Genomic DNA, 144,179 nt, shown 5'->3' with positions numbered 1-144,179 from the left:
GAAAAAAAATTCCTACGCACACGAAGACCTATCATGGTGATGTTCATCTACGAGAGCGAGATCGGATCCACATACCCTTGTAGATCGATAAGCGGGAAGCGTTAAGAAACGCGGTTGATGTAGTGGAACATCTTTGTGATTCAAATCACCATCGTCCCACGATCCATTCCGATCTAGTGCCGAACGGACTGCACCTCCGCGTTCAGCACACATACAGCTCGATAACGATCTCTGCCTTCTTGATCCAGCAAGAGAGACGGGGAAGTAGATGAGTTCCCCGGCAGTGTGACGGCGCGCCAGTGATGGTGATGATCTATTTCTGCAGGGCTCCGACCGAGCTCCGCCGAAAACTGATCTAGAGGAAGAACTACGAAGTAGAGGTTTAGGGTTGCACGTGGCAAAGTTGTGTCTCAAAAAACCTAAAACCTTTAGTATATATAGGAGGAGGGTAGAGGCTAGCCTTGGGGCTCAAGGGATCCCCTAGGGCGTCGGCCAAAGTGGGAGAGGAGGGACTCCAACTCCAATTTGGTTTGGGGAAGGAGTAGTCCCTTCCTTCCCTCCCACCTCCCTCTTCTTCTTTTTTTCTCCTTGATTTTTTTCCCTTAGCCGAAATAGTCCACTTGGGCTGGTCTCACCAGCCCACCAAGGGTTGGTGAGCCACCCATGGGCTATTAGGTTCTCTCCCGGGTGGGTGACCCCTCCCGGTAAAAACCCGGAACCCATTCATGACTCCCGGTACACTGCCGGCAATGCCCAAAATCTTTCCGGAGGCCAAATGAAACAATCCTATATATCAATCTCTTTTCCAGACCATTTCGGAAACCCTCGTGACGTTTGTGATCTCATCTGGGACTCTGAACAAACCTTTGGTCACCAACACCTATAACTCAACTATACCAAAACGTCACCGAACCTTAAGTGTGCAGACCCTGCGGGTTCGAGAACTATGGAGACGTGACCCGAGACACTCCCCGGTCAATATCCAACAGCGGGACCTGGATGTCCATATTGGATTGTACATATTCTATGAAGATCTTATGTGTTGAACCTCTGTGCCAAGGATTCATATAATCCCGTATATCATTCCCTTTGCCCTTCGGTATGTTACTTGCCCGAGATTTGATCATCGATATCCCAATACCTATTTCAATCTCGTTATCGGCAAGTCTCTTTACTCGTTCTGTAATACAAGATCCTGTGACTAACACTTTAGTCACATTGCTTGCAAGGCATATATGTGATGTTGTATTATCGAGTGGGCCCCGAGATACCTCTCCGTCACACGGAGTGACAAATCCCAGTCTTGATCCATGCTAACTCAACGGACACCTTCGGAGATACCTGTAGAGCACTTTTATAGTCACCCAGTAACATTGCGACGTTTGATACACACAAGGTATTCCTCCGGTGTCAGTGAGTTACATGATCTCATGGTCATAAGAATGAATACTTGACACGCAGAAAACAATAGCAACAAAATGACACGATCACATGCTACGCTTATAGTTTGGGTCTTGTCCATCACATCATTCTCCCAATGATGTGATCGAGTCATCAAATGACAACACTTGCATATGGTCAGAAAACCTTAACCATCCTTGATCAACTGGCTAGTCAACTAGAGGCTTACTAGAGACATAGTTTTGTCTATGTATCCACACATGCATTTATGTTTTCATTCAATACAATTATAGCATGGATAATAAATGATTATCTTGAAACAAGAAATATAATAATAAATATTTTATCCTTGCCTTTAGGGCATATTTCAATAGACTCCCACTTGCACTAGAATCAATAATCTAGTCTCAATCCGCTATGCGATTTACATTGGAATGAATCTAACACCCCATACAGTTCTGGGGTTGATCATGCTTCGCTCGTGGAAGAGGTTTAGTTAGCGGATCTGCAACATTCAAATATGTGTGCACTTTGCAAATATTTATGTCCTCTCCTTCAACATAGTCGCGGATCAGGTTGAAGCGTCGTTTGATGTGTCTGGTCTTCTTGTGAAACCTTGGTTCCAAGGCTAGAGCAATGGCACCAGTGTTGTCACAGAACCGAGTTATTGGATTTAGTGCGCTCGGCATAACTCCAAGATCCGTCATGAATTGCTTCATCCAAACACCCTCCTTAGTCGCCTCCGAGGCAGCCATGTACTCCGCTTCACATGTAGAATCTGCTACTACGCTTTGCTTGGAACTGCACCAGCTTACCGTACCCTCATTGAGAATAAATATGTATCCGGTTTGAGACTTAGAGTCATCCAGAGTGTCAAAGCTTGCATCGACGTAACCCTTTACGACGAGCTCTTCGTCACCTCCATAAACGAGAAACATTTTCTTAGTCCTTTTCAGGTACTTCAGAATATTCTTAACTGCCTCCCAGTGCTCCACTCCTGGATCACTTTGAAACCTGCCTACCATACTTATGGCCACGCTAATGTCCGGTCTTGTGCACAGCATTGCATACATGATAGACCCTACGGCTGAAGCATATGGGACGGTACTCATCTTTTCTCTATCTTGTGTAGTTATTGGACATTGAGTCTTACTCAACTTTATACCTTGTAACACACGCAAGAACCCTTTCTTGGATTGTTCCGTTTTGAACTTCTTCAAAACTTTCTCAAGGTATGTGCTTTGTGAAAGTCCTATCACGCGTCTCGATCTATCTCTATAGATCTTAATACCTAATATGTAAGCAGCTTCTTCTAGGTCTTCATTGAAAAACTTTTGTTCAAGTAATCCTTTACGCTCTCCAAAAACTCCACATTGTTTCCAGTCAGCAATATGTCATCCACATACAATATTAGAAACGCTACAGAGCTCCCACTCACTTTCTTGTATATACAAGATTCTCCAACAACTTTTATAAACTCAAACGCCTTGATCACCTCATCAAAGCGCTTATTCCAACTCTGAGATGCTTGCACTAGTCCATAAATGGATTGCTGGAGCTTGCATACTTTGTTAGCATTCTTTGGATCGACAAAACCTTCGGGTTGCATCATATACAACTCTTCCTTAATAAAACCATTAACGAACGCCGTTTTGACATCCATCTGCCAGATTTCATAATCGAAAAATGGAGCTATTGCTAACATGATTCGGACGGACTTAAGAATCACTACCGGTGAGAATGTCTCATCGTAGTCAACTCCTTGAACTTGTGAAAAACCCTTTGCCACAAGTCCAGCTTTATAAACGATCACATTACCGTCCACGTCTGTCTTCTTCTTAAAGATCCATTTGTTCTGAATATCCTTGCAACCTTCAGGTAATATTTCCAAAGTCCACACTTTGTTTTCATGCATAGATCCTATCTCGGATTTCATGGCCTATAACCATTTGTTGGAATTCGGACCCACCATTGCTTCTTCATAATTCGCAGGCTCATTGTTGTCTAACAACATGATAGATAAGACAGGATTCCCGTACCACTCAGGAGCAGTACGTGATCTTGTCAACCTGTGAGGTCCAATTGCAACTTGATCCGAAGCATCATGATCATCATCATTAGCTTCCTCCTCAACTGGTGTTGCCTTGACAGAGATTTCCCTCTGACCTGCGCCACCATCCTGTTGGAGCAGAGGTTCCACAACCTCATCAAGCTCTATCTTCCTCCCACTCAATTCTTTTGAGAGAAACTCTTTCTCAACAACAGCTCCGTTCTTAGCAACAAACATGTTGCCCTCGGATCTGAGATAGAAGGTGTACCCAACTGTCGCTTTTGGGTAACCTATGAAGACGTACTTTTTCGCTTTGGGTTCTAGCTTTTCAGGCTGAAGCTTTTTGACATAAGCATCGCATCCACAAACTTTAAGAAATGATAACTTTGGCTTCTTGCCATGCCATAGCTCATATGGTGTCGCCTCAACGGATTTTGATGGTGCCCTATTTAAAGTGAATGCAGTTGTCTCTAATGCATAGCCCCAAAACGATAATGGCAAATCGGTAAGAGACATCATAGATCGCACCATATCTAACAAAGTACGATTACGACGTTCGGACACACCATTACGCTATGGTGTTCTAGGCGGTGTCAACTGTGGAACGATTCCACATTGTCTTAAGTGAGCACCAAACTCGAAACTCACATATTCGCCCCCTCGATCATATCGTAGGAACTTGATCTTCTTGCTATGATGATTTTCAGCTTCACTCTGAAATTGTTTGCACTTTTCAAATGTTTCAGACTTGCGCTTCATCAAGTACATATATCCATACCTACTCAAATCATTAGTGAAGGTGAGAAAATAACAATATCCGCCGCACGCCTCCACACTCATTGGTTCACACACATCAGTATGTATGATTTCCAACAAGTCACTTGCACGCTCCATTGTTCCAGAGAACGGAGTCTTAGTCATCTTCCCATGAGGCATGGTTCACACGTGTCAAGTGATTCAAAATCAAGTGACTCCAAAAGCCCATCAGTATGGAGTTTCTTCATGCGCTTTACACCAATATGACGTAAGCGGCAGTGCCACAAAAAGGTGGCGCTATCATTACTAACTCTACATCTTTTGGTCTCAATGTTATGGATATGTGTGTCATCACAATCAAGATTCAATATGAACAAACCCCTCACATTGGGTGCATGATCATAAAAGATATTACTCATAAAAATAGAACAACCATTATTCTCTGACTTAAATGAGTAACCGTCTCGCAATAAACAAGATCCAGATACAATGTTCATGCTTAACGCTGGCACTGAATAACAATTATTCAAGTTCATAACTAATCCTGATGGTAACTGAAGTGAGACCGTGCCGTCGGCGATTGCATCAACCTTGGAACCGTTTCCCACGCGCATCGTCACTTCATCCTTTGCCAGCCTTCGTTTATTCCGCAGTTCCTGCTTCGAGTTGCGAATGCGAGCAACAGAACCAGTATCAAATACCCATGCACTACTACGAGAGTTGGTTAGGTACACATCAATAACATGTATATCACATATACCTGGTTTGGCGTTGGCCGCCTTCTTATCAGCCAAATACTTCAGGCAGTTGCGCTTCCAGTGACTCATCCCCTTGCAATAATAGCACTCTGTTTCCGGCTTAGGTCCAGCCTTGGGTTTCTTCGTCGGAGGGGCAACAGTTTTGCCGCTCTTCTTGGAGCTACCCTTCTTGCCTTTGCCGCTTCTCTTGAAACCAGTGGTCTTATTGACCATCAACACTTGATGTTCTTTCCGGATTTCTGACTCCGCGACTTTCAGCATCGCAAATAACTCGCCGAGTGGCTATTCATCACTTGCATGTTATAGTTCAACACAAAGCTCTTGTAGCTAGGTGGCAGTGATTGAAGAATTCTGTCAATGTTAGCCTCTTGCTGGAGTTCAATCCCTAGCTCAGCTAGATGGTTTGAGTACCTAGACATTTTGAGCACATGTTCACTGACAGACGAATTCTCCTCCATTTTGCAAGCATAGAATTTATCGGAGATCTCATACCTCTCCATCTAGGCATTCTTCTCAACGATAAACTTCAACTCCTGGAACATCTCATATGATCCATGACGTTCAAAGCGTCGTTGGAGTCCCGGTTCTAAGCTATACAAGACTGCACATTGAACTACTGAGTAGTCCTCCTTACGTGCTTGCCAAGCGTTCAAAACATCTTGATCAGACGTAGCGGGTGGTTCATCTCCTAGCGCTGCATCAAGGACATAATTCTTTTTCCCAGCTTGTAGCATGAGCCTTAGATTACGAGCCCGGTCTACAAAGTTTCTACCATCATCTTTCAGCTTAGCTTTCTCTAGGAACGTATTGAAATTCAGGGTTGCTACCGCGTGAGCCATTGATCTACAACATAAAATATTGCAAAGTGGATTTAGACTATGTTCAAGACAATTAAAGTTTAGCTAATCAAATTACTAATAAACTCCCACTCAAATAGACATCCCTCTAGTTACTTGAGTGTGGCATGATCCAAATTCACTAACTCAAGTCCGATCATCACGTGAGTTGAGTGTAGTTTCAGTGGTAAACATCTTTATGTTAATCATATCAACTATACAATTCATGCTCGAACTTTCGGTGTCTTGTGTTCCGAGGCCATGTCTGCACATGCTAGGCTTGTCAATTTTTTTGCAACTGTTTTGCACCCGTTGTATGTGAACGCTGAGTCTATCACACCCGATCATCACGTGGTGTCTCGAAACAATGAACTGTCGCAACGGTGCACAGTCGGGGAGAACACAATTTTATCTTGAAATTTTAGTGAGGGATCACCTTATAATGCTACCGTCGTTCTAAGCAAGATAAGGTGCATAAAAGGATTAACATCACATGCAATTCATAAGTGACGTGATATGGCCATGATCTTGTGCTTCTTGATCTCCATCACCAAAGCACCGGCATGATCTTCATCGTCACCGGCGCCACACCATGATCTCCATCATTGTGCCGCCATCGAGGTTGTCGTTCTATCTATGCTATTACTACTAAATCTACAACCTAGCAATATAGTAAACGCATCTGCAAACACAAACGTTAGTTTAAAGACAACCCTATGGCTCCTGTCGGCTGTCGTAGCATCGACGTGCAAGTCGATATTTAACTATTAGAACATGATCATCTCATACATCCAATATATCACATCATGTCTTTGGTCATATCACATCACATCCATAACTTGCAAAAACAAATTAGACATCCTCTAATTTGTTGTTGCATGTTTTACGTGGCTGCTATGGGTATCTAGTATGATCGCATCTTACTTTCGCAAAACCACAACGGAGATGTGCAAATTGCTATTTAACCTCTCTCCAAGGACCGCCTCGGTCAAATCCAATTCAACTAAAGTTGAAGAAACACGCACCTGCCAGTCATCTTTATGCAACAAGTTGCATGTTAGTCGATGAAACCGGTCTCTCGTAAGCATACGAGTAATGTTGGTTCGGCCGCTTCAATCCAACAATACTGCCGAATCGAGAAAAGACTAAGGAGGGCAGCAAGTCGAACATCAATGCCCATGAAAACTTTTGTGTTCTACTCGAGATTACATCTACGCATGAACCTAGCTCATGATGCCACTATTGGGGAACGTTGCATGGGAAACAAAAAAAAATCCTACGCACACGAAGACCTATCATGGTGATGTTCATCTACGAGAGGGAGATCAGATCCACATACCCTTGTAGATCGCTAAGCGGGAAGCGTTAAGAAACGCGGTTGATGTAGTGGAACAGCTTCGTGATTCAAATCACCGTCGTCCCACGATCCATTCCGATCTAGTGTCGAACGGACGGCACCTCCGCGTTCAGCACACGTACAGCTCGATGACGATCTCCGCCTTCTTGATCCAGCAAGAGAGACGGGGAAGTAAATGAGTTCTCTGGCAGCGTGACGACGCACCGGTGATGGTGATGATCTATTCCTGCAGGGCTCCGCCCGAGTTCCACAGAAAACCGATCTAGAGGAAGAACTACGAAGTAGAGGTTTAGGGTTGCACGTGGCAGAGTTGTGTCTCAAAAACCCTAAAACCTCTAATATATATAGGAGGAGGGGAGGGGATAGACTTGGGGCTCAAGGGATCCCCTAGGGCATAAGCCGAAGTGGGAGAGGAGGGACTCCAACTCCAATTCGGTTTGAGGAAGGAGGAGTCCCTTCCTTCCTTCCCACCTCCCTCTTTTTTTCTCCTTGATTTTTTCCCTTAGCCGAAATAGTCCACTTGGGCTGGTCTCACTAGCCCACCAAGGGCTGGTGCACCACCCATGGGCTATTAGGTTCTCTCCCGGGTGGGAGGCCCCCTCCCGGTAAAAACCCGGAACCCATTCGTCACTCCCGGTACACTACCGGCAATGCCCGAAATCTTTTAGGAGGCCAAATGAAACAATCATATATATCAATATTCATTTTCGGACCATTCCGGAAACCCTCATGGCGTCCGTGATCTCATCCGGGACTCCGAACAAACCTTCGGTCACCAACACCTATAACTCAACTATACTGAAACGTCACCGAACCTTAAGTGTGCAGACCCTGCGGGTACGAGAACTATGCAGACATGACCTGAGACACTCCCCAATCAATATCCAACAGCGGGGCCTGGATGTCCATATTGGATCCTACATATTCTACTAAGATCTTATCGGTTGAATCTCTGTGCCAAGGATTCATATAATCATGTATATCATTCCCTTTGTCCTTCGGTGTGTTACTTGCCCGAGATTTGATCATCGGTATCCCTATACCTATTTCAATATCGTTACCGGGAACTCTCTTTACTCGTTCCGTACTACAAGATCCCATGACTAACACTTTAGTCACATTGCTTGCAAGGCTTATATGTGATGTTGCATTACCGAGTGGGCCCCGAGATACCTCTCCATCACACGGAGTGACAAATCCCAGTCTTGATCCATGCTAACTCAACGGACACCTTCGGAGATACCTGTAGAGCACCTTTATAGTCACCCCGTAACGTTGCGATGTTTGATACACACAAGGTATTCCTCCGGTGTTAGTGAGTTACATGATTTCATGGTCATAGGTATGAATACTTGACAAGCAGAAAACAATAGCAATAAAATGACACGATCACATGTTACGTTTATAGTTTGGGTCTTGTCCATCACATCATTCTCCCAATGATGTGATCCAGTCATCAAGTGACAACACTTGCATATGGTCAGAAAACATTAACCATCCTTGATCAACTAGCTAGTCAAGCAGAGGCTTACTAGGGACATAGTTTTGTCTATATATCCACACATGCATTTATGTTTTAATTCAATACATATATAGCATGGATAATAAGCGATTATCTTGAAACAAGAAATATAATAATAACTATTTTATCATTGCCTCTATAGCATATTTCCAACAGAATGGGTAGGCAGTCTTCACCAGGCTGCTCAGCGCTACTGAGTCCGGCCAGACGGCGGTCGCTCCCCCTCGTTCATATCATTGGCCACCAGCGGGAGCACCGGGCCCAAGTCCTCCACCTTGGAGATGCGGGAGGGCATGAGAGCAGGCCCGATAGCGGTAGTGCTTGCGGTGGAAGTCGCGACCTTCCCTTCCTTACCGGTGGGCGCCATCCGTGGACCGGAGCTGCAAGAGGGGTGAGAAGGTGACTTGCTCGGAGATTGGATCTGGCGCGTCCTTGTGCGGATGAAGGACATGCAGAAAGGTGGGAATGGCATGGAGGTGAGTAATGATGGTTCCACCCCGTGTGCTTGCTTTACGTCATCTGGGGCAGATGCCAAAGCAGTGCGAAAAGGTAGGGTGTCCCACTCCCATCGTGCGCCACGCGTTCGGCTTGTCCTGCAGGCGGTGAGAGCGTGCACCTTCTTGCCCCCGACTCCCAAGTCGTAAACACCGTGGGGCTCGGGGACTACTATTGGGGCTCTAGTACCGGGAGTACCCTGGCTTGCCTGCCTGCGGCCCAGGGCCCAGTATGCCCTGTGGGCCCAAGGATGCTCCCCGTTAAGGCCCAGGGGTTCGACCCTCATGAGGGCCCCTCCTCATGAGGGGTTGATCATTCAGTTCCCCTATACCGTATCCTGCAAGGCTCGCATCAAGGAGGCACCTCCCGAGTTTCTCCCCCGAGGGGCGGACCTACCAAGGGCGGCGTGCCGAGGTTGCATGGTCCAGCATCCTCATGTGGGTGATGTGAGCCATGCTGCGCGGCACCAGGGTCGATGCCAGCACACGCGTATAGAGAAACTTTCCCGTTTGGTGCTAAGGTAGTCGAGCGAGCCACGGGTTCCCAAAGCAACCCCCAAAAGTTATCTCGATCAGTGCTAGAGGTCCAAAGATGGGGGCTCGGTAGGACGGACGTCACCCCGAGCCCACCAGGGCTTTTGCAGGTGAAGACCATCTTTGTTAGGGCGGGCTGTAGTCATGTCCCCTTTCAAAATGGCCATTGTGGCAACCCTCTCCGCCAAGTGTGTTTTCGAGGAAGAGGGCCAAGGCCATTATAAAGAGAGAGGCCCGACCTCTGTAGCAGGGGCCGATTCCCCATAGTCTTCGCTAGGGCAAGAACCCGCCTTTGTACTCGTATTCCACCTCAAGCAATCTATACAAGGAGGAGTAGGGTTTTACACCACAAGGTGGCCCGAACTTGGGTAAACTGCTCGCGTGTTCTAGTTTGCTTCCCTTAGCTCGGGCCAGCAGAGAGTTATGGTGAAGTTGAGAGGTAGAATAGGGTTGGAGAGCGAACACACCCCAGAGTTCGAATATTTCTCGGTTTGCGGAGTCTCGATTCCGACATCATCATTTTGCTCAATCAAAGTATATAAAGTCCTATCATTGGGACCAATATGAGCACGTTTACTAGCAACCATTTTCATAAGAGCATCCATTTTCTCACTTAAAGTAGTAATTTCTTCAACAGAATTTATCTTCTTACTATTTGGAGATCTTTCGGTATGTGTCATGGTTTTGTCATGGCAGATGTCCTCGTGAAAGAACTAAGGTGTGAGGCCATCACAACTAGTTGGCGGCTTGAACCAGGTTGGTCGGAATCGAGAGGCGCAAGTTTACCCAGGTTCAACACCTCTAATGGAGGTAAAAGCCTACATCCCGCTTGATTGATATTGATGATGATGATGATCTCGATTACAAGGGTGCTATTTTGCAACTTCTAGTCTCGAGGATTTCTAATGTGTTTATCTCTAATCACCTCTCCCTCTTGGGTTGCCTTGCCCCTCCTTATATAAGTTGAAGGGGTATGCTTACATGTAGAGTCCTACTAGGACTAGGACTGGTCTCTCTTGAATCCTAATACGGGTCTTGCTTCTCTTGTGAAAGAATTCTTCCTCTTCCTGGGTCGTCTCTATGAGTCGGCCCTCCAGGCCTCTCCATGATCCGCCATCCGTCAGGGTGCACACTCGGCCTTAGGACTTGTCGTCCAAGCCGACCTGGTAAACAAGGGGACCTTACGAGTCGCCAAATAATGGGTCGGGTCATTCCTCATGGCCGAGTCAAACCATGGGGGAATATCCCAAACATTATCCCCCAGGTTAGCTTGAATTTATTCATGGTAAGATCTTGAAATAAGAATAATAAATATGTTAAGAGACCGGCTTGCTCCACTAGCCGGCTCATTTCAATGAAGTGGCTCCTCAAAAATCTGGGTTTCTTCTTCATATCAACGAGTCATCTTCACAATCATCTTGTAATCTGTTAAACTGTTGAATACTATAGCCCCCAACTGTCGAGTCGCGTGCCTACAACAACTTGGGACTTTAGAAAATTTTATCTGAGTAGTGTAACCCCCAAGTGCCGGGTCATTTGCATACAGTGACTCAAGACTTATATGCACTCCTTTGGAAATAAAAACATCATATGATGTAGCCCCTAAGTGCCGAGTAGTATGCGTGCAACGACTTGGGACTATGCGAGAATAATATAACCCATCATATGCTCTTCAGAAGTTCTCTTGGACTGATATTGATCAATTTTAATGAATCCTTGCTCGTGGTTATAATGCAACCCGGTAATTTATCGTTTGTACGAATATCCTGGAATAATGCCTTTTTGCTTGAAATGAAATCCCTGCACGTGGTTGCGGTGCAACCCGGCAAATAAATGTTTGAGAAATCCATAAGTGGTGTAGTTTACTAGAGAGCACAAATTAAAAAAAATCCAAGAGTTGTTCAATTAAATGACCCAACATTATATGTGATAGGCCGACTCTTCAAGAATAATCATTTCTTCTGAGCTGGCTTGGAAAACCTCAATCATTTAATACTGGTTATGATAAACCATGATGAAAATATGGCCATTTTGGCTATCAAAGATTTATTAACTCATGCAGAAGTTACGCTGTAACCCGGTTTGAAGACCGGCTTTCCGCAACATAAACATATATAGATATGTATGTATGATGCATTATGTAATGATTCAATGTAGGATGATGCATGTATATGATAACAGAATATAAAATGCTAGTTTTTGAAGCTCAAGTCTTGCTTTCATGAAACCGGCGTGATAGCCCATGGTTTATCCTCGCTTTCTGTAAGCCGGCTCTAACATGACCCAATCAATGTTTTAGCCTGGATAAGTTCAGGGTCCATATGGATTGACTTATTGACAGTACACGAGGTCGGAGTAGCATCTTGCAAACAGGCAGGTTTAACCAAGTTTTAATGAAGCCGACTTAATAGCCCATGTAGTATCCTTGCTTTCTGTAAGTCGGCTCTCATGTGACACAAGTCGGTGTTCTAACGTGGATAAGTTCAGGGTCCATAATGGTTGACTTATTGAGAGTACACGGGGTCACTTTGTTCGGAGAAGCATCATGCATACAGACATGTTTAACCATAATTTTTTGTTGTGTTTGGCTTTTAGCCGAGCCAAGAGGGAAATTATGACTGGCTAACTCGTTGAGTCGGGAGCCCCCAAGTGGCTTATGATCATGGAAAAGCTTAGCATAGGATATACACGAGACAATGCTACTACTGCAAAACATCTCGGGTCCAGATAAGACGGCTTTATTCCAGTGATCATAATGTGATGAGTCAATAAGGCAGGATACCTATGTTTGAACAACGCATCATGGTAGCTAGTCCTCTTTCGCAACCTTTAATTTTTCGCCAATAAGGCAGGACACCTGGTGGGGTTATAGTCCTAGGGTAGGGTCATAGGCCTGCCCAATGGGTCCTACCCAAGGACTACCCTTCATAAGGGATAAGGCCCTTAGTCAGTTCCGACTGAATTAAGGACTTCCCATCATCCAGTCGGTGATGATTCCTACATCATCCAGACGGCGATGAGCATTCGGAGCGTATCAAACTTACCGACTGGATTCCACTCTGTACATCGTAACTCCCCTGGAGGGCAACGGTCATACGTTTCCATGTACCTTTATTAGCATTTAAGACATACGTTACCTGTAACGTATGCAGTTATTCGCCACTACTCCACCCCTGTGCACCGAACCGTTATGAAGGGTAGCGCACTCTATATAAGCCGCCCTTCCCCACTGGTGGAGGGGTTGGCAATTCACTGTAACCCCTATTCCACTCGACAACAAGCTCCCAAGAGCACTAAGACGTAGGGCTTTTACCTCCACCGTAGAGGGTCCTGAACTCATACAACCTCGCCGTAGCTAAGGCTCTGCCCATCCTTTCGTACCCTACACATCTACTGTCAGACTTATACCCACAACAGTTGGCGCCCACCGTGGGGCAGGCGTCTAAGCGACTTCCGGCGAGTTTGCGACTACATCTTTTCATCGTGTCATCCGGTGGAGATTTGAGCATGGGTCAGGAGATCCTCTTCGGCGCTCTCTCCTTCATCATCGACGATTCGGCATGGCTTCGGGATGCCCCTCTTGACATAGAGGCGCTCCCCAGTCGCAGCCGCGGCTCCAGCGTTGGGTGCAACACGCCCAGGCGCGCCAGAGCGCGTCTTCACAAGTGGCGGTCCTCGAGTCGGTTGTAGTTGCGCCACCGTCCTAGTGCTCGGACTCAGTTCCGACTGAGTTTCCTTCCGAGTACGTGGGTCGCGGGCCTGCAGCCGAAGTGCACATGGCCAACTCCCATGAAATCCCCCGCCAAACCGGCCGGAACAAGCACGAGGTCGGCGAAACATCCGGCGCTCGCCGTCAGCCCCGCCGTTCTACCAGTCGGCGCACTCATCAGAGCAACGTGGAGGTGTTCCGCACACCCCTCCTCAACCTGGCTGCCGCCGCCAAGATAGCCGATTCCCTCCAGCCGACTGATTCATAGGCTGGCAGAGGGATCGAGTAAATCCGTGCCCTGCTGCACACGGCGCAGCAGCAAAATTCGGCGGTCTCCTAGTCGCACAACAGGATCCACAATAGTTCTGTTCACACGAACATGCATCGGTCAGTTCACAGCCCCGGTTCTCATCAGTGACACAGGGGAGGCAGCCGTTCCATGAATCTCGAAGATCGTCGCCGTTCACGCACCGCTCCGCGGGGTGGGCCCTACGGGCCCCGACGTCATGATGATCGGCGTTCAGTCGGTGACACTTATGATCCAAGGCCCGACGCGAGGGGGCATATCGCCCAAAGGAGGGTCGACAGGGGCCGGGCCCACCGCGATGGCCACGATGTGGACCATCCGAGTGGAAGCAGGACCATCGTCTCTGGTCCCGAGTGTTTCAGTCGAGCCATCCGTTTGGCTGACATCCCTCCCAACTTCCGATTGGCGACGTGGATCAGCAAGTTTATAGGGGAATCCAAGCCAGAAACGTGGCTGGACGACTACCGAGTGGCAGTCTAGATCGGAGGAGGGGACGACTACGTCGCCATGAAACACCTCCCTCTGATGCTCGACGGCTCGGCACGAGAGTGGCTGAACCAGTTGGCTCCCTCAAGCATCTACAGCTGGGCAGATCTGGCCCGAGTCTTCATCAGGACCTTCGAAGGGACGTGCAAATGCCCTGCTGGTCTTGTGGAGCTCCATCACTGTGTCCAGAAGCAGAATGAGCCCCTGCGCGATTTCATTCAACGTTGGACAACCCTCTACCACACGGTGGAGGACGTCACAGAGCACCAAGCAGTCTGCGCCTTCAAGGCAGGCGTGCGGTACAGAGATCTGTACCTGAAGTTCGGTCAAACAGGCGACATCTCCATGAGTAAGATGATGGAGATAGCGGCACGCTATGCAAATGGCGAAGAAGAGGACTGCATTCGTACTGGCAAGCACAAAGCAGTCGCCGATGGAGATGGGAACAACACTCGGAAGGAGAAGCAGAAAGCTCCGTCCACTCCGCAGGCAGAGGCCGCAGCCGTTACCAATGCCAAGTTCAAGGGCAAGGGGAAGGCTCAGTCCACCCCCAAGAAGAAACAGTTCGGAAACCACATCCTGGACCAGCCATGTCCAATTCACACGGAGATGGATGAAGAGGGCAACGCCATATTTCCGAAGCATACCACTCGGCAATGTCGCCTCCTGATCCAGGGGTTCGGCGAAGGGCAGCCGAGTGAAAAGGACAATGAACAAGATGAGGAGGACAAGGAGGATCCGTTCCCCCAAGTCCATGCAACACTGATGATTTTTGCTGACGTTGAGAGAAAGAGTCGACTGAAGCTGGTGAACAGGGAGGTGAACATGGCCACGCCGACCAACCCCACGTTCCTCAAATGGTCTCAGACTGCGATCACCTTTGACCAGTCGGATCATCCAGCGCATGTACCTACCCCAGGGAGACAGGCTCTGGTCGTCGACCCGGTGGTGGAAGGAGACCGACTGCGCAAAGTCCTCATGGACGGCGGAAGTGGCTTGAACATCATGTACGCTGACACTCCCAAGGGGATGGGCATTCCGATGTCCAAACTTAGCGAGAGCAGCATGCAGTTCCATGGAGTCGTCCCTGGACGAAAGGCCAAGTCACTCGGCCAGATTGCGTTGGACGTCGTCTTCGGCTCCGACGAGAACTTCCACAAGGAAAAGCTGACGTTCGAGGTGGTGGACTTCCAGAGTGCGTACCACGCAATTCTGGGCCGCCCGGCGTATGCGCGTTTCATGGCCCGTCCATGTTACGTGTACCTGAAGCTGAAGATGCCAGGCCCAAAAGGTGTGATCACTATCACCGGCAATCGGCAGCGGGTCGAGGAGTGTCTGCAGCAGGGATCGAGGATCGTCGATCAGCAGATGGCTGTCCTCGAGCTTGACGAGTACAAGAAAACAGTCGACCCCGCCGACTTGATGCGTTCGAAGAAGCCAGCTTTGTAGTCTGCATTCCAGTCGGCGGGAGAGACGAAGAAGGTCAGCATCCACCCGACGGACGACACCACTGCCCCGACGAACATCTCCACCACCCTCGACCCTAAATAGGAAGCCGAGCTCATCCAATTCCTCCGTGAGAACTGGGACATCTTCGCATGGAAGCCCGCTGACATGCCAGGTGTACCCAGGGAGTTGGCTGAGCACCGACTGCATGTGGATCCCGCCGCTCGGCCTGTCCGAGAACGCCTGCGTCGGTCCGCCGCGCACAAGAGGAAGGCAATCGGAGAAGAGGTGGCTAAGCTTTTGGCAGCCAACTTCATTCGCGAGGTACACCACTCCGAGTGGCTCGCCAATGTTGTCATGGTGCCCAAGAAAGACAAGTCGCTCCGAATGTGCATCGACTTCAAGCATCTCAATAAGGTCTGCCCGAAAGACCATTTTCCGCTCCCCCGCATCGATCAAATTTTGATTCGACTGCAGGTTGCGAGCGTTTGTCATTCCTGGATGCCTACTCGGGCTATCATCAGATCCTTCTGTATGGCCCCGATGAATTAAAAACAGCCTTCATCACCCCATTCGGGTGCTTCTGCTACATCACTATGCCATTTGGTTTGAAGAATGCAGGAGCAACCTTTATGCGCATGATCCAAAAATGCCTCCTCGACCAGATCGGTCGGAATGTGGAGGCGTATATGGATGATATCGTAGTCAAGTCACGCAAAGGTTCTGACCTGCTGACTGACTTGGCAGAAACATTCGCCAACCTTCGTAGGTACGATATCAAGCTCAACCCAGCCAAGTGTTCATTCGGTGTTCCCAGCGGAAAGTTACTCGTTTTCTTCGTTTCCGAACGAGGGATCGATGTCAACCTCGAAAAGATCGGGACCATCGTCCGAATGGAGCGGCCGGTCGGAATACACGATGTTCAAAGACTCACAGGTTGCCTAGCGGCTTTGAGCAGGTTTATCAGTCGACTCAGCGAGAAGGCACTTCCTCTATACCGACTCATGAAGAAATCAGATACTTTCGAGTGGACAGACGAAGCCCAAATCGCATTCAACGACCTCAAAGTCCTACTTTCCACCCAGCGGTTCTTACTGCTCCGCTCAGTAAAGAACCCCTTCTTCTTTACATCGCGGATACAAATCAAGTCGTCAGCACTGTTCTCACAGTCGAACGGGAAGAAGAAGGCAAAGCATACAAGGTTCAGCGACCAGTGTATTATGTCTCCGAAGTCCTGACTCCTTCCAAGCAGAGGTATCCGCATTATCAAAAACTTATCTACGGGATTTACATGACTGCGAAGAAGGTGGCTCATTATTTTCAAGACCACTCGGTGTCCGTCGTTTCTGATGCTCCGTTGTCGGAAATCCTACACAATCGGGACGCATCGGGCCGAGTGGCGAAGTGGGCAATGGAGATGTTATACTGCGACATCAAGTTCGAGGCCAAGAAAGCTATAAAGTCTCAAGCTCTGGCTGACTTCATAGCAGAATGGGTAGAACAACAGCAACCGACCCACATCTACTCGGCTCATTGGACAATGTTCTTCGATGGGTCCAAGATGTTGAATGGCTCCGGCGCTGGCGTTGTGATCATATCGCCAAAGGGTGACAAACTCAAGTATGTTTTGCAGATACACTTTGATTCCTCCAACAACGAGGCAGAGTATGAAGCTCTCCTTTATGGACTGCGCATGGCCATCGCACTCGGCGTCCGTCGTGTGATGGTCTATGGCGATTCGGATTTGGTGGTTAATCAAGTGATGAAGGAGTGGGATGTCAGGAACCCCACCATGACCACATACTGCAATGCAGTGAGGAAGCTCGAGAAAAAGTTTGAAGGTCTGGAACTCCACCATGTTCCGCGACTGAAAAACCAAGCAGCTGATGAGTTGGCAAAACCCGGATCCACTCGGAGACCAGTCCCGAGTGACGTCTGCCTCAAGCACCTCCACCTTCCTTCAGTTAAAGAAGATCCTTTCACAGAGGAACCAGTACAACCAAAGAGCTCGACAGATCCGACTGAAGTCGAAGTCCCTGCTGTGGTTGATTTGATCATGGATATTCTTGCTATCATCCCCGATTGGACTGTGCGTTTATTGCATACATCCTGAGGCAAGAATTACCAGAAGACGAAGTCCAAGCCAGACAGATCGTCCACAGGTCAAAGTCGTTCACTGTCATTGATGGCCAGTTGTACAAAGAAAGCGTTTCAGGCGTCCTTCAATGATGCATCTCCCCTGAGGAGGGACAGTTAATCCTGGAAGAAATTCACTCGGGAACCTGCGGTCATCACGCCTCCTCAAGGGCAATCGTCGCCAAAGCATTCAGAGCTGGCTTCTTCTGGCTGCAGGCGAATGAGATGGCGAAAGATATGGTCGACCGATGTGAAGGCTGTCAGTTCTACTCTAACAAGTCCCACAAACCAACATCTGCGTTGAAGACAATCCCTCTTGTTTGGCCGTTTGCAGTATGGGGATTAGATACAGTCGGTCCATTCAGGACAGACCAAGGGGGATTCACACATCTGTTGGTGGCAGTCGACAAGTTCACAAAGTGGATTGAAGCCAAGCCCATCAAGAAGCTCGACGCCCTTACGGCCATCAAGTTTGTCAGGGACATCATCTCCAGATTCGGGGTACCTCACAGCATAATCACTGACAATGGAACAAACTTTGACTCGGACAGATTCAAAGGTTTCTGTACAGGCCAAGGTATCCGAGTGGATTTTGCATCTGTGGCGCATCCCCAAACAAACGGGCAAGCAGAGAGGGCGAATGGACTTATTCTGCAAGGTTTGAAGCCTCGACTCCTGCGAGAAGTGGGACATGCCGCCGGCGCATGGGTCACCGAGCTGCCTTCGGTACTTTGGGGTCTCCGCACAACCCCAAATAGATCTACATGGCAATCCCCATTCTTCCTCGTTTACGGAGCAGAGGCAGTCCTTCCGAGTGACTTGCTTCACAATGCTCCACGAGTTGAACTCTTCTCCGAAGCTGAAGCAGAGCAAGCAAGGCAAGACGGAGTGGATCTTCTAGAGGAGGAGCGTGAGATGGCACTGACTCGCTCAACCATTTATCAACAAGATCTGCGGTGCTTTCACGCGCGACACATCAGGAGTCGTACATTCCAAGCAGGCGACCTGGTGCTCCGAGTGGATCAGCAGAGACCTCACAAGTTGTCTCCCGCCTGGGAAGGACCCTTCATCATCTCCAAGGTGCTGAATAACGGAGCATGTCGACTCTACAACCTCGACAGGGAAACGGACGAGCCGCGAGCATGGAACAGAGATCTCCTGAAGCGCTTCTACACGTGACCGTCGACTGAAGCAATGTAAAGAACAAGTATCATTGAAGTAATACAAAGCAGATTGAGTTTTTTGCAGATTCAAAATCCTTCCGCGTTCGCAGACTCCGATCTTAAAAAAAAGAAAAAAAACTTAGCTGCAAACCAGAATCGCCTAAGTATAAACTTTCTCTGAGTGTGCACTAAGCGTCGCACTCGGGGACTTAGCTGCGATCCATAATCGCCTAAGTACTAACTTTCTCCGAGTGTGCACTAAATGTCGCACTCGGGGACTTAGCTGCAATCCAGAATCGCCTAAGTACTAACTTCCTCCGAGTGTGCACTAAACGTCGCACTCGGGGGCTTAGCTGCGAACAAGAATCGCCTAAGTATAAACTTTCTCCGAGTGTGCACTAAACGTCGCACTCGGGGACTTAGCTGCGATCCAGAATCGCCTAAGTACTAACTTTCTCCGAGTGTGCCCTAAACGTCGCACTCGGGGACTTAGCTGCGATCCAGAATCGCCTAAGTACTAACTTTCTCCGAGTGTGCACTAAACGTCGCACTCGGAGACTTAGCTGCAATCCAAAATCGCCTAAGTAATAACTTTCTCCTAGTGTGCACTAAACGTCCCACTCGGGGACTTAGCTGCGATCAAGAATCGCCTAAGTACAAACTTTCTCCGAGTGTGCGCTAAACGTCGCACTCGGGGACTTGGCTGCGATTCAGAATCGCCTAAGTAATAACTTTCTCCGAGTGTGCCCTAAACGTCGCACTCGGGGACTTAGCTGCGATCCAGAATCGCCTAAGTACAAACTTTCTCCGAGTGTGCACTAAACGTCGCATTAGGGGACTTAGCTGCGATCCAGAATCGCCTAAGTAATAACTTTCTCCGAGTGTGCACTAAACGTCGCACTCGGGGACTTAGCTGCGATCAAGAATCGCCTAAGTACAAACTTTCTCCGAGTGTGCACTAAACGTCACACTCGGGAACTTAGCCGCGATCCAGAATCGCCTAAGTATTAACTTTCTCCGAGTGTTCACTAAACGTCGAACTCGGGGACTTGTCTACGACCAAGAATCGCCTAAGTAGAAAGCTTCCTTTGAGTGTATCTTACAGATCCACTCAGAGGCTTAGCTGGCCCTCATTGAGGCTCATGCAGATGTCAAGACAACTGACAATTACATGAGTAGCACGAACCTCATTGAGGCTCATGTAGATGTCAAGACAACTGACAATTACATGAGTACCAGAACCTCATTGAGGCTCATGTAGATGTCAAGACAACTGACAATTACATGAGTAACAACTCGCTCTGAGTACGACCTTACAGTCGCACTCGACGACTTAGCCGCGATCACGAATCGCCTAAGTACACAATTGCCTTCGAGTGTATCCTACAGATCCACTCGGAGACTCAGCAGACCCTCAGTGAGGCTCATGCAGATGTCAAGACAACTAACAATTACATGCTCCGCATGTTTGCCATTGGCTTCACCAAGAAACGCCAAACAAAAACCACGAGCCAAAATCGTGTCAACAACTCTTTGGCAAAGGAATAGCAAAAGATTCGATTCAAATTCAAAGTTGGTTTAAAGATAGTCGGTTCGATGTAGATCAAACTTATCCACACCGAACCACGAATGTGACGGCCAACAGCAGTGGCCAAAGTTTGATACAAGTAACACTCGGCATACCGAGGTAAAAGTCTTCTCAAGCGTCGTCAGGACTGGCACTGGGACTGGCAGGCTCCACGAAAGTGTTGAGGTCGATCCGGTCTGCGATACGAGTGGCGCTCTCAAGGAAGGTCTCCATGAAATCTTCGAATCGAAGCTTATTGGTGTTTGCGACCTGCAGCGCCTTCAGCTTCTCTTCGCGAGCCTCTTTGCAGTGCACTCGGACCAGCGACAGCACCACGTCCGCACCACAGCGAGCAGCAGACTTCTTCCACGCCTGCACTCGGTTTGGGACGTCCTCCAGCTGAGTCATCAACCCTTCCATTTCCTGCCGGGACTCGTCTTCGGGCCACAACTCCTTGTCGATTTGGCCGACGACTTCTCTCAGTCGACCGATGAAAGGTCCCACTTTGCCCAGGCGAATGTGCGCCCGGGGCATGTCTCGATTGGCGTCCTCGCCGAGTGGAACGTTCGGAATAACCGACCGCTCAACGTCAGCTGCTTCAGCCTCAGCGTCCATACAAAAATCTGCAAAGACAAGACGAGCAGAAAGTAAGCGCAGAATGAAATTCACAGTCAAGAAGCACTCGGAAAAACAAAACTTACCACCGAGAAGCGCAATCATCTTCCTCGCCCAGTCACTGACGTACTTCTCCTGTGATATGCACCGCGTGTTCATCACCTTCATCTGCCCCATCAGCTCGGTTCTTTGTTTCCCTATTTTCTCCATTTCGGCCACCAATGCCTTGTTTGCCTCACGAGATTCCTCCAAGGACTTCTCTCGTTCAGCCAAAACACCCTTCAGACCAGCCAAGGCAAGCATTGTTGCATCCAGTTCCGCAGAAAATTGAATCTTTTCAACCTTCACAGTGTTGTACGCCGATCCCATCTCGCAAGTCTTCTGCAAGTCAGCGCGAAGAGACGATCAGACAAATTCAGCAAGGAAAACAATAAAAACTCGAAGTTCTTCAGACCCCTACGGACGCAAGCAGTCGACAGCGGTCTCGGGGACTACACCCAGTGGGTTCACTAAGAGTGACCCCACTGGCGTGAAGCTCAAACAGGTCCGCCCTATTGAGATACATAACAAAAACAAGCCTATGAGGCTACTACTACCCGACCTGAGTAAAATTACTCTCGGGGACTAATCCAGTAGGTGCACTCGGAGTGCCCCCACCGGTAACATTCGAACAGATTAGTTTTGATCTGATCAACTTAAAGAAAATGTATATAAAGACAACTGTCGGTGCAAGCACTCGACACAAGTCTCGGGGACTACACCCACTGGGTTCACTAAGAGTGAACCCACTGCAAAATAATCATCCTGCATCTGAGTATATTGCTTAAACACCTAGTGGGTTACAAGGGGAAAGCAAATACTTACTAGCCCACTTACTCGGATATTGTCCCGGAGTTCCAAGCTTCGCTTGTACACAGACGCGATGGAGCCGTACGCTCTTTTGGCATCGCCCGCCATCAACTCCGCCTGCACCATGGCTCCCTTGGCAGCTCCCACCTGATCTTCCGGGAGGCGTTGGGCGTCGTACTGGACGGTCGACGGACCTGACACCACAAGAGGCTCCTTGGGCATCCCAAGACCAGCTCCATTCGGTTCAGCAGCAATGAGCGCCGTTTCAGTCGACGGCACCGTCTCAGCTGGCGGCGCGTCCGTGGCGGGAGTAGTAGCAGATGGAACGGCCTCAAGGACAGGCACCGCAGCTGGCTCAGACCTCTTATGGTCGTCCTCCTCCACATGAATCACCTCTGAAGGAAGCCCGACTGAATGACGTGAGACCACAGGAAAAAAGGCAAGACCAAAGACAGAATTCGTGAAACAATAATGTAAGCTCTCCGAGTCGCCACGACATACCTTGCTGGGATGTGACAACGTTGTCCGTATCCATGGGTTCGTCTTCCTGGCGTGGCAGAGAACTGGCGGAGGTGGCAGCTCTGTCGAGTAAAGTTCACTCGACCAATAAGCTTGAGTTCAATCAAATACTGGAGGAAGATATAAGAACAATACACTTACGCTGAGGCGACGGGAACGGCGATCCTCATCCGCGGCAAAGCCTTCCGAGGCTTGGATCCACTCGGTTTGGCCACCTTAGAGGGCTGGCCCGCGGGCTCAGCAGCAGAGTCCCTGGTCCTCTTTGTGCTCCGAGCACCCGGAACCACGGGAGAAGCTGGCAAGGCACTCAGAACCACACGAGGAGCTGGCGGGGCACTCGAGGCCGCTCGAGGAGCCCACGGAGCCGCGGGTTCATGGCGGCGTTTAGTTCGAGGCTCTCGTGGTGGGGGTGGCGAGTTCTGTTCCTCATCTTCCCCCTCTTCTTCTTCGGACTCCTCCTCCGTCTCCCCACTGTCGGAGACGTACTCGACGCTCTCCATGCTGCCCTCCTGGCTGCCTTCCTCTTCCTCAGCCGGATTCCCATTCGAGACGGGAGAAAACCAGTTGGTCCACACCTGCACGAGATACAGTCGACAACATCAGACGTCAGACAGTGATACAAGAAAAAGCGATAAATCTAAGACAATTGTGTGCACTCGACAAGTTATACTCACCTCATTCGGAGGAGGGTTGTCTGCGCGGAAGGGCTTCACTCGCCGGACTCCTCTGGGGTTATCGCAAGCGCCTGTGATGTTGCGAACCCACGACGTCACAAGCTCCCCGGTCACGCACTCGGGGTTAGTCCGAGTGGAGTCCGCAGGCCCCGTGTAGTGCCACATGGCGTGGTGTCGAGCTTGCAAAGGCTCGATACGCCGACCCATAAAAATCTCCAGCAAATCTATGCCAGTGACTCCCTTTCGGACGACCTCTACCAGTGCATTGACCAAAGGTTGAATCTGGATCTTCTCCATCTTCGTGAGCGCAAGCTGCCTAGGCGGAGCCGGACGGTCTAGGCTAAAAGGTGGCAGTCCAGTTGTGGCATTCGGACACGCAACGTCCTGGCAGTAGAACCAAGTCGACTGCCAGTTCCTAACGGATTCAGACAACTGAAGAGCGGGATAGCTACTTTTACTTTTCTTTTGGAAGCCTAAGCCTCCGCGGAGCTGGAGGAGGTGAGTTTTGTCGTCCGACTGGCTAAGTCTTTTGATGGTTTGAGATCTAGCAGAGAAGATGTGCTTGAAGAGCCCCCAATGGGGAGGACAGCCGATAAAACACTCGGACAGCACGATGAAGGCAGGGAGATGAGCTATTGCGTTGGGAGGAAAATGGTGGAGCTGCGCCCCGAAGTGGTTCATTATACCTCTGAAGAAGGGATGAGGAGGCAGAGAGAAGCCTCAGTACACGTGACTGAGCAGCAGGACGCGCTCCCCTCCTGGGGCGTCGGCTCCGTCTCGCCCTCCGCCGGCAACCTCCATGTCTTGTGCTCGATCATGCCTTGCTCCACCAGCTCCAGCATGTCCGCCACCGTCACCGTGGAGGGGAGGAAATCCCCCTGGATCCAACCCGTCGGTAGTGCTCGCTGCCGCCGCTGAGCGCGAGCCGCCGCTTTCTTCTTCTTCCGCGCCTCGAGCTTCCTCGTCTGTCCCTTCGTCATGGTGGAGGCTGCAGATCCGCGGGGGAGGAGGGTAAGGAAGGAGCTTGGCATGCGTAGGAGGTCACGAGAGAAGCGGGGCAAGTGCGAGTTATCAGGCGAGTGCAACGAAAAACCCTCGCTGAAGAGGTTTAAATAAGGTTCCAACTGGGTCACTAGCAGGTGGCCCCGAAATCTTATCCCCCAACCGGTCGCTGCGATATTAGTGGAGGAGATGAAGGCACGGAAATCGAGGCGGCAGATACTACTCGATTACGATGTCGTCATCCCCGCCGAGCGCGCGGCAACCAAAATTTGAGGATCCCAGAAAATCCGCCGGTGTCAGTTGATTGGTCACGTCAAAAGATTCCACGGAAACACTCGGTCCCTGACGGTTCGTTTCACAAATACATCCACTCGGATCACTGGTCAAGAGGATAAAATGGATCGAGGCAAAAAACGCCAAAGTCGCATCCATACCAGTCGGATCCGTACTCCAAGCATCGCTTCATTGTTCCAACCCCAATCCATTCGGGGACTAATGATGGGGTTATAGTCCTAGGGTAGGGTCATAGGCCTGCCCAATGGGTCCTACCCAAGGACTACCCTTCATAAGGGATAAGGCCCTTAGTCAGTTCCGATTGAATTAAGGACTTCCCATCATCCAGTCGGTGACGATTCCTACATCATCCAGTCGGAGATGAGCATTCGGAGCGTACCAAACTTACCGGGAGCGTACCAAACTTACCGACTGGATTCTACTCTGTACATCGTAACCCCCCTGGAGGGCAACGGTCATACGTTTCCATGTACCTTATTAGCATTTAAGACATACATTACCTGTAACGTATGCAGTTATTCGCCACCACTCCACCCCTGTGCACCGAACCGTTATGAAGGGTAGCGCACTCTATATAAGCCGCCCTTCCCCACTGGTGCAGGGGTTGGCAATTCACTGTAACCCCTATTCCACTCGACAACAAGCTCCCAAGAGCACTGAGACGTAGGGCTTTTACCTCCACCGTAGAGGGGCCTGAACTCATACAACCTCGTCGTAGCTAAGGCTCTGCCCATCCTTTCGTACCCTACACATCTACTGTCAGACTTATACCCACGACAACACCCATGTTTGAACTGCGCATCGTGGCAGCTAGTCCTCTCTGGTGACCTTTATTTTTCTGCCAATAAGGTATCAACCCTAGGACCGGGTTATCTTCTTTGCAATGACCCGGGGTTCTTGTATTTGTTGACGACGACTAAATTTGTCGAGCCATGTCTGTGTAGCCCCCGAGTCTTAAGTCGACTCGAGGAGGCGGCTTGAGAGTCTTCATACTTGGCTATAGCATAAGCCGGTGTAAAGTTAACAACTCAATGATGGTATTTATTGAAACTCGAGACGATATGTCGAGTTGATGACCTTCGTGATGCTCATCGTATATCTTTGGCAAATGTCATGGACAAACTGAGTTCATATGCCTCTTGACCCATTCTTTGCTATTCTCACTTGGTATGGCTTTTCTGGCTCCTCGAGGGTCATCATTTTTTCTTTGTTGTTGGCTTTTGAATTGCTGGCTCAATGGTGGCCGGCTCAAATTGTTGCTTCTCCAGGGATGTCTCCTCCGTGTCTGACTCTTATTTCTTCGATGTGCTGAAGCAGACCGAACCGAGGGGATAACATGCCAATGCGCCTATTTTGGGCAACCCTGTGCGGGTGGAGGTTGATAATAGATATATATTTCTTTCTTGCTCCAGCGTTGTTGGAGTACACCGGAGCGCAGGAGCGCGGGGACGGCGTCTTGCGCGTGTCCGTTGGGCAGCTCGTATGGGCGATCACGGCTCGGTGTGTTGATGTAGATCGAATCGCATGTACAGTGGCTTGTGCATGTCCGTTGGGCGGCTCGTACGGGAGATTGCGGCACCGACGTGTTGACGTAGACACGAGAGCTGACCAGTGACTTGGCATGGACACATGACTCAACCATGGCGTTGTAAGCCGGCATGGACGCGTGAGTTAGCCATGGCGTTGTAAACCGGCACAGATGGCGAGTCGACTGTGGCGTGTTGATGTGGCCTGGATCAATGGGGCGGTGGCTTGTATGCGCGCACTGGGCGGTGTGGCGTGGACGGATGCTAATGCATGATGATATGCGCAATATATCACCGATTCTGTAATGAATAATGGATGCTACTACACAACGGCGCCGCACCAGCACCTTCCCATGCGGCGGTTATCTCACATGCATGCAAACCAATTAAAAAACGTGACATCACCAAAGATTCCTCTAACTTTGAATTTTCAAAAAGTTTTATCTCCTCAACCGTAAATCCAATTGACGATCCGCTTTCACCGTTAGCTTCCTCGCGACGAGATCTTCAAAACTAGATCCCATGTCGACATGTTTCGACAACTTTTTATTTTTCATCAATAGTTGCCAGATTACTATCACTTAGTTGTCAGATTATGAGTCACTTAATGGCCTGATTAAATTAACTTAGTTGCCAGCTTTTTACATTCTAGTTGTTAGTTTTTATTTGTGGCAAGAGTTATCATTTTATTTTCATATGGCTTCCAAACAATAGTTATTATTTATTTTTTTCAGGTAAAAAAATACAGATTAGTTGTCATTTTAATTATGTCGAGTTGGCATTTTTATTTCATATAGCCTGCCGAAAAAATACACACTAATTGTCATCTTAATTCTGCTGAGTTGCCAGTTTTATTTCATACAGCGTGCCAAGAAAAGTTGCACACTAGTTGTCGATTTTAATTATGCCGAGTTGTCATTTTTTTCATATAGCTTGCCAAAATTAACATCCAATTGCGAGAATATGTTGTGCTTGCCTATCCGGTTAATAGTGTTAAATTGTCATGAAGCTTGCCGTGTTGTTTATAGCCATCTGATTTTTTAATACGTAACATGCAGTCAAACATTGTTCAATAGATAATAAACTTGTGCTAGTTGAAAAACACGGCAAGCTTCTACGCAAAAATGCAAATCACTGCCACTGGACACTGTAGTGAAGCATGCAAATGCATGTTGTACTTTGTACTTTGGACTGTAGCTCACCAGCAGCATGCACACATGTGTTGTAGCGCTCAGCATGCACCACCGGCGAAATACTGCAGCGACGCTGGTGGAATCCGCATGCATGAGCCCGCCGCACGAAAACGCCATTATGCGCACGCTTTAACTTAGATTTACCCATGAATAATTGCCTGCATAAAAGTTATTGAGCACGAGAGTATCTATTCCTGGATGAATTAATATATATTAAAAATAGATAAGACAAATAACATATGATACTTCTGTTGGATGAACGCGGTCGTATGCCCAGATGAACACAGACCTAGAGCAGTACTACCAAATGCACTTGTTCCTTTTTTAGCTGGCTCGGCACCCGTCCTCTCCTTTCTTTCCTCCAGTCAGACCCCACTTCCTTTTTTCTTTTCCCACCAGTTCATTTTTCTTTCTCCACTTTCTCTAACCGAGCATGACAGTTGAGCGACGTGGGAGCCGGCCGGGGTGCAGTGGTGTGGAGGCCAGGGAGCCATATAGATGCAACAAGACGACGAGACACGAGCCGGCGCACTGAATAGGAGGAGGGAGTTACAGCACCTCCAACAGCCGCGCAAAAAGACGCGCGCGGTAAACATTCATTTTAGCGCACGCGGGACAGAATGGCGTGCTCCAGCGGCGGTGGAAAAACCGAGCGCGCGGGAGCCGCTTGCGCGCGCGCGAAAAGGCGGCAGCTCGCGCGCCATTTTTGCGGCGCCGCGTCGAGCGCGCCTATAAAAGCGCATCGCGCTGCCGCTCCCTCGCGACACCGCTCCGCTCTCTCTCTCTCTCTCCCTCTGCCTCTCGCGCCGCCGCTGCCCCAGCGCGCCGCCACCGCTCCAGCGCGCCGCCCCCGCCGCGCCGCCGTTCTGCGTCGGCAACCGCGACGTCCGCCAACGCCCCAACGGCGGGTTCTACGCCGAGATACGCTTCGGCGATCTCCGGCTTAGCCTCGGAACCTACGACACGGCGCACAAGGCCGCCCGCGCGTTCGACGCGGCGGCGTGGCGCCTAGGCAGGCCGCGCCGCCAAATGAACTTCCAGGACGTCCACACGCTCCAGCAGGCGTTAGACGTCGCCCCGCCACCTCGTCTAAACTCCGCACAAGACCGTGCGGAGCACAATGCGCTGCAGCGCCGCCTCCTCGTCGCACAGGAGGACGAGCGGGTCATGGCAGAGTGGCGCCGGCGCCACCCGGAGGACGTCGCCTACGAGCAGGAATATTGGGCAAGGCGCCGCGAGGAGGACACGCGCCGGCGCCGTGAGGAACGGTTGGACAGGCGTCGGCGGAAGGCATTGGCGAGTGCGCACGCCGACATCGTCAATGCAGGCGGGAGGTCCTTCTTCACTGAAGAAGATGAGCGTTGGTTGGACATCTGGCTGTCAACCTCTGACGACACCAACGACGATGATGATGGTGCAGATGATTGGAGCGACTGGGATTAGTTTTATGTTGTCCAACTATCTAGCACCGAACTATCTATCTATGTTTTCGAACTACCTATCTAGTTGCAATCTATGTAAAATAACTTTGTATCCTTTTTATTTTAATGCAATCTATTTATTAAAAAATGTTGTGCGCGCGCTGCATTTTTGGGCACTCCTGGAGCGGCGCGCGCGCGCTGCATTATAGCGCGGCTGTTGGAGCCAGCGCCTATCCCCGCGCTAAAGCAGCCGAAGCGCGCGCGGCAAACGCATTTTTTGGGCGCGGCTGTTGGAGATGCTCTTAGGGAGGGTGGATACCGCGGCGGGTGATGTGCGGGAGATGTCGCCGACGAAACCCCACGCGAGGGAGCGAGCGGGCCGGCGGCTCGCGTGCTATGAGCAAGCGAGGCAGAATCGGGGCGAGACGGGGCCATCCATGGACGCGCGTGCTCGGTGGAGGAGCCGGAGCGACGGAAGGAGGGGCAAGGCAGAGCGACTAGGGCGGCTGGGCGATGGTCGGAGTGGCTGGTAACGTGTGGTGAGGTCGGCTCGGCGAGACGACGGCGAAGGACAACGACGGGACCGAAGCGGTCGGGGCATCTCGGTGATGACGGGAGTGGCTGGCGAGGTGCAGTGAGGCCGCCGCGGAGGACAACGGCGGGAGCGGCTAGCAAAGAGGTTGCACCATCGCGACGAAAGCGCAGCGGTGCACGCGACCTCCTTGGCGTTGACCAGCATCGTGTCAAGGGAGAGGCGTTGGGTCCTGGATGGCTCCCCCGAGGTCAAGGATGAGGAGCTACAGGTCATCATCCGTGGTACTACATAGGAGGTTCGGCTAGAGCCGCGAGTTGCCGGCGCGTGCGTTGGTCGGGGTGGCACCGGCGACCCATAGCGGCATGGACGGAGCTGCAACATGGCGGAGCATGCACGTGGGAGGCGGAGATGCGTGGGGACACAATGGAGTAGGGTGAGATGAGGTGGAGCCAGTCCAACTCGGATGCGATGCAAGGAGAGTCCGGCTCGGCGGTGGTGGCGAGGCGGGATTGGATGTGAGCGCGACGTAGGGCGAGACGGGAGGTGCATGCCAAAACTATCCAACCTTGCTTCCTCGGGTGCTTGAGAACATGATGAAACAAAAAGAAGTTGAACATGTTTTTTATACTTGAAACAACAATTAGGAAAGCATGTTAATATGAGGCTATGCTTAGTAAGAAAATATATCACAAAATAATTATTCGTGAACTGTACAAGAGCGATAGATTTCTGAACACATTGTTACTATGCAATTTTTTGTTGATTTCTTGCAAATAAAAATCATGTCGAAAGAAACAAGCATCTAACATAAAAAGTGAAAGTGCGTTATATCGACTAGAGAGGGTGAATAGGAGATTTTTAGAATTTCATCACTGAGGAAAAATTCCTTTTGAGGAAATTCCTCACTGATGACTAACTTGCAGCGGAAACAACAAAGGATCATGGGTGCAAAGTATCACTACATCAGTTTACAAGATGAGGACTATGAAAAACAGTTTGCACAGTACGCAGGCTTAGAGACAACATGTGAGGATTAATTCGCGTGAAGAATTTGAGGTTTAGGAATTTCAGAGAAAGTCTTCAACAAATTCTTCAAACAGTGACAATGCAAATCTTCAACAAACAATATTGAGGAGTTGAAAGAGTTGAAGAAATAGAACTCGTATCATAGTGAAGACAACGGTTGATGACCCAGTTCCAACTGTTGTGACATTTGTACGTCTGGTTTGAAGCGGCTTGGTATTGAAACCAAAGGACACATAGTCCCGGGACACACAGTCCCTACCGTATTCTCCATGAGCTAAGAACAAACAGTCCTCGCCCAACACTCGTGGTAAGTCTTCTGGGCAGACTTCCAAACCCTCACAAACTTGGTCACCCGGCGATCCACAATTGAGTGCTGGATTGCTCTCGACCATGACGCATAACCGTCTGGAGGATGCACAGTCCTCAAAGGTAAAAGGCTTCAGTCCCACACATGAATAAATTCTTCACTGATGCTCAATCACTTGGTTTTTGGTTTGTGGTTTGGTGTTTGGGGTATTTCCTCACTGATGATTTACTCTCGAAGACTCTGAGGAATTTGGGTTGCTCTAAATGACAGGTGTCAGTTTCTCATGGAGCAGCCAACCAGCTAATGGTTGTGGGGGCGGCTATTTATAGCCTGGGAGCATCCCGACATGATTTGACATTAATGCCCTTAAATAATATGACTGTTGGTGTGGATAAGATTGGTGATGTGGCACGAATTGCGTCAACGGTCGGGATCCTCAACTGTGAGAGTTCTCATGTCTCTCATATTCCTCACTTGAGGCTTTTGGTAGGATTAGGCTTGGGTTGAGCACCATGAGGAAATTCATTCCGAAGTGTTACCTTGACCCCCTTTAACAGTACGGTGTTCCTATGACTCAAGAGTGAAGAAAATGAAACGCAAAGAATAAATCTTCACGCTTCAAAGTCCTCGAATCATTTTTCTTCAGGACACACCGAATTCCTCATCTTCAATATCTTCATGAGGAATATTATTTTCATCGCAATTTCTTCGCGATCAAAGTCTTCAGCAGAAGACCAATTTCTTCAGCCAAAGATATACATTTTTAGGGGTCAATATTCATCGAATATTTCACACTCCTCGGCGACTTATAGATCATGTGTACACTCATGAACACATTATATACTTAACATGTAAGTGTTCAAACCACCAAAATCACTAAGGGGTACTAGATGCACTTACAATTTCCCCCTTTTTCGTGGTTGATGACAATTAGGTTAAGTCTTCAACGGGGATAAAAATATGAAGTGTAAATACTCATTTGAGGAATTTGAAATCAAGATACACATAGACTCCCCCTGAAGATGTGCATATCTTGAGGTTTTTGCTTTTCACAACAAATGCACATTGATGATTTATATCATGGAGATCTCCCCCTGAGTCTTGTAAATCATGCATACATATGACATATAATGTGAAGAATTTGAGAATGCATGATGACAAATGGTATCTGACGAATTTTAGCATGTGTGCATTAATATTTTGAGGAATAAGCATGCGAAGAAAAATGTTCAAAAGCGTCAGAGTACCATCGGGCTTAAGTTACAACTCATTACATAAAACACTTCAGAAGAACCAAGAGTTTGTAACTTAATAAAGTTCATAAGCCCCAAAATATATCCCGCGTGAAGACTAACTCTCAGATTTCTCCCCCTTTGTCATCAAGTGACGAAAAGGGACAAAACTGAGGACTAACACCCCTTGAAGACTTTCACTTCTTGGCTGATGAAGAAGACGTGTGAGGATTCTTGGCGGGCTTCCTCCTTGGGCTTGTGGCAGTGTCTTCTTGATCTTCATCAGATTCTGAAGTGCGGAATGAAGAAAAGGAGCTGTCCTCAAGGTCTGGAACTAGGATTGGCTTGAATTTCCTCTTGGGAGGCTACGACCAATCGAAGTCCTCAGTGAATTCCAATTCATCAAGTTCTTCTTGAGTCTTTAAATGAGCCAAAGTGGCCCAGATGCGATCAAAAACCTCATGAAGATAGTAGTGATTTTTCTTCACTGCATTCTGGGTCTCGTTGAGGGTTTTCACAATGGCACTGAATTGACGTTTTACCCATTTGTGATTCTGATCGACCTTCTGATGAAGACTAAGGAGTAGTTCCGGTTAGTCATCACCCTTGGGGCAACTGGGCTAGGTGGCTCCTGAGTTTCAGTATCATCCCATGAAGAATATGCATCTGGTTCACGAAACTGGCCATCAAGGGGCCGACTACCTTCATCGATGACTGATTTTCCTTTTCCTTCAACAGGCTCAAAAGTCTTTTTATTGACTCTGATAGGAGGCATATATCCAATATGATTGTTGAAATCAGCATGATAGTTGATGCCTGACCTGCGTCTGATGAATCTCATGATCCATGGAGCGTAAATCTTCAGGTCGAAGGGTAACATAGCATTGTCAGCCAGAGTCCTCAGGAAGAAGTCGTGAAGGTTTATAGGGATGCCATGGATGATGTTGAAGAGGATATTCTTCATGATGCCTACAACATCTTCTTCATCATCATGGCCCTTGATTGGAGCAATGACAGTGCATAGAATCCTATAGACAATCTTGGGTTCATACTACAAGTCTTGAACCAGAAAAGTCGTTCTTGGAGGCTGATCCTTGGGCAAAGGCTTCATGAGGACTTCCATCAGCTTATTGGGAAACTCCCGTTCATCATTTATCATCACAACATGTTCTGAGGGAATTGACACCAGAAGTACTCGCAGCAGCTCAGTAGCAGGGGCCTTGTAATGTGTGTGCTATGTCATCCAGTCCAGCACCCAAGTGTTGATATCCTTCGGGTCTCCGGAGATGTGCAAAGTTGCACAGAATTGAAGAATGATATCGTTGTTCCAATCACAGATATCAGTGCAAAGTGGCAGTAGTTCGGCTTCATGAAGAACGTTGAGGACTGGGGCAAAGCAAGGAATTTCTTCCAACTCAACATGAGGAATATGCCTGTGCTAAAATATTTTGTTTCTTCTACAGAGCACAGATGCATAATAGTTGAGCTGAGTCCTTGTCCAAAACTTCCTGTGCCTGATGTGAAGCTTGTCATAAGGATTGTCACCGATGAGATACATACGTTCTTCATAGAACGCTTCCTTCTGAAACTTTGGCCTCTTTGAAAAAGGCTGATTTTGCATAGGCTGGAGATTATGTTGCTTCTCTTGAGGAGATACTATCATTGCAGTCTTAGTGTTGACCACCACAATAGCAGTTTCAGTATTGGGTACATGAGCATTTTCTTCAGCATGTACCTCAGGTTGAGGGTTTTCTTCGGCCTGAACCTCAGGTTGAGGATTTTCTTCGGCCTAAACCTCAGGTTGAGGATTTTCTTTCGGGTTTTCCTCAGCTTGAGGAATTTGCTTGGAGGAGGAGGCAAAATCTGCAGCTGGTGCAGCTGATCCTTGTGCAGTTTCATCAGGCGTCTTGTGAGGAATGAAGGACAGAGGAATGTCATCAATTTGAATTTCCTCATCCATGGTTTCGTCAGAATCAACGTCTTTCATTTCTTCGTCAACTAGAATCTCCTCATCTTCTTCACGAATGACATAGTCAATTCCGAAGGGGACCATAGTGTATGATGGAGCTATCTTCAGAGGCACAACATCCAGTGGAGCAGTTTCATCAAGAGTCTTTTGACGCTTGGCCTCTGATGATTCTGGAGTTAAAGAAGCTTTTCTTTGCTTTGCTTCTTTCTCGGCAACCTTGGTTTTCTTCACGTCTGATGCAGACGGAACCATTTTCTTCACCTTTGAGGATTGAGGTGAAGGAATTTTCTCTTCAGGAACTGGTGCAGTATTAGTCCTGGCAGTTTCCTCAGCTGAAGCATTTTCTTCAGCTTGTGCAGATTCATCAGCTGCCACAGATTCATCAGCTGGAATGTCCTTAGCTATTTCCTCAATAACCGGTGCATCAGCACGGCTTTCTTGAGGCATTTCCTCAGCAGGGGTGTCTTTTTCTTCATCTTCCTCCGTGAGATGAACAGAATAGCTGGGCTCAGGATGCGTTGGTTTTGTTGGAGGAGCAGCCTTCTTGTTGTATTCATCAACTGCATTGGTTGCAAAGTTGATGAAATTGGTCTTGAGACTTTGACGATCAGATAGTTTGGTATACTTGTCGGTCAAAGTCTTCAGTTCCGCCTGGGTTGACACAAGAGCATCAGGCGTCAGGTTTAGGAGATTCTGTCTAAGGAATTTCTCCTTCTTCAGCTTTGCAGCCTTTGTTTGCTTGGCTTGTGTCTCCTTCCATTTGGCCTCATTGATGAATGTGGCCACCATATGGATGATACCCGGGGGAAGCTTCAAGTCATCAATGGGTGTGTTAGCGTCATCATACCAGACATTGATGTAGTCCAACACGACCTTTGGATCCATGGCAAGAGGAATGGCGCTGCCTGAAGCTTGTGCGATGCGTTCCTGCTTGTTTCTGATGATGGCTTGAAGAGTTTCATCATCATATTCATCACTTCCTTCTGATGCAGAAGGGACTTTGATGACTTTGCTTGGGCTGGGTCTGATGCCTCTTCCAGCAGTCATTTTAGTCCTCAAAGGTGTTGGTGAAGACTTTGTCTCCGAGCTCGTGGCAGATGGAACAAAGGAGCTGGAGTGAGCAGGCTCTTGCTTGACAATCTGCTTGTGTTCAGGCTTTGATGCCTGTGTGGCTGTTGAGGGTTTTGTCGCAGGCGTAGCCTTCTGAAGCAATTGCTCTTTAGGCTTTGAAGCCTTTGGTTTCTGTGGCACATGCTTCACTTGAGGAATAGCTGTGCCTGAAGCTGCAGCAGCACAGAAGGTGGCTGCAGTAGCAACAACAGATTCCTCATTGAATATCCTCACTGCAACTTCTACTTTCTTTGGAAGCTTTGACAAGTGTTTGTCTTTCTCCTCAGGATAATCATCAATAGTTTTGAGGCTTGAAGGATGTGCAACCTGATGATCCTCGAGAGGAGGCCTTTTGCCAGGTGGCTTAAGGTGAATTTGTTGGCATACTTTGGAGTAACGAAGCGGTATTCCTTCCACTCCTTAGCCCACCTGCGTTCTATCTTTTGAAGCCTGATTTTCCTCTTTGGAATTGGTTCTTGCTCATCTCGCGTGCAATAGTCAAGGTATATATCCTTGGGGATATCAATTGCAGTGTTTTGTTCGAGTTTCTTGCCACCCTTTTGCTTTCTGTCATCTTCCATTTTCTTCAGCTGAGGCTTTTGCTGAGGAATTTTCACTCTTGAGGATTCTGATGACACTGGCAAATTTTCTTCGAGAAATGTTGCAAATGAGTTAAGTTGATGAGAACCTAGAGATTCATCAGCTGACATTTTGTACCTGTGAACAATGTATAGGTGCGAGGAATTTGGAGAGGTCATATGCGTTCTCAGATTTGAAGAAATTGAAAATTTTAAAAGTTTGAGGAATTTGACAAGTGGGTTGAGGAATTTGTCTAAGCACTCCGATCTTGGGTTCCAGAGTTGTACAAAATTGAAAATTTGCACAATTGAGGAATTACGTGAATAATTTTAGTGGCTTAGTGAAATTCATCAAGTGTTTGAGGAATAGAGTGTGCGAAGCTGATAGACACTGCGGAAAAACATATTTCACGAATCTAAGGTAAAATAGTAGATCGAAAGGGACAGTAAAAATAGGTTTTTATTTACCCTATATAGCAAGCACGAAGAACAGAGGTAGCAACAGTAGATGCTCTTTGGTGCGACTCCACTACGCCCTAACTTGGCGGCAAAAGACGGCTACGGCGGTGGCAGATGAAGATGTTCCGGCTCCGGCATGAGTTCGGCGACGGAGAGGTCGAGGCAGTGAAGCTGTTCCTCGCCGGCGACGAAACTTCTAGCGGTGGCGCTAGGTTTTTCATGTGGCGGAGAGAATGCCGAGAGAGAACGAAGAGTTTGGACATAAGGGGTAAGGGCATAGTTATAGCTCAGGTGAAAACTGTCTGACCGATTCTTTTGGACCGAACTGCCCTTGCCTATTTGTCTCCACAAGACACGTGTAGCCAAAGTTTAGAGCGGTGGAGATCGTGCTTATTTGATCGTGGGGAGTGGGGTTCAGTTACTGTGTAACAATATAAAAATCATTTTTGAGGATTTCAGGATTTCGTTGCAAAATCATCAGCTGACAAGGACACAGTGAGGATTTTTAACAAAGTTTCAAGTAGAACGCATATGAAGAATTGCTGGGTGAGTAAATCATAGGGGGTAGGGTCCAATCACATTCATTTAGATGAAATATCAAATTGAAGAAATAGCTATAAGTGAATGTTGTTGAGGAGAGTATGTACGCGTAGTATGTAGTATATAGTAATATTTAGGTAGTATATATACTATTTTTTTGGTAGTATGTATCATATATTGTGTATGTTCTTTTTTACGTACAAAAATATGTGTATTTCACAAATATAATAAGAACTATGGGCTAACTTGTAATTTTTTCATGTAACTCACTTTGAATTTTTTATATATAATATATAAACATAATAAAAATGATAAATTTATATATATACTACCGCATGATCGTATATGGAACATGTGGGGTAACTATCCCTAGGTGGTAGGATGTATTTTCTCTCTCTCTCTCTCTCTCTCTCTCTCTCTCTCTCTATATATATATATATATATATATATATATATATATATATATATATATATATATATATATATATATATATAGGCAAATGTAAATCATCAAGTGTTTTGAAGATTTTGACTAACTTGAGGATTTTGTGACAAAGCGTCAGGTTGATGAATTTCAGCTTTAAAGAAAAACAAGTTTGAATAAAATCAACTACTTGAGGAATTTCAAAGTTGGGTGGTGGCGAGACCCACCGTATAAGAATGATGATTTCACGCGCCGCGTACAACTGTCGTAGGGCCCTGAGAACCAAATTCTTCATTAATTTCCTCACACTAAGAGTGATATTCTTCATTTGTTGACGAAAATCGATTCTTCGTGTGTTGCACATCTAAGTCATCAATTTTGCATAAGTGTTAGGATGTGTGCATGTTTTTACAAAACATTTGAAGATTCTAAGATATTTAGCTCACACCGCAACTTGCAAAACCTTTTCTCATCCAAGGGCTTGGTGAAGATATCAGCTAGTTGATCGTTAGTATTCACATGTTCGATGATGATATTGCCCTTGAGGACATGGTCCTGAAGAAAATGATGACGAATCTGGATGTGCTTAGTCTTCGAATGATGTACTGGGTTGTATGCAATCTTGATTGCACTCTCATTGTCGCAGTAGAGAGGCACATTCTTCATGTTGATGTCGTAGTCCTTTAGGTTTTGCTTCATCCACAACAATTGAGCACAACATGATCCAGTAGCAATGTACTCAGCTTCGGCAGTGGAGAGAGAAATGCAGTTCTGCTTCTTTGAGGACTAGCAGAATAATGATCTTCCGAGGAAATGAAAAGTGCTAGAAGTTGACTTGCGATCCACACGTTCACTAGCATAGTCAGAATCAGAATATCCCACAAGATGAAGATTTGAGCCCTTAGGGTACCATAATCCTAGTGTTGGTGTGTGAGCTAAGTATCGAAGAATATGCTTCACGACCTTATGGTGTGATTCCTTCGGTTTTGCTTGAAAACGTGCACACATGCAAACACTAAGCATTATATCTGGCCTAGACGCACATACATACAGTAAAGAGCCAATCATTGAGTGATATACCCGCTGATCAAATTCTTTACCATTTTCGTCAGTGCAGAGGTGGTCGTTGGTAGGCATGGGAGTCTTGGCGCCTTTGCATTCATGCATGTCGAATTTTTTGAGAACATCCTTGAGGTATTTCTCGTGTGATATGAAGATGCCATTGCGTTGTTGACGAATTTGAAGACCTAAGAAGAATTTTAGCTCCCCCATCATAGACATCTGATATTCTTCACTCATCGTGTAAGCAAATTCATCACTGTGACGTTTGTCAGTACATCCAAATATGATGTCATCGACATATATCTGGCACACAAATAGTTCATTATCATAGGATTTTGTGAAAAGAGTTGGATCGAGTGAACCAGGTTTGAAGCCTATCTTCATGAGGAATTCCTTCAATGTATCATACCACGCCCGAGGGGCTTGTTTGGGACCATAGAGCGCCTTTTTGAGTCTGTAGACTTTGTGTGGATTCTTTGGATCCTCAAAACCTGGGGCCTGAGCAACATATACTTCTTCCTCAAGCTTACCATTGAGGAATGCAAATTTCACATCCATTTGATATAAGGAAATGTTATGATGATTAGCATAAGCAAGTAGTATTCAAATATCTTCAAGTCTAGCAACAGGTGCAAAAGTTTCATCGAAATCAATTCCTTCAACCTCTGTGTAGCCTTGGGCTACAAGTCGTGCCTTATTCCTCATCACTTGACCATCCCCATCTTGCTTGTTTCGGAAAATCCACTTGGTGCCAATGATATTGTGCTTGCGAGGATCTGGTCTTTTGACAAGCTCCCATACGTCATTCAGCTTGAATTGAAGAAGTTCGTATTGCATGGCTTGAATCCACTCACGTTGCATGAAAGCCTCAACAACTTTTGAAGGTTCTGTGATAGACACAAAAGAAGAATGCCCACAAAAGTTAACTAAGTGTGAAGTTTTTGAGCGAGTGAGAGGACCTGGCGCGTTGATGTCATCGAGGATTTTGTCAAGTTCTACTTCATTTGCAATCCTCGGATGAGCTGGTTGGGGATTTCGTCTGGGTTGAGGAATTTGTTCTGGAGCAATTTCCTCAGAAGCATCTTCTTGATTTTCATCGGTGATGGGAGTGATTTCTTTAGCAATTTCCTTAGTAAGAACAATGTCTTCAGTAGCTTTGAGCTTTATTGCTTCCTCAAGAGACAGCTTATCTGGATCAGGAGGCAATTGCTCTCTTTGCGAGCCATTAGTTTCATCGAACCGCACATCTACAATTTCGACAACCTTGTTATGATAGGTGTTGAAGACTTTGTAGGTGTGCGAGTCCTTTCCGTAACCAAGCATAAAACCCTCATGTGCCTTAGGTGCAAACTTTGAGCTATGGTGAGGATCTCTAATCCAGCATTTTGCACCGAAGACTTTGAAATAACTTACATTGGGTTTCTTGTGAGTGAGGAGTTCATATGAGGTTTTCTTGAGGAATTTGTGAAGATATACCTTGTTGATGATATGGCAAGCAGTGTTGATTGCTTCAGGCCAGAATCGACGAGGAGTCTGATATTCTTCAAGCATGGTCCGTACCATTTCAACCAGAGTCCTGTTCTTTCTTTCGACGACGCCATTCTGTTGAGGAGTATAAGGAGCAGACAATTCATGAGTAATACCAAGTTCATCAAGATAAGCATCAAGACCAGTGTTTTTGAATTCTGTCCCATTATCACTCCTGACGTGTTTGATCTTGACGCCGAAGTTCGTCGAGGCCCTCGAGGAAAATCGTTTGAAGACTTCCTGCACTTCAGTTTTATACAGAATGATGTGCACCCAAGTGTATCTGGAATAATCATCAACTATGACAAAGCCATATAAAGATGCAACATTCGTTAGAGTGGCATAATGAGTAGGTCCAAATAGATCCATGTGAAGCAATTCAAATGGATGAGTAGTGGTCATGATAGTCTTCGAGGGGTGTTTGGATTTGGTCATTTTCCACACTCACAAGCACCGCCGAGGTGGTCCTTGATGAATTTGACTAATTCGATGCCAATGACATGCTTCTTCTTAGCCAGCATGTGCAAATTCCTCATGCCTGCATGACCAAGTCTTCGATGTCATAGCCACCCTTCCGAGGTTTTTGCTAGTAAGCATGTAGCTGGTTGAGGACCTGTAGAAAAATCGACAATGTACAAATCCCCTCTTCTAACACCTTCGAAGACTTTGAATCTGTCATATTCCATGATGACAACACATCTATATTTTCCAAAGATAACAACCATATCAAGATCACAAAGCATTGAGACTGACATGAGGTTAAACCCAAGGGATTCAACAAGCATCACTTTGTCCACGTGCCTATCCTTGGAAATAGCCACTTTGCCAAGTCCCAATACCTTGCTTTTACCTTTGTCAGCATAAGTGATTTGCTTCAGGGGTGATGGAGTTAGTAGCATATCCATCAGCACGCTTTTATCACCAGTCATGTGGTGTGTGCAACCACTATCAAGAACCCACTCAGTACTCTTGGGTTTGTCATCTTGCAGATGAATTAGTACATCTTACCATCTCATATACTTCAGACTTGAAGAATATGATATCTTTCATCACATAGGAATTTCATCATAAACAGTAATTTTGAGGACGTGTGAAATGTTTTCATTTCATCAATGTTAGCTTGCGTCCTATCAAGCATTTTCCTCAGGTCTCTAGCAAATTTTTCAGATGATGATTTTCATCTGGAGACCTGTCCTGCAGAAGTGATTAGTTCAATTTCTTCACCACCCACATCTGAAGGGGTGGTAAAGAATTCATCATCCCGCGAGCACCATATGAGAAAGGGGCATTGAAGCTAATGCACTTCTCTTCACAGTAGGGGCGTTAGAGTACTCAAATGAATAGGCAGAGAAATTCTTTGAGGATTTATGAACATAATGATTTGAAGAGTAATACTCATATTCATGTCCCTTGTAATTTCCCTACATATTAGAAGCATTAGCATGGGTACGAGCATAGTTTTTACCAGTTGAGGATTTTGATTCTCTTGAAGACTTTGGTCCTCCTGAGGAAGTTTGATCTAGGGTTCAGATTCTTCATGGGTGGTGTCATGAGGACATTCACCTGAAGATTATCAAAGCAACTTTTGGGGACCCAGATTTTCCTGAGGGGTGGTCCATTCCTGCAGTTAGTTCCAACATATCGAGCAAAAACTTCACCAAATTGATTTTTGAACAGTTTACAGTTGGAGTCAAATGACTCATCTGAGGAATAGGATAATTCACATGCAAAGCCTCTTAGATTGGATGGATCAACAGGAGGCCCTTTAGCAGCAACCCATGAGGTTTTGGGATACTGCTCAAGTTTCCAGTATGATCCATCAGCATTCAATTTCCTCTCAAAGGTAATTCCTTCTTTCCGCGGGTTTCTGTTCAAAATCTGCTTTTTGAGCACATCGCAAAGGGTTTGGTGCCCTTTGAGACTTTTGTACATGCCTGTCACATACAATTCCTTCAGCCCTGCATTTTCATCAGTGACATTTGTGGTTTCTCAAGTGAGGAATTTGATACCACAGGAGCAGTTGAAGAATTTGTAGCAATATAAGCATTTGATGATTCTGGTGAAGAATTAGCAATTTCACGTTCGATGCATTTAAGACATGGAGGAATGAATTCAACCTGAGTGGCACTGATCTGTTGAGCAAGTAATGAATCATTCTCCATACGAAGATCATCATGAGAAATCCTCACCTTCTCAAGATCAAGTTTCCTTTGAAGAAATTCATAGGAAAGTTTCTCATGATCAGTGACGAGTGTGCCATGACAATCTTGAAGATTATCAAATCTGGACTGAAGACTTTTCATATCTTCAGTGAGGATTTGGGTAAGATTCATTTCATCATTCAACAGGTCATCGCTTCTATCTAGCAGTTTCTGAAGCTTTTCGAGGGCACTTTTTGTTTAGTTGCAATGATAGCAAGTTTAGTGTAACTGGGTTTTTTATAATCATCAGGTTCACAGTCACTTGAATCAGAGGAGGAAGCATCATTCGGTACCTTTGAACCTTTTGCCATGAATCAATAGGTTGGAGCGAAGTCATCAACATAGTCATCAGTGTGGATGGTGTTGTCATTTTATTTAAGGTTGAAGATTGACTTGCTGATGAATCTGGTAGCTAGTGCAAGACTAGACTGTCCAGATTCTTCTTCTTCTTCAGAACCCTCCTCTTCATCACGTTCCTCAGATTCTGCCTCATAATCCATTTCCTTGCCAATAAGTGCCCGAGCCTTTCTGAAACTAGTCTTCTTGTGCGATGAGGACTTTGAGGATGAGGATTTTGAAGATTTCTTCTTTTTCTTCGAGTCATCGGAACTTTCATCCTTGTATTTCTTCTTCTTTGATTCCTTCACCCAACGAGGACAATCAGCAATGTAGTGACCTGATTTCTTGCATTTGTGGCAGGTTCTTTTCTTGTTGTCCTTAGATGAAGATTCTGATTTCCTCATATCTCTTCTTGAAGATTTACCAAACTGGCCACGTCTTGTAAACTTCTGGAATTTCCTCACGAGCATTGCAAACTCCTGTCCAAGTTCTTCAGGATCACCAATGCTGCAATACGAGTCTTCTTCTTTAGATGAGGAAATTGCTTTGGCCTTCAGTGCACGAGGTCTAGAATAGCTTGGTCCATATAGATCTCTCTTTTCTTCTTGTTGGAATTCATGAGTATTGAGTCTTTCGAGTATGTCACCAGGATCAAGCATTTTGTAGTCTGGTCTTTCTTGAATCATCAGAACTAAAGTATCAAATGAAGAATCCAAAGATCTTACCAGTTTCTTCACAACTTCATGGTCAGTAATGTCTCGAGTTCCCAGTGCTTGCAGTTCATTTGATATGTCAGTGAGGCGATCAAATGTATCTTGGCAGCTTTCATTGTCAAGCCTCTTGAAGCGATTGAAGAGATTGCGAAGAACATCAACACGAGAGTCACGCTGAGTTGATACTCCTTCATTTACTTTGGACAACCTTTCCCCGATTAGTTTTGCTAAGTCCAAAGCACTCACTCTGCCATACTGACCTTTGCTCAGATGGCCACAAATGATATTCTTCGCTTGAGAATCAAGTTGCTTGAATTTCTTCACATCAGTGGCAGAGACAGACAGTAGCAGTGATGAGAGGGACACCATGTTCCACAATGTACCAGAGATCATTGTCAATAGCTTGTAGATGCATCTGCATCTTGGTTTTCCATAAGGGAAAGTCCTTTCCTTCGAAGGTAGGACTTCCTGCATTAACCTTGATCATGCCTGCATTCGACATAACTAAAACTCCAGGTGGTTAAACCAAAATCACACAGAACAAGGGAGTACCTTGCTCTGATACCAATTGAAAGTGCGTTATATCGACTAGAGGGGGGTGAATAGGAGATTTTTAGAATTTCATCACCGAGGAAATTCCTTTTGAGGAAATTCCTCACTCATGGCTAACTTGCAGTGGAAACAACAAAGGATCAGGGGTGCAAAGTATCACTACAACAATTTTCAAGATGAGGAATATGGAAAACAGTTTGCACAGTACGCAGGCACAGAGACAACATGTGAGGATTAAATCGCGTGAAGAATTTGAGGTTGAGGAATTTCAGAGAAAGTCTTCAACAAATTGTTCAAACAGTGACAATGCAAATCTTCAACAAACAACATTGAGGAATTGAAAGAGTTGAAGAAATAGAACCCGTATCAAAGTGAAGATAACGGTTGATGACCCAGTTCCAACTGCTGTGACAGTTGTACGTCTGGTTTGGAGCGGCTTGGTATTGAAACCAAAGGACACACAGTCCCGGGACACACAGTCCCTACCGTATTCTCCTTGAGCTAAGAACACACAATCCTCGCCCAACACTCGTGGTAAGTCTTCAAGGCAGACTTCCAAACCCTCACAAACTTGGTCATCCGACGATCCATAATTGACTGTTGGATTGCTCTAGACCATGAAGCCTAACCGTCTGGAGGATGCACAGTCCTCAAAGGTAAAAGGCTTCAGTCCAACACAAGAACAAATTCTTCAGTGATGCTCAATCACTTGGTTTTTGGTTTGTGGTTTGGTGTTTGGGGTATTTCCTCACTGATGATTTACTCTCGAAGACTCTGAGGAATTTGGGTTGCTCTAAATGATAGGTGTCAGTTTCTCACGGAGCAGCCAACCAGCTAATGGTTGTGGGGGGCGGCTATTTATAGCGTGGGTGCATCCCGACATGATTTGACGTTAATGCCCTTAAATAATATGATCGTTGGTGTGGATAAGATCGGTGATGTGGCACGAATTGCGGCAACGGTCGGGACCCTCAATTGTGAGAGTCCTCATGTCTCTCATATTCCTCACTTGAGGCTTTTGGTAGGATTAGGCTTGGGTTGAGCATCATGAGGAAATTCATTCCGAAGTGTTACCTTGACCCCCTTTAACAGTACGATGTTCCTATGACTCAAGAGTGAAGAAAATGAAACGCAAAGAATAAATCTTCACGCTTCAAAGTCTTCGAATCGTTTTTCTTCAGGATACACCGAATTCCTCATCTTCTCAATATCTTCATGAGGAATATCATTTTCATCGCAATTTCTTCGTGATCAAAGTCTTCAGCCGAAGATATACATTTTTTGGGGTCGATATTCATCAAATATTTCATACTCCTCAGCGACTTATAAATCCTGTGTACACTCATGAACACATTAGATACTTAACCTATAAGTCTTCAAACCACCAAAATCACCAAGGGGCACTAGATGCACTTACAAAGAGAATTCAAAGATAAAAAATAGCTTCTATGTTCCAGCACATATTACATATAACAGAAAGTCATCTAGAAATAAACAATTATCTGAGATATATCATATGGATGACAAGATACACGTTTATAGTAATCGAAAAATATATGTCATATGGATGCCTATTACATATTACATATTCAACTCTGGATATGACAAGAAACAATTATCTGAGATATATTCCAAAGAAGTTTCTTAGATATGGATGCATCTAGTCATCTAAAGAAGTTAGAATCCGGCACACATACAAGGCAGAAAAAGGGGAAGAAGCATTATAGTCAACGCCCGAGAGCTGAAATCTTGAACATACCTCATGGGGACATCTGGCTCCGAAACCACATAACAACATGCTCTTTATCATCATCAGCGGCATTGATGAAAATTTCACGGTTTGCAGCATCCTTGAAGATATTGAATGCTTTGATCTTCTCGATGCGGGTGACATACTCCATTGTTTTAACACATCCATGCATTTGGTGATAGAGAAGTCATGTAATTTTGTTGCCTCTGCCTTTTCATATAAGCATAACTGTACAACTTAAACATAAAGATGATAAAAATGCCACTCATTAGTAAGCGAGGTAGTCAACCTACCATTCAACATGTTACAATACTCAAAGTAGTTGGCAAGATAAAAACCATATCCACATCAGGAGAAAAACTCATCAGTTTGCACACATACATCGTTGCTTTGAGAAGAAGCATCAAAATTTAAGATGAGAATGGTGAGAGTTAGAGGCTTAACCTGAATAATATTGTAAACAAAAATAAATGTGAAATTAGACAACCAAGATCACATCCAAAGGAGAGTCTCCATTCAGGAGTTAGGAGTGGCCGAAGCTGGCTGCTTCTCATGTCCTTTCATTTGTGGAAGATTTACACTTGTTTATATGCAGTGACTCTACCCTAGAACAGAAGATGCACTTATTTATGTGATGAATTAATGTAAAGTTCTTTTCAAAATTTGACGCGTAGATTAAAGATTCATACGCTCTTGTCCAACCAGGCTGCCCCCTTCCCATTTAAAACATAACAAAAATAACCAATTTATTGTATAGATAAGTATGAGCAAGCCTACAAACGTTTCATGTGATCTTAACGGTGACATATTCATGAGATCTTAGTGTTAAAATACACTGCATTGCATAGCCGCTACCATCTCTCAACCTAGATGACATATTCACATTTACTCAAAACTAAATAAAGGAAGGCATCACCTCTCTAATCAAGCAAGTAAGTACATCTTAGAATATAAGCTGCGGACCAAAGCTAGCCCCAAGCAAACATATTATCAAGAGAAATTTAGCACCAAGCAACCTTACAACCTACAATTTCACATCTAGTGCACAATTATCTTGGACTACAAGCTGTAGACCAAATCTTGTAATCTATCCAGTAAATAAATTACATCTTCACAAAACCAAGTAATAAACATATAATAGCAAGAACTCCGTCCAAGAAAGCACGCCAATGGATGAAGCAACAAGTGAAACCCTAGAAAAAGGGGAGGAGAGAGGAGGGATGAAATGGAACCAGTCCTTATCGGCGAAAACACCAGATTACGGGAAGATATGGAGTTCTTAACGTCGGAGGCGACGAGGGCTGAGGAGGCAGGACCGGCTCGACGTCGGAGGCGGTATTGTCGGACAGAGTCGAGAAAGGCGAACGGTAAAGGAGGCGGATGTCGAAGGGCAGAGGGCGGATGGCAGAGGGTGAAGGGTGCGAAGGACGGACGACGAACGGCGGACGGCGAATGGAGTGAAGGGAAGATGACAATGACGGACGACGAAGGGAGCGTTGGGCGGAGGGCGCGACGTCGTCGGGGGAGGATTTTCGCGAGGGGTGACTCGCGTCTGCTTTCACACGGATATTCAGGGTTTCGATATGTAATTTTGGAGATGGGCCGGTCGAATACCGACATATCAAACGAGCGGTTGGGAATTTCAGAAATTTCTATACGGACCAATAAAATACTCTTTAAAACGTGTAAATACTCTAGTCTAGTGCCGAACAAGGCCTAATTTTTTTTGAGTAACCGCATATTTCGTTAATCAAAAAACAAGTTACAATAAGTAACACACGTGTAAACTAAAAAATAAACCGGGATAAAATGATTATCCTGAATTTGCAAATAAAATCCTAAAAGATCGAGAAATACAAAACGATCTCTAGGGTTTCCTGCAACCACCGTAGCAAACGGCCGACGCCCAACTCCAGCACCGCCGAGGCGAACGCCGGAGGAGACACCGAGCCTCCACCATTCCATGGTCCGAGAAAGCACCATCGCCAACGAGGCTTTGTGAGTCGATGAACAGGCCCGCTGCACGCAGCAAGGCACATATCGCCGTGGCACGTAGACCGGGGGACGTCCTCGTGCTGTCTTGGACCAAGATTTGTCGTCTCCCATCGACGAAGTCGGAGAGGAACGACAGATCCACCACCTCCGGACCGGCATCCTCGCTTCAGAAGAACCACCTCGCCCCGGCCGCCAGCGCCGTCGCGAATAACCACGAACGCCAGCGACAAACCGAGAAACTGATCTCGCCAGATCTGAAGAACGGCGAGAAGACCAAGCTGCCGATCTGAAGGACCGAGCAGCACACGTTGCCATCAACTTCGAGACGCCTCCGCGAAGGTCGCCGTCGGTATGGGAATAGAATTGAGGCAGATTTATTTGCCCGAACGTTGCTCCCACCACCCCAACAGCGTCCAGAAAAACACTAGGCCAACCCTAACTACAACCCGACGCCGTGGTCGTAACTTCTCACGTCGCCGGAGCGGCCAACGGAGGAGGCAGGGACCGGTGGCGGCCGGTGTCGCTGGGGCAGTTGGGATCGCGTCCGGATCGCCTTTTCTCTCGCCCCTCCAACCTTGAGAACAAAGGCCTAATTGTGTTTGAGTGACTGCATCATCCCCCACCCCCGGGCGGCCCGCGGCGCAAAAAGAAATCCCGTCGCGTCAGCGCCGGGCCGCCGATCTCCTCGTCGTAGGGGATGGCCTCCGGAAGGTCGGTAAGTCGCGAGCCGTACGACGAGGAGGCCGCGAGCCAAAGCACGGTCGAGCTCGGCGTCCGCGACTCTGCCCCCGCTTCCGCCTCCGACCACCGGTCTGGTGAGCTCCCTGTTCTCTCCTACTTAGAAGGTTCCCTGTAAGGATCCGGTGCGGCAATGTATCCAGCGGTGTTGGAATTGGGGAAACCCGAATGGGACGTAGTTTCTTGTTGCGTGGTAGAAGAGGGGATCAAGTTGAATTGTGATGAGCAAGGGCTAACATAAAGCATAATTGATTGTTTTAGCAAATTCGACTTCTCAGTGTTAGCATTGTTCGTGCTCCTGCTCTCCCCTGTGTTAGTTGGGTGAAAATGCGCAATGCAGCTGATGTGTGCAGCTGCAATAGTTAAATTACAGGTAGGTGAGCCTTGGGGTAGCTGTCTGGTTTTATTTGCCAATAGTGCCTAAGGGCAACTCCAACTCCTGGCGGATCCAGGAATTGAACTTAAGCCGGGGCGAAACATTTGACGTCTATATTTCTGAAGGTATAAATGCAAGTCCACTCCACAAAACTCATGAAATTGAACTACTAAAAACATGACGAAATGGATAAAAAGGTCTTAAAAACTACAACATAGACTCTTGCCGCTGGCATGCTCACTTGATGCTGTTGTTGTTCGAGCAGCCGGAGCTGATAATGAGGGCGTGAGAGACAAGTATTTTGTGCTGCGAACAACTAAGCAGCTTTTCTGTTTCTGATCCTTTTATTCAGCGATCGAACCAAACGTGCAGCAAGGTTTGCCTGGCTACCAGATCGTGCCATCCCACGACCTCGAGCATGCTCCTGGCACTCCTACTTTGCTGCCGCGGATTGCACAGAATGCGTCTTACGCGCTGCCTAACTGAAACTAGTTGCAAAGGGAAAAACGAAACGCTAACTGAACCTACGCTACGTTATTCTCTGAACCTGAGGAGCTAAATGAAGACTGACATCTAGGTGCAGCTAGATTATGCTAATAGTTCACCCCCTTAAGCTTGCTGCACTGAAATGACACCAAGTTTCTCCCCGCATCTCGATGAATCTGACCTTCCCCAACGCCTTGGTGAGGATGTCGGTGAGCTGGCCATCAGTTATGATGTGACCTACGTCGAGCTTCCCTTCTTCGATGCACCGACGAATATGGTGATACTTGATGTCGATGTGTTTGCTCCGATCGTGATGGGCCGGATTTTTGCTCAGGGTAATCACAGACATGTTGTTGACGAAGAGCTGAAAGTTCTCCGTCGATCGCCCTGTCAGATCAGCCACGAGACGGCTGAGCCACACCCCTGGCACGTCGCCGCCGCTGCAGCCACGTACTCCACCTCGCATGACGACGTTGCCACCACCTTCTGCGAGGTCCAGGTGATAGTGCTCCCCCCTAGGAAGAACACTACACCGGACGTGCTCTTCCGATCGTTCACGTCGCCGGTGAGATCACTGTCGCTGTAGCCGACGAGTGAGGGCGTACTTGCCCCTCTCTTGTAGTAGCATCCGTAGTGCATGGTGCCTTGAATGTACCTGAGGATCTGCTTTTGCAGCTCGGGGCCTCCGTGTAGCGACAATTCATGCCGACGACCAGAGCGATGTTCGGGCGTGTGTTGACGAGGTAGTGGAGGCACCCAATGATGCTTCGGTACTCTACTGCGTCCGCGGGTGGTGCACCATCTTCCTTGCTGAATCTGAGCCTCACTACCATCGGAGTGTGGCATGGGTTGCAGCCACCCATGCCTGCTCGCTGGAGCACTTTCTTCGCATAGCCCTTTTGGCAGAGCGTGATCTTGCCGCGCTCTTGCTTCACTTTGATGCTGAGGTAGTATGACAACAACCTGAGGTCGCTCATCTTGAACAAGCGCTACATCTCAGCCTTGAATGCTAGGATGTCATTGCCGTCTGTGCCGGTGATAATCAGGTCGTCCACATAGACACCCACTAGCAGGTACGAGGTGTCTTTGCCGCATCGGTACACGACATGCTCCAGGGGACTGCGCACAAACCCAAGTTCACAGAGGGACGCGTCAAATTTTGCGTACCATGCGCGGTGCCTGCCGTAGCCCATACAGGGCTTTGCTGAGCTTGAGGATGAAGCGTGGATCATCGGAGTTGACGAAACCGTCAGGCTGCTGGACGTAAACCTCCTCAGCGAGGTCGCCGTTCAGGAAGGCAGACTTGATATCCATATGTTGGACTTGCCAGCTCGCGTGCGCGGAAGCGCGATCAGCATGCGCACGGTCTCCATCCGCGCCACCGGAGCAAACACCTCATCGAAGTCCACCCCCTGGCATTGTGCATATCCCTTGACGACGAGCATGGCCTTGTATTTGATGACGTTGCCGTCAGGGTCCTTCTTGAGCTTGAAGACCCACTTGAGGCCGATCGCCCGACACCCGACGGGAGCACGACCGGTGCCCATGTGTCGTTGTCGGCGATGGCCCGCATCTCCTCATGCATGGCCGCCTTCCACTCCGGTGCCACAAGCGCCTGCTCCACGCTCATGGGTTTGTCAGCTGCGATGAGGCACATGGTCTCGTGGTCGTCATCGTCGAAACCTGGATCAGGCGTGGCCTCCGGCATAAGTACGGACTTGGTGGTGTCGTACACGTTCATTAGGTGCCTCTACCATAGTAGTCCCTCCTCGTCGACAGCCGCGTCAAGTGCGCTGTCATGAGAGGGAGGCGATCACAGCTCCACTTCAGGCTTCGGCATGGCGCTCACCAGCGTGGATGGCTCGACTGCGCATGGTGAGACGTGTTACACCTGTTAGGAATATGCAAATTGTATTCCCATGAGGCCATAGGCCGATATATATATACATGTACATGTGTGGAACATATGCAGGAAACCCCTTATACAACGGGATAAATACAAAGGGGTACATGGCTATATTATATATACTCTAACACCCCCCCTCAAACTCATGGTGGTTGAACAACACTGAGTTTGGAGAGATACAAGCCATGTTGCGCTCTAGTCTGGGCCTTCGTCAGGAAATCCGCCAACTATAACTCGGAAGGCACATACTGAAGAGCAATAACCTGATCCTGCACACCAGCGCGCACATAGAAAGTATCAACACCAATATGCTTGGTGAGCTCATGCTTCACAGGATCACGCGCAATGCTAATAGCACCTGTACTGTCAGATAAGAGCAGAGTCGGTGTAGTGACAGAAACACCAAAATCCTGAAGTAACCACCGTAACCAAGTCACCTCTGCCGTCAAAAGAGCCATCGCTCGCAACTCAGCCTCTGCACTCGAACGGGAAACTGCAATTTGTTTCTTCGTCTTCCAGTAGCATCCGAATAGGCCTGAATCTATAAAGACCTGGAGCGAGGAAAGAATAGACGGTGAGAGATCGTGCCCCGAAGATATCGGAGAACACGAAGGAGATGACTATAGTGAACCGATGTGGGAGCGGAGACGAACTGACTCAAAATATGAACCGGATAAGAGATATCCGGACGAGTGACAACTAGATAGACAATGCCAACAAGATGACGATAACGCGTCGGGTCAGGCAGGGGATCACCATCAGTAGCACGGAGTCTCAACAATGCGCTCGTCAGTAAGAGCAGCACGAGCAAGAAGATCTTGGATATACTTTTCCTTGGATATAAAAAAGCCATCAGAGGTAGAAGAGACTTCAATCCCAAGAAAGTAGCGAAGAGGTCCAAGATCAGACATAAGAAACTGCTCACTAAGACGGGCCTTTACAAAGGCAATATACTCGGGGTCATCCCCAGTGATGATCATGTCATCAACATAGAGAAGAAGAAGAGTCCGACCATGAGGAGAAAGGTGAATAAACAATGCTGGATTATGAGCACTCGCTGAAAAACCAGCGACAGTCACCACAGAGGCAAAACGCTCAAACCAGGCGCGAGGGGCTTGCTTAAGGCCATAGAGAGAGCGACGAAGACGACATACCATGCCATCAGGAACAAAATATCCAGGTGGTGGCTGCATGTACACCTCCTTACGCAGCTCACCATTAAGAAAGGCATTCTTAACATCAAGTTGAGATATAGACCAGTGGCGTGCAGAGGCCACGACAAGAAGTGTACGAACAGTGGTCATATGGGCCACAGGAGCAAAAGTCTCGTCATAATCATGACCATGTTCCTGCTGAAAACCACGAGCCACAAGACGAGCTTTGTGACGCTCAAGAGAACCATCAGAGCGAGTCTTAACCTTGTAGACCCACTTACAAGTGATGGGACGGACTCCGGGAGGAAGGGAAACAATATCCCACGTACCAGTGCGTTCAAGAGCAGCAATCTCCTCTACCATCGCAAACTGCCATTCAGGATGAACAACAGCCTGGCGATAGGAAGTCGGCTCAAGAACAGCAGCACCAATGGTGGGAGATCCAAGGCGATCAACAGGCGGACAAGGGCGAGAACCTAAGGCATAGGGAGGTTGAGATGAGGATGACGACACATCCGCAGAGGCATCCATAGAGGCATCCACATGACGTGAACGACGAGTGTAACACTGAGGAAAAGATGGAAGAATGCAAGGGGGAATCACCAAGGTAGAATCGGGGGGTGAAGACGTAGAAGTCACCGGAGATGAAGGTGCAGAATCCGGTGACATGCCAGGAGAGGAAACCGTGGGAGATGGTGGTAGCAAATCGACAAGAGGTGGAGAAGCAGAGGGAGCGGAACGAATAGGCAAAGGCTCGATGAGGGTGAGAGGTGTATCAGGAAAAGTGAGGAAAGAGATATCCTCCACTGAAAAGGTTGAGGAAGATGGGCGTGGGTAGAAGGGATGAGACTCGTCAAAAGTCACATCCCGAGAGATACGCATCCTACGACTGATAGGATCCCAACAACGATAGCCCTTATGCTCATCACTGTAGCCTAAGAAGACACACTCAACAGACTGAGCGGTCAGTTTGGTGTGTTCGCGAGGGGCAAGAAGAACATAGCAAACACAACCAAACAGGCGAAGCATCGAATAATCGGGAGAACGATCAAAACGACGTTCAAAAGGAACACCACCTGTAGAGCAGCAGAAGGTTGTAGATTGATGAGATAGGTGGAGGTGGTGACGGCCTCAACCCAGAAATGAGGCGGAAGAGAGGCAGCAATCATCATCGCACGAGCCGTCTCAAGAAGGTGACGATGCTTGCGCTCAGCCACATCATTCTGAGCATGAGCACCAGGACAAGAGAACTGAGCAAGTGTACCCTGCTCAGCGAGAAATCCACGCAACATCTTGGAGATATACTCTCCAGCAGAATCAGCACGGAACACACGAATAGGCATAGAGAACTGAGTGTGAACCATGGCAGCAAAACGCTTATAGATAGATAATACCTCACTACGAGAAGACATAAAATAGATCCACGTGTATCGAGAGAAATCATCTATAAAGATAATATAGTAGCGATGGCCTCCCTTCGAGGAAAAGGGAGCTGGGCCCCAAACATCCGAGTGAACAAGGTCAAAAGGACGCTGAGACATAGTCTCGCTATGAGGATAAGGTAACTGAACCTGTTTACCAAGCCGACAGCCCTGACAGTCTAAAGACACACCACCGGAGACGGATCCAAAAAGACCACGTCGAACTAAGGATGAGAGACGGGAGCCACATAAATGACCCAGACGATGATGCCACTGTTGAAAAGAGCTGGTAGACAAGGCAACAGAGGAGGAGAGACTGGCTGCTGTGGCAGCGGATGGAAGGTGAAGCCAGTAAAGCTCCCAGAGACCCTGAGAGTCACGGCGCCGGGGGCCAGCACCAAGAAGAGCACCAGTGTGACGGTCCAGAACTGAACATGAGTCAAAGTCAAGAATGACCCGACAACCAGAGTCAACAATCTGGCCACCAGAAAGGAGCTGCATGGTAAGCCGAGGAACATGAGCAACATCGAGAACATGAAAAGATGAAGTGCCAAGAGTGCCTCGGCCAGTAACCGGAAGAGAAGTACCATTAGCAGTAAGAACATGAACAGGAGAATCAAGAGGTCGAGTAGATGACAGAGTGGATGAATCATGAGTCATATGAAAAGATGCTCCAGTATCAAGAACCCACGGAGATGTACCTGCGTGTGTAGAAGGTGGTCTCACAATGCCAGAAGAGTCCTTAACAGAACCAACAGAACCTGTCGATGAAGAAACAAAAGATGGAGCTAGCAGACATCGAAATCGTCCAATCTTCTGCTCAGTCAGGGGCACAACTGAAGATGTCGATGTAGACACACCCGACAACGGAGAGTCGAAGGCAAGCAGCAGGGCGCGAAGTCGCGCAATCTCGTCCTCGGTGAAGTACACAACTGAAGTAGACGGCGTAATGGCACGAGGAGAGAAGCGACCACCACCACCTGTGGAAGCCGCTAAATATGGCGGTGTAGCATGTCCAGTATCGTCGGCAAAGACTGGTGGAGAAGACGAGGCCGTGTGCAGACAAGCATCAAGCGCCAAGGGAAGACGCGTGGACGAAGAGCAGTCCATGGAGTCATAGGCACCAGGACAACCGGTGAAAGTCGCGAGAGGCGTCGGGGAAGAGCGACATGCACCGATGAAAGTCGCGAGAGGAGTCGGTGTAAAGCGACAATCACCATATGTAGAGCTCGTAGGAGCAACAGAAGAACTACCAGCACAGCCGTCAGGAGTCACGGGAAGCAAGGGACTGCAACGTTGCATGCTGGTGTAGACCATTTTTTTTTGGAATCAGCCCTCAACAGCAGCAGTTGACCACGTGATCGAAACAGCAAGAGACCACGGAAACAACGTGATCCAGCAGCAGCGGTCGAGATCCGGCAGCAGGAGGAGATCCAGCAACAGCGGTCGAGATCCGGCAGCAGGAGGAGAACCAGCAACAGCACACAAGAGGAGATCTGGCAGGAGGGGGAGCCGGTGCAGCCGACGACTGAATCCGGCGGGAGATGGGGCAGCGATCCAGCGGGAGATGGGACGGCCGGCGGGAGACGGAGCGGCGAGCCGGTGCAGCCGGCGGCTGGATCCTGCGGGAGACGGGGTGGCCTTCGATCTGGTGAAGCGGGACAGGCCGGCGGAGATCGAGCCTTCGAGCAGAGAGGCGACGGCTGGAGGCCTGTATGACGGTGGATTGGGGCGGCTAGCGGCTGGCAGAGTCTTCGACCAGGACCTGCAGCTGGCGTCGATCCGGCGAGAGCTGGAGGAGGAGATCGAGCGGGACCTGCAGCCTGGCGAGATCGATCTGGAGCGGGACCTGGCAGATTCGTCGATCCGACGAAAGCAGGAGGAGGCTGGTTCGATCTGCAGGAAGAACAGGAGGGGATCCGGCGACGTCCTGCTGAAGACTCGCAGGAGGGGATCCGACTGCGGGAAGAGAGGAAGCAGCAGGAGGAGATCCGGCTGCAGCGTGGACAAGGGATTGGATCGGAGCACGAGTTGCGCGTGCAAAGAAAAAACCCTAAGGCTCTAATACCATGTTAGGAATATGCAACTTGTATTCCCATGAGGCCATAGGCCGATATATATACATGTATAGGTGTGGAACATATGCAGGAAACCCCTTATACAACGGGATAAATACAAAGGGGTACATGACTTATATTATAACTCTAACAACACCGACTCGTCTTCACTGTTGACGATGTTGCCGCCTGTCTCGGTGTTGTATGTCACGGAGAAGGACGATGACGAGGCCATCTGATTGGGCGTTGCTGCGTAGTCCGCGGCCCACGGACACGGTCGGCGCTCCTCGAACACAAGTGTCGGAATCGGGGCTCCGTAGACCCAAGGAAAGGTTCGAACACTGGGGTGCGCTCGCTCTCCTACCCTGTTCTACCTCGCGGCTTCACGGCGGCTCTCCGGTGGCACGGGCTAGGGAGACGAGCTGAGACACACGGCAGTTTATCCAGGTTCGGGCCACCTCACGGTGTAAAACCCTACTCCTGCTTGTGGTGGGATTGCTTGAGGTGGAAGACAAGTACAAAGGTGGGTTCTTACCCTAGCCCGGGGACGAAATTGGATCCCTTCTACGGAGGCCGGGCCTCTCTTATATATTGGCCTTGGTCCTCTTCCCCCGAAAACATTGGCGGGAAGGGTTGCCACAACGACCATTTTTGAAAGGGGACAGGACTGCAGTCCGCCTTGACAAAGGTGGTCTTCGCCTGCAAAAGCTTCTCTTCATGACGCGCTGGTGGGCTCGGGGATGACCTCTGTCCTGCGGAGCCTCCGGCTTTAGTCTCCTAGCACCGAACGGGAAACCTTTGGGAGTCGCTTCGGGGGCACGCCAGCTGTCCCGGCCTTAGCACGAAAGGGGAAACCCTCCCCGTACGCGTTCGCTGGCACCGCTCCTGCGCCGCCTGCACGGCCTGCCTCATCCACGTGAAGGAGCTGGGTCATGGGACCCTACTAAATCGTGCTCGGTAGGCCCGCTCCGCGAGGGCCTCAGGGGGAACCTCGCGGCGGATGCCCTCCCGAGGCCCTTGGCGACGATCTTCAAGAGCTCGCCTCGCGAGGCAAGGGCCCTCGCGAGGGTCCTCTTTGCCGGGCTTGCCGATGGGCCAAACCAGGCTTATCCTGCCGCGTCATGCCCGGGGCCGCATGCCGACGGGCCTAGGTACTCCCGGTCCTAGGGGTCCGACAACAAGATTGCGTGTGACGTATAGTTGATTTGTCGCGGGGTCGTACGCTCGATAGGACTTTGAGCCCTCCTCGTAGCCGACGAACACGGTGAGCACGGAGCGGTCGGAGAGCTTCATCAGACCGGGTCCGTCTTCTTCATGTGGGCGATGTAGCCGAACGTATGCAAGCGCTCCACGGATGGCTTCCTTTTTTTCCAGGCCTCATACGACGTTACTGTTACAATATATGTGGATTGCACTAGCCCTTTCCATCAGTTCGGACTTTTGGTTGCGTTGGCTAGTGCATGAAGCTTAACATGGTATCAGAGCTAAGGTCTTGAGTTCAAGTCCTGGCTTTCGGAATTTATTAAAAATTGCCGGTAGCTCCCCTTTGTGTCCACGTAGAGGCCTCTTGAGTCATACGTGAGTTTTGCGCGTCGTAACTCTCTTCCGGTTGCACGTGTTGACTTGTATTCCCCGTCACACGTGAGAGGGGGTGTTAAAATATATGTGGATTGCACTAGCCCTTTCCATCAGTTCGGACTTTTGGTTGCGTTGGCTAGTGCATGAAGCTTAACAGTTACGACGTTGAGGCTCCTCGTTGGAGCTTTGTTGAGGATGTACACGACGCACTTTACGGCTTCGCCCCAGAACTTGGCCGGCATGGCCATGCCCTTGAGCATGCACCAGGCCGTCTCAACCACCGTCAGATTGCGGCGCTGGACGACTACGTTTTGCTGCGGCAAGTACGGGGCGGTGGTGTAGTGCACAATGTGACCCTTCTCGCAGTAACCCTTGAACTCATCGGAGTTGAATTCACCTCCCCGGTCTGATAGAAACACGTGCGGGCGACAACCCTCTCTCGCTCGGCAATCACCTGTATCTTCTTGAACCGCGAGAACGCCTCGTCCTTGGACCTGAGAACTTCCAGCCACATATATCTGCTATAATCATCCACGACTAGGTGAAAATACTGATTACCACCGGCTGTCGCTAGCTTGATCGGGCCGCCGAGGTCGGTGTGCACCAGGTCCAGGGCGTGCACTGAGCGGTGTGTACTTGCACGCGGGAACGCGAGGCGGTGCTGCTTCCTGATCGTGCAACCGTCACAGGCGGTTCGCGGCGCGCCTGACACGCACCAGGAGCTATCGCTACTTGTCGAACACACAGGTGGTTGTCCTCGATCGCAGACTTGTAGCCGTTCTCATCGAGCTGGCCGATGGAGATGATGTTGGCGCGTAGCTTGGGGATGAAGTACACATCTACGAGCACCCGTTGGTTGCCATTGGTGCACCGGAACATGATGCTCCCCTTGCCACAAATTGTGACTAGGGAGCGAAGCGCACGGAGCCGTGCACCGTCTCGTTAAGGTTGAGGAACGCGTCGCGCGTTCTGGTCATATGGCTGCTGGCCCCGTATCGAGGTACCAAGCGCCCTGTGCATCGGTGGCGGTGGGGACGACGCGCTCCTCGTTGAGGAAGACCGCCTGGGCGCGCCACGGGATCACGTGTCGCTCGACTGCCATGCCCGCTCCTTGACCGGGGCGTTCGCCGTCGTCGCCAGTCGCCAGCAGGAGTGCTGGCGCCTACACCTCCGCCTCGGCAAGGTTTGCCGCCTTGCCCTAATTCTAGCGATCTCGTTCCGCCGTGCGGCATTCCCTGGCCTAGTGGCCGGGGATACCGTAATAGCGGCACTTTCCCTTTCGCTTCATGCCGACAGGCTTCTTGCCGCCGGCCCCGCGTCCACCACCATGCTCGCCGCCTTGCGCTCGCGGACTGTGTTGTCCCTTGCCGTCCATGGGCCCGGAGGACGAGCCCCGTCCTTGGTGGTGTTGACGAGCGTTCCACTCCCTCTCCATGAGGAGCTCGCCGACGCCGCGATCGACGTCGTCCAGGGCGTAGCTTCTTCCATAGACTCCAGGCGCCCGCAGAGTTCCTCGATCGAGAGTGTCTCCAGTTCGACGAAGGACTCGATGGCCATCGCCATCTGCCGAAACTTGTGAGGCACCATGCAGAGGAACTTCAGCACGGCGCGGTACTTCGTCACCGGGTCTTTCAAGAGCTCCAGCTCGTTGAGGATCACTGTAAGACGAAGAGAAAAATCCTCAATGGACTCACCATCACGGAAACGAATCTCCTCGAACTCGAGGCGGCGAGTCTGCGCCTTCGCCTCCTGCACACTTTTGGTGCGCATGCACATCGTCCTTAGGGTCTCCCATGCCTCCTTGGCGGAGTCCTTGCCGGCGAGGGCTCGGATCATCCGAGGGGGGGGGGGGACTGTGGGGAAAAGCTCGGCCAGGGCCGCGCGATCATCGCGGTCGCGGACGCCGTACTCCACGACCTCCCACAGGCCCTGAGCCTGCAGTTGCACGCGCATCACCATGGCCCAGTTGACGTAGTTGGTGTGAGTGAGTGTCGAGTATTGGGCAGAGCCTCCGCTCTCCCTCACCACTCGCTCGCATACCACTAGATCTCCTCGGCGGCCACGACATGGTGCAGGCGAGTGTGATGCCATGTGCCGATGCGGTGGAGACCTAGAGCCGACGCGTTGATCGCCGCCGCTACCGCCACGACCACCGCCTCCCTGCGGTGAGGCTTGCGATCCCGCCATGGATCCTTAATGGCTCTGATGCCAATTGTTGTTCGAGCAGCCGAAACTGAGAACGAGGGTGCGAGAGATAAGTATTTTGTGCTGCGAACAACTAAGCAGCTTTTCTGTTTCTGATCCTTTTATTCATCGATTGAACCGAACATGCAGCGAGACTTCCTTTGGGTACCAGATCGTGCCATCCCATGACCTCTAGCATGCTTCTGGCACTCCTACATTGCTGCCACAGATCGCACATAACGCGTCTTACGGCGCTGCCTAACTGAAACTAGCTGCGAAGGGAAAAAAAAGCGCTAACAGAACCTACGCTACGTTATTCTCTGAACCCGAGGAGCTAACTGAAGACTGGCATCTAGGTGCAGCTAGATTATGCTAACAGATGCCTCAGTTCTGACTCCATAATACCAAGCGACACCTACAACATGTGACCCAATTCTTAATTATGGATGTAAATCTCAGCAGAAGTGTCTTCTATATTTTTTTTCTACTGTACGTTTCAAATTCATGCATAGTGTGGCATAACAAAATGTAAACAGAGGATGAGCCCTTGAACAGGGGGAAGGAAGACCTGCTGCTGCTGATCATTACTTATACCGTTTGCGCTTGCGGTTGGTCGTGATGTAGGCAGGTCACGTGCCGTCGCCACCGAAATTTCTACTTTCTCTGCCTCCTCTCCCAATCCATCGCCAACAGCTGGAGTAAAGAGCAGCGGACCAGGGAGCAGGTCCATTGAGGGAGCATCCAACAGTGTTGTGGAGGAGGAGCCGAGCAATGTTCAACAGCGGCGGCGGCGGGAAAGAGAAGGCTTTCAAGTCCAGGAGAGGAGGAGGCGTGGGAAGGAGCCTCGAGGAGGCATCCATTGGCGGCGCTAGGAATTGTATCGATCATCCAGCTCTCATGCATGCATCCCTCGTCGCTCGGTGAAGCCTCTTGTCTTGGCTGGACTCAGCCTACAGGCAGTGAGTCTTTGTGGGCTTTACACTTAGCACACTTATTTCCACCGTTTTCTCCTCATCGCACCCCTTCGACGTGAAATAACGACACGAGGCTGGAGCTTGGTCACAACCATGACGATCTGGAGACTAGAGGCCGACCTAGAGGATGGGGCTGACAGGGGGTACCCAGCTCCATCATTGGTGACCCGGTGCGGCTGCCTATGTAGATTGGCCGCTGCCCGTTGAACATCATCAAATGTCCGCGGAGACGTCCGGACGTGTCCGCGGACAGCCGGCGGGGCGCCGACCATCCAACCATAGTCATCAAATGTCCGCCCCTTGTCTGACGTCCTCCCTTTGAGAAATTTATCCACACCAATAGCAATTCAACCATACATTTAAATAGCTGCAAACAAATGCAACTACAAAAAAAAGCATATGTTCATCAAGTTCTGTACATCCATCGATCCCAAAGCCCCTAGTCCGGATGTCCGTGCCAAATACCACAAGTTTTGGCCTACTATTCACCTTCCTTTTGCACAAAGCGTTTGTACATGCTGGCACGGTACTCTTGAACAAACTTCGCTGCATCACGCTACAAGTCCACCGTCTTCACAAACAAAAACTTCCGCGCCTCGGCTTGGCTTTTGTATCAATCTTTTGCTCCTTGAGCCTAAGCTTATTGTTTTGCATATCAGTGAACATGTCAAACCTCCCTGCTTTCTTTCCCTCCACCTCATTGTGCTTGACAGTCGCCTCTTCCTTCGCCATGATGACCTCGAACTTCTCCATCATCTTCAATTGGAGGAGGAGGTGGCCGAATTATCAATAGATTTTAACTGAAGGAGGAAGGTTGAAGGGATGGGCTTTTTCATACTCGAGTTGTGGCACACGAGAGATTATGTGCCACGACGATTCACCACATGAGTCTAATCAAAGCTGCAAGCATCGAGATGGTGAAGAAGCTGGATCTACCGACAACAACACGATCGCAACCGTGCTCTCTGCATTGGGGGTCATGATGAGCTCACCATCACGCAACATACCAAGGTATCATTTTTGTTGGGAATATTCTTTTGTGAGGTTTTGTGCGACGTGATTCCGACACCGCTGGTTTCATGTCACTTATTGTTGGGCGAGCCATGGTACAAAGAGCACGATGTTGCATATGATTGTCACACACATAGATATACCATCAAGAAGGGTAAAAAGTACAATGTTGTGCCCATAGATGAGGAGCATTTCATTACATGGAGGGAAAAATACCAAGAGAAGAGGAAAGAGCATGAAGATTCCAACTTGAAGGTCTAAAGTACTAAAAGCTAGGGGAAGAGATCGAGATGAAAATATTGATGAAGAGATCGACTCGAAACCAAGGAAGATTTGGTTTCAAGAGGGAGAGGATGATATAGCCACGACTAATGTCGGTGTTTTCATTGTTCATCAAACTTTTCTGTATGCTGATGATTTGAAGGCCAGAGGTATTTACCTACCAAAATACATTAGTTTTGGTGACAAGTGCTAGAAGGAGGTTGCATGTCTAGTTGAAGTTATGTTCATGCATGTTGGTACCTTGCATGGCTTAGGTACAGATAAGCAGAGAAGGATTGGCTGCATGCATGCATGCCTGTCAACCAGGGATTAATTAGGAACTACTCCCTCCGTTCCATGATTCTTGTCAGTGGTTTTAGTGAAAATCACGACAAGAATTATGGAATAGAGGGAGTACCAAACTATTTATGTGCATGAAAGAAAGGATGTGTACACTAGCACACTTGATATATGGAAGATGAGAGATAACGGTCTCATGGTTATTCAACGTGTAAGCATCGGAACAGAGGGAGTACCAAACTATGTATGTGCATGAAAGAAACGATGTGTACACTAGCACACTTGATATATGGAAGAGGAGAGATAACGGTCTCATGGTTATTCAACGTGTAAGCATCAGACTCGTTAGCGATGAAAGAGTTGGCTTCTCTCCGATAGTTTACCAAAGGGAACTAGATATGAAGGGTCCATCCTGGTTTAAGAAAGAGACAATGAAGGTTAAGTTTCTATTTTTGTTCTTGGCTCGCAAGGAAAATATTGACGTGATCTGGATGGCCAAACCGTGTGATTTTCTTTGCTTATGTGTGACAGGTTGGGTCCACCTGTCAGTTAACAAATCAATAAAGAGAAGGCGCAACAGGCAATTAATGTTAGTTTAGTTAGTTTATTTCAAGATACGGTAACTCCCAAGATGTAGGAGTCCTGTTTTGGTGTGCGTGTGTGAGGCCCTTAGGCGAAGTCATAAAAGCCAGGGTGCATCGTTGTAAAGACTAAGGTTATGTTTTTGATAATAAGCACATTGTGTTTTTTTAGGGTAGACACCATTATCGAGTTTTGGGGGAATTTGTATACATAGAAATTATCGTGCGCATGAGTTGTCGTCGTCCAGATTGGTTATCTCGTGCTGATTCACAAGCTTCAAACCCTCTATTTTGTGTACATCGCGTGCATCGGCGAGAGACTACTATTGTTGAAGGTGGAGTGTCGTGAAAGATCGGGTCGCACAACATATCGAATCTTGCTTGAGGTGCGCGTGAGTTTCTGTTGTCCAGATTGGTTTTCTTGTGCCGAACCACAAGGTTCTAACCCTCTATTTCATGTACATTGCGTGCACGAACGGGAGACTACTGCTTCTGAAGGTGGAGTGCCGTGAAAGATTGGATCGCAACAATAGATGAAATCTCGCCTTGAGGTTCGTTCATCGGGCCACAACAATAGATCAAATCTTGCCTTGAGGTTCGTTCCTTATCAGGCTAGCATGCAAGACAATGGCATGATGAATAAGTTGCAACATTGAGCAAATCAATCAAATGACCAACACAAAAGCAACAAGCTGCAAAACTTACGAGCTTGAGGAGTGATGCGCCACTTGTCCGCCGGGTTTTCATTTGTTTATACGCGCCACAATACTCGTGTAGTTGCAATTGAATGGTACCATCGATGGGCTGTTGACTTTGCAAATGCACACTCTGCTAAAAAGGCAAGCTCTTTTGCCCCGTGAATTGAAACGGATCAACACTAGTGGCCAACCACGCAAAACACACCAATTCATCCTCCCTGTAATTGTGCATGTTGCCCCTCTTCTTCTTTGCATCGCCATCCGACTGCTCAGTGTTTGGGTGCAGCTCTTGCTGCGGCATTGGCGAGTAGAGGTCCTTGACTTGTCCGCCGCCATCGTGGATCGTGTTCATCATATCCTTGTTGGTGGCGCCGTCGAACATGGGGGAGGCATTCTGCTGAACAGTGGCTGGACAACGATAGACATGGGCTCCTCAAATGGACCGGTGAGTTGACGACCCTTTAGATGGCCGGCGTAGTTGTACGATGGCTTAAACTAAGGGAGGGGCAGGGTTGCAATTGCTTGGCCGGCGGCGGTACCTTCTTTCAGGACGAACTCCGGCCGCCAGCGCCTTCTTCTTCTCCCACCTTGCCGTTCCGCGGATGTGGGTACGCGCACAACCTCCTTTGGGTCAAGGTCTGCAAGGACTACAAACCTCTCGAAGGGCTCTTGCGGATCCATCATAGCGGCGGAGGATGGGGAACAAGAGTTGAAAGATCGGGCGGCGATAGGAGTGGGCGGATAGGGTGGTGTTATGTGTGGGAATAGTGAGCGGAGTGTGGGTACGCGCACAACCTCCTTTGGGTCAAGGTCTGCAAGGACTACAAACCTCTCGAAGGTCTCTTGCGGATCCATCACGGCGGCGAAGGATGGGGAATGAGAGTTGAAAGATCGGGCGACGGTTGGAGTGGGCGGATAGGGTGGGGTTCTGTGTGGGAAAGTGAGCGGAGTGTCCAAATGCGCGGGCTCCGCCTGGGTTTTGGGTGAGTCGGGGTGTTGGAGTCTGATATGGCGGAAGTATGGACTCCCTGGTACTCCACCTGATCTAGATCTTGATCCAAGGGGTTCTCTTCACATAGAGGAGAAAGTGATTGGTGGAAACGTAGATCTAGATCTCCTCTCTCTTTTTCCTCAAAAACTAGCAAGAATCATTGGAGGGATTGAGAGTTAGCAAGCTCGAAGAATGTCAAAAATGGGGGGCAAACACGAGCTAAAAGGATTGGGTTCGATGGGGAAGAAGAACCCCTTTTATAGGAAGGGAAAAATCCAACCGTTACCCCCTCAGCCCGCACACAAGCGGTACTACCGCTCATGAGAGCAGTACTACTGCTTGGGCGGCAGAGCCAGCCACCCAATGCAATGGCACGAGGCGGTAGTGCTGTCGGAGCGGTAGTACCGCTCTCCCCAGCGGTAGTACCGCTGGGGCGCCTAAGCGGTACTACCGTTGCCTAAAGCGGTACTACTGCAGATAAGAGGTAGTACCGCGTCCTACTACCGCTCTTAGTCTGCCGAGGGTTCTAGGCCTAGAAGGAGGGGCGGTAGTGGCGTGGTAGTAACATGCGGTACTACCGCTCGGGAGCGGTACTACCACACCGTACTCCTGGCTAGAAACCGCTCAGCCCGACATGAAAAATGTCGAGACACCGAAGCTAGCGGTACAACGCCCTATACTAGGCAAGGGCAGTACCGCTCGTAAGCGGTACTACCGCTGCCCAGAACGACACTATCGCAGATAAGAGGTAGTACCGCGGTACTACCGCTTGGTTCCTTTCGGACCAGAACAAAAGCAACAGATGAATGCAGGAACACCAGAACTGCCATAACTTCTATAAATGAGCTTCAAATTGAGCAAACTTGAGCTTGTTGGATTCAGGACGACAAGAGCTATCCAACAACGAGTAGTTCTATTTTTTTTCTTCGAGAAAACGCAAAACGCATTTGCGTTTCGTTTCATTGAAAAGGAGGAGTTTGGGTACAATCATCCTAGGACATGAATTACATTGCGATCAGTGCACATCCCAAGTTTGTGGAATCACCACGCGGAGGCCAGGTGCCTTGGCGGCCGCCGAAAAACGGGCCTCGTCCTTGATCCTATCTAGAAGCGTATACATGGATGGTGTTGCATTGTCAAAGACGCAACTGTTTCTGTGCTTCCAAACCATCCAGGGCACTAGCAACGCGGCTGATTTTAGGACCTTGTGGAGGATCCGTGTCGTGTTCTCCTTGGCGTGCATCCACCAGTCCATGAGTGATGGCTCACTGCTGGGTATGGGTGCTGGGATGCGGAGCCAGGCCAGGGTCTCATGCCATTCCTCATGGGCGAATGGGCATTCCAGCAACAGGTGTTGTTAGGTTTCGGGCTCTTGATCGCATAGGTGGCAGCGAGGATGGTGCTGCATTCCATGGCAGGCCAACCTCTCGGCAGTCTAGCAACGATCCTGGCTGGCCAACCAATGGAAGAATTTGACCCGCGGCGGTGCCCAACTTTTTCATATGAGCTTCCATGAGTAGCAAGCCGTAGATCCATGGAATGTGGCTAAGTAGCATGACTTCGACGAGTAGATGCCGCTTGCTGTCCATTTCCATATCAACTGGTCTGGGCCAGTTGAGAACTCGATGTGTTGCATGATCTGCCAGAGCTGCAGATACTGACCGATCTCGTGCAGGCCTAATGTGCCGTGGATGTCGCGTGCCCAGGAGTTGCAGTTGTGTCCGTCTGCTACTGATCTGGTCGTGTGTCGGTGCTTGGGTATGCAGTCATACAGGTGAGGCATGAGCTTGCGGACGGAGCGGCTGTTGATCCACCGGTCCTCCCAGAGCAAGGCGGTCGTCCCGTTCCCGACGACCATGTAGGAGGATGCCCAGAACAACGCATGCTCCACATGCGAGAACTGGAGGTCAAGTCCTTGCCATGCACGCTCGGGATCAATTCTTGAGAACCATATCCAGCGAAGCCGCAGTGCGAGTCCGGCGCGTTCGCGATCGCGCACGCCCAGGCCCCCAAGCTCGATGGGGCAGCAGACGCGGTTCCGGTTCACGTGGCAATGCCCACCGTTGCCAGCAGCGCGCCCGACCCATAGGAATCCGCGTTGGATCTTCTCAAGCTGTTTGATGGTCTTTTTGGGGGGTGCGAATGCAAGCAGCTGGTGCACCGGTATGGCGCCTAGGACCGATTTTACCAGGGCCAGGCGCTCGGTTCTTGACATCAGCCAGGCCTTCCATGTTGGGAGCCGCGCGGCAACAGAGAACCACGCGCTGCAGCTGGGCGGCCGACGGTCGACGTGTAGACAGGGGGATGCCGAGGTAGGTGATAGGCAGTTCCACCACCTGGCAACCGAGGTGCGCAATCGTCTCCGTGGCTGTTTGGTCGCCGTGCAAGACGGTGGCGGAGCTCTTGGCGAAGTTCACCCGGAGGCCCTGCCAAACAGGGCGAGGATCTCTTTGACCGCTGTGACGTCGTCAGTCGTGGCATGACAGAAGATCATGACATCGTCGGTGTAAAGCGAGATCGCCGGGATGTGTCGTCGTAGATGCAACGGCTGCAACATGCCTGAACTGTGGCGCGTCGGAGGAGCCGACCAAGCGTGTCGACGGCAAGCATGAACAACTTTGGGGACATGGAGTCACCCTGGCGGAGTCCCTGTCGGTGCCAAATGGGCGGTCCCGGCTCGCCGTCCATCATGATACGCGTGCTGGAGGATGATAAGAGGATGGCGATCCACTCCAGGAAGCGGTTCCCAAATCCGTACTGACGCAAAACCTCGAAGAGGAATGTCCAAGATAGGGAATCTAAGGCACGTGTGAGGTTGAGCTTAAGCATGACCCTCGGCTGTCCCAGCTGATGCAACATCTTGAGCGACTGCTTGACCAGGATGAAGTTGTCGTGCAAGCTCCGTCCTACGATGAAGGCATTTTGGTTGCGGCGGACCAGGCGGTCCAACTTGGCGCCCAGGCGAAGCGATAGCATTTTGGTGAAGATTTTTTGCCACAACGTGAATGAGGCAAATCGGCCTGTAGTCGCACATACCATTGGCAGCGGCATGCTTCGGAAGCAAAGTCAGCAACGTTTGGTTGAGCTTGTAGAATCCCCTTCCACGTAATTCAAACAGCTGTTGGAACACATTGATGAAGTCCTGTCTCACAATGCCCCAGCAGGCGCGAAGGAATTCGGCCGTGAACCCGTCTGGCCCAGGCACCTTGTGTGCAGGGAGGCGCTTGACAACCTCCCAGATCTCCTCAACGCTGAACGGTTTGTCGAGGTCGGCGAGGTTGGTCGGCTCAATGAGGTGGGACAGGTCGAGGGAGTGCGCCCGGTCGGTGGCAGTGTCCAGAAGGGCGTCGTAGTGTGAGAAGGCCGCCTGCGCCATTTCGGTATGGTCCGTGAGCACCCTGTCATCCACGGTCAGGCTGAAGATATTTTTCTTCTGCCGACGAAACAAGCATTGCCGGTGGAAGAATCCCGTGTTGGCGTCTCCGTCCTTGAGGTTGGCTATGCGGGAGCGTTGACGGGCAATCGTGCGCTCCAAGGACGCGAGCCCAAGGTAAGATACCTTGAGCTGCTTGCGCAACTAGTCCTCTGGGGGCGAGAGGTTTCGCGATTCCTGAGCCTGGTCGAAGCGCGAGATGATTTCGCGTGAGATTGCGAGCTTGGCCTTGATGTTCCCCGTGGATTTGGCGCTCCAACTCATGAGCCTCATCGCTGTCGCCTTGAGCCGTAGCATGAGACGGTGGTAGGGATCGATGTGGTAAGTGGAACTCCAGGCTACGGTCACCGTATCATGGAACCCATCCAACCGAAGCCAAAACTCCTCAAAGTGGAATCGTCGATGCGCATTGGGCATGGGTAGACAGTCGAGCAACAGCGGGGAGTGGTCTGACACGACGGATGCGAGGCACCGAAGGTGGCATCCGCCATGCGCGTCTTCCCAATCCGAGGTGCATAGCACCCGATCAAGGTGTACCAGAGTCGGCGGGGATTGCTCGTTCGACCATGTGTAACGCCGCCCATTGAGATATATCTCCTTAAGCGCGAGGTCGTTGGTGAGGCGACGGAATTTTCCCATCAAACGTCTGTTGACGTTACTGTTGTTCTTGTCCTCATCACGGAGGATTAGGATGAAATCGCCACAAACCAGCCAAGGCTCCGGACAGACTGCCCTGATCTCGCGAAGCTCCTGCAGGAATGCGACTTTCTCGTCGTCGTCTTGTGGTCCGTAGACCATCGTAAGCTACCACGACGTCCCAGTGGCCGTGGAAACCTTCACGGTGAGCGCATTGGTGGTGAGCATTGGGTCCGTGATAGACACGACCCGACTCCTCCACGCCAGCAGGATGCCGCCTCGCGTGCAATTGGCCGGTAAGTATGCGTAGTCGTCGAACTCCGGGCCGAGTGCGTCGAGGACGACATCCGAGTAGATCAACTCCATTTTCGTTTCTTGCAAGCATACAATGGAGGCCCCGGTGGTGTCCAGCAATGACCTGATGGCGTGACGGCGGGCGCGCGCGTTAAGTTCGCGCACGTTCCAAACAACTATCTTTAGGCCGTGATCCATGCGGACGGGATCGACCGGCAGCAAAATCTAGACTAATCTAGTCCTCTCGCACGACGTCGACGTTTGCCGCGGCGGTTGCCGGGGACACCATGCAGTCTGGGATCTCGCGATCAACCAGTGCAGCGATGGCCTTGATGACCGTCAGGGGGAGGGGCGCAACAAACATGTCGTCGTAGGCCTTCATCTCTGCAGCGGTGATCTTCTGGTCGAGCCCGATTATCCCGAGCGTGCGCAGAACTTGAACTTGGGCGCGTCGCTAGGTTGTGGGGGGCGCGCCCGTAGCGCAGGTGGCAGTCGCAGACTGCCCGCGGCGGGGGGTGAAGTTGAGAGGCCGGCGTGGCTTCTTCCCCGGTGCCTGTAGGGCGGCGCTGAACTGTTTTGTCGCAGCGGCCAGGAACTCTCCGAGCGTCCAGGATTGGGATGTGGTAGGACCACGGGATCGTCGCAGTGTAATAGGTGGCGATGCAAAGCGGCCGGTCGTTGGGCCGTATGGGCTTTGGATGTTAACAACCCGGGCTATTGGCGTTGCTGGGCTTTCATTTCTTTGCAGAATCGTGACTGTGCCTCGTCTCTAGGGGCTGGAGTTGTCGTGGCAGAGTCAGGCGGGAGCTCGGGCGTTTTGGCAGGAGAATTGGTGCCAAGTGGTGCTGCCTCCCCATCCAAAGCGTCGCGCGTGGGTGGCGGGTCCGGCGACCGGTCAGCAGCTTCCTGCCCCACGTTGGGATTGGGTGGGGAAGTATCGCCGCTTTGTCCCGACAGGGCCGCAGGCCCGGCTGGCACCTCCTGTATCGAGTCCGGCACTTCGCTGTCCAAGTCCTGAGCCCGACAACCCGAAGCGTCAGGCGAATCAGGATGTGGCCCCTTTGAATCGTCCTTGGGATCGTGGCCAGCCGTCAGATTCAAAATCCTAGACGGCTCCAGGCCAATTCCAGCCTGTGCGCGGCTGACACGTGCCCCGACCGCGTCTGCGTGGGTGACCTCCATGACCGCATCGGCGTTGTGCGTCTGGCAATTGTCGAGTTCTGCTTTAGCTTTCCTCTGCTTTTTCTTCTTCTGGCATGGTGACCCGGGTTGTGGGTCCCGTGTTGACCGGGCCAGGGCAGCATGTCAGCCCGCTTCGGGATCAGGGGTGGTTGCGCCGGCACGCCAGCACCGGCAGGTCATGCCGGCGATGTGGCCAGTCCGTCCGCTCGTACCTCCCTAGCTGCGCGTCAGCCCAGCTCATCCACTGCCATGCCATCAGAACGGCCGGTGACAGGAGATTCCGTATGTCTCCGCTTTCGTCCGCGGACGCGCCCAGCGCCACGGCCAGGAGCTTGGCCATGATCCTTGTCGGCACCATGGTCGGGGTCGACGTGTGGCGGCGTGGTGGTGTCTGGGCTCTGCTCATGGTGGCGCGGGCGAGCACGATGGAAACAGGGTACGTCAACGTCCTGATGGTAGGAGCATCGGATCCCCTGGGCGCAGGCACCTGCTCAACCACCTCCAGGATGGCCGTGCGGCGGATATTGGCGGGGTCATGGGTGCGCCCCGATAGCCGGAAGACGGCGAGGTCGGCCCAGGAGCGGGTTTGCGGGTGTAGGCGTTCAATCTAGCAACTTTGCCCCAGGATATGCTCGGCGGTGGATAAGTGCCATGCCTGGGCGGGGATTCCACGCAACTCGAGCTCCACACGGAATTCCAACTCGCCGGTGCCGGCGTGGGCCAATTTGCACCACGTACGCAACGAGAGGGAGAACTGGGGTGAGTTGATGAAGTGGTCGTCGGCAAGACGCGCCTTAGTGGACAGCGAGGAGAAGAGAATCAGGAAGTCCTCAGGGTGGTGGCGGTGGACAGAGAAGTCGCCGTTGACGAGGTCGAAGGAGTCCAGGAGCAGCTTGGCCACCTCGTCGGAAGAGACTGGCGGACGGTTGCCGGTGATGTATGCCACCATCGCGCGGGACAGGACCAACTCCGCGTCCTCCATCTCGACGGTACGCGACACGATGACCCGCACAGGCTCCGCCGTTGCAGTGGGGGGTGCCTGCGGCGTGGGTGCAGCGACAGAGGGGTGCGGCACGGATGCGGCCTGCCGCCGGGGGAGGGCCGTGGTGGCGCGGGCGGTGCCCTGTTGCCGGCGTTGTTCCGTGTCCCGGCAGGGAGGGCCGCAGGAACGGGAGTCGTGGCCGGAGTGCAGGCATCGGCGTCACCGGATGTCGTTCGTGCAGTCGCGCACGCGGTGGCCGGGGTCCAGACAGCGAAAGCAGAGCCCGACGACTTCCTCGGGTGAGGGGCTCCGCCGTCGTAGCGGTGGTGGGCTGGGCGTGGCCTCCGGCCTTGGGTGACGGTGTCGGTTCTTGCGCCGCGGTTGCTGGAACCCGTTCGCGTCCACGTCGTCACTGCGATAGACGCGGTGCACCTCCGAGCGGGGTTCGAGGCGGTGGATGGCCGACAGCTTGGGCGCGCCTCCGCTGGGCCGTGAGGGGCGGCCGACGCATGCCTCGACGGAGCCGGAGGGGGTGGGAGAGCCCGGGCGACGTCACTGTACGAACGCGCCGAGGGCTCACTCTCCGAGCTGAGCCAACGGTCGCCGGAGGAGACGCGCTCGTCGGAGAGGGTCGCACAGCGGTCGACAGGGTCAGCGTCGGGGGCCGCCATGGCTGGGGTGATGGAAGCGGGGAGGGGAGGAGGGCTACCGGCGTGGGTCGACGACGGCGAAGCTAGAAAGTTGGGCGGGGAAGGGGAGGGCTGGGGAGAGCGTGATGGATAAGTCTATGTACTATGGTCTTTGTGGGGCTGCAGCACATAGTCCTTTGTGGGGCTGCAGCACATGGTCCTTGTGGCTGTTAGGATAGAATCCTTGACCATCAAGGACTGGCAGTTAGGATAGCATCTTGGACTAGCATCTTAGCAGCATCTTAGACTAGCATCTTAGACTAGCATCTTAGCATATGCTTGGCTGGCTAGCAGCCTATAAATATGTATCCCCAACCCCTCAGGTTGGCATGGCATTGTGTGAGAAATAAACCAACGAAAATTGTCCCAACTCTCCTAGTGTCATCCACAACTATCAATGCTCAGGCTGAAAGGTCTAACAAGTGGTATTAGAGCCTCGTTATCTTGCACCCTGAGCATTTCCTGCTCACCTCTCTCACCGGGAGCTGAGCAGCCTAAGCCGGTAGCAGCTGCTGCTCCGACTGCCCCTAGTTACCTCCCTCCCTCCGGACTGTCGAGCAGCAGCTCGTCAGCAACAGCCTCCTCTTCACGCAACAGCCCCCCTGCAGCGAGCCATGTCTGCAGGTCGCTCTCAGCACACGGCTACCTCGAGCATACGGCGCCGGCAGGAGGCCGAGCGCGCCGTGGCAGAGGAGCGTGAGCGAGCAGCTGTAGCAGCAGTTGCTGCGGCAGCAAGGGTCTCAAGGCTGGCTGCAGCGGAGCTGGCAGCAGCCAGAGCGGAGGTAGAAGCAGCCAGGGCGGAGGTAGAAGCAGCAACAGCAGCGGAGGCAGCACGTGAGGCTACAGCGGGTGCCAAGGCACTCCGCGTCGGCTCCGGCAGCTCCAACGGCTCCGCGCCTGCGGACGACGGTGCCGACGCAGACCGTGCCAAAGTGGCGCAAGAGCGCACAGCGCAGTGGGCAGCCGAGCACGCCCGCGCTCCAGGTGCAGGTGCGCACGGCGACGGCGGCTGCAACGACCAGGACCGCGGCCTCTACGAGGTCCGGACTGTGGTCAGGGATGTTGGTCCCAGTGTTGGGTGGCCTACCCTCACTAAAACCAACTACGTCGAGTGGGCCGCGATCATGAAGATCAGGCTCCAGGTGCGGCGGCTGTGGGAGGCAGTCCAGGACAGCAACGTCGACCACCAAGAAGATCGACGGGCGCTGGACGCCCTCATCGCCGCAGTCCCGCCCGAGATGCAGTTCTCGCTTTCCAACAAGCGGACTGCCAAGGAGGCTTGGGACGCCATCGCCGCGGCACGCATCGGCAGCGACCGTGCTCGCAAGTCCACACTGCAGGCACTTCGTAAGGAGTGGGAGAGCCTGGCTTTCAAGCCAGGTGAGGACGTTGATGACTTTGCTCTCCGTCTCAACACTCTACTGCAGAAGATGGTGAAGTTCGGCGATGCCACCTACACCCAGGAGAGAGCTGTCGAGAAGCTTTTCCGGTGCATTCCCGAGAAGTACAAGCAGATGGCTTGCTCGATCGAGTCTTTGCTGGACCTCTCCACGATGACGATCGAGGAGGCGATAGGTCGCCTCAAGGTCGTCGACACCGACGAGCCACAGCCTCCCTCGGGGCCCATCACCACCGGCGGGAAGCTGCTCCTAACTCGGGAGCAGTGGGATGCCAGCCTTGGTGACAAGAAGAAGGGGGAGCCTTCTTTCACGACGGGCGGCCGCAAGCGCGGCAAGCAGCGCAAGGCGCGAAGGGGCGGCAAGGCACAAGGACGTGCCGAAGGTGACGCCCGCGGAGGCGCCAAGGACGGCGTCGCTGGCAAGCCCAAGCCGGCACAGGACAACAGCTGCCACAACTGTGGCCGGCTTGGCCATTGGGCCAATGAGTGTCGCCAACCACGACAAGGCCAGGCTCACGTCGCACAGGCGGCGGAGGAGGAGACGGCTCTGTTCATGGCGCATGCAAGCATCGAGCTACCTTCAGCGACACCAGTCGCAAAGGCTCCCCTCCACCTCGACGAGCCAAAAGCACACGCTCTTCTCGGCGATGGCTCCGGGAAGGACAAGACTGCGGGGTGGTGCCTCGATACCGGCGCCACCCACCACATGACCGGTCGAAGGGAATTCTTCGCCGAGCTCGACTCCGACGCGCGAGGCTCCGTCAAGTTTGGGGATGCCTCAGCTGTGGAAATTAAGGGTGTCGGCTCCGTCATCTTCACCACCAAGACGGGAGAGCACCGGCTGCTCACCGGTGTCTACTACATCCCCGCGCTAAGGAACTCCATCATCAGCTTGGGACAGCTGGATGAGAACGGCTCACGCGTGGTGATTGAGCATGGGGTCCTACGCATCTGGGATCGCCAGCGTCGCCTTCTCGCCAAGGTACCCAGAGGTGAAAATCGACTCTACGTCCTTGATGTGCAGGTGGCACAACCGGTCTGTCTCGCTGTCCGTCGGGACGACGAGGCGTGGCAATGGCATGAGCGCTTTGGGCACCTTCATTTTGAGGCCCTGAAGCGTCTAAGTGCCAAGGAGATGGTGCGAGGCCTGCCATGCCTCGACCATGTGGAGCAGTTCTGCGACATCTGTGTGCTGACGAAGCAAAGACGACTCCCCTTTCCCCAGCAGGCGAGTTTTCGGGCCAAGGAGAGGCTGGAGCTCGTGCACGGAGATCTGTGCGGCCCGGTGACGCCAGCCACACCAGGAGGTCGACGCTACTTCCTGCTGCTCGTCGACGATCTCTCTCGCTACATGTGGGTGATGGTCCTCGGCAGTAAGGGAGAGGCGCCGGACGCCATCAGGCGTACGCAGGTTGCTGTGGAGGCGGAGAGCGGCCGCAAACTGCGCGTGTTGCGCACTGACAACGGTGGCGAATTCACGGCGGCTGAATTCGCGTCGTACTGCGCTGATGAGGGCATCCAGCGCCACTACTCCGCGCCGTACAACCCGCAGCAAAACGGCGTCGTCGAGTGGCGCAACCAGACGGTTGTGGGGATGGCTCGGGCTCTCCTCAAGCAGAGAGGGATGCCGGCTGTTTTCTGGGGAGAGGCGGTGCTAACGGCCGTCTACATCCTCAACCGCTCGCCTACTAAGGCACTCGACGGCAGGACGCCGTACGAGGCCTGGCATGGGCGGAAGCCGGCGGTCTCTCACTTGCGGGTCTTTGGCTGCCTTGCGTTCGCCAAAGAGCTCGGCCACATCGGCAAGCTCGACGACAGGAGTACTCCGGGAGTCTTCATCGGCTATGCGGAGGGCTCAAAGGCCTACCGCATCCTCGACCCAAAGACACAGCGTGTGCGCACGGCGCGAGACGTCGTGTTCAACGAAGGGCGAGGGTGGAAATGGGACAAGGCGGTGGACGACGGCTCGACGCCGACGTATGACGGCTTCATTGTCGAGTACGTCCACTTCAAGGAAGCTGGGGGAGCAAGCAGCTCCTCTTCGCCGAGCACGTCTACCCCAGCCCCCAAAACTACATCGACTCCGGTGCCTGCTACGCCGACGACACCACAACCGGCGATGCCGCATACTCCAGCCCCGACAGTCACCACTCCGGGCTCGTCTTCATCAGCACCAGCTCACGCAGAGCACAACCCGATGAAGTTCGCTTCCCCGCTCACTCACGACGAGGAGCGCATCGACGCGTATCATAGCGGCGAACCGCTACGGTATCGTACGATGGATAATCTACTCGGCGACCAGCCGGTGCCGGGACTGGTGCCACGCGACCTGGAGGCACAGCTACAACTCGCGTGTGAGGACGGCGAACCTCGGTCTTTTGCAGAGGCCGAGAAAGACGCGGCATGGCGCGCCGCGATGCAGTTGGAGATGGATGCGGTCGAGCAGAACCGCACCTGGGAGCTCGCTGACCTCCCTCGTGGTCACCGCGCAATCACCCTTAAGTGGGTGTTCAAGCTGAAGAGGGATGGAGCCGGCGCCATCATCAAGCACAAGGCTCGCTTGGTGGCTCGAGGCTTCTTGCAGCAGGAAGGAGTCGACTTCGACGACGCCTTCGCTCCCGTGGCACGGATGGAGTCCGTGCGACTTCTCCTTGCGCTAGCTGCCCAGGAGGGCTGGCGTGTCCATCACATGGATGTCAAGTCGGCATTCCTCAACGGCGACTTGAAGGAGGAAGTCTATGTGCATCAACCACCGGGATTTGCGATCCCTGGCCAGGAGGGCAAGGTACTCCGCCTGCGTAAGGCCCTCTACGGCCTACGGTAGGCACCTAGGGCGTGGAACGCCAAGCTGGACTCCACGCTAAAGAAGATGGGCTTCGAGCAAAGCCCGCATGAGGCGGCCATCTACCGACGGGGCAGCGGAGGAAATGCCCTGCTGGTGGGCGTCTATGTTGACGACTTGGTGATCACCGGCATCAAAGATGCAGAGGTGGCGGCGTTCAAGGAAGACATGAAGGCCACCTTCCAGATGAGTGATCTGGGGCTCCTCTCCTTCTATCTAGGGATCGAGGTGCACCAGGATCACTCCGGGATCGCGCTTCGACAGTTCGCCTACGCCAAGCGCATCGTTGAGCTAGCTGGGCTCACCGACTGCCACCCAGCTCTCACTCCGATGGAGGAGAGGCTGAAACTGAGCCGCGACAGCACGACGGAGGAAGTGGACGCTACGCAGTACCGACGCCTTGTGGGGAGCCTTCGCTACCTTGCTCACACACGGCCGGACTTGGCAGTCTCCGTCGGCTATGTCAGTCGGTTCATGGAGCGACCGACGTCGGAGCACCAGCAGGCAGTGAAGAGGATCGTCCGCTACGTGGCAGGGACCCTCGACCACGGCCTCCACTACCCTAGGTGTCCGGGGGCGGCACACTTCGTCGGGTACAGCGACAGCGACCACGCCGGCGACATCGACACCAGCAAGAGCACGAGCGGGATCCTCTTCTTCCTCGGCAAGTGTCTCGTGAGCTGGCAATCGGTCAAGCAGCAGGTGGTGGCCCTGTCCAGCTGTGAGGCCGAGTATATAGCGGCCTCCACCGCCTGCACTCAGGCGCTCTGGCTCGCTCGACTGCTTGGTGATCTCCTCGTCCGAGACACCAGAACGGTGCAGCTCCTGGTGGACAGCAAGTCCGCCCTGGCTCTGGCAAAGAACCCCGTTTTCCACGAACGGAGCAAGCACATCCGATTGAGGTATCACTTCATCCGCAGCTGCTTGGAAGAAGGGAGCATCGAGGCGAGCTACATCAACACCACGGACCAGCTCGCAGACCTGCTCACCAAGCCTCTTGGGAGGATCAAGTTCCTCGAACTCTGCTCCAGGATTGGGATGATTCGACTCTCCCACAAGACGACGTACAAGACTTAGGGGGAGAATGATGGATAAGTCTATGTACTATGGTCTTTGTGGGGCTGCAGCACATAGTCCTTTGTGGGGCTGCAGCACATGGTCCTTGTGTCTGTTAGGATAGAATCCTTGACCATCAAGGACTGGCAGTTAGGATAGCATCTTGGACTAGCATCTTAGCAGCATCTTAGACTAGCATCTTAGACTAGCATCTTAGCATATGCTTGGCTGGCTAGCAGCCTATAAATATGTATCCCCAACCCCTCAGGTTGGCATGGCATTGTGTGAGAAATAAACCAACGAAAATTGTCCCAACTCTCCTAGTGTCATCCACAACTATCAATGCTCAGGCTGAAAGGTCTAACAGAGCGGATCGGAGAGCCATATGTGATGTGGTTCCGCAATGGAGAATTCTTGAAGGCTGGTTTACCGACTAGTTATAATAAGAAGAGGCAGTATAAAAGTGCCAATGATATAGAGATGTGAAACCTCTATGAATGAAGAACCGGCAAAAACTCCAACATCGTAAACATCATAGAAGATGCAATATGGACTCCGTTTTCGATTAACTCGAGATTGTCATGAAGATGACCATAAGCTCTAAAACTCACAAAGAGAAACATCAAACAAGAATCAGGAAAGATGATGCAAGGATGCAAATGGTTTGAGCTCTCAACGAACGATACGATCAAGCTACTCACTTAAGAGCCCCCCTTGATAGTACGACTATCGATCCAATAACCCGGTATCCCAACTATCACCATGAGACCGGTAGAATAGAAAACCTATCAAGGGCAAACCTATACCTTGCACATAGTCCACTTGAGTTAGATGATGACGATCTTGACTTCCTCAAGATGGACCACCTTTCTTGATTTCGTTTGCTCGATGAAGACTAGTTGATTGCTCCTCCATACCCCACTATGGATGAGCCACTCTTCGGCACATCTTCACAAGTCCATTGTCACATAATGGACGGCAAGCTTCAAGCATGATCTCTTCGTGATGCTTCACTTGAACATGAACACCTCAATGTGATGTCATCCTCCATGGGTTGTATGAGATCTTCCTCTTGACGCAAGCCCATGGAAACATACCTAACCCAACATAGAACTCTCACGTAGACCATGGTGTCGTGGAACAACACGAGCACCTATGGAGCCTATGGGCTCCTTACGGTTCGACGGGGGAGAAGGATGCACGAAGGGCCGACCTAAGGATCGGGGCACAATCGTTTTTACCCAGGTTCGGGCCGCTCGGGGGCGTAAAACCCTACTCCTGCTTCGTGTTAATGGTATAAAGGTTATCGGCTGCTTAGCGTCAATCGTCCAACTGGTAACCTCCCCAAATGCATGCCCAGGGCCTCCTTTTATAGGTCGAAGGGGACTCCTACAGGGGCAACATGGGGTTTTCACGAGGTGCACAGTGCACCCACAAGTTGTATAGTAAGCTACAACGGTTACGGCGTCTTAGCAGACGCATTAATGGCTTCGTCAGGTGCCCCAGAGATGGGACAAGCGTGCGTCCCATCGGCACTGCGCTCCCCAGATTATGCTTGACACGCGTCGATTGGAACGATACGTATCAAGTGGCTAGGGGGCAGCTGGCTGTTGCGCTGGCACGCTGTGCTTCAGGACCCTGCCGGGCTTGTTGTGCGTTGGAGCGTTGGTAGCTCCCCCGTCAAGGAGCTTGCCGGGGTCCTGCTGCTTTCCTCCCGGCAAAGGGACTTGCCGGGGCCTTGCTTCTGGTCCTTGGTCTTGAGGCTTCGGGGGCCTTCCAGGTATCTTGGTGCGACCTTCTGGGAGGGTGCTCTTGTCAGGATCGTCTTGTCGGGGGCTCTAGTAGCCCCCGTTCTGGATCTGCTGGTACTTTGCCAGCTTCCTCCGGCAAAAGGGGCTTGCCGGGGTTGGCGCCTTGCTGTCACCCTAAGAGGCTCTTGTGGGGTTCGCCTCTGCCTCTCGTGGTCCTTGGCGAGGCCCGCCGAGGGCTATCACTGCCCGTGCACAAGTCAGGGGTACTAATGGACCCATTCTTTAGTGCACCGACAGGAGACCCCGGGCCTGGGCCATGCACGCGTGCGAGGCGTTGTTGGGCTAGGCCCAAACAGTGCACGGGCACGCTTGGCTGAGACTCGAGGCCTAGTTAGGGCTTCAGCCTCACTTGCTAATTTTTTCGTTGCGTAGTGAAAGTTGTGCGCGGGGTGGCCGAATAACTCGCGTAGGGCGGGCCTACCACGATTGGCCGTTTTTGCCACGCGTGCTGCATGCATAGCTGTGGCTAGGCATGCCGCACCCCTGATTGGAGGAGTGGGGCGGCCGCCTGCTCGCCCGTGATCGTGGGCGAGCAGATTGGTGGAGTGGGCGGTGGTTCTTGGAAGTGGGGAAGGGCCAACCCCCGCATCCCGCCCTATAAATCTGGGGGATTGCAGGGGGTGACGCTCATCCTTCTTCCCAGAGCATCTCCGTCCAACTTCCATCTCCATCTCTGGCTTGCGTAGTTCTGGCCTTTGATGATGGCGAGGGGAAGAGGGCGGCCCCCGCTCTCTGCCTCCACAACCAAGGGGGACTCGCTCGGATCATGCCACCGCTTCAGCCGCAGGTGCGGAAGGTGGCCCGAGCGCCCGAGGCGGAGGATGGGCGAGGGGCCGCGGTCGTCGCGGTGGTCGTGGACTGGGGAGACGTGGTGCTGCTCCAACACCTTCTCCCTCGCCGAATTCTATCCTAGCGGGGACTCATGCTGAGGGGACGCCATTGGAGTTCCTCATCAAGCTGTGAGGTCGCATCAGGACCCGCCTCCGACTCTCCGATGCATTTGCCAGGGAGAGAAGCTCCCGATGCTGTGGCTGCAGGCGCATGGCTGCGACAATGCCGCCGTGCAGGTGGCCGTGGAGTATCCGGAGCCTCGCCTCCTGCTCCTCGGCCGTGGGTGGAAGAGCTTCGCCCGCGCCCACAATCTTTGGGACGGGCACGTTCTTCGCTTCAAGATGGTGGCGGCTAACCTGCTCTTCGTCATGGTAACTCAGGTATCCGCCTCAGCTGCTGCAAAGAGAGCTCGAGCGGGACTGAAAGTCCTTCCTCGCGCGAAAGCAACGGGGAGGACAACGATGGCTGCGACAGCAACGACGGGTCAGAGCCTTGGCAGGTCAAGCCCGAGTACGAGGACCTGACCTCGGACTAGCCGTCGGCTGCACCATCATCGTCAGCCCGCGCCTCTCCTCCTCCCCGGTTGGGACTGACTCGCCGGAGGATCCGACGCTGCCCTGTCTTCCAGGCAGCGCCTGGCCTTCGGCTTCGTCATCCCTTCCGGTCTCGTTCTCCTCTGCGCAATGCTGGTCCAGGAGGAGCCAGCCTGGGTTGTTGCCGCGGGGCTTGCCGCTTTTTCCTTCTTGTAGGTGCCTCCTCGTGGCCTAAGACAAAAATTATCTTCAAGTTAGTCTGGCAACCACAATTATATAATATATCTCATTATCATGAATGAGAATATAAGCTATTTTCCTTGTTTGTTTCTCCCTGTTTGGTAAAAGGAAGTTCCTACGCTAATCTAGGTGCTTGCCGAAGCGAACAACCCTTGCCGAGAATCGCTTAGAGGACGGGTCCTCTGTAATCTGTCGAGGGCGCTGCTGCCGGCAAGCTACCTTGGCGCGACCGACCTTGCCGGCGCGTACAGCCCCGCCGTAAGCGTTCGAAGGATCGGGTCCTGGGCAGCTTGTCGGGGGCGTAGCCTCCGACAAGGTATCACGACAAGGCCCCCTTCCTCGTACAGATTCCTAGTACCGAGAAGGTCAAAAACTCCCAGGCAAAGCAAATGCTTCGTCGGGACATTTGCCGGCGCAGCTAGCCCTGCCGAGGGTGCCTTAAGGAGCGGATCCTTAGCGACCTGCTGGAGGTGCCGCCGCCGGCAAGGTTTCCTCGGTGTTACGGACGTCACCGCCTAGGTCACTGAGCGGGGCTCGAAGCAACGCAAGGGCGCGCCCGACTACGCCAAGTTCCCCTCGCGGCAAGTCTCGGGAACTGGTTCGTGATCCTTGTCGGAGGTAAGCGTAACGCATATCTATGCATACCAACATATAAGAAGATCGGTAAAAACTGCGAAACGCTTAAGTTTTCACTTATGTTGAGCACAAGATTGCCCATCTCCGCGCGAAGGTTCATATGTCCCGCCGATAAGACTTGCGCAGAGGGAAGGTTGCCGGGAGCCCCCGACATCTGAGCTTCATGGGTCGCCGGCAAGGATGTTGCCGGCCTACAGGCGGTCAAGGCGGCGCTGGACCTCCTTGGGAGCAACAGGCCCCGGCAAAGAGCCATCGCCTCGCTGGGGGTGCTCTCCGTTGCGCCCCCGACGGTAGCCCACACTCCCAGGGGCGAGCTCGCTGGAACGAGTGCCTGGGGTCTGGCCGGAGCCCCCTGGCACGTCCTCGACAACGGCGCGTCGCCTCGGAGGGGTGTGCTCGCTGGAGAAGTGCCGGGAGTCCTACTAGAGCTCCCGACGCATGCGCTCGACAGCAGCACGACACACTGGAGGTGTCTCTGCCGGAGTGCGTGGAGGTCAGGGGCCCTGCCTCCCTCTTATCTTCGCCCGAGCCGTCGTTGGCTCAGGCGGCGACGGACGCGGCCGCGAATCATCGAACCACCACGGCAGCCCTCCCCTCTGAGGATGCTGCGGTGGGTATGGCGGCGAAGTCGATGCCCAGATCCTCAAACCAGATCAGCGAACCACCTTCCCCCTACCTGGCGCGCCAAAGCTGTCGTGGAACAACCCGAGCGCGCATGGAGCCTACAGGCTCCTTATGGTTCGGCGGGGGAGAAGGATGCACGAAGGGCAGACCTAAGGATCGGGCGCCGACCGTTTTTGCCCAGGTTCGGGCCGCTCGGGGGCGTAAAACCCTACTCCTGCTTCGTGTTAATGGTATAAAGGTTATCGGTGTTACACTATATGTGGATTGAACTAGCCCTTTCCACCAGTTCGGACTTTTGGTTGCGTTGGCTAGTGCATGAAGCTTAACATGGTATCGGAGCTAAGGTCTTGAGTTCAAGTCCTGGCTTTCGCAATTTATTAAAAATTGTTGGTAGCCTCCCTTTGTGTCCACGTAGAGGCCTCTTGAGTCATACGTGAGCCTCGCGCGCCGTCGCTCTCTTCCGGTTGCACGTGTTGACTTGTCTTCCCCGTCACACGTGAGAGGGGGGTGTTACACTATATGTGGATTGAACTAGCCCTTTCCATCAGTTCGGACTTTTGGTTGCGTTGGCTAGTGCATGAAGCTTAACAATCGGCCGCTTAGCGTCAATCGTCCAACTGGCTAACCTCCCCAAATGCATGCCCAGGGCCTCCTTTTATAGGTGGAAGGGGACTCCTACAGGGGGAACATGGGGTTTTCACGAGGTGCACAGTGCACCCACAAGTTGTATAGTAAGCTTCAACAGTTCTGGCGTCTTAGCAGACGCATTAATGGCTTCGTCAGGTGCCCCAGAGATGGGACAAGCGTGCGTCCCATCGGCACTGCGCTCCCCAGATTATGCTTGACACGCGTCGATTGGAACGACACGGATCAAGTGGCTAGGGGGCAGCTGGCTGTTGCGCTGGCACGCTGTGCTTCGGGACCCTGCCGGGCTTGTTGTGCGTTGGAGCGTTGGTAGCTCCCCCGGCAAGGAGTTTGCCGGGGTCCTGCTGTGAGTTAATCACGTTGCCCTGTACACATAGGATTAGGAAAAAAAGCCAAACCGAATCCTAGTAGTATTAGGATACCTAGGCCTAGTCTATTTCCATAGTCCCTTGTGGATGTGTATAAAAGGCACCCTAGGGATGGTGCTTGTAACACCAAGAAAAAGATCAAAGCAATATCAGGTTCGATACGAACCTGTAGCGATACGTCATTCAGTTTTTCTCTATCGCCTAGTTACGTGAGTCTAGGAGAGATTGATCCGAAGTCGTTGCCCAAGCCAGCTCCACGTACACATGAGTTGGGATAATCCATCCAACTGCCTGGTTGTGTGCTAGCTTAGCACGTACACGTACATTGTTGATTCTGGGTGATCTAATCTAGGGATCAAAAGCCAATAATTGGTATCAGAGCCTCGATGATCTACGATGACGGACAGCGACGCTGAGTCGGTCAAGTCCGGCAAAGGCGGTCCCAAGGCGAACAAGAATGACGACAAGGTGAAGAAGGGTGGCAAGTCAGCAACCAGTGGTGGAGGGATGGGCGGCGCCAACGTCCAGGCGCATCGCAACATCCCCGTCCAGTACCCGATGCTCACCGACGCCAACTACGGCGTGTGGACGGTGAAGATGAAGATTATTCTTCGGTCCCTTCGAGTGTGGCAGGCAATCACGGAAGACGACGTCGACGAGGAGCGCGACGAAGGTGCCATGGCCGCCATAGCCCAGTCCGTGCTGGATTCCGTGCTGATGACATTGGCGGAGTTCGAGACGGCAAGAGAGGCGTGGAACGCACTCAAGGAGATGAGGATTGGAGAAGATCGTGTCACCAAGGCTCGGGCACAAGTGCTGAAGCGTCAATTTCACAAGTTGCAGACGGAGGAAACTGAATCGGTGAACGACTATGCCATGCGTCTTAACTTTGGTGGGAGAGATCCGCGCGCTTGGTGCAAAGCTCGAGGAGCCCGAGATTGTGGAGAAATTTTTCAGTTTAGTGACTGATAAATTCACGTACATCATCGACACGCTTGAGCAGCTTTACGACATCGACGACATGACCATAACGGAGGCAATCGGACGCTTGCGGACATGGGAAGAGAATGCTCGTGGCTGTCGGAAAGGTAACGGAGGAGGTAGTGACCAACTCATGTACTCGCGCGTAGATTGGGAGTCCCCAAGTAGCAAAGGAAGGCGTGATGGCAACGAAGGCTCAAGCAACGGAACGCGCGACGGACAAACCGGAGAAGGCAAAGGAAAAGGCAAGCCACAAGGTCGTGGTAAGGCAGACCGATCTAAAGGGCGGAAGCAACGGAACTTGGATATGTCCGAGGTCAAGTGCTATAACTGCAACGAGATGGGTCACTTTGCAAATAATTGTCCGGAGCCTGACAAGCGGGAGATCAAGGCAAATTTGGCAAAGCAGGAAGACGAAGGTCCAGGTCTTCTGATGGCTGAAGTTTGTGATCTCGCTGAAACGGTGGTTGTGAAACCAAGCCGGAAGGTGCTACTTCATGAGAAGAATGTGACACCTAAGTTATCCGGGGATCACAATGTGTCGTGGTATCTCGACACGGGTGCCAGTAACCACATGACGGGATGCAAGGAGAAATTTCTCGAGCTGGAATATGATGTTGAAGGCTCGGTAAAGTTTGGTGATGGTTCAAATGTGGAGATTTGTGGGCAAGGATCTGTCCTCTTCGAGGGTCTCACAGGCGAACATCGCATACTACATCCCACGGCTTCGCAACAACATCATCTCTATTGGGAAGCTTGACGAGAATGGATGCAAGGTGGATATCGAGAACGGAGTGATGACGATCTTCGACAAATTCCGAAACGTGCTAGCTTGTGTTACTCGCACACGGAACAAGCTCTATATCCTTAACCTTGATCAATCTCAACCGGAGTGTTGGCTCGCCAAGAGTGATGATGATTCGTGGTTATGGCATGCTAGATTTGGACACGTTAACTTCTACGCCTTGAAGAAGATGTCAAAGATGGAGATGGTATCCGGGATGCCATTTATCGACCATGTTGATCGAGTATGTGACGGGTGCTTGGTTGGAAAACAGCACCGCAGGCCGTTCCCTGCTCAGTCTACCTATCGTGCAAAAGATGCACTCGAGTTGCTCCATGGTGATCTATGTGGCCCTATCACCCCGGCAACTCACGCGGGAAAGAAGTATTTCTTCCTCGTGGTAGACGACTACTCGAGATATATGTGGGTCGTTCTCCTACGATCTAAAGATGAGGCGTTTGAAGCGTTCAAGAAGCTGAAGGTTGCAACGAAGATGGAACACAAGTTGAAGGTTCGCGCTCTACGGACAAATCACGGCGGAGAGTTTACGTCGAACGAGTTCAACGACTACTGCGAGAAGATTGGCATAAAAAGGTTCCTCACGGCACCTTACACGCCGCAGCAGAACAGGGTCGTTGAAAGGCGCAATCGAACCGTTGTTGAAATGGCAAGGAGTTTACTCAAGAGCAAGAACCTACCGGGGACTTTTTGGGGAGAAGCTGTCTCGACGGCGGTCTATCTTCTCAAGCGGCCTCCAACGAAGGCGGTGATCGGCAAGACTCCGTATGAAGCAATTTACGGACGTAAGCCGAATGTGTCTCATCTAAGGACGTTCGGGTGCGTGGCACATGTGAAGACGGCGGAGCCGCATCTCTCAAAGCTTGCCGATCGTAGCACCAAGATGGTGTTCATCGGATACGAGAGGAGTTCCGGCACCAAGGCATACCGCTTCTACGATCCACAAACCAAGCGTCTACGGATTTCACGTGACGTCGTGTTTGAAGAAAACCAAGCGTGGAATTGGAGCGCCGCAGCCGACGATGCTCTAAACAGTAACATATTCACGGTTGAATTTTCAACTGATGATGATGCAGGGGAGGATGTCCAGGTGGTTGGTAAGACGCCCAACCAAGGTGACCACAATGGTAGTGATCATCATGGTGCCGACACCGACGACGACGTGCATAGGTCGCAAGGAGATAGCGACAACGAAGCGCACGATACGGGTGGAGATCTCGACGACAACATCAACAACGAGGCACATAGTGATGACGACAATCAAGATGATGGTCATGATCACGACGACTACGCCGACGATGTGGATGTCGATGACACGCTCGGGACTCAGCCATCTTCCTCAAGTGCATCAACATCGACACAATTTGTGTCACCTCCTTCGCAAGCTACAACGAACTCCTCAGGGCCTCGTCGCTATAAGACGCTCAAGAAAGTCTACAAGGACACAAAGCCAGTTACGCTCGAGTACTCCGGACTATGTCTGTTCGAGCACAAGAGGATTGGAAGGTTCATCATATGGATGTTAAATCCGCTTTCCTCAACGGCGAGCTCACAGAAGAAGTATACGTAGAACAACCCCTCAGCTACGAGAAGAAAGACGAACAAGCGGAAGTTGACAAGCTCAAGAAGGCACTTTACGGGTTGATGCAAGCGCCAAGAGCTTGGAATTCAAAGTTAGACCAAAGTATGGTCACGCTCAGGTTCGAAAGATGTGCCCTCGATGATCCGAAGGACAGTCTACAAAGCACCATAGAAGAGGTGAAGATTGAAGACACGACCAAAAAGGAGTGTTGTCATCAAGCTACGGACGAGCTGACGACAATAAAAACGGTCCATGAAATGCTGCAAGGGACGGCAAAGGCCATGCCGATGATAACAGTTATGAGAAGCAGCAATCGTGTTTGGGACCCAGGTCGGAAGTAAGGACATCGTGATTAGGGGGTGAATGTGAGTTAATCACGTTGCCCTGTACACATAGGATTAGGAAAAAAAGCCAAACTGAATCCTAGTAGTATTAGGATACCTAGTCCTAGTCTATTTCCATAGTCCCTTGTGGATGTGTATAAAAGGCACCCTAGGGATGGTGCTTGTAACACCAAGAAAAAGATAAAAGCAATATCAGGTTCGATACGAACCTATAGCGATACGTCGTTCAGTTTTTCTCTATCGCCTAGTTACGTGAGTCCAGGAGAGATTGATCCGAAGTCGTTGCCCAAGCCAGCTCCACGTACACATGAGTTGGGATAATCCATCCAACTGCCTGGCTGTGTGCTAGCTTAGCACGTACACGTACGTTGTTAATTCTGGGTGATCTAATCTAGGGATCAAAAGCCAACACCTGCTGCTTTCCTCCCGACAAAGGGACTTGCCCGGGCCTTGCTTCTGGTCCTCGGTCTTGAGGCTTTGGGGGCCTTCAAGGTATCTTGGCGCGAGCTTCTGGGAGGGTGCTCTTGTCAGGATCGTCTTGCCGGGGCTCTGGTAGCCCCCGTTCTGGATCTGCTGGTCCTTTGCCAGCCTCCCCCGGCAAAAGGGGCTTGCCGGGGTTGGCACCTTGCTGTCACCCTAAGAGGCACTTGTGGGGTTCGCCTCTGCCTCTCGTGGTCCCTGGCGAGGCCCGCCGAGGGCTATCACTGCCCGTGCACAAGTCAGGGGTACTAATTGACCCATCCTTTAGTGCACCGACACATGGGTTGGTACACAAAGCGTAATGGACAATGCTTACCATACCATGGGATCACTTGATCCCTCTCGGTACATCTTGTACGTTTTGTGTGTTGATCAACCTTGTATCTTATCTTCTCTCTTCATAAAGATGATGTCTTGAAGGTAAACATGAATGCTCACACAATCTTCTTCTTCAAGATATGCTTGCAATAAGCTCAACTCTCACATGACCAATCTTTCGATAAAACCTTAAATGCCACCTTGGTCATCGTATAAACTCCTTGAAACCAACAGATGAACTTCAGAAGTGCCTATGGATAAATCCTTTAAATATAACTCAAGGCAACCATTAGTCCATAGGGACTGTCATCAATTACCAAAACCACACATGGAGAAATATGCTCTTACATCGTTGGAGTTGCCCTAATGTGTAGGAGGAGCATAGTCAAAGAGCATGTCAGAAAGGGAGGAATCGAAAGGGGAAAGCTATCATGTGCAATGTGTATCACTAGGCAGCAGTGACAGAATAGTTGCCATGTTTGTACTGAAGTTCTGTATGCGAGGCTTCGTCATCTCCCCTGGCCTCGTGTGCGCAATAATCATCACTATTTTGTACTACAGCTTGGAAATTACTATGTTTCCAATAGGCCACTTTTAGTATCTTAAGCTTACCAATTTGCTCCATGTGATTTGTTACAGAATAAACTTCTTATTTATTTTCATGTGTTGTATTGTCTTGTTAAGCTTTTTTGTACACGTGCTGCATTGGCTATCACTTATTTGAGAAAGACACTGATGTTTATAGGACAGCGTAATGACAGTTTTCAGTGCTGCAGTTAATCGTGCTTTGATTCCGTGATGTGCAATCGTCGATACTTTGGTTTCTACTAGTTGAAAATTGAGAGCCGAATATTTCGCCATGTGTTTCTTAAGTGGAAGCATAACGTTTTTTTCTTTTGAAAAAAAGGTTAAACGTGATGCACACATCCATTCTTATTGATTATTGAAAAGAAAGTTAAACCATGGTTGAACCATTACAAGATACAAAAAAACACCTTCAACTAAGTCGGACTTTTTCCACAACGACGCCTTCAATAAGGAATAAGCGCCCTCACGCTGCCGTCGCCAGTTCGGTCAAAGACGATCAAGACAAGGATTTTCATCCTGATTGCCGAGGCCGGCCACCAAAGATCATCACATCAGCAAGGAGACAACTCTTTCAACAAGGTGACGACGGAAGTTGTTGTTGTTGAGCCCAACCAATTAAGGCCAGAACAAGTGTTTTCACCCCGGTTATGAAGTAGTGTTTTAAACATTACCCTGAAGACGGATCTTTTGGTAGTCAGTCTAGTCTGTACTCCATGTCAGGCCAGAAAGGCGCTAGCGATTAGGTGGGACATCTCCCCACCTTAGACAATGCTAGTACTACACTAGCTCCATAGACCTGTTCAAGGAAAGGTTCCCACGTGTGTAGCATTTTCGCAAGTAGAAATCATAAGAACATAGTATTACCATCCTCCACACGTAAGTCTCATCTTTCTCAAGGTTGTATATTATATTGTTCTGTATTTGAACTTACAACATGAAAGGATGAAGTAGAATGGATATTAGGTGCTTTTATGTTCGCTTGTGTGTCCATGGTGCATCTTCTCACAATGTTTCTGCAGAAAACACAAATAATAGACATACACCTATGCCTAGGTTTGTCCAACGTTTCTACTTTGTGCCACATTTAGTTGTACAACTTGCAGGATGTACCTAGAAATTCGGTGCTCAGTGCAAAACTGCAATTTAGGCCCCATGTATAAAAATGCGATTTTTTTCATTAATCATAGCGGTAGTGTATTTTTTTTCATGTTTTGAAGGGAACGCTTGAATGGAAGAATCAGTAGAAAAACATCTAATATGTAAAGCCCTCGAAGGAGAATCAAGAGAGGAGGCGAGAACTAAATTTGCAACGATTTAATTGTGGTGATTTGCCGCTAGGCACTAGAAAAAGTGTGTGGACCGTTTATCTGCCTGTCATTTGGGAGTTTCCTTGTGAGGGTATGTGAGAAAAAAATTTAGAGGGAAGAGGAAGACGAAGGCAGATGGGAGAGATGTGAGTTGAGCCGTGAGTTTGGAGTTGTTCCCAAAGAGTATATAATATGATGGATTTGGTAAATCAAATCCATGGTTTAACAACAAACCATGTTAACCGATCATTAGTCTCCAATCACTAGTGGAATTCCTATAGATAGAAATGCCTCTGTCGCTGGCTTGGACTCCTTTTCTCTTTAGTTTTGAACCGATCATTAGTCTCCAATCCTTTGATTTTAATAATTACTAGTACAGTTTAAAAATCTGGGGCACCAAGGGTTTTAGGACCCTGTGCAATTGCTCCTGTCGCACCTGTCTATATACGGCCCAGACAACTTGCATACTGAATCTGTTACAACGCCACCCCTTTTAACCTTTCTTCCGCATTCTCTCTTTCCCCACATTTTCCCCATGATATTTCCATTACGTCAACCAAAATATTCTGCAAAATTGGACGACATTAATACAACATGAAGAATTTACCTGCTTACTGGCATACTCATTTCCGTCATGGTGCCTACTATAGGAAATATTGTGCCTAGACATCATGTGGGATATACTAAAGCTGATACAAGTAAGAGATACTTGGAGGGATGGCATAAGAAGCAATCTAGTACAGATGATGTACGCAAGAGCAAGTCAGGATACTTCACGGCATTCGGGGTGGACCTATCTTCTGATAATATGGCAGTTGCCATTGTATATTTTGTGCAAGGAGTCTTAGGCCTTGCCCGACTTGCTGTGAGCTTTTACTTGAAAGACGATCTTCACCTTGATCCAGCTGAGGTACCTGGTCTTTTTCCCTCCATTGTCTTTGTGGTCCTGATATTTAGAGATTTGGTCTTGATACATGCATGTGATAATTTACCTTGTAACTGATGTTAATAAGTGACTAATATGGTTTATGTTATATAGACTGCAGTTATATCTGGCTTCTCATCCTTGCCCTGGTTGATCAAGCCAATCTATGGCTTTATCAGGTCTCATGAAAGTTCCCCATACATTCCTTTCTGATGTATGTATATGTGCATTTGATGGCACTGACTCCGCTGCTCTTGCCTTCCAGTGATTCTATTCCACTATATGGGTATCGAAGAAGATCGTATCTTATTCTGTCAGGATTTCTTGGAACACTTTCATGGAGTTTGATGGCTACAGTAGTGAACAGTAAATATGGTGCAGGATTCTCTATTCTTCTTGGATCACTTTCAGTTGCCTTCTCAGATGTTGTAAGTATGAGCTAAGTATTCTGCAAGAAAGTTATCTTTTCCGACTTTCAGATCGAGTGTTAACTTCAAGTGACGTATTTTATTTGACAGTCTGTAGCATTCATTTAAGTGCTGTGTGCTCCATACCTGAACTTTAGTAAAGATCATTGCTCCCGCTTGTGTCATTGGGATCACCTTCCATCATATAGAAAGGAAGACACTAATAACATCAACTTGCTAGAAATCATGATTGGTTCACATCAAGTACTTTCCTCTAGAGTTCCAAATTTATATACAGAGTACATGCCTATCTGTAGACCTTATCTTACAACATGTTGGGACTGCCTCCTTGAAGCTATTAAAAATTATTGAAGTTATTGATAGGCATCAACAATCCTTAATGTAGGAGCAAAATTATCGACCAGAGAGGAGGGGGGGGGGGGACATTATAACAAATTCTTCTAAAACATGAAATACTATGGTAAATAGAAGTACTAAAGCAGTTCAGAGGCAATCTAGTAGAACTAGAAAAGCTAGAGGACATGCAACAGAATTACAAGGTAAACAAAACAATAGAAAACATGCTATCACAGAAACAATATACAAATAGGTTAAGAAGCGAGTAAATCTAACAGTCTAAGCACAGAAAAAGTTTTCATAGAGTAAACCACTTAGTGAAAATGTAAGCAGCGGAAGAGAATCAAAGTACTGAAAAGTCTTCGCATCAATCACAGAGAAATGAAAGGGTAAATTGTCCGGAACTCAGAGGAATACAATAAGCAAAGAGTTACAAGGAAATAGAACCCGCTGCATGACGAAGACACAGAGATTTGCTTACCCCACTTCAAACTGCTGGCACAGTTCTACATCTGGGTTGAAGACGCTGAGCCACAGCTCTGAAGACACACAAATCTTTGCCTTATTCTCCTTGAGCTAAATTAGGACAAGATTACTATTATTTAAATATATTGTTGCTTCCTAGATTTGTTTCAACACACATGTGAAAATAATGTAGGTCGGCCAGTATCCTCGAAAGGATAGAGCAGCACGGGTCGCTCCACTGTCGCTCCCGTGGGCGACCAGGGGCGAAACCTAGCCGCCTCTGCTAGGTCACACCCATCGCGCCCCTACCCCTCGCCGCCGCCGGCAGGAGTCGCCGGGCAAAGCCTCCGCGGCTTGGCGGCGGCGGGACGCTTTCTCTCCTCCCGTTTCGAGCTGGTGTGGCGCGGGCCGTTCACTTCTGCGGGAGCTCGAGCGCGCTAGCACTGGTTGGCAGGGGCAGCGGCCCCAGGACTCGACGGGGGCGACGTGCACCTCCTTCGCGGAGGTTGTCCAACGACTGCCTGCAAGGTGACGGCTCCGGGACCCTCGCGCCTGGATCTGGCGGGGAGGCAGGCCGTCGGCCTGTGGCGGCTGTCAGAAGAGGCGCCGTCACGGCATGAGGCCAGGGCAGCGATGGCCTGCGTGTTGGGCGGCGGGGGGTGGCCCTGGCGGCGATGGCGGAGGGTGCTTTGTGGGGACGCTGGTTGATGTACGGCTGGCCTAGATCCAGTCCGATCTGGCGCGTGCATGGGTCGGGGTGGCTGTGCTTGAGCGCGTGGAGGCGCGCGTACGGCGGCGCAACAAGGCTGTGTCGGGGAGGCTGCGGACCTGGTGGCTCCGAGCAGGGTGGTTGCGACCTGGTGGCTCCGAGCAGGGTGGTTGCGCGGCGGCGACTAGGGGGTGCGGGGTCCAACGCTGGAGGGAGCGGGGCGACACGTAAGGGCTGCGGCGAGCGAGGCCGCGCTGCAGGGAGGTTTTGCAGGCGCGTCGGGGGCACGAGGGGGCAGTTTGGTGCAGGAAGGCCTGGGTCTACCAGGTCTACCGGTGCTGGCGGCCCGGGAGGGGCACTGCCGGCTGCTGGTAGTGACCGGTTGCTGCTTGTTGGAGCAGGGAGGCTCTGGCTGGAGCGGGATGCGGGGTGCAGGACCCGATCTGGTCTCTATGACCCGATCTGGTCTCTGCAGGCCCATCGTCGGAAGCCTTGCTGGTGGCCCTGCACAGCGTTGGCGTGCTCGCTATGTGGTGGGTGCGCGGTCCAATGGAGGTACGGGTTGACCTCGGCCTGCTGCGCGGGAGTGGCGAGCGTCCCTATCCTCCTTGGAGGCGTTGTTGGGAATCTCACAGCCAGTTCTTCTGGATCAAGTCCTTCGGGTGAAAGCCCAGATACTGTTGTAGGGTCGGGCGGTGGCGGCATCTTCAAATTTGTTCCCCTCTTTAGGGCACTGTCTTGAAGACTTTGAACCCTTTGGTGCTTCCTACGACTGGACGTGCACGGTGGCTTCTGTGGCAACGATGACGGCGATGAGCAATATCGGAGGCGTGGCCTTGGTCCTGGTAGCCGTCTCTTCTTCTCCGGCGTGTCCTGAGTGTGCCTCGACTATCTGTTGCTGTGAAGTCGAAGCCGCGGCGGGGGACCGGTGGTATACGATGACGCGTGACAGGCGGTTCGTTCGGTGACCCGTAGTGACACCAACCTCGCCTTGTTTTCCACCATTGTTCACTGTCGGAGTCGGAACTGCGCTGTTTTTTAGTGTGGTTTGTTTGGAGTGTTGGGCTACAGCTTTTTAGGGCTGCTATTTTTTCTTTTTCTTTGATCTTTGGATCTTTTGGTCCTAGGACCTTCACCACCTTGTTGTTTTCCGTTGCTTCCTGCTATTATCAATGAATGCCAGCGATGCTGGATTAAAAAAATAAAAAAAATAATGCAGGTCGTAGATTCTATGGTAGTTGAGAGAGCTCGTGGAGAATCACAAAGTACATCTGGATCTCTCCAGTCTCTATGTTGGGGGTCCTCGGCATTTGGTGGAATTGTGAGCGCATATTTCAGTGGTTCGCTTGTGGATGCATATGGAGTAAGGTTCGTCACATAGCTTCCTGTAACCTACTGAAGCTCCACATGTTCTCTAGTGCAGTACACTGATGAAAATATTTCTGTAAACACAGATTTGTCTTTGGTGTTACGGCATTTTTACCATTGATGACATCTGCTGTTGCAGTTCTTGTAAATGAACATCGCCTGATTCCTGGAGAACATGCTATGTCAGTCTCTGGTTCAGGATTCATTGAGAGCTCGATACAGCACATCAAACAGCTATGGACTTCTGTAAAGCAACCTAACATTTTCTTGCCGACCTTGTTTATATTCCTCTGGCAAGCAACACCACACTCAGAGTCTGCCATGTTTTTCTTCATGTATGTATCAGGTTGCCACAATTTCACATCAGTTTGCAATTACAGTATATCTGATGGCGTACATGATTATTGTTTACTGTTGTACGGGAGCTACTTTTAAATGCAGTACAACAGTTCTATGAAATATAAATTACAGCAGGTTGCTGGATCCTTCCTCTAGCTCACCCTTAATTGGATCAATTTGATTACATAGGTTTGACGTTTGAGGTACAACAAAACATCAACTAGAGTAATTGCCACAAGAAATTGGTGATCTTAGTAAGCTCTACGTTGTTATTGTTAGGAATATGCAACTTGTATTCCCATGAGGCCATAGGGCCGATACATATACATGTACAGGTGTGGACTATATGCAGAGAACCCCTTATACAATGGGATAAATACAAAGGGGTACATGGCTATATTATATATACTATAACACCCCCCGCTCTAACTCATGGTGGTTGAACAACACTGAGTTTGGAGAGATACAAGCCATGTTGCACTCTAGTCTGGGCCTTCGTCAGGAAATCCGCCAACTATAACTCGGAAGGCACATACTGAAGAGCAATAACCTGATCCTGCACACCAGCACGCACATAAAAAGCATCAACACCAATGTGCTTGGTGAGCTCATGCTTCACAGGATCACGCGCAATGCTGATAGCACCTGTACTGTCAGATAAGAGCATAGTAGGTGTAGTGACAGAAACATCAAAATCCTGAAGTAACCACCGTAACCAAGTCACCTCTGCCGTCAAAAGAGCCATCGCTCGCAACTCAGCCTCTGCACTCAAACGTAAAACCGCGGTCTGTACCGCGGTCTGTTTCTTCGTCTTCCAGGCAATGAGAGAACCACCAAGAAAAACACAGTAAGCAGAAAGTGAACGGCGATCTGAAGGATCACTAGCCCACGTAGCATCCGAATAGGCTTGAAGCTGTAAAGAACTGGAGCGAGGAAAGAATAGACGGTGAGAGATCGTGCCTCGAAGATATCGGAGAACACGAAGGAGGTGACTATAGTGAACCGAGGTGGGAGCAGAGACAAACTGACTCAGAATATGAACCGGATAAGAGATATCCGGACGAGTGACAACTAGATAGACAAGACTACCAACAAGACGACGATAACGCGTCGGGTCAGGCAGGGGGTCACCATCAATATCACGAAGGTGAACATTGAGCTCCATGGGAGTCTCAACAATGCGCTCGTCAGTAAGAGCAACACGAGCAAGAAGATCCTGGATATACTTTTCCTGGGATATAAAAAAGCCATCAGAGGTAGAAGAGACTTCAATCCCAAGAAAGTAACGAAGAGGTACAAGATCAGACATAAGAAACTGCTCACTAAGACGGGCCTTTACAAAGGCAATATACTCGGGGGTCATCACCAGTGATGATCATGTCATCAACATAGAGAAGAAGAAGAGTACGACCACGAGGAGAAAGATGGACAAATAATGCTGGATCATGAGCAATGGCTGAAAAACCAGCAGCAGTTATTACAAAAGCAAATCGCTCAAACCAGGCGCGGGGGGCTTGCTTAAGACCATAGAGAGAGCGACGAAGATGACATACCATGCCATCAGGAACAGAATACCCAGGTGGTGGCTGCATGTACACCTCCTCACGCAGCTCACCATTAATAAAGGCATTCTTAACATCAAGCTGAGATACAGACCAGTGGCGTGTAGAGGCCACGACAAGAAGTGTACGAATAGTAGTCATATGGGCCACAGGAGCAAAAGTCTCGTCGTAATCACGACCATGCTCCTGCTGAAAGCCACGAGCCACAAGACGAGCTTTATAACGCTCAAGAGAACCATCAGAGTGAGTCTTAACCTTGCAGACCCACTTACAAGTGATGGGACGGACACCAGGGGGAAGGAAAACAAGATCCCATGTACCAGTGCGTTCAAGAGCAGCAATCTCCTCTGCCATCGCAAACTGCCATTCAGGATGAACAACAACCTGACGATAGGAAGTCGGCTCAAGAACTGCAGCACCAGCGGTGGGAAATCCAAGGCGATCAACAGGCGGACGAGGGCGAGAACGCAAGGCATAGGGAGGCTTAGATGAGGATGACGACACATCTGCAGAGGCATCTGCAGAGGAATCCACATGATATGAACGACGAGTGTAACACTGAGGAAAAGATGGAACAATGCAAGGAGGGATCGCCAAGGTAGAATTGGGGGATGAAGACGAAGAAGTCACCGGAGATGAAGGTGCAGAATCCGATGACATGCTAGGGGAGGAAACCGGGGGAGATGGTGGTGGCAGATTGACAAGAGGTGGAGAAGCAGAGGTAGTAGAACGAATAGACAAAGGCTCGATGAGGGTGAGAGGTGTATCAGGAAAAGTGAGGAAAGAGATATCCTCCGCTGAAAAGGTTGAGGAAGATGGGCGTGGGTAGAAGGGACGAGACTCATCAAAAATCACATCCCGAGAGATACACATCCGACGACCGATAGGATCCCAACAACGATAGCCCTTATGCTCATCACTATAGCTTAAGAAGACATACTCAACAGACTGAGCGGTCAGTTTGGTGCGTTCGCGAGGGGTAAGAAGCACATAACAAACACAACCAAACAAGCGAAGCATCGAATAATCAGGACAACAATCAAAAAGACACTCGAAAGGAACACCACCCTGTAGAGCATTGGAAGGTTGTAGATTGATGAGATAGGTGGAGGTGGAGACGGCCTCAACCCAAAAATGAGGTGGGAGAGAGGCAACAATCATCAATGCACGAGCCGTCTCAAGAAGATGACGATGCTTTCGCTCAGCCACGCCATTCTGAGCGTGAGCACCAGGACAAGAGAACTGAGAAAGAGTCCCTTGCTCAGCAAGAACATCCCGCAACATCTTAGAAATATACTCGCCAGCGTAGTCAGCACGAAACACATGAATGGCCGAAGAGAACTGAGTGTGAACCATGGCAGCAAAACGTTTCACTACGAGAAGTCATGAAATAAAGCCATGTGTAACCAGAGAAATCATCTATGAAAATAATATAGTATTTATGACCCCCTTTCGAAGCGATGGGAGCCGGACCCCATACATCAGAATGGACTAAATCAAAAGGACGCTTAGACACTGACTCACTATGCGAATATGGTAACTGAATCTGCTTGCCAAGACGACAACCTTGACATTCTAAAGAGACATCTCCTGAGACAGACCCCAGAAGACGTCGACGAACTAAAGACGACAAACGAGAACTACAAAGATGACCTAGTCGATGATGCCACTGCTGGAAGGAACCGGTAGCAGAGGCGACAGAAGCGGAGGAACTGGCGATAGTGGTGGCAGCGGAAGGAACATGAAGCCAGTCTAACTCCGAAAGACCCTGAGAATCACGACGGTGAGGGCCAGCCCCAACCAGAGTGTGCGTGCGACGATCCTGGACAGAACAAGAGTCAACGTCAAGGATGACGCGACAACCAGAATCAGTAAGTTGGCCAGCAGAAAACAGATTCATGGTAAGTCAAGGAACATGAGCAACATCAGGGACAGAATAAGGAGTGGTAAGATGGCCTCTACTAACGCCAAAAAGAGGAGTACCATCAGCAGTGAGGACATGAACAGGAGAATCAAGCGATCGAAGAGAGGACAGAGTGGAAGAATGAGAAGACATATGAAAAGAAGCTCCAGAGTCCAGAACCCATGGGGATGTGCCTGACTGTGTAGAAGGTGGTTGCTTAGTGCGAGAAGCATCAGTCACAGAACCAGCAGTATCCGTCGAGGAATAACCTAAAGCAGCGAGCAGACGCTTAAGTCTCAGAATATCCTGCTCGGTCAAAGCGGTGGTTGAAGATGTCGAGGTAGTAGACGAAGTCCCTGAAGATGATGATTGCGCGTGACGCAGGTGTTTCTTTTTCCGGTAGCACATGACCATCCAGGTTGCAGTAGCCGCAATGTGGACGGGGGCGGCCCGAGCCGCCAGGAGGAGTGGACAAGAGCGGCGGAGCACTCGGGCGAGACGAAGTCGGTGCAACATGTGGTGTAGCAGGTGCTCGAGCAGTGAGCTCAGAGGGAATCTCTAGTAAACCAGCACCACGCAAGCGAGTCTCCTCAGCAGGAATCTCAGAAAGTGCCTCCATGAGAGAAATACGGCCACGAGCAAACAACTGAGCACGCCGGGGCTCAAACTCCTTACGGAGCCGAGACAAAAACTCGTAGACACGATGAAACTCCAAATTGGCCTGTACAGCCTGGCAACATGGGCAAGTACGACAACCAGCACTGCGGAGAGAATCGAGCTGGCGCCAGATAGCAGAACTCTATGCATAGAAATCATCAACAGTGGAGTCACCCTGCTGATGAGCATGCTCCTGACGAACCACAGAGAGGTATAAGCCTATAAGGCATCACCACAGGGCTCATAACGCTGACGAAGACGGGTCCACATCTCAAAGATAGTAGGAAGGCCCAGAAACTCAGAGGCAAACTGGGGCAGAACACTAGCAGTGAGAACAGCTGCAGCACGAGCATCATCGTCAAGCCACTGGGTGTAAACAGACAGAGCACCATGATACGCCTGAAGAGCCTCCTCATAAATCAAACCTGCTCATCATAAGTACGAACAACGGCCTCATCAGCAAGCTTAGCTGCATCCTTCCCAGCTTGATTAGCATCCGCAGGAAGAACCGGTGGCGTCGGCGGAGTGGGGGCCACAGGAGGAACTGGACGTGGCGGACAACGGACCTCGCCAGAAAGAACGCCCCATAGACGAATGCGTGATCAAAAATCATCGGACAACGAGGAACAACAACGTAGCCTGATGCACCAGGCATTTTTTTTAGTCAATCATCCCTCAACAGCAGCAGCCAACAGAGAGTCACGGGATCTAGCTTTGACCAGGAAACCACGAGATCTGGTAGAACCACCAGCAGACAAGGCAGCAGGATCCAGATGAACTGCCGGCGGCTGCGTGACGGGAGGGCCTGATCCACGAGATCTGGTGGGGCGTGATCCACGAGCCGGCGGCTGCATGACGGGAGGGCCTGATCCACGAGATCTGGTGGGGCGTGATCCACGAGATCTGGCGGAACCAGCAGCAGACGAAGCAGCGGATCCAGAACAACTGCCGGCGGCTGCGCGACAGGAGCTGACTGCCAGCGAAACGCGACGGGAGCTGACTGAGCGTGATCGGCAGAACCAGCAGCAGACAAGGCCCCGACGGGAGCGGATCCAGAGCAGAATCAGCAGCGGCACGACGGGAGCTGATCCAGACGAGGGCGGTGTGGCGACGGGAGGATCACCTTATGACGAGAGCTCGAGTTCCAGCGGGACTCGGGCACGAGATCGAGCAGAACTCGGGAAGAGAAGATTGGATCGGGAAAAGCACGAGTTGCGCGTGCAAAAAAAAAGAACCTAGGCTCTAATACCATGTTAGGAATATGCAACTTGTATTCCCATGAGACCATAGGCCGATATATATACATGTACAGGTGTGGACTATATGTAGAGAACCCCTTATACAATGGGATAAATACAAAGGGGTACATGGCTATATTATATATACTCTAACAGTTATATGATTATATCTGGGTTGCATTTTAGCAGGCTGGTTAGTGTATGCATAACTTTCCATTATGTATTTCAAAATCCATGATTACTGTTTATACTAGACGATGCCGCGCTCGTTGCGGCGGGAACCTTGTTCAAAAATGTATGAATAAGTGGTAGAAGACTAAAATTAATGCAAAAACAAATATAAAAATTTCTTACATGACTTAATTCCCTGGGAAAAAATAATGCAAGAGGTGGTATGTTTTGTTCTTTGCGAGCCTTGCCTTTCTCTTTTTTGCTCTGCTGTGGAGTTCTTTGATGGTCTATCTTCGCACCTGGCGCTTCTGGCGCTTTCTTCCTTCCACCTTCCTCTTGTACTCGACTCTTCCCCGATCACTCCCCGACAAAGGCTTGCTCGCATGAAGAGATTAATGGAAAAAGTAACTTATGAGTTCATGCATGATTTGATGATGTGGCATTGTTGCATGAGAGAAAATTAGCTAGTGGGTTGTAGCTATATAAGAATAGAGGATTTGTAATGTTTCTTGGTTGATTGATCTTTCATGCTCCCTTATTATTGATCTCAGCACAAATAAGCTTGGATTCACTCCAGAGTTCCTAGGACGTGTAAAACTAGTTACTTCCATTGCATCCTTGCTCGGAGTCGGAATTTATAACCACTTTCTGAAGGCGGTTCATCTGAGGAAAATATTTCTTGTGACAACCATCATAGGTTCAGCCCTTGGAATGACACAGGTATTCATGTTGCTTTTATTTCAGTGCAGCGGCAGTTATTTTGCATCCTTCCAAGTTAAAACCTTTGGTGTGTTGTATGTCCTCCAGGTTCTTCTTGTCACTGGGCTTAATAGGCAGTTCGGGATCAGTGATGAGTGGTTCTCCATTGGAGATTCATTAATCATCACGGTCCTTGGCCAGGTATGTAACACGACTACTTTTGCTGATTTATGGCAAACTCTTATGTTATTTGGAATTACTACATTTACTGGGGCATGTGAAAAGTTTAGTTCGTTGCATAATAATAGTGACATGTGTTAGGTATGGCAACTTATATTATTAGGAGGCCAAAGCCAACATATATACACATACATGGGGATGCCAAAAGGCTACAAAAGGATGTCAAGAGACTAGAATGGAAAAGACCAAAAGACATCACTGATATAACTCTTAACACCCCCCTCCCCCCTAAACTCATGTTGGATCCACAACACTGAGTTTGGAAAGGTGAAATCCATGTTGTGTTCTAGTCTGTGCCTTTGTGAAGAATTCTGCTAGTTGTAACTCAGAAGGCACATACTGAAGAGCAACAACATGATCCTGCACAGTAGCACGCACATAAGAAGCATCAACACCAATATGCTTGGTAAGCTCATGCTTCACGGGATCCCGCGCAATACTGATAGCACCTGTACTGTCTGACAAGAGGGTGGTAGGTGTAGTAACAGAAACATCAAAATCCTCGAGTAACCATCGTAACCAAGTCACCTCTGTCGTCAGAAGAGACATAGCTCGCAACTCAGCCTCTCCACTCGAACGGGAAACTGCAGTCTATTTCTTCGTCTTCCAGACAATGAGAGAACCACCAAGAAACACACTGTAAGCAGAAAGTGAACGGCGATCAGTAGGATCACTAGCCCACGTAGCATCCGAATAGGCCTGGAGCTGTAACAAGTTGGAGCGGGGAAAGAAGAGACGGTGAGAGATCGTGCCACGAAGATATCGTAGAACACGAAGGTGACTATAGTGTACTGAAATGGGAGAAGAAACAAACTGACTCAAGATATGGACAATATAGGAGATATCCGGACGAGTAACCGCGAGATAGACAAGACTCCCAACAAGATGATGATAACGTGTTGGATCAGACAAGGGCTCACCATCAGAAGCATGAAGGTGAACATTGAGCTCCATAGGAGTCTCAACAGTGCGCTCATCACTAAGAGCCGCACGAGTAAGAAGATCCTGGATATACTTCTCTTGGGAATTAAAAAAGCCATCAGGGGTGGAGGAAACCTCAATCCCAAGAAAGTAACGAAGAGGACCAAGATCGGACATAAGAAACTACTCACTGAGACGGGCCTTGACGAAGGCAATGTACTCGGGGTCATCGCCAGTGATGATCATGTCATCAACATATAGAAGAAGAAGAGTCCGGCCACGAGTTGAAAGGTGGACAAACAACGCCGGATCATGAGCACTCGCTGAAAAACCAGCGGCGGTCATCATGGAGGCAAAACGCTCAAACCAGGTGCGAGGGGCTTGCTTAAGGCCATAAAGAGAGCGACGAATGCCATCAGGAACATAATACCCGGGTGGTCGCTGCACATAAACCTCCTCACACAACTCACCATTAAGAAAGACATTCTTAACATCAAGCTGAGAAACAGACCAATGACGAATAGAGGCCACAACGAGAAGTGTGCGGATAGTGGTCATATGGGCCACAGGAGCAAAAATCTCATTGTAATCGCGACCATGCTCCTGCTGAAAGCCACGAGCCACAAGACGAGCTTTGTAACGCTCGAGAGAACCATCGGAGCGAGTCTTAACCTTGTAGACCCACTTACAAGTGATGGGACGAACACCGGGAGGAAGAGAAACAAGATCCCACGTGTCGGTACGCTCAAGAGCAGCAAGCTCCTCCGCCATCGCAAACTGCCATTCAGGATGAACAACAACATCGCGATAAGAGGTAGGCTCAAGTACAGCCGAAAGACCATATCGACTAGGAGAATAGCGGTCAGGGGGAGGGCGAGGTCGAGCCTGAAGACCATAAGTCGGCTGGGATGAGGAGGACGATGCAGCATAAGTAGATGGCACGTTAGTGGATTTATCCAAAACACGTGGATGACGAGTATAATGGAAAGGAAAGGAGGGAAGAGGTGGAATCACTGGAGGTGAAGACGGGGAGTGTATCGGTGATGAAGATGGAGAAGGAGAAGGTATCGGTGATGAAGGTGGGGAGTCATGTGATGTGGAAGGAGAAGAATTCGTAGGAGAGGACGACGTCGGATCTGCAACAATAGGATGGGGAATAGGAATACTGGGCACAGAGGGAGGTGTATCTGGAAACGTAAGAAAGGAGATGCTCTCTGCTGAAAAAGCCGAGCAGGATGGATGCGGGTAGAAGGAACGAGACTCATCAAAAGTCACATCCCGGGAAATACGCATCCGGCAACAGACAGGATCCGAACATTGATAACCCTTATGCTCATCACTATATCCGAGAAAGACACACTCAACAGACTGAGCGGTTAGTTTGGTCCGTTCACGAGGGTCAAGCAAAACATAGCAAACACAACCAAACAAACGAAGCGCCGAATAATCAGGAGGGTGACCAGAAAGACACTCCAGAGGAATACTGTTAGAGTTAAAATACAAGTCATGTACCCTTTTGTATTTATCCCAATATATAAGGGGTTTTCCTGCATATAGTCCATCACCTGTACATGTATATATATCGGCCTATGGCCTCATGGGAATACAAGTTGCTTTCCTAACATGGTATTAGAGCTAGGTTAACTTTTGCACGCCGCAACTCGTGCTGTTGATCCGCTCCACGCCGCCGTTCTCCTGGCTCGTTCCCGTCAGGCAGCGGCTCCTCCTCGTCACCTCGTTCCAGCGCCTGCCTCCTTCTCCCGACGTCTCCCACCGCTGCTGGTTCCCGTGGGATAGAAGCGCTGCAGGCCCTGCTCGTTCCCGTGAGACACCAGCGCTGCAGGCCCAGCTCCAGATCGGATCCCGTCGCTCAGCTTTTCCTGTTCCTGCTCCTGTTCCTGACCGTGAGCTGAGACACCAGCGCTGCAAGCCTTCCTATTCCTGCTCCTGTTCCTGACCGTGAGCTGAGACACCAGCGCTGCAGGCCCAGCTCCAGATCGGATTCCGTCGCTCAGAGCTGCTCCTGTTCCTGCTCGCCTACCAGATCGGATTTCGTCGCCCCTGCTGCTGATTTCGCCAGATCCAGCGCTGCTCTCGTCCTCCCGTTGCAGCGCCCGCCAGCCGCCGCCCTGATCTCGTTTTGATCTCGATTGGATCCGGCTCTCTGGTTCTAAAAAAAAAAAAAATTAAAAAAAAAAATGTCTGCTTCATCCGGCTATGTTGCTGTTCCTCGTTGTCCGGTGATCTTTGATGGCACTAACTACACCGAGTTCATTGGCTTCATGCGCATTCACATGCGTGGCATCCGCCTATGGGGTTTTCTTTCCGGCGAGGTCTGTTGTCCGCCATGTCCGGTTCCTCCCGTGGCTCCCACTCCGCCGATCCCACCGGCTCTTCCTGCGGATGCTTCTCAGGCCGCAAAGGATGCGACTCAGCTTGCTGATGAGGCCGCTGTGAGTGCTTATGATGAGAAGGTCTTGGCTTATGAGGAGGCTCTTCAGGTGTATCGTGATGCTCTGTCCGTTTACACCAGTGGCTTGATGATGATGCTCGTGCTGCCGCTGTTCTCACTGCTAGTGTTCTGCCTCAGTTTGCTTCTGAGTTTCTGGGCCTTCCTACTGTATTTGAGATGTGGACCCGCCTTCGTCAGCGCTATGAGCCCTCTGGTGATGCCTTATACCTCTCTGTGGTCCGTCAGGAGCATGCTCTTCATCAGGGTGACTCTACTGTTGATGACTTCTATGCACAGAGTTCTGCTATCTGGCGCCAGCTTGATTCTCTCCGCAGTGCTGGTTGTCGTACTTGCCCCTGTTGCCAGGCTGTTCAGGCCGACTTGGAGTTTCATCGCGTCTACGAGTTCCTGTCTCGGCTCCGTAAGGAGTTTGAGCCCCGACGTGCTCAGTTGTTTGCTCGTGGCCGTATTTCTCTCATGGAGGCGCTTTCTGAGATTCGTGCTGAGGAGACTCGCTTACGTGGTGCTGGTTTGCTGGAGGTTCCCTCGGTGCTCGCTGCTCGGACTTTTTCTACGCCACCTGCTGCATCGACCCCTTCTCGCTCGAGTGCTCCGCCGCTCCTGCCCACTCCTTCTGGCGGCTCAGGTCGCCCCCGTCCACATTGTAACTACTGCAACAATGATGGTCACATTGAGCCCCACTGCTACACGAAGAAGAAACACTTGCGCAAGGCGCGGTCATCATCTACAGCGACTTCGTCACCTACCTCGACAGCTTCAGCCATCGCTTTCACTGAGCAGGATATTTTGAGACTTAAGCGTCTGCTCGCTGCTTCAGGTTCTTCCTCAACGGGTACTGCTGGTTCTGTGACTGAGGCTTCCCGCATTGAGCAACCACCTTCTACACAGTCAGGTACATCCCCATGGGTTCTGGACTCTGGAGCTTCCTTTCATATGACTTCTAATTCTTCCACTCTGTCCTCTCTTCGTTCGCTTGATTCTCCTGTTCATGTCCTCACTGCTGATGGTACTCCCCTTCCTGTCGTTAGTAGAGGCACTCTTACCACTCCTTCTTATTCTGTTCCCGATGTTGCTCATGTTCCTCGACTTACCATGAATTTGTTTTCCGCTGGTCAACTTGCTGATTCTGGTTGTCGTGTCATCCTTGATCTTGACTCTTGTTCTGTCCAGGACCGCCGCACGCACACTCTGGTTGGGGCTGGTCCTCGCCGCCGTGATTCTGAGGGTCTTTGGGAGTTGGACTGGCTTCATGTTCCTTCCGCTGGCCATTCTATCGCCAGTTCTTCCGCTTTGGTCGCCTCGGCTACTGGTTCTTTCCAGCAGTGGCATCATCGACTTGGTCATCTGTGTGGTTCTCGTTTGTCGTCGTTAGTTCGTCGAGGTCTTCTTGGGTCTGTCTCAGGAGATGCCTCCTTAGAGTGTCAGGGTTGTCGTCTTGGCAAGCAGATTCAGTTACCATATCCACATAGTGAGTCAGTGTCTAAGCGTCCTTTTGATTTAGTCCATTCCGATGTATGGGGTCCGGCCCCCTTCGCTTCGAAAGGGGGTCATAAATACTATATTATTTTCATCGATGACTTCTCTCGTTACACATGGCTTTATTTCATGACTTCTCGTAGTGAGGTGTTGTCCATTTATAAGCGTTTTGCTGCCATGGTTCATACTCAGTTCTCTTCTCCCATTCGTGTGTTTCGTGCTGACTCCGCTGGCGAGTATATCTCTAAGATGTTGCGTGGTGTTCTTGCTGAGCAAGGGACTCTCTCTCAATTCTCTTGTCCTGGTGCTCATGCTCAGAATGGCGTGGCTGAGCGCAAGCATCGTCATCTTCTTGAGACGGCTCGTGCATTGATGATTGCTGCCTCTCTCCCGCCTCATTTTTGGGCTGAGGCTGTCTCCACCTCCACCTATCTCATCAATTTCCAGCCTTCCGCTGCTCTACAGGGTGGTGTTCCCTTCGAGCGTCTTTTTAATCGGTCTCCCGATTATTCGACGCTTCGCTTGTTTGGTTGTGTTTGCTATGTTCTTCTTGCCCCCCGCGAACGCACCAAACTGACCGCTCAGTCTGTTGAGTGTGTCTTCTTAGGCTATAGTGATGAGCATAAGGGCTATCGTTGTTGGGATCCTATCGGTCGTCGGATACGTATCTCTCGGGATGTGACTTTTGATGAGTCTTGTCCCTTCTACCCACGCCCATCTTCCTCGATTTTTTCAGTGGAGGATATCTCTTTTCTCACTTTTCCTGACACGCCTATCACACTCGTCGAGCCTTTGCCTACTCATTCCGCTCCCTCTGCTTCTCCACCTCCAGTCGATTTGTCGCTACCATCTTCCACGGTCTCCTCGTCTAGCATGTCACCGGATTCTACACCTTCATCTCCGGTGACTTCTTCGTCGCCACTCTCCGATTCTACTTTAGCGATTCCTCCTTCCATTGTTCCATCTTTTACTCAGTGTTACACTCGTCGTTCACGTTCTGTGGATCCCTCTTTGGATGTGCCGTCATCCTCGTCTCAGCCTACTTATGGCTTGCGTTCTCGTCCTCGTCCGCCTGTTGATCGCTTAGGATTTTCCACCGCTGGAGCTGCTGTTCTTGAGCCGACTACTTATCATCAGGCTGTTGTTCAACCTGAATGGCAGTTTGCGATGGCTGAGGAGATTGCTGCTCTTGAACGCACAGGTACGTGGGATCTTGTTTCCCTTCCTCCTGGAGTCCGTCCCATCACTTGTAAGTGGGTCTACAAGGTAAAGACTCGCTCCGATGGTTCTCTTGAGCGTGACAAAGCTCGTCTTGTGGCTCGTGGTTTTCAGCAGGAGCATGGTCGTGATTATGACGAGACTTTTGCTCCTGTGGCTCATATGACCACTGTTCGTACACTTCTTGCCGTGGCCTCTACACGCCACTGGTCTATCTCTCAGCTTGATGTTAAGAATGCTTTTCTTAATGGTGAGCTGCGTGAGGAGGTGTACATGCAGCCTCCACCTGGGTATTCTGTTCCTGATGGCATGGTATGCCGTCTTCGTCGCTCTCTCTATGGCCTTAAGCAAGCCCCCCGAGCCTGGTTTGAGCGTTTTGCCTCTGTGGTGACTGCCGCTGGTTTTTCACCCAGTGTTCATGATCCAGCATTGTTTATTCACCTTTCTCCTCGTGGTCGGACTCTTCTTCTTCTTTATGTTGATGACATGGTCATCACTGGGGATGACCCTGAGTATATTGCCTTTGTCAAGGCTCGTCTTAGTGAGCAGTTCCTTATGTCTGATCTTGGACCTCTTCGCTACTTTCTTGGGATTGAAGTCTCTTCTACCTCTGATGGCTTTTTTATATCCCAGGAAAAGTATATCCAGGATCTTCTTGCTCGTGCTGCTCTTACTGACGAGCGCATTGTTGAGACTCCTATGGAGCTCAATGTTCACCTCTCTGCTACTGATGGTGATCCCCTGCCTGACCCGACGCGCTATCGTCATCTTGTTGGCAGTCTTGTTTATCTAGCTGTCACTCGTCCGGATATTTCTTATCCGGTTCATATTCTGAGTCAGTTTGTCTCTACTCCCACATCGGTTCACTATAGTCATCTCCTCCGTGTTCTCCGATATCTTCGGGGCACGATCTCTCACCGTCTATTCTTTCCTCGCTCCAGTTCTTTATAGCTTCAGGCCTATTCGGATGCTACGTGGGCTAGTGATCCTTCAGATCGCCGTTCACTTTCTGCTTACTGTGTTTTTCTTGGTGGTTCTCTCATTGCCTGGAAGACGAAGAAACAGGTTGCAGTTTCCCGTTCGAGTGCAGAGGCTGAGTTGCGAGCGATGGCTCTTTTGACGGCAGAGGTGACTTGGTTACGGTGGTTACTTCAGGATTTTGGTGTTTCTGTCACTACACCGACTCTGCTCTTATCTGACAGTACAGGTGCTATTAGCATTGCGCGCGATCCTGTGAAGCATGAGCTCACCAAGCATATTGGTGTTGATGCTTTCTATGTGCGCGCTGCTGTGCAGGATCAGGTTGTTGCTCTTCAGTATGTGCCTTCCGAGTTACAGTTAGCGGATTTCCTGACGAAGGCCCAGACTAGAGCACAACATGGCTTTTATCTCTCCAAACTCAGTGTTGTTCATCCACCATGAGTTTGAGGGGGGTGTTAGAGTTATAATACAAGTCATGTACCCTTTTGTATTTATCCCAATATATAAGGGGTTTTCCTGCATATAGTCCATCACCTGTACATGTATATATATCGGCCTATGGCCTCATGGGAATACAAGTTGCTTTCCTAACAAATACCACCTTGTAGAGCAGTAGAAGGTTGAATGTTAATGAGATAGGTGGAAGTGGTAACAGCCTCAGCCTAAAAGTGAGGCGAAAGAGAGGCTGCGATGATCTCAAGAAGGTGATGCTGCTTGCGCTCAGCTACACCATTCTGAGCATGAGCACCAGGGCAAGAGAACTGAGTAAGAGTACCCTGCTCAGCAAGAAATCCTCGCAACGCACGAGAGATATACTCACCAGCTGAATTTGCGCGAAAAACACGAATAGGAGTGGAAATCTGGGTATGAACCATGGCAGCAAATTTTTTATATATAGATAAGACCTCACTGCAAGCAGACATGAAATAGATTCAAGTGGACCGAGAAAAATCGTCTATAAAGATAATATAGTGGCGATGACCCTCTTTTGATGCGAAGGGAGCCGGACCCCAAACATCAGAGTGAACGAGATCGAAAGGACGTTCGAACACTGACTCGCTATGAGGGTAGGGAAGCTGAATCTGCTTACCAAGTCTACAACCCTGATATTCCAATGAAGCGTTACCGGAGACAGACCCCAGAACTCCACGATGAACCAAACACGAGAGACGAGAACCACATAAATGGCCAAGACGATGATGCCACTGCTGAAAAGAGCTAGTAGATGCAGCTAGAGGGGCTGTGAGACAGTCGGTGGTGACAACGGAGGGAAGACGAAGCCAGTCAAGCTCCGAGAGACCATCAGAACGTCGAGGGCCAGGACCAAGCAGAACGCCCGTGCGACGGTCCTGAACAGAACATGAATCAAAGTCAAGAATGACCCTACAACTAGAGTTGACAATCTGACCACCAGATATGAGCTGCATGGTAAGTCGAGGAACATGAGCAACAGAGGGAACATGAAATGAAGAAGTGTTAAGAGTGCCTCAACTAGCTACATGGAGGGGAGTGCCATCAGTCGTAAGAACACGAACAGGAGACTCGACAGGTTGAACGAAGGTCAAAGTGGAAGAATCATAAGTCATGTGACAGTATAAAGAATCCATGGTGATCTACCTGAATGAGTAGATGGTGGTTTCTCAGTGCCAGAAGAGTCAACCATAGAAACTGCAACCTGTCGGTGAAGAATCCTAAGCATCCAACAGGCATCTCAGCTGCGCAATCTCACACGTTGACAGGGACACGACATAAGAGGTCGAGGTAGAAACATCCCGGGAAGCCAATGATGAGCAGTCACCACCACCCATGGAAGCTGCGTGAAGAGTCGACCAAGAGTGGCGAGTCGATGTAGAGCTGTCCCTACCATGCACGGAAGTGGCGAGAGTAGTCGACGTAGAGCGGTCACCACCGCACGGGGAAACTGCAAGAGGTGTCGATGTAGAGCGGTAACTCCCGTGCGTGAAAGCAGACGAAGCAGGCGGAGAAGCACCGGGTACCGAAAGGAGGCACATGCCCGAAACAGGATCAGTGTAGGCAACACTGTCAAAAATCACCGGACAGCAAGGAGATACTATGCCCGACGACAACATAATGCCTCTTTTTTTACTCCCACTCTCTCTTTCCCTTTTTTAAACTCTCTTTTTTTACTCACGAGCTAAAGAAACGTTGGGGGTCAACTCCCGAAGCGGTTGACCGAACGAGGAAGCGGACACGATCGAGGCGACCAACGTCAGGGCCACGGCACCGTAATCGGCCAACGAGGCGGCGGTGGCCAGATGAGGGCCACGGCCAGGAGGAGGCTACGGCCGGCGGAGGGGCCGCGGACGGGAGGAGGCAGCCGTCGGAGCAGTCGCGGAGGGAGGACCGCCGGATCGAGGCCGGGGCCGGACGGCCGGCTGGCGGCGATAGGTGGATGAGGCCGTCCTGGGAGCGCCGGCCGACGGAGAGCAGCGGGACCTGCACGTGTCAAAGGCCGTCGGCAGCGGCCCGACCAGGGAGAGACGAAGGCCAGCACACGGCGGCCTGACCTCGAGCGGCAGTCAGAGCCGAGGCGGCGGCGGCGGCTCGAACCAAGTCCCGGCGGAGAGCGGAGGACAGTAGAGGAAGCCGGCAGCACCCACATCAGGTCAGTGGCGGGCGCCCCGATCTGGGATGCAGCGGGCTGCAGGAACCAGCGGCCAGAACTGATGAGGAATGGGGATTCGCACAGACGGGAACGATGGCCAGACAAAGTAGAGCAGCGGCAGCAGAGGAAGGCAACAGCCAATCAGAGACAGGAGATGATTTGGAGCAGCACAGCCGGGAAAGGATGGTCACGGTGGCATGATTCAATCGAGCACGAGTTGCAGCGTGCGAAAAAAAACCCTAAAGCTCTAATACTATGTTAGGAATGGCAACTTATATTATTAGGAGGCCAAAGCCAGCATATATACACATAGATGGGGATGCCAAAAGGTTACAGAAGGATGGCAAGAGACTAGAATGCAAAAGATCAAAAGACATCACTAATATAACTCTAATAACATGAAGTCTAGTTGCTCTTCATATGCCTGAAGATAAGCCTGGCCAATTTGAACTTTCTTAACAAGTGGTAATTCTCAGCATTACAACCACTCTGAGGAAAGCATTTTCCTCTCCCAATGTTGTTACATCATATCATTACTTAAGTTTTGACGTCAACTTATCTGGCTTAGAACTGTTCTCACAAGGCTTCCTTGTGCCTTTAGTTGTTCTCTTGCATGTAACTGTATATGACCTGAATTATGTTGCAGGCTGCATTTATGCCAGTTTTGGTGTTAGCTGCAAAATTGTGCCCTCCAGGAATGGAAGCGACTTTGTTTGCCACTTTGATGTCCATTTCTAATGCTGGAAGTGTTACTGGTGGTCTTGTCGGTGCTGGTCTAACAAAGGTTTTTGGAGTCACTAGGGAAAGCTTCGGAAATCTACCTCTGTTGATTATTGTATGCAACCTCAGTTCCTTGCTGCCCTTGCCTCTTTTAGGTCTCCTTCCAGAGGAAACAAGAGATTCAGATAATGAAGAAACAAAGCACATCTGACTGAGGTTGTCTTTTAATACGTTCAAATTCTGAAGTATAGTATGGCTTAGCCCCATTTCAACTGAGCTAATAGACATGGCGGTTCCCCAGTACTAGTTCAGGGAAATATGATATACTACAGTTTTCCCTGCTGTCATGTAAACACCAAGATCAATCATCTTGATTTGGTTATCAGAAAATGGAACCCGATGCTATGGAGCACAAGTACTTCTCTTTCTTTTATGTAGTCAACATGTATTACAAGAGAATGTGATAAATTTTTGGGTGCTCTCTATGTAACTAATGTAACCCCATGAAAAAGGTTGAATAGTAACCTAACTCCCTTATCGAATTTGGATATTTTCCCCTGTGGGAGCTGTAATATGGAGAGTATAAATTATGAAGAAACAAACACTTGTCCATACCAAGCACATATAGGAATCGCAAGCACATATGGAGCAGTAAAGGAAAATAACACAAATTTCATTATATTTGTAGTTTCTGTGGAGATTGCGATAGGAACATGTACTCTTTGTAAGCACAGACGTTTGCCCCTGGTGTGCCTTGAGGTCATCTTTGAAACATGATTCTAGTTTCTCCACACATGAAATCACAAATTATCTTGTTGAAAGGTATGTTTCCCGTTAGTGGCATAATTTATTTTTCTCTCTACAACTACAAGTCTTGACTTCATAGACGACAAGAGGCCCGATAGGCAAGCACTCATCCCTTTACGGAAAGCACTCCAGCCGACCAGGGGTCGTGACGACTAACAGCTTCGGACAAAAAGCAGAACAAAGAAGTCAAGTGGGTGACCAAGAAGCCAGGCAACTGATGGACATCATGCTTTAATATCACCTACTCCCGCTGTCACGGTTTAGTAGACACGTTTGGAAAATTTCCGGGATCAAGGTAGTCATCGATTGGTTGTGAGATGTAGTAGGTATATAGATGCTAATGCGTCTAATCAATTGAGAAAATAATAGTACTAATGCGTGAGCAGCAAATTGAAAGGGCGCATGCATGAGTAGTACTAGTACTAATTAATAGGAGTACTAGTACTAATTAATAGTATTAATTAGAGCTTTGATGTCAAGCAATGACCTTAGGGGGGGGGGGGGGGGGGGTCAAGCAACTGATGGACATCATGCTTTAATATCGTGCCTACGCTTGCCCTCTATATATTAGGACTGATAGTTGTGGAAGTTATAGCGAGTCCAAAAGGAACTATTACCATCTACCGCCAAAGGGCATAAAAACAAATTAAACCAAAACTTAAGGGCAACTCTAGCAGATCCCTTAAACCGCGGAACTAAAAACACGATTTTTAGTTTGTGAAAAACGTGTTTTAAGGATCGGTTTGAGGTGCGGCTTAACATAACCCTTAAAGTTTAACTATAAAATCGAATATTCGCTTTATATTTTTTCCATGTCTTTTTCTTCCTTTCGACCGTGTTCATGAACAACGCACAAAGTAGTCAAATACAAAGCCGCCGACGTTCAGGACAACACACGAAGCTAGCTTGTCCGTGGCCGGATCAAATCCAGAAGCTCCCCCTTTTTAGCGAGCTCCTCCGTAGCTGCTCGAGTTTTTGGGAAGAATCGATCCAAACGGCCAAGTACGGAGCCGCATTCGTCGTAGCTAGCTTAATCCATCTAGGAGCTATGGAGGAGATAATTGAAGGATATTTTGTGTGAATTATTTGCAAGCGATTATGTTTGTATTTGCGGACCAACGACACACAATGATGACCATTGACGATGCCCAATGATGACCATTGACGATGCCTTTCTTTGGTGATACATAAGCTGTTTGCCTTCAGGCTATTGAGTCTAAGAGTTCTCTTCATACTCCAGTTTACCGTAACATCCCCAAAATCAGGGTTGTTTCATTTTTGTGTTGTTACTAATTTTGGACCCTTTTTTCAAAAATTTCTTCTGAACTCTGTAATTAAAATTCACCTCACCCTAGCATGACATCTGGGTCACAACACAACCAAGACAAACCAATCTCCAATTCCTTTTTTTGGAATTTGAAACCCTAGCTGTGTTGCCACAAAGAAACCTCACTTTCTTTGTTGTGGGCTAGTCTACCCCCAATATTTGAAGAGACTCTCCAATCCACATGGAACAAAGGAGTGCCACGTTATTGCTATGCCCAATGCAATATTTCTCTTACAGAAACAATTCAAGTTTTCGGTACTTTGGGGAAATAAAATCCAAAGGATACTTAGGCACCTCGGAAAGTGCTGAAATTAATTGGAGATGATCTTTGTGCCTATAGTAGACTTTGGTAAAAAGTTTGGTTCAATTGGAGTAAGGGAAGGTCTTGCTTTAATGAGTAATGACAGTGTGACCTAGGTTGTTGTTCTTAAGGAACTACCATTTGGGTAGCTCCAAAAATTCTCAAATAATTTGTGCAAAATCTAGTGATCACCTAAGACCAAATTGCACCACAAGTTTGGTCATTCACAACCACACTAATGCACATGGCAAGGTGGAAGGTTTCTGCCTTAATTATCAAGTTGTGAAGGAAGTGCCAACTAGGAGCATCTTCTCGAACTAAATTTTGAAGGAGATGTGCACCCTATCATAGAACAATACCGGACACAATTTCACAACTTGTCACAGAGTGAATCAAACATGGGTTAGTACAAACACTTGATTGTCAAACTGCATTTGAGGAAGGAATCCAGCAAAGGTTCAACCTAAGGCTGGCTCAAACTCGCAGGGCCCCTATTAGACTCACACCCATCCATTGTACGTGGTTTCGACCGTGGTAGGCCCTTGTTGCAACAACTGCCAGTGGTGACCACCACTAGAGCATGCCAAAATGGTGCTCTCGCTCGGGTCAATGAAGCCCCCCTCGCCACCACGCGGTTGTGGCCGCGCTCGAGGTGTCCAATCAACTACCTGGGTCCCATCGACCTTCTAGAAGGCGTGGAGGCGATGGAAGCCACCTCTGGCATTGCCGCACGGGCCCCAGCTACGTCCGTGACTCCACTAATTTGGCGGGAAGCATCGAACTGAACTCCCTAGATACGTAGAACACCCTGGACCCCCTGCTCGCTCCAAATGCCACCCTGGCCATTAGACGAAGCAACAACACGCGCACGGGCCCTGACCGTGGAGCTCCAACATCGTCGTGGGCACCCAACCCCCTGGACTATAAATATCGTCCCTTGATACCCTTTGGACTCTCACCTCTCCTTCACCTCTCCCCTAGAATACCCCAAGCCCCGAGGTCAAGCAGCTACACCTCTACGTGCTTGAATTTTGGCGAGCGTCGCTGCCTCAGGCATCGACCGTGGCTGCGTGCGGAGGCCATTCCAAGCGGAATTGAGAGACGAAAGAGTCTCAGAGGAGAAATAGGAAGCCGTTGGCATTGTCGGTTAGGCCCATGAATGAAGGTGATCACCGGAGCAACACAACCCGAGGAGCACTGCTCTGAGGAGGGAAGCCATCGTCGTGAGTGTCGATCTCCGTATAAGTGAAGGGTACGGGCGATGCGCCACAATGAGAGGAACACAACGGTATCAAAAATTCGAGCAATAGACGTCAGAGTTGGCTGGAATCGCTATGGGGCGGCCACAACCCGAGGAGGAAGAAGGGAAGGAGGGAGAAGGGAGAAAGGAGAACCACAGAGTGGGCCAGGGCCCACATGCGAGCGTGAGGAGAAACAACCACGACTTGCCAACTGGATAAATGGGAGCACACTTTGGGCATTTATGTGCTCGCTTCTAGAAAGCGTATTTTGGGGAAGGCGTCAGCGGTAGATCTATCGAGGAACCTAGCGCAAATATTTATTCTTCGAAACAGTTTCTAGGAGAAGTTTTTTTACTTTTGACTCATAGCTCTGATTGAGTTGATTCCAACACTCACTGTTTGCATTGCTCAAGACCTTTCAATTAGGGCTATTTTCATATTGTGTCTCACATTTGAAAGTTACACCTTTTTGTATAACCCCTTTAGGCCGTTTCCAAGACACACTTCACTGACACACTTCATCTGGAGGATAACCACACTACGTCACGAGGAATCATCGACCCAAAGGCAAGCCAACCCCTTATTATAGCGACCAACGACACGTGATTTTTCTTGACTTTGCTTGAGTGTTATTGGTTGTTTACTATTTATAGTTTTATCGGTTATACTTCTAGCGGTAGAATTATATCCCGTCTTATCTCTAGCAGTAGATTTACGTTGTCGTTTTATTGTTAGTAGTTTATGTTGGTACTACTGCTTTACTTTTAGTTGTGGTTATCATGTCTTGATCCTTGGTTAAGTAGTAGTAACTATATACACGATGGGGGAGCAAACCGGTTTTGTTTCACACAATCCTCCTCTGTTGTTAACAATCTTAATTTGCTACATGATCATCATCATTGGCTTCCTCTTCAACTGGGGTATGCTCCACAGAAACATCTTTCTGTGCTGCGCTACTCTCTGGTTGAAGTGAAGGTTCAACAAACTCATCAAGTTCTATCTTCCTCCCACTCAATTCTTTGGAGAGAAACTCTTTCTCAAGAAATGTTAGGTTTTTAGCGACAAACACTTTTGGCTTCGGATCTGAGATAGAAGGTGTACCCAACTGTCTCTTTTGGGTATCCTATGAATACACATTTCTCCGCTTTGGGTTCCATCTTTTCAGGCCGAAGCCTTTTGATATAAGCATCACATCCCCAAACTTTAAGAAACGACAACTCTGGTTTCTTACCAAACCACAGTTCATATGGCGTCGTCTCAATGGATTTTGATGGTGCCCTATTTAAAGTGAATGTAGCTGTCTCTAATGCATAGCCCCAAAATGATAACGGTAGATCAGCAAGAGACATCATAGAACGCACCATATCCAATAAAGTATGATTACGACCTTCAGACACACCATTGCGTTGTGGTATTCTAGGCGGAGTCAACTATGAAACAAATCCACATTGTCTTAAGTGAGTGCCAAACTCATAACTCACATATTCTCCTCCTCGATCAGATCGCAGGAATTTGATCTTCTTGTTACGATGATTCTCTACTTCACTCTGAAATTGTTTGAACTTTTCAAACATTTCAGACTTGTGTTTCATTAAGTAAATATAACCATATCTACTCAAGTCATCGGTGAAGGTGAGAAAATAATGGTATCCACCGCACGCCTCAATGCTCATCGGATCACACACATCAGTACATATGATTTGCAATAAGTCACTTACTCGCTCCATTGTTCCGAAGAACGAAGTTTTGGTCATCTTGCCCATGATGCATGGTTCACATGTGTCAAGCGATTCAAAATCAAGTGACTCCAAAAGTCCATCAACATGGAGTTTCTTCATGCGCTTTACACCAATATGACCTAAGTGGCAGTGCCACAAGAAAGTGGTACTATCATTATTAACTCTACTTCTTTTGGCATCAATGTTATGAACATGTGTGTCATTACTATCGAGATTCAATAAGAGTAAACCCCTCACATTGGGTGCATGACCATAAAATATATTACTCATATAAATAGAACAACCATTATTCTCTGATTTAAATGAGTAACCGTCTCGCAATAAACAAGATCCAGATATAATGTTCATGCTTAACGAATGCACTAAATAACAATTATTCAGGTTCATCACTAATCTCGATGGTAACTCAAGTGAGAGCATGCCGACAGCGATCACATCAACCTTGGAACCATTTCCCACGCGCATTGTCACTTCATCCTTCGTCAACCTCTGTCTATTCCGCAGTTCCTGTTTTGAGTTGCAAATGTGAGAAACCCAACCGATATCAAATACCCAGGTACTACAATGAGAGTTGGTGAGGTACACATCAATAACATGTATATCATATGGGCAGCGCTAGGCGTCATCCGGCTGATTTCACGAGAGGATCAGCCGGGTCTGCCACCATCCGATGCGACAGGATCTAACGTCTGGCAGCGTTTCTCTAAACGCACGAGTTTATTTTACTTGGGCCCTTCACAGCCGGCTATGCATGGGTGGGTACCTGCTGCTGCTTTCGTCGCTTTTATTTTTCTGTAGTCTAGCTTACTCAAAGCTTCGCTTTTATTTTTCTGTAGTCTAGCTTACTCAAAGCTTCGCTTTTATTTTTCTGTAGTCTAGCTTACTCAAAGCTTCTATGCTGACGTTTTTGAGCAATTTTTCAGTCACGACAGAGCACACACGTTCCCGTGGTGTTGCTTCATACATTTTGTGTACAGATTGGAATATGAATAAAATGTCTCGGTTGTATTTTCATAATAGAATCTACCAGCCTTTGAGATAAAACTTTTGAAGAACACAAGGTAGACTATTTTAAATTTTTTAAATAAAATTATAATATCATTTTCTTGAACGGTGACACCATTTTAGCAACAAAAAAAACGAAAAGTTGGAAGTCGGCCAACCGGCTTTGTAGTGGGAAAAGACAACATCGGGCAACAATAGTGTTCGACCTTGCAACATTGTGTGTCTAGCTTCCAATGACATCGGTTGGCCTCGGGGAAAATTTTCAGTCAACTTACAACGTCATACTTTCGACTTGCCATGTCAAACGCTAGGTTTGTAGCAATACCAATCGGCCTTGTGGCGTCGCAAAGTTTTGCAGCATAGTGGTTAGGCTTTTTTCATAGGAAAAAACAACAACAACGAGACTTGCAGCATCGCAACATAGGCCAACCTTGCTTTCCACGATTTAATAGCACGTTTCTCTAGCTTCTCAACAAAAATAAAATTGGTGTACATATTTATAGCGTAGAGTACCTGTCACGTACTATCATTGTTACTGTTTAGAGCATGGCTCACAACATCGGTGACGCTGCCGCAACACCTATTCATGGCATCGACCCTGCCCACACACGTCATGCCTCGCGACACTTGCTGGTACCATGACGACGCTCTTCTGCACCACGGCGATGCGCGTCGCAGCACCATGGACGCTCCCACGACATGTCGACGCTCTCATAGCACGGTGACACGTCTCTTAACATAATTGCTCCTATGACACGTACGATGACGCTTTCGTAACACAACAATGTGCCTCCCAACATCGACTCACAACATTGTTGATGCCCCCGCAACATCGCGTGTTGCGCTCGGAGTTGCAACACGAGCCATGTTCTTTTGCCATATTTTACTTCGTTTGGAACATGAGCCATTGTATGCCCGCGCAACATGATTCATGTTGCGCTCAATGGTTGCAACATGATTCATGTTGCGCTAATAAAAATTTATTGTAAGTTGCAATATGGTCCATGTTGTGAAGCCCCTTTGCAACAAGGATGTTGTTGCAAAGCCGCTTCGCAGTGTGGAAGACGTACGAAGCCACAACATAGATGAAATTCTAAAGCTTGGGGAGGATGGAGGAGGAGGGAGAGGTTGGGCAACAAGCTTGGGGAGATAAAATGACACCGACAGTCGGCGATCCATCACGGGGGCGACGGTTTGCAACACCTGATGGTTATTTTCATCCAATTATCGTGGATGGTGGCCAGCCCCTACAATGTTGCGTGCTCTTCTTGTGTCGTATGTGACAATTTTGTAGTAGCGACGCCCGATCCTTATAGAGACACGCGACCGATTTGTAACGGCACCCAATCCTTGTTGCAATGCGTACTGAGTTGCAGCGACCCCCGGATTGCAACAACATGGCAACATTTTTTTTGAAGTACTGGCGGACCCTTTTGAGCGATCTCGTAAGAGCATGGTTAATGGTACAACCAGCTGTTGACTATATGATGTTGACATGTCGTTTATAACCAAGATTATAGCTGACAAATACAATAAATAGATGCAAATAAGTATTATTTTATGGGAAATGATGCTAATCATCCGGCGGATCGGACATTTTCCATCCGCCTCCTCGTGCGCACGACACGTGTCCCGTGCGCTGGGCCGCAAATATGAAGTCAATGGCGGGCGGTGCGGGTGAGAATCTAGATTGCAACGTCGTTATTTTTTTCCTGAAACATTACATGTGTTGCAAAACTTATTTTCGCAACAACTCATGTGTTGCAAAAAAGAGAAAATTGAGGAAAAAAATCTGCAATATGACTTTTTGTTGCAAAAAAATTATCTACTGCAGAAAAAAAAATCTACAACAAACACTTAGTTGCAAAAAATATTTATGCAAAAAGACTTTTGTTGTAGAGAAAGAATTATACATATATTTCCGCAACACGATCTTTTGCCGTGGAAAATATTATATAACAAGGAAAACTCTTCCCATCAGCCGGTCGATTTCTACGATCACATAGTGCAAGTAGGGCGTAATGACGAGTTTCTGCAACTTCGTCTTTGTTTCAAAAAATTGGAACAAAATCTTTTGTTGCAAAAATTTCTACAGCCTGACCTACGTTGCAAAAGTTTTTTGCAACATGACCTTTGTTGCAAACAATTCTGCAACACGATCCTTGTTGCAGAAAATATTTTATAACAAACTCTATCGCAAAAAAATATACGGACGTTTTCGCAACATGCTTTTTTGTTGCAAAAACATTGCAACATAATCTATGTTGCAAAAGACTCGTCAGTCATTTTTTAACCCGTCAGCCGGACGACATAACGGTGTGCTTATTTCCGCAACTGAAGCGTTGTTTCAGGATTTTGTATGATGGACGGATGCGACCGAGCTGGTGATCAAACGATGAACGTGTATGCATCGGACGGTTAAAAAAGTGGTGGATGGTTTCTACAAATCCATCGATAGATCTCACAAAGTTTCTAGAAACACGTGTTATAACCGGCTGTTAATTTGTAGCCCGTTTCTCCTCTTCTCTCTTTTCCAACTCATTACAAATATATTATTTTAATTCTTACAACCCGTCTACGTTATGCTATCGCACTTGCTCTAAGCTCACTAGCTAGTGCTTTCTGAAAACAAGATAGGCTACTCCTTTGTGCATGGGCGAGTTGACACTAAAAATGTGGGAAAGCCAACAGCTAGTTGTGCACACAAGCCTAGGTGACCACTCATCGAAGATAGACAAACCTGGCAACACTGTGCGCCGCGGTATAGTAGTATTAGGCTTGGCTGATTAGAGAGCGGAGTGTTCGGACAATCCGACGGTCTAGCGCGCGGCGGACGCGAGCACTAAAATCAGTAGGATGATTTCAAGACTTTTCCATATCATATATACCTTGTTTGGTGTTGGCCGCCTCCTTGTCTGCCAGATACTTGGGGAAGTTCCGCTTCGAGTGACCAATCCCTTTGCAATGATAGCACTCAGTTTCTGGCTTGGGCCCAACCTTGGGTTTCTTCACGGGAGGGGCAACAACTTTGGCACTCTTCTTGAAGTTACCTTTCTTGCCCTTGCCATTTTTCTTGGAATTGGTGGTCTTATTGACCATCAACACTTGATGTTCCTTCTGGATTTCCGACTCAGCGACTTTCAACATCGCAAACAGCTCGACGACTGATTTATTCATCCCTTGCATGTTGTAGTTAAGCACAAAGCTTTTGTAGCTAGGTGTAAGTGATCGGAGAACTCTGTCAGTGATTGCCTCTAGCGGGAGAACAATTCCCAACTCAGCGAGATGGTTGGCATACCCAGACATTCTGAGTACTTCCTCCCTGTCAAACCCGTTCTCCTCCATCTTGCAAGCATAGAACTTATCGGAGGTTTCATAACTATCGATCCGAGCATTCTTCTCAAAGATAAACTTCAATTCCTGGAACATCTCATATGCTCCATGACGTTCAAAACGTCTTTGAAGTCCCGGTTCTGAGCCATACAAGATTGCACACTGAATTACTGAGTAGTCATCCAGACGCGACTGCGAGATGTTCATATCATCTTGGGTCACCGGTTGGGGTGGCATGTCACCTAGCGGTGCATCAAGAACATAGTTATTTTGGGAAACCGTGAGGACAAGCCTCAGATTATGGGCTCAGTCAACAAAGTTGCTCACATCATCTTTTAGCTTAGCTTTCTCTAGGAACGCATTAAAATTCAGGGGTGCTACCGCGCGAGCCATTGATCTACAACATAAATTTGCAAAGATTACTTTAGACTATTGTTCAAGATAATGAGTTTAGTTAATCATATTACTAAAAACTCCCACTCGAATTGACATCCCTCTAGTCATTTGAGTGACACATGATCCAAATCCATCAGCCCAACTCCGATCATCATGTGAGATGAGCTGGTTTCAATGGTGAACATCTTCATGTTGATCGTATCAACTATATGACTAATGTTCGACCTTTCGGTCTCTTGTGTTCAGAGGCCATGTATTTACATGCTAGGTTCGCCAACTTTAACACGAGTGTTCCGCGTGTACAAAACTGTCTTGCACCCATTGTTTGTGAACGTGGAGTCTATCACACCCGATCATCACATGGTGTCTCGAAACGACGAACTTTCTCAACGGTGCACACTCGGGGAGAACACAATTTTATCTTGAAATTTAGTGACGGATCACCTTATAATGGTACCATCGTCCTAAGAAAAACAAGGTGCATAAAAAGATTAACATCACATGCAAATCATAAGTGACATGATATGGCCATGTTCTTGTGCTTTTGATCTCCATCTCCAAAGCACCAGCATGATCTCCATCATTACCGGCGCCACACCATGATCTCCATCATTGTGCTGCCATCGAGTTTGTCGCGCCAACCATGTTTGTACTACTATTGCTACCGTTTAGCGATAAAGTAAAGCATTACATAGCGCTTAATGAGTGACACGCATGTCATGCAATAATTAAAGACAACCCCATGACTCCTGCCGGTTGTCGTAGCATCGACATGCAAGTCGATATTAACTATTACAACATGATCATCTCATACATCAAATATATCGCATCATGTCATTGGCCATATCACATCACCTGCATACCCTGCAAAAACAAGTTAGATGTCCTCTAAGTTGTTGTTACAAATTTTACGTGGCTGCTATGGGTATGTAGCAAGAATGTTTCTTACCTACGTAAAACCACAAGGTGACATGCAAGTTGCTATTAGACCTTATACAATGACCGTGTTTTGTCGAATCCGATTCAACTAGAGTAGGAGAGACAGACACCCGGGAGCCATCTTTATGCAACAGGTTGCATGTAAGTCGATGGAACCGGTCTCTCGTACGTGGACAAGTAAAGTTGGTTCGGACCGCTTCATCTAACAACACCGCGGAATCAAGACAAGACAAAGAAGGGAAGCAATCTGAATATCAATGCCCACAAACTCCTTTGTGTTCTACTCGAGATGCCATCTACGCATAAACCTAACTCTGATACCATTGTTGGGAAACGTTGCATGGGAAACAAAAAAATTTCCTAGCTGCAAACAAAACTATCCATGGTGATGACCATCTATGAGTGGAGAGATTGGATCTACATACCTTTGTAGATCGCTAAGCGGAAGCGTTCAAGAATACGGTTGATGTACTGGTATGTCTTCGCGATCCAATCACGAACCGTCCCGCGATCTACCGATCAAGTACTGAACGGATGGCACCTCCACGTTCAACACACGTACAACTTGGTGACACCTTCACTTCCTCGATCCAGCGAGAGATGGTGAAGTAGCAGCCCGAGTACTCCTGCAGCACGACAATATGGTGAGGTGTTGGTCGTGATAGCCCGACAGGGCTTCACTGTGGGGTTATGGAGGAGAGAAACTGCGAGGGAGAGGAGGGGAAGTGCCGCGACAAGATTGTTGTGTGGCTTCCTCCTCTCTACCTCTCTATATATAGGAGGAAGGGAGAGGAGAGGGCACCCTAGGGGCCAACGGCCAAGGAAGGAGGGAGGCGGCGGCTAGGGTTAGGGTGCCCCCCACTTGGGTGCCTTGCCACCCAAGTTAGACTGGCTGCACCCCCAAGGAGGCCCACCCCCCTTCGACCGAAGTGGGATGGGGAGAAGGGCTATGCCTAACCCCCTGGTGGGCTGCGGTGCCCTCTCTCCTTGGCCCATGAGGCCCCCAACAATTGTCCCGGCCTCCTGAAACCCCTTTCGGCACTCCATGAATCCCTTGGTACGCCTCAGAACACTTCCGGACTCCGATGACCTTCACCCTATATATCAATCTTCACCTCCGGCCTATTCCACAGTTCCTCGTCACGTCCGGGATCTCATCCGGGACTCCCACCAACACTATGACTCAATTATGCTTATATCATCACCGAACCTTAAATGTGTAGACCCTACGGGTTCGAGAACTATGCAGACATGACCGAGACACTCTTTGGTCAATAACCAATAGCGGGACCTAGATGCCCATATTGGTTCCTACATATTCTACGAAGATATTTCATCGGTTGAACCTCAATGTCAAGGATTCAATCAATCCCGTATGCTGTTCCCTTTGTCCTTCGGTATGTTACTTGCCCGAGATACGATCGTTGGTATCTCCATACCTAGCTCAATCTCGTTACGTGCAAGTCTCTTTACTCGTTTTGTAATACAAGATCACATGACCAACTCCTTAGTCACATTTCTTGTAAGCTCCTTGTGATGCTGTATTACCGAGTGGGCCCAGATATACCTTTTCGTCACACTAAGTGACAAATCCCAGTCTCGATCCACGCCAACCCAAGAGACACCCTCGGAGGTACCTGTAGAGAACCTTTATAGTCACCCAGTTATGTTGTGACGTTTGATACACACAAAGCATTCCTTCGGTGTCCGGGAGTTGCATGATCTCATGGTCATAGGAACAGATACTTTGACATGCAGAAAACAGTAGCAATAAACTGACACAATCATATGCTAGTTTATAGTTTGGGTCTTGTCCATCACATCATTCTCCTAATGATGTGATACCGTTATCAAATGGCAACTCATGTCTATGGATAGGAAACCTTGACCATCTTTGATCAACGAGCTAGTCCATTAGAGGCTTACTAGGGGCAGTGTGTTGTCTATGTATCCACACATGTATTTAGTTTCCAATCAATACAAATCTAGCATGGATAATAAACAATTATATTGAAGAAGGAAATATAGTAATAACTATTTTATTATTGCGTCTAGGGCATATTTCCAACACTTCAAACCACTTGTTCAGAAGCTTGGATGCCTCAAGTGAAAGGTTCAAGATATGGGAGATCTCATGGATGTCCTTACTAGGTATGTTGAGTATGACAACACTAAAGATCCTGGCTTAGATGCGGATAAATCTGGCAAAGGGAAGAAGCATGACAGTAGCAAAGGTCATAGCAACACAATTCGGCGCATCAAGGAAAGCAGAACAATCAGGGCAATGGTGGAAAACGCAAGCATCCCGACGGCGGGTCAGATTTTGTTGCTAATACCAACATTGGTTTTCAAAATTAGTGACGAACCAACAATTTTGGCACGACTTATAATGGGAATAAGCCGCGCAATTATGAGGAAGCACTCAAAGGACCTTGTTCCAAACATTGTTACCAAGATAAACCATCCACTCATTCATGGGAAAATTGCCATTTCATGCACGCGTTCCGGAACCATGCCTTTCAAAGTTTTCAAGGAGGTAATGGTGGCGGAAATATGAGTCATCCGGACGGCTCGTATGGTGGATCATCTAGGGGCTTCGCAGGTCCAGGCTCATCAGGGGCTGGTCATCTACATCGTGGTAATCAGGGATCAGGCGGCTCGGGACAAGGAAATCAGGAGCATGATAAGCAAGCCGGTTTTCAAAGCAACCCCAAACAGTTGAACAGTGGGCAGTATCACGTGTTCACCACCAGCACGTGTCGGCGGGAGAGTAAGGGAAAAATAGGGCCATCAACATGGTTGAGCCAGTAACTCCGAGGTATTTGAACTAGATTGAATATCCAATCACGTGGAGCAGAGAGGATCATCCCCCTCGGGTTGATAACCTGGATGGTCTTGCTCTAGTGGTGGTAACTCAAGTTTGTGGTTATACTCTCAACAAGGTTCTCAAGGATGGAGGAAGCACCATCAATATTTTGTACTATGACACTTTCCGACGCATGAACCTTTCTCAGGATAATTTGCACCCATCCTCCACAGTCTTTTGTGGAATCGTTCCTGGTAAATCAGCATATCCAATTGGCCAGATCAAGCTTGATGTCGTGTGTGGCTCAGAGTTCAACTACACATGTGAATCTATGATGTTTGAGGTGATAAAAATTAAGAGTCCATATCACGCTCTTTTTGGGAGGCCGACTTACGCTCAATTTATGGCCCGACCTTACCATATCTATCTCAAACTTAAGATGCCAGGGAAGAATGACACCATCACCGTGGATGGTAGTCGTAAGATAGCTCAAGATTGCGAGGAAGGAGATGCAACATATACCGAGTCAGCTTGTGCAGCACAGAGCTGAAATTTTACACAGCAATGTTGAGCCGGCCGACATGACTTCCCTGAAGAAGCCCAACATAGAATCTGAAGCCGCCCTGAAGTTTAAGCCGACCGAGGACACTAAACAGGTTGACTTTACTCCTCATGATTCCTCCCAGCAGTTCACTATCAGGAAGTGCATGGATCCCAAATAAGAAAGCACACTGATCTAGTTCATCCGTGAGAATCGGGACATCTTTGCATGGAAACCTTATGACATGTCTGGAGTACCGAGGGAACTCGCTGAGCACCACCTTAATGTGGATCCTAAAATGAAACCTGTTTGATAAGTCCTTTGTTGTTTTAACGAGGAGAGACACAAGGCCATTTGTAAATAAGTGGCCTGAGTCCTAGCTGCTGGGTTCATCGTTGAAGTATTTCACTGTGAGTGGTTGGCAAATTCAGAGCTGGTTTTGAAGAAAAAAGGCACCTGGCGGATGTATGTAGATTACACAGATCTTAACAAAGTTAGTCCTAAGGATCCATTTGCTCTTCCTCACGTTAGCCACATCATTGACTCAACAGCCGGCTATGAACATCTTTGTTTCCTGGATGCTTATTCTCGTTATCATCAGATCAAGATGGTAGTTGAGGATCAAGAGAAGACGAACTTCATCACCCCTTCGGTGCTTCTACTACGCCTCGATGCCCTTTGGGATTAAGAGTGCGGGAGCTATATATCAACACTGTGTTCAGAACTGTTTACACATCGAGATTGGATGATATGTTCACGCTTATGTTGATGACATTGTGGTTAAATCCCAGAAGAAGGAAACTCTGCTGGATGACCTCAAGGAAATATTTGACGACCTTTGCGTGTATAGAATGAAGCTTAACCCGGCTAAGTGCATTTTTGGTGTTCCTGCACGCAAGTTATTGGGTTTTTTGGTCTCAAAACGAGGTATTGAGGCCAACCCAGAAAAAATCAAAGCAGTGACCTCCCTCGCTAAGCCGGCCAACATTAATGATGTCTAGCAGATGGCGGATCATATTGCGGCTTTGAGCCGGTTTTTAAGCCGCCTTGGCGAGAAGGCGATTCCTCTATATTGGCTACTGAAAAAGATTGATAACTTCGTCTGGACTGATGCTGCTAATGATGCATTTGAAGAGCTCGAGAAACAGTTGGCTGAACCGCCAGTTTTAGTCACCCGTATTGACAAAGAGCCTATGCTCATGTACTTTGCTGCTAATAATAAGGCAATTAGTGGTAGTGGTTGTTGAGTGCAAGGAAGCAAGGAAAGAGTATCCAGTGCAAAGGGTCGTTTATTATGTCAGTGAAGTTTTGACCTTATCAAACAGAGATATCCACATTGACAGAAGCTGGTTTTTGGCGTCTTCATGGCTAGTCGGAAGCTCAAACACTACTTCCAAGAACATCCAATCGTAGTGCGGCAACAAGTCGTATTGTTAAATGGGAAATCAACCTTGTACCACACCACGTGAAGTATGTGCCTAGGGTTGCCATTACGTCTCAAGATTTGGTGGACTTTATTAATGATTGGACCGAGTTACAATTCTTCGAAGAAAAGCCAGATAACACGTATTGGACCATACACTTTTACGGGTCAAGACAACTGGAGGGCTCCGAGGACAGAGTAATTTTATATTTCCCACGAGTTGACAAGTTTTGGTACGTCTTACGTCTCATGTTTCCTTGCACTAACAATGCAATTCAGTATGAATCTCTCCTTCATGGACTTTGCAAAGCCAAGGAGATGAACCTCAATCGAGTCAAAAGTTTAGGCGACTCATATTTGATGGCTCAACAAGTATCAGGGACATGGAACTCCAAGGATCATCTCATGGTGGCTTATCGAATGCAGTCACTATTACTGCTGGTCATTTCCAAGATTATCAGGTGGATCACATTGATCGCCGGCTCAATGAGGCTGCTGATGCCTTGTCCACACTTGGCTCTCAGCTCAAGCCTTTACATAAGCCAAATAAAGCACACATCCTGTTGGCTCTTCATGCAATCCCTGATTGGAAGGTGACTTATTTGGCTTATTTAACCTGAGGTGAGCTCCCTGATGAGGAAATCATCCCCGACAAATTATCAGACGATGCAAGTCCATGACCATAGTCAATGGCGAGTTACACCGTAGAAGCGTCACTAGCATATTTCAACGTTGCGTTTCTCCTGCAGAAGGCCGAGAAATCGTTCATGAAATCCACGCAGGAGACTGTGGTCATCACGCCGGCTCAAGGTCTCTGGTTGCCAAGGCCTATCGTCATGGTTTTTATTGGTTTACTGCTCACGCCGATGAAGAAGACATTGTGCGAAAGTGTGATGGTTGCTAGAAATTTGCAAGGCAAGCTCATGTGTCGGCTCAAGAGTTACAGATGATTCCAATTACTTGGTCGTTCACAGTCTGGGGGCCTGACATGGTGGGTCCGTTCAAAATGTCGCGAGATAAAAATACACACCTGTTGGTTGCAGTAGATAAATTTACCAAGTGGGTTGATGGAGAGCTAATCAGTAATTGTGATACTGAAACTCCGGTAAAATTCTTGAAAAAGCTGATATATCATTTTGGATATCCACACATCATCATCAGACATAATGACACCAATCTATCCAAAGGCGCCATGGAGAAGTTTTGTCAGCAAGATCACATCAGACTTGATTTAGCCTCTGTCGCATATCCACAGTCCAATGGACAAGCCGAGAGAGCTAATCATGAGATATTGGATGGAATCAAGCCCCGACTTATGGTACCTCTTGAGAGAACTCCCGGCTGTTGGGTTGACGAACTCCCCGCAGTACTATGGAGTGTAAGGACCCCCCAAACAAATCCACATGCTATACACCATTTTTCTGGTCTATGGAGCAAAGGCTGTTTTACCCAGTGATATCAAACACGATTCTCCAAGAACCACTGCTTGTGTCGAGGCTGATAATGAACAAGATCGTAAAGATTCACCGGATGCACTTGAGGAGGAACATGATCTTGCAACCTCCAGATCATCTATATATCAGCAATACCTAAATCGCTATCATGGCCGTCGAATTCGCAACCGAACTTTCCAGGAAGGCGCCTTAGCACTCTGCTTGATTCAAGACCAAACATGCATGCATAAGCTTTCACCACCTTGGGAATGCCCTTTTGTCATCAACAAAAACCTCAACAATCGTTCCTATTACCTCATTGATATACGGGAACACGAGAAGTCCAAATTTTTGGAGAGGAGACTACCAGGTCGTGGAACATTGCTCATCTTCAGCCTTACTTCACTTAGAGTTACTGGCTCAAGATCATTGTACATACTTATGTATATACTTTTGTGTTCAATGTAATAAAGCCGGCACCCCCGAAGCCCGGGGTCTCTGCCGTTTTTGCTACAAAAGTGCAACATTATTTATTCTTTGAATGCAGGTTACTTGGGGGCTCCTCACTCAACGAGTTAGCTAGTTATAATTTCCCTCTTGACCCAGCTAAACAAGCCAAATACAATAACAAATTTATGATTAAACCTGCCTGTTCGCAAGATGCTTCTCTGAACATAGTGACCCCGTGTACTCTCGATAAGTCAATCCTTATGGACCCTGAACTTATCCAGGATAAAACACTGGCTTGTGTTATGTGAGAGCCGACATAGAGAAAGCGAGGATACTCCATGGGCTATCATGCTAGCTTCATTGAAGCAAGACTCGGGCCCTTTCAAAATTGGTTAAACTTGCCTGCTTGCAAGATGCTTCTTCGACCTCGTGTACTCTAGATAAGTCAATCCACATAGATCCTGAACTTATCCCGTTAAAACATCAATTGGCTAATGTGAGAGCCGACTTACAGAAAGCGAGGGTACTCCATGGGTTATCAAGCCAGCTTCATGAAAGCATGACTTGAGTCTCAAAAAGCCGTTCTAAATTGCTGAGCTTAAAAACTGTCTCATAAATATATCTTATCTTGTATCTTTACATACTAATTTGCTGGAATTTCATCTTGTTGCAAGGTCATATATTGACCACCAAATTCTAATACTCGATCACAAAGATGACCTGTTATTTTCTTGGATCAAATTTTTGCCGGGTCATACATAGACCGCTGGGTTATTCTTCTATGTCACAAGATGACTAGTTATTTTCCTGATCAAGATACCACAAGAGTATGATGTTGACAAATTATCATGTACAAAAAAGGGGACGACTTATCAAACAATCAAGCAACAAAGAGAAGATATATTTACAAGGTCATAACAGACTGAAAGTCACAGTTTACGTGCACGACAGCACGACAGACGGGTCAAATTTACTACCCGTATTACAAGCTCATCTCAGGAGCCAGAAAAAAACAATATCAAGTTTTTGCCTCACAACAATTGGGATTACTCCTGGCCGGCGGCTTGTGCAGGCTCTACCTCGTCATGCTTGTCTTGACGTTCTGTGCAGGTCGCCTTAGGATCTTCATAAGCCGACTCGTCTTCACCAATCTGCCGGTCCTTGTATATCCACTCAATTGTGTTCAGAGATTGAAAATTTGAAGGAACATGTTGCTTACGACAAGGAGGAATAAGCTCAAAAGGCAGGTCCTTGGGTGGATTTATCCGCTGATTGGCCATGGAGTAAGCACATTGGTACTCACTCATATCCAGCTCGTGTACAAGAAGAGTTGCGAGTGGGCGCATCTCTTTCACACACTTGGTGAAATATTCCTTCATGAATTGCAAGTTGTCTGCCCTTAGTTTTGTAAACCCGCGAGCTGCTGCTTCAACATCAAATTCTAGTACATAAGCTTTGGCACGAGCAAGGGCCATGTTTGCTCCCATACGAGCCATCGGTCTTTTGAATTCCTCAATCCATTGTGAACCGTTGACAACTGTTTGAGCATATATTTGATATTTCGTGGAGGATATTGCAGATTTTTGGCCTCCTTGATAGCCAAAACAGGCCCTATGAATAGTTGTTCTATATAAGTGAAGATGGCCTTTAGCTTCACAATAGACGGCTGGATAAGATTGTCTTTTTTTGACCTGTGCATGCAAAATAAGCAAGAAAATAAGCCGACACATCATCAGACTCAGAATTCAAATGGCAGAGTTTAAAAATCATACCAAAGATTTCATGGATCATATCATGGATTTGATTTTTCAGAGTCTGCAGCTCCAGAGTAACACACTTGAGCCTTTTATGTGCTTCTTCGGTGCGTTCCAGAAGGATGGCTTTCTCTTTGTCAAAATCAGATTTGGTTTGCTCAAGGAGATCGTATGCTTGCTTCCTTTCATTTTCATGCCGGGTTATTTTTTGCTCTGCATCAGTTTTGAGCTTCTTGTCACATGCAAGTCGCCTTCAGAGATAGACTGTAGCAGATTCAACACTTTCCAATGATTCTTGCACACAACATAGGAATTATAAAAACAAAGTCTCCAGTCGCCTCAATAAGAAGACCTGAAACTTGGGGGCTACACGATTCTAAAAAAATGGATGAAATTGATAAATTCCCTGGGGGCTACACGATTCTAAAAAAATGGATGAAATTGATAAAGTCCCATGCAGTTGCAAGCAATCCACACGACACTTGGGGGCTAATGTATCACTTTCTTCTCGATACAACTAGAAGACCCAACTATCTCAAAGAGAAAATCTAACCCTTGAGGGCTACACTTGGTATTTTTTATGCAAAGACCCGCCTATCTCAGGAAGATAAGCCGGCCTTTGGGGATTATGGTCAGACAATTTTACACCTCGACACGTCAAAGAAGTACCGGCTCATTATTTTCATAATGACCCGGTCCTTGGGGGCTACACATGGTTCTTGAGATATTTATAGACCAAATTCACTACTTACCCGTACTAAGTTAGCTCTTTAGGGCTATAGAGGCATATGCAATGAGTAAAGAGTATTTGTTTACCTCATATTTGTTCTTCATAATGTTGACAAAATTTACTTCAAAACCCCGGCTCTCACACAACATGATCACATATTGCTGATGCAATCCTTGGATATCAAGGTCTTCAAGTCCTGGGAGCTCTAGTTTGGCTTTTTCTTTTTTCCATATGTGCCAGCTCATCTTTGCACATAATCTTGGTTAAAATGATTGAAGAGTCAGGAGCTTGATAAGACCCGCCAACAATGACCACTTCTACGTCATCCTTGCCAGTAGATGGAGTAACATTGTCTGTAAAAGGTATATGACTGGAAGGAACAGTGGGGCTTGAAGGACGGAAGGCCAGCTCATCAGATGTGCCTTGATTATCACCAGTTTTCCAGTAACAACTGGTTCCTCAGCATGAGTCATTGCAATGTTGTGAGCTAGCACAACACTCAAGTCTAGCTCAACTTGAATAGATAGCTCATCATGAGTCGTCACTTCAGTAGAAGAAGGATTGTGAATGATATCTTCCTCAAAAAGTGGAGAAGATTCACCCGCCTTCTTCCTAATAAAGGCATTTGCTCTACAAATCACAAAAAAAAGTTTGTTAAAACAAAGGAATGACACATCATGGCATGATCAACATAAGGCAACTTAAATAAAAGCATACCCACGGTTGATGGTGAAAGCTGGAAGTTGAGTTGCAATAGAGTCACCAGATGAGGGTGATGACTCCTGGTAATAGAGTGAATTAGATGGACTAAGAGGTTGTTTAAACAGACCAGCTTGAGGATGAGAAGCGGTTGGACCGTGTGGCACCTCATGATGTTTCCTACATGCAGGCGGCTCGATGCCGGAGGAGAACTCACGAGAGCAACTCCGGGTGTTGTGTTTTGATTGAGCGGCATGTTGATCTCGCTTCAAAAGAAAGTTTGGATCTAAGTGATCTGCTGGGTGTGAGAACTTAACTTTTCTGATGGGTCGTCTTGTCTTCTTCACAACAAATGATTCTGAAGAATTTAAGGAGTTCGAGATTACCTCAACATATTCTCAGTGTCATCTCGAAGGAAAGATGAGTTAGCAAGCTCGATAAAGAGGCGACCTAGGGAGTCAAGTTCTGCCTCACATTCTCCATCCAAGACGGCTTCATCTGCTGGGTCATCCACTTGACCAGAACGAGGATGAATAGGGGTTCTGGCCGTGACGTTCCAGAAATCAGAGTTTGCGTGTAAACAAAAAGTATAAGCCAACTCAATAAGTGTGAAATACTGGAAATGGTTAGTAAAGGAAGTATGCATATTTGCAAAAAACATTACTGTAGGAACCGGGTTACCAACATAGACTGGAGCTAAGGTGGTAACGCTGCACTTTTCCTTTGAGTCGTCAAACATCTGCTCGGTGTCCTTGTTAATTTCTTTGCCAGTCAAGTATTCTTCACATAATGTTGGGCGTCCATTGAATCGCCACTATAGTTGCACATTAAATCACCCCTCAAGCTAAGGGCTTGAATCCTCCAAGTTAACCAACACCGGACTAAATAAATTCCGGCCAGGCGATGAGCGGTTAAAACCTTTAACCTTGAGATTATGGGTGCCAACAGCTTTTGCTCGTCTTCACTTGGCCAACCCAGAAATTTAGCCGTAGCATTGAGTTGGTCAGCTCTATAACCCGACAAAGGATGATGAACTTTTGTAGAAGTATCCTTACAATAAAACAAAGTGGAAAACCAACCCTTGGGATGACTCGCCAATTTGGACTCAGGAAAAGGGTTGTTCTTCCTCTTCTGGATTGTAACTCCACCAAGCTCCACACTTGGGCTATTTTCAATTCATTTTGATGATAAAGGTAGAAAAATTGTCTGAATAAAGCAAGGGTTGGCTCTATTTGAAGACAAACTTCGCAAAGCACTTGGAATTGACAAATGTTGGTTATAGAGTTGGGACCAAGATCTTGAGGCCCGAGCTGATAAAAGTGGAGCAAGTCTCTAAAGAATTTCAACCCACAAGGATGAACACCTCTAAGCAGATGATTGGCAAAAATAACAACTTCTCCCTGAGAGGGTTGTGGAATAATTTCCTCTTCACGCACCCTCCATCCAATTTCCTTTCAAGCCAGCAATAACCCTTGGTTTACAAGTTCTTTCAGGGTGAGTCTGGTTATTCTGGATTTGACCCAGCTAACAGCTTTACTGGTGTTAGGGGCCATTATGGTTAAACAACGACACTACAAATAAAAATAATCCAGAATGTAAAGATAAGACGACAAAATATTCACAAGGTAAGCGGGCCACAAACATATCAGAGGAGTCAAGCCGGTGATACGGCGAGCTATTATCTAGAGCCGACTAAAAACGTGAAGGCCTGAGGTCATAGCGACCTAGCGAAATTTCCAAACAAAAAACTTTCTACCGAAGTGATCGAACAAAGGGATCTAAATAATACATATAAAGGGAGGAAAATACTCCTGGACCAGCGGAGCTATCAAAAGAAGGCAACTACAAAGATTTGACATGGGACTGCTATGGATCTACAAACTCTACTAGTCGACGACGGTGGTGAAAGTACACAATATTCATGAGATAATGTGGAAAAAGACAAGTTTATATCCGCAATCTATGGAACCGGAGATGAACTTTCGACGAACTAGAAACAAACCTAGGGCACTAATGGGGACTCACCGGAGCTCGAAGCACTAATGGGTTGATGGCTTTCGCATTCTGGGAAGTTCCCGTTGTCGATGAAGATGACCTCCAGCGGTGGCAGCAAGAGGGTGGAATCACCTAAGAAAAGGGCAAGACTGACGAAGCTCGAGAATCACACTCGAGGCGAGTGGAAGAAGAAGAAAAGGTTAAAATGAAAGACACGAGTCTATTTTTAATAGGATGAAACCCGAAGGGGCGCAGTAAAAAACGAAACACACACAATTATTCTTGGCTAAGAAGACGCCTCAATTTTCGCACCTGACATGGATTTCACACTGTTCAAGAGATTCGCCATGATAACTGGATGGTGTAAGTGATAGGCAGATTGACGTCCTGACAACAATTATTGATAAAATACCAAGTCTTGAACAAGGCAGATGACCGGACAAAAGGTTGGCCTGGGCACATGTTTTCCTCGAAAACAAGGTTACGAGCTCAAAAGGCGACTCATGCTGATCTTCACCTTTGATGTGCCTTCTATGCTTTTTCCAGGATGAAGTTTAAAATGGACGAATCCAAATTAATCTGGGGGCTAATGTTGGGGATATACCCCATGGGTTAACCCACCTCAGGCATGACTTGGGCAGGAGGCCCTTAGACGCAAAAGCCTAGGAGGCGGCTCATGAGGAGGCTGGTGTAACGCCCCGGACACACCCGCAGGCGGCGTTACTCCTGGCAGGATCTAGACTGGCCCCACATATCAATACTAGTCTTTTCTGCGCACTTTGTCCTCACTCATGCACACCCGGGATCAACTTCCCGATCGGTCACCCATCCTAGAACTACTCCAACCCGTACATGCTTAACCTATGAGTTCTGTTTGAATGGGCTCCCGAAAAAGAAGGAATTCCTTATTGATATGAGTAGTCTATCATCCCTAATATGCCAGGCTATCACATACACCACCACTCAGAGGAACCGATGTCCTCGTTGGGCCACAGGAGCGTTCCCTTTTGGCACAAACGTCTGTGCTTCCAGTCCAATACATGTGCCATGTCGTGTGCCACGATGGGTCACAAACTTCATGAACAACACGACCGCACACCTGTCCGTAAACATCCGTGTAACCGCGCGGGTCGGCTCTGATACCAAACTTGTAACGCCCCGGACACACCTGCCGGCGGTCGTTACTCGTGGCGCACCACATATCAATACTAGTCTTTTCTGTGCACTTTGTCCTCACTCATGCGCACCCGGGATCAACTTCCCGGTCAGTCACCCATCCTAAAACTACTCCAAGCCGAGCATGCTTAACCTATGAGTTCTGTTTGAATGGGCTCCCGAAAAAGAAGGAATTCCTTATTGATATGAGTAGTCTATCATCCCTAATATGCCAGGCTATCACATACACCACCACTCAGAGGAACCGACGTCCTCGTTGGGCCACAGGAGCGTTCCCTCTTGGCACAAACGTCTGTGCTTCCAGTCCAATACATGTGCCATGTTGTGTGCCACGATGGGTCACAAACTTCATGAACAACACGACCGCACACCTGTCCGCAAACATCCGTGTAACCGCGTGGGTCGGCTCTGATACCAAACTTGTAACGCCCCGGACACACCCGCCGGCGGTCGTTACTCGTGGCGCCCCACATATCAATACTAGTCTTTTCTGTGCACTTTGTCCTCACTCATGCGCACCCGGGATCAACTTCCCGGTCAGTCAGCCATCCTAGAACTACTCCAAGCCAAGCACGCTTAACCTGTGAGTTCTGTTTGAATGGGCTCCCGGAAAAGAAGGAACTCCTTATTGATATGAGTAGTCTACCATCCCTAATATGCCAGGCTATCACAGCTGGCTCATGGGCCATCGCCTAGCGGACCGGCTCGAGGGGAAAGATGTGACGATTCTCCCTTGCTCAAGTTAGTAAGAAGTAGAATAAGACACGGGTTGTGTTACGACCCAAACTATGTTGTAACCTGAGGACCTCCACCTATATATAAAGGGGAGGCCCTCAGGTAGAGAGGACAAGTGAGAAAGACTTGAGATCTAGGTTAGCGATTCCACACCCATGTAATCGAGTTCATCATCAATAAACACCAAAAGCAGGACGCAAGCTTTTACCACCATTGGAGGGGCCGAACCTGGATAAACTCGCATCTCTCAATTCTGATCAACCCCGTTCAAGTCGCCACCTAGTTGCGATGCCCTCACACCTAAGTCCTTTCAAGAGGACATCTGCCATGAGAAAACCACAAGAAAATGGCTCCAAAGTTGGTGCGTGGTCTTAATATAGCATAGTTAGTCCGCCTGCCAAATTCGATGCATTTGGATGTCCTTTGATACCCGAACCGTTAAACATATAGCGACACTATAGCCGGTTTACACGTCAGACATTTCAGTTTTTAAAATCATGTCATGGGCCGATGTTCTTCCTCTCATGTCGGCCTAAGCCCATATACATAGCCCACTAGACCCACCTAGCCTAACCTGCAACCGGAGCCATCCAATTATGATCGAACGGCTCGACACAGTAAAAAACCCATTAACCCTAGCTCCCCTAGGTGTAAAAGGAAGGCTCCCTATCCCAAAACGGCCTTCCTTCTCCCTCCTCGATTTCCATGCCGTACGCACCACCGCCACCACTTGGCGCCGTTGGACCGCTGCACCCGAGCCAACCAAGGGGAGCCACGTTAGCCCTGCAGCACCCTCGTGCCATCACGACCCGCCAGGACCGCGACCGCCCCGCCTCGACCCGACCGGGTTGAGCAACCGGTCGTGCGCCCGAACCTCCTCGATCGCGACCCCTCCTGCTGCCTCGTCGCTCCGCTCGCTGCCTGACATCGGCGACCTCGCCACGATGCCTGCCCTCTCTTCCTCCTCTCGCCCCTCTCTCTGTTCCGTAACCTCCATGTTCCTCTCTTTGTCCCACAGGGAGCCACCATGGAAGCCGTGCCATATCTCCTCAGCCCCGGCGTTGTCGAGCACCTCTACATCGGGAATGACGAGCCCCACCCCCGATCTCCTCGTTTGCAGCCTCCATTCGCATCCTCGTCACAAGCCGTGCCGCCGCCTAGCAATTGTCGCCTTGTTGCCATGCAACCGCCACCTTGGCTGTGTGCTTCGGGAGCACGCGCTCGACAGCTCGTAGCGTCCACGTGGGCAAGTGCCTCCTCGCGACCTAGTCGGCCCGCTCCGCCTTTGCTTCGCCGTGGCAGGCCCATGAGGCCCGAAGTGAGCAGCCTCCCTATTTTTTTACTAAGTCTTTTGCGTGTGTCTAAAATCATCATATATGCGATTTGAAACATCCGCAACTTTTAAATCATGCATCCGTTTGAAACGTGTTATATATCAAAATCGATCTACTCGACATGCTCTATATGATTGTGGAAATTGTTTGAATTTTAGGATGCATACATGTGCTATAATCGTTGTTGCAAAAGTGCATCTCGTCGTAGTTAGAAAACTGTTATTTTATTAAAACTTTCGTGGATGGTTGCATCTAATCTGTAGGTCTTTTGCATATGGCTCCTTCTTGAGATTTATTTTATGTGTTGTCTACTTTGCCATGTCTCTAGTTGCCATTTAAATCATCATTATCACCTTCAATTTTTGCTTCCAAGTTGTTATCGTCTTAAAACTGTTAATGTGTTAACGTTAAGTTCCATTTTGCGAAGCTCGAAGCTCGAATTAAGAAAACCATGCCTCTCTTGAATGTGTGCCAATGGAGTGATCTGTAGTATGCCATGTCTAATTGATGTTAATAGGATTTCCATGCCATGAGTGTCATGTTTAGCTGTAGTTTTCATCATGTGAACTTGCCATAAAAATGTTGTTGTTTTGAGGGTCTGGAATAATTCTTAGTTTGTAATCTGCTATATTTTGTTGCCATGTTTCCATGTGAATTGCCATTAATCTACAACCCCTTTGTGGTTGGCCCAATGGAGTGAATTGTAAAGCATGATATCCCGTGTTAGTTTGTGGCAGTAGTTTTGAAGTATCGGTTTTTCATCCTAGCTAATTTTGCTGTCAAACATGTCAATATGATAAAACTTTCGTTTCTTGCAGCATGTTAATTTTTGAAGTGTGAGAAACTGTTTAGTTCCGGTTGCCATGTTGGGTGGATGTTAGCCATGATTCTGTGCATAGTTTAATGTTGATCCTTTGGAGTTATTTGTAGTGCATCATGCACATTATCATGGTGTAGATTTTCATGCCATTCTATATCCTGTAGGATATGTTTTTCTTGCTGTCAATATGCCTTCATAATAAAACTGCTATGTTAAAACTATTATTTTCACCAAGTGTGAAACTATGTTCAAGTAGCCATCTTGTGAGCTCATTTCCTATTGATCCATGCTTCTAGACAATTTGCTCATGTGAGATAAATTGTTGTGCATCATGTCAACTACTGCCCCATTCTTGTTCGTGCATTTTAGATTCATGTAGCTTGTTGTTTGATGGGTGCAAAATGCAATGTTGCTGTTTTGGATAGATTATCACTCTAACTTGTTGTTGACACTTATTTCGACCAAAGTAAAATATGGTGTTTAGATATTATTCAAATAAAATCCTTTCCTTAAAATGACAAAACAAAACAGTGAATTAATTACCGAATATGCGGCTAAAAGAAAAAAAATTGATGAATGTCCGCCACGCATGTCCGTATAAAATAATGGACCCTAAAATAAAAGAAAAAAAGTTGAGCCATATCGTTGTATGAATTAAAGGACATATGGCATTCATACATACACGTCGTCATCAACGGCGAAACACTAATGTTGACCCAAATGCAAGTTTCATAGACAATGCTAATACTATATCATATTTATGAACATTATTTTATTGCCATTAAAAGAAATGTTGATACAATAATGTGTGTGTAAAATAAGATAACGTGTTGCGATGTATAAAAAAATGCGGAACCATCATATAATTATTAATAAAAAATGCTTTTGCGTGTCACAACAAGTAATTTGGCTTAGCTAGGCCGGTCATGCAAATGGCTACGTACATATATGGTGTAAGTACGAGCTATGTGCATGCATGTATTATGCATGGATTGATTACACGACAAGATTAGGAAGTAATTAACTAATTATCCAGCCCACCCATATAGCAACGTCATACGTAATGGACGTCCTCCTCCCATGCTTTGGCGTGCATGCATGGATGAGGCTCCAATTATATCAAAGGCCCACAGGTGAGTACCAGAGGAGCGCGCACAAGAAGAAAGACCACACGTTGGCAAAGAAAATAACTTAATTAAGGTCATGTGAGATGATGGGACGTGGCCGGTTTATTAGCAATAAAGAAATAGAAAAAAAGAAAGGAGCAACCCCCATTCCCATGATCTCACAGGCACAACGATCTGGAGGACGTGGGCGGGGTGCGCGAGAGCCTTGGCTGCTCATCGACTCCTATAAATACATGCGCTAGCATATGACAGAAGGGGAGGTTGGACTCATTTTGCTCTCGCTGCCGGCATCCATTCATCTTCTCTCCTTGCTACTGATAGAATCATACACACATACAGCAAAAGCACACACAAAGCTGCCGCCGACCGTCGGCTGCTGATCTCGTTGTAGATGAGAAGATAAATTCTAGAGGACATCTGCAAGAAGGTAGGAAATAAAGTCCTTTCCTTGCTCCTTGGATGGTCACATCGACACATACCATGGAATTCCTCCTCCTCATCTGCTAGTTTGGTCACATTGACACGAACTAGGGGATTTTCTCTCCCTAGTAGATATATAGGTCTTTGTTGGCTTGATCATGTTGATAAATGTTGAATTGCCTTCCCCTCATGATCATAATAAACTGGCTCTCGGTATGGTCACATTGACACAAACCAAGGTGCTCTAAATTCATGTATATAATACTACAAGTCATGTCTTTGGTTTGGTCATATTGACACAGGCTAAAGCTCTAAAATTTCATTAAAGAGCTGCCCATATTCAGTAGCCGAATAATCATCATACCCAAAATCGTTACTTGTCCTTGTGGATTAACTAGTAGCCATGTACTAGTAGAGGAGTGTGCATATCTGACGATGGAATAAGATAATGTGCTTACAGTTAGTATCAAATTAACCTTTGCATGGCTAGGTAATTTGTAGCAACATGTGGCTTGCTAAATTACTAAGGTATTTGCACTTTGCCTGCACTGATAAAAATATACCATGCACGCACCATCACCCATTAGCACGTCAAACTAGGCCTAGGTTCTGAAATTTGCGAACCTACCATAAATCAACTTCTAAACATATTGCATTGCGTATAATTTGATGCATGCGAACATTACATCCCCATAAATTAAATCGTGCATGTCTTCATTTTCTGCATGTATGATAGTTATATGCTTATATCCATCGGTGGTAAAAATCATGTACAAAATCATACTTCATACGATAACTCCATGAGCAATTAGAAGATTATACTTCGTCATCAAAATCCATGTTGGACAGCCGATTAAATAAAATAGTGTCTGACGCATATCCTTGTACTAGTAATACTAGCGCAAGTAAACATATGTCTTATACAGAAAAAGAATAAATGCACATCCCGGAAGGTCAGCAGATAATTCAGTCTGCCTCCGCAACAAGTCAGGACTCTATCGACTAGTATTCAAATAACTATGCAAAGCCAAGTATACGTAGCTGTGGCTTCATGCATGACGAAAGGTCCTGTACACGTCCATAGCTAAAACTGCATACACACTTCTTGTACTGTTGATATGAGTACAAGAATAAATTATGATGTATGCGTATATATCCTACCTTTCAAATGTAGGATAAAATCGAATGCCACGTTCAACATATTTTAATAGTGAAATAAATGAAGCATGCTAGGGAAATATAAATTGAAAATGCCAAGCATAAATACAAAGATAAACTTCAAGTTCGCCAAGCACGGTTTCGCCAACGGCGGCGAGGAGGATTTCTTAGTTTTATTTTATCCTTTGTAATAGTCATATGTGATGTAATCTTATGTAATAGATATGTTGGAATTCTTAATCAGGGATGTTTTCTTTGGAGATGTAATTAACGGAATTTATATATAAATGTATGAGTTCCGGAAGTATGAACTGCAATCTTTGATCCTTTTATTATTATTATTGTATGCATTGTATGCGCTATATTTAATCATTCTGTATCAAAGACGTGGACGCGTGTTCTCACGCATCCCATTTCCCGTCATCAGATTCTGGCACGCCCAGTGGGACCTATTCTCCCCTCATCTCTGAATTCCTACATAGGATTGCATCATATGATTTTGCGAAGCACATATGTCATACTTTGCAAAATAAATATATTCAAAGAGATATGCAAGAAAACTAATATACGATTTTCTTGGTTCATAGAAGGTATGGAGGGACAAGTTCAGCAGTTCGTGACCCTCCGCTTCGGTGACCTATGGCTGGATGTGCCATACGGTAAACTTGTGAATGCAGCAAGTGAAAGTTGGAAAACTATAGCTGCATCTCCTGCTGAAAAAGAGAAAGAAAAAGAGGTTTCGTCAGCACCAAGAGATGGGTTTGTTCCTGTGATGTCAAAGTAAGCCAAGAGAAGAATGAGAGTTGCAGGAAGAGCTGCAAGAGCTGCTACATATGAACAACACGTGAGTGTGCACAAGACTGCTCCATCTGATTCGGTTCCTCCTCGTTTTGCAAAGACGTCATATGTCAAACCTGCAAGCCAGGGAGCTCCGATGAAATTTCAGAGCATGCTTGAAGAGTGGCTGTTCTTGCCAAAGGAGCAGCTCCACTGAAGATAATTTCGCCGGCGCGATATGCTTCAGCTCCGGTTACTCCAACAAGACATGAGCCAGCTTCGTCGACTACATCGACCAAAGTCGTGGTGCCGTTCACTCCTTCCAAACTGAAGGTGGGCGCACCAAGCAAGGCTCTCCATGACACGTCAGGGGTAGGCTCATACAAGCCTACTTCAAACACGCTGGCAGCAACTTATAAGGTTTCCGCGACGGAGAAAGGAAAAGAGGTGATGGTGGAAGGTGCTGAATCCGGGTTGATGCACTCGAGTTCTTCCCCACGTACACTGATCCGAGCACCAAGCGCTCGCTCATGTACTGGAATTCAGTTTTTTGCCATCTGCCAAATCTTTGCCGTCTGCTGGCTGATGGCAAAGAGTGTCTTTGCCGTCAGCTCCCACAAAGCAGACGTCAAAGAACTGGCTGATGGAAAAGAAGGTCTTTGCCAGCAGTCAATTCTTTGCCGTCAGCCGTAGACGGCAAAGATGAGGACAGCAGACGACAAAGCTTTGGGCTGGGCCCATCTGGGTGGGGAAAGGTTTGGTCAAACTACGCCCCTTCTTTGCCGTCTGCCGGCGGATGACAAAGAGTCCGGAGGAGGACGACAAAGAGTCTAGACCCTTTGCCGTCCGCCAGCAGACGACAAAAATCAGGAATTATGTAACGGTCGTCCCGCCCCCACCCCGGTCCTCTCTCTCTCAAACGACCACTCTCTCTCTCCTCCCCCGACGCCCACTGCCACCACCACCGTCATGCTGCCGCCCCGGTGCCCCACAGCCCCCCGGCGTCGCCCCATTGCCCCCGGCGCCCCACAACCCCCCGGCGCCGCCCCGCAGCCCCAACACCCCTGGTGCCGCACCGCCGCCCCAACACCCCCGTCCCCGCCGCCCACGACGCCACAGCCGCCCCTGCCAGTGAGCCCCCACACCCCCTGCATTTTGGATGGAAATCATTTGAAGTTTTTGTTAGCATATGTTAATATGTGTGAGAGTGGTTAGTTCGGAGAAGAACATAAGTAAATGTTGTGCAAATTTTGAAGAAATATCCAACTTTGAATGTACACTACTCATATATTCATGTTTCATGATGAAAATGTAAGGGAAATGCATTCTCAAGAATGTTTGCAAAGTACACTACTGGAATTCAGTTATTTGCCGTCAACCTCTTCTTTGCCGTCTACTGGCTGATGGCAAAGACCCTATTTGCCGTGACTAAAACAAACGGACGGCAAAGACCAGACTGATGGCAAAGATACTCTTTGCCATTAGTCTGGTCTTTGCCGTGCACCCGCAGACGACAAAGAGGAGGACGACAGACGACAAAGAGCACGTGACGGCCCACCACGCACCCCCTCTCTCCCCGTAACGACCGCTCTCTTTGCCGTCTGCCTTACACCTCTTTGCCGTCGGGGGGCGGACAACAAAGATGTCACATCCCTGATCCCTAATAGAGTATAGCAAGTTTGTGCTCATGTCTTCTTTATTGCATCCAAGAAAACGAAATGAAATCAAAAGAAAAGCAAAGAAAACAAAAGCAAAACCTAGCAACTCTATATTCAAAAGCAATTCAAATTTGGTGGCAAATTAAAAATTCCAAAATGGCCATTAGAAAAGTTCATCATTTCTGATAAATGTTGAAAACAAAATATCACGGGTGAGATATATTTTCAAAGTGCTTTTGGCATTTTAAATTAAAGTTAAAAGCTACTAAAATCAACTATATAATTGATTTCAAATAATCCAAAGTTTTCAAAAACGCTGAAACTTTTATATATGTTTGGAAATATTCCAAAAAAAACACTTCAGCATGTTTCAAACTATTTTAGGAATAGTTTGGAGCCAAAAATAAAACAAAACTATATCAGAAATGTTTTAGCAGAAACAGAAAAGAGAAAAAAAAATGAAAATACCTTACGTGTCGCTTACCTGGCCCAGTCCAGCTCCTCCCCTGTCGTCTACCTTCTCGAGTCGGGAGCAGGAGGTGGCCGCCGCTCCCTCCGGCGCGGCCACGCACCTCGTGCTTGCCTGGCCGCCGCTTCGCGCTGGCGAGGAAGGATAAGCCTCCCGTGACCTCCTCCCGTGCTTTCCCCCTCCTCATTCGCCCTGTTCTCCCTTCTCTCGGTCGCCATTAGAGCCCGAGCTGAGCTCGAGCTCGTCGTCACTCCAGCCCCTTTCCCTCTAACCTGAGCTGCACAATAGCTTCGTCTTGGTCTCCCGAAGCTCTCCAACCAGATGCTCGACGCCGAGAACCCCTGAGACGCCATGACGCCATCGTCTTCAACCTCGGATCCCTGGAGCTCGCCACCGTCGTTCTTCCTCCTCAAACCGTCCCTGAGCCCGCTCTCGTCACCTCTGCACTTCATGTAAGCTCAGGGTGCTTTCCCCCCTCATTTTCTCCCTCGATCCAGAGCTCTAGGCCCCAATTCCACCGGAGCCCAACGAGATCCGTCGCGGGACCTCGTCGCCGGTAGCTCTCCGGTGATCGGCTAGTCATTCTGAGGCCACCAGCAGCGTCAGTGCGCCGCGTAGATGTCGTAGGAGCTACGCCCTGACCCTTCTACGCTCTGGATAAATGATCCCGATGCTGCCTGCTATTGCAACAAAAGACCTTCCAACGGCGCCAAAAACACGTGTTGACGGGAGACAATTCTTGTCTTGATTCTCCTCAGCAACGGCACCAGGAATCCTTCTGCTACGGCTACGCCTTTAGGGACTTCCTAGGCAAATATGCAAAGGATTTCCCCGTGGCCTTGGAGCCTTGCGTTGGTGTTCCCTTGAAGCGGAAAGGGTGATGTAGCGCAGCGGTGGTAAGTATTTACCTCAGTTTTGAGAACCAAGGTATCGATCCAGTGAAGGAGTATCGCAAGTGCCTGCACAAACACAAAGAACCTGCTCCCAACGCTATGAAAGGGTTGTAAATCCCTTATAGATTGTTCGCAAAGTGAGAACTGAAAGCAACAAAGTAACAAAGCTATGTAAAAATGGAGGTGTAAACGATAGATGTGGATAGACCCGGGGGCCGTAGTGTTTACTAGTGGCTTCTCTCATGAAAGCAAGTACACGGTGGGTGAACAAATTACTGTCGAGCAATTGATAGAACCGCGCAAAGTCGTGACGACATCTATGGCAATGATTATATCTATATGCATCACATCCAAAACAAGTACACCGATACTTTCTGCATCTACTAGTATTACTCCACACGTCGACCGCTATCAGCATGCATCTAGTGTATTAAGTCCAAAAGAACAGAGTAACGCCTTAAGCAAGATGACATGATGTAGATGGACAATTTCATATCAACGACATAGCCCACCTTGTTACCCTTGATGGCAACCACTCAATGTGTGCCTTGCTGCCCCTACTGTCACTGGGAAAGGTCACCACATGGTAAGAACCAAAAACCAAGCACTTCTCCCATTGCAAGAATCATAGATCTAGTTGGCCAAACAAAACCCAAGACTCAGAGAGACTTACAAGGATATCAAATCATGCATATAAGAAATCAGCAAAGACTCAAATATATATCATAGATAATCTGATCACAAATCCACAATTCATCGGATCTCGACAAACACACCGCCAAAGAAGATTACATCGGATAGATCTCCATGAAGATCATGGAGAACTTTGTATTGAAGATCCAAGAGAGAGAAGAAGCCATCTAGATACTAACTACGGACCCGTAGGTCTGAATTGAACTACTCACGAGTCACTGGAGGGGCGATGATGATGATGAAGAAGCTCTCCAACTCCAAAGTCCCCTCCGGGAGTGCGCCGAGAAGGGTC

General features: G+C 48.9%; 1 protein-coding gene across 1 annotated transcript; it reads left to right on the top strand.

Moving 5' to 3' along the window:
• Nucleotides 1-47,347: 47,347 nt before the first annotated feature.
• LOC123426122 (folate-biopterin transporter 1, chloroplastic-like) lies at nt 47,348-110,320 on the top strand. The gene is made up of 9 exons (XM_045109906.1): nt 47,348-47,749; nt 88,904-89,163; nt 89,293-89,357; nt 89,444-89,606; nt 92,336-92,484; nt 92,571-92,819; nt 98,906-99,074; nt 99,162-99,254; nt 109,635-110,320. Exons 1-9 carry the CDS (start codon nt 47,632-47,634, stop codon nt 109,917-109,919), a joined length of 1,551 nt encoding a protein of 516 aa, XP_044965841.1. The 5' UTR covers nt 47,348-47,631; the 3' UTR covers nt 109,920-110,320.
• The last annotated feature ends 33,859 nt before the right edge of the window (nt 110,321-144,179 follow it).

The sequence above is a fragment of the Hordeum vulgare genome, chromosome 2H (assembly GCF_904849725.1).
Source record: "Hordeum vulgare subsp. vulgare chromosome 2H, MorexV3_pseudomolecules_assembly, whole genome shotgun sequence".
Lineage (NCBI taxonomy): Eukaryota > Viridiplantae > Streptophyta > Magnoliopsida > Poales > Poaceae > Hordeum > Hordeum vulgare.
This window is presented reverse-complemented; position numbering and strand designations above follow the sequence as displayed.

Bases quoted from the DNA above. Each gene is read 5' to 3' on its own strand.
- LOC123426122 (XM_045109906.1), top strand. From the start codon at position 47,632: ATGGCCTCCGGAAGGTCGGTAAGTCGCGAGCCGTACGACGAGGAGGCC. The intron at 89,164-89,292 runs GTACCTGGTCTT...TATGTTATATAG, and splicing joins TTCACCTTGATCCAGCTGAG to ACTGCAGTTATATCTGGCTT. The intron at 92,820-98,905 runs GTATGTATCAGG...TATTGATCTCAG, and splicing joins TCTGCCATGTTTTTCTTCAT to CACAAATAAGCTTGGATTCA.